The sequence below is a fragment of the Strix aluco genome, chromosome 1 (genome assembly GCF_031877795.1).
Source record: "Strix aluco isolate bStrAlu1 chromosome 1, bStrAlu1.hap1, whole genome shotgun sequence".
NCBI classification, from domain to species: domain Eukaryota; kingdom Metazoa; phylum Chordata; class Aves; order Strigiformes; family Strigidae; genus Strix; species Strix aluco.
The window spans coordinates 43873832-44014679 of record NC_133931.1 but is presented as its reverse complement, the minus strand read 5'-3'; the positions used below and the strand labels follow the sequence as shown (position 1 = coordinate 44014679).

Below are 140848 nucleotides of genomic sequence, written 5' to 3'. Positions count from 1 at the left end.
TGAGTTTCATTGGTTTCTCATTCGCTTCTGAATAAATCAAGAGTCATTACTGCTTACATTAAATCTGCATGAGTTTTTCATTTCAGAAACATAAGAACCTACCTCTTTTTTCCATCTGTTATGGTAGCTCTGACACATTTAAGCTCTTCATTTCATTGGCTTCAGAATTTTTGTGGTTGTATTGACTTCTAGATCACAGTGCCAGATTCATTGCTGTCCTCAAACATAAGTCTGAAAGGAGTAGAAGTCATTAAGAGGATGAAAATACAGTTTTTTATTCTGAATTCTTGGAAAAACAAGAAAACATCATTAGATAGTTAATTCCATACTGAGATCTACAACAAGCATATTTTATAATGCACTTAATATATTAGAATCAATCCATTCATAATAAATAATAGTAAATCAAGATTATTTGTTGAGCACAGGTGTTAATCTGTTGCTCTAACCATACCCTTCTTAATTTAGTGAGAGATCCACAGAGAGAACACAACAGCAGCAGTTCAGTAGAGATATAACCTCATGGTCCCATGCATAATATACAGACCTTTAAAAGTGAAAAATCAACCCAGAGTAGTTAGTCACCATCAGAAATGTATTTCAGTACTTGGTTGGTATCTGTCTATAGAAAAGCAAATCATTCCACAGGTTTCAAAGATCAGAGCTCCTCTGTCCATTGATTTTCCTCTCTGATTTGCATTTGAGTTGGTAAAATACTTAGTTTAAACATTAGTTGAGTTAATATATGAGAGTTATAGTCTGTTATCAAATGTAGCAGGATGGGAGAGAGGGCAAGGTGATACAAACTGCGTCTAGTGCTATCACCACTTGGCCAGTCACCAGTCAGGATCATTTCCAGGTCACACAGAGAAGCTGCAGTAGATGCTGACCCTGTTAACTGTAGGTGGTTGGCTTCTTTGGTAGGTTTTTAAAGATTACTTCTCTCTCTTGTGTGTTCTACTCACTCACATAACTAGAAGACAGTTTACAGAAGACTTGGGGCTGTTTAAATCTATTAATTTCAATAGCAAGGCTATGTTACAGTAAAAAATCAAAGTCAACATGCCATTAAAAAAATGCATTTTAATATCTCACCCATAATTTGCAACTGTTATATAGGATCTGTTCTAGAATAGTATCATAGTGATAACATAGATTTGTTCAATCATGACAGATACATAATACCTTTTTCTCCTGGTTTCTGTCTAGCTTACTGTGATGCTAATTAGAAAAATCTCATTTGTAAACCCCAAACACTTCATGTTAACATGTTAAGTATTAAAATGCAACACAATCTCTCCATAAAAGGGAATTAAATCTTAGAGTAATAAACATGCTCTCAGGCATATAAATAGGGACTACAAACTCAAAGTACTTTCTGTTAAAACACTGTGCACAGTTCTAACTTACAAAATTTAGAAACAGTAAACGTAATAAAGCTCACAGTACCAAAGCAAGATTCTCAGCTGAGAAAAATAATTAATCACCAGCTCTAGCTAAATTTTGAGATTACTAGAGCTAGAGTTAACCAAGTTATTAAGAGTATGAGCCACTGCAAAGAGATAAAAGGTGGTCAAAACAGTAATGCTACAGACACAGACCTTATGGATATACAACTTGATGGCAAAAAACCCCACGGTTTACATGGCTCACATACCAACATTCACTTGGGAATCCAAATGCCCTAAATAGGATGTTGGGAGAAAAAGTAATTCCCTAGTAGGTAATATGTGTATTCCCTTTGAGACACAACATCCCTGATCCACTTCCTTTTGAACTCTGTCTCAGTCCAATCAAGAGGATGGTGAAATCAGATGATCTTCATTTCAGGAAGGAGATGCTGGGAAAATAAGCTTCACAATCATTCTGTTCCCTCTGACTCACTTCTCTTGCCACTTCTGTTTCAAAAGGAACCTGTGGTAGGTCTTCTCAGCAGTTACCCATCGTAGTGGATAGAGACACATAAAATTCAAGAACAGAAAAGGCATTACACCCATTTAACTACCTGTTGCACTGACTGCAAGGCACAGAGTTAGCACAAGCAGCAGGTACCTAAAGAAACAAAGGTTCAATCTGCCTCGTAAAGGAAAGGGTCTACAGTAATGTCCAAGGGAAAAAGGGGACTTGTGACAATTGAACTTCAGGCTGGATTCACAGAGTGAACTTTTCTGTAAACCTCTTTCAATTTCATTAAAAAAACTCTTTCAATTTCATCAAAAGCTTTTAATGCAGCTCTAGTTTAAAGGTGATATTAATCCTAATTTACACATATTTTACTGGATGAGGTCCACCACAGTTAACGTAAATCTCACAAATGGAGATGGAACAAGACAGTGAGGGACCAATGGATTATACAAGGGGAGAAACCTGGTTGTGGAACATTTATGCACAAATTTAATCTCTCAAAATTATAGCAACATTACTCCATTGTACTCAGTACTTACTAAAATAAAATCACCCATTTTCTCTGATTTTATTGTGGTTCCATTGTTGCTTTAAACATGTCTCAAAAGAATCCTATTACATCAGCTTTTTGTTTAGTAATATGATTAAGTTTGGACAGAGTGCCTGTCTAGATTAACCACTATAATATTTCAGCCAACAGGATCCTTGACATAAGACGTGAACACATTTCCATGGGCTTGGAAAACGGCCTTGCACTGATCTGAGAATTGAAATGGCAACAAAGATGTCCACCTGAGCAAAAGGAGATAGAAATTATTTAAACACTTACAGAGTCTTCAGAATTCTTCTTTAATATGTTTGTCTCAGGAGACAAAACTTAGACTTGTCTTTGAAAAGAGTGTGTGCATTTTTTCAGTTTCACTCTTATGGTGACATTAATGGAATCAAAATCAGAACAGAATTCACAGACAATTCTACACCTGCTATCATGAAAAAACAGTAGTCTGAATGAACCAAATTCTTCTTTGCATTAAATCTGTGTAACTCCACTGGGTTTGATTATTTTGTACCATTGCTGAACTCAGCCCCATGAAGCTACTAATTTAATTTGTTACATTGCTCATTCTTCACTAGGTATAATACTCATATATATACATATACACACACACACACACACACACACACACAATTATTACTATCTGCCTTTATCCTTCTTTTCTAGGCCAGAGTCACCTTGTCCGGAGATGAGAAACACAACTGGTGTGTTGAATAAAACAGGTACATCATGGACAAAAACAAGCAGAGAAAAAAAGCATACTGCCTGAGAGGGAGTAGAAAGATATCATCTGACAGTCAGAGGGATTGGAAAGTATCCACACATGTTGTGTAAGACAGAAAATAAAAAAGAAAGAAAATTCAGTCTCATAACTCAATAAGCATTGTCCACCCCCTGTGACTGAATGCAGTTTCAGAAACTGCTGATTTACTATTAACCTGGTATGACAACAGAAAAAATAGTTACTGCTGTAATTATCCTTTAAAGAATGTGTAAAGGAAGTTCTACTTAGCCCTATCACTAAAGAAAGTGGCTACCACTCTAATATCTCACAAATACATAAGTGAAGCAAAATCTATTTGAGGATGAAAAGCAGTTACGATATAAAGACTTTTCTATTGTGTTTCTACCAACAGAATATTCTTTATGACATTCTTACCCCAAGGCTATAACCTGTAGATCCCTATAAAATAAATATATTCTCAAGACAAAATTCTCTTTAAGGATATTTCTGTGATTTAGAGAAGTCTTGCCATGTAAGCTTGGAATATTAGATATGTAGTTATAATTAGACTTTCTTTCACTTGCTGATGATTTGATTTTTACATATTTTTTTGTTACAAGGCTTTGAAACGGTCACTGTTTCTGTTAGCTGCTACACCCTGGGATGAGTACTCAACCCTTCACTGTTGTCATATTCTTCCACGGTCATGTGGTTGTGAATGGTTTGCTGTTCCCCAGACATATTGATAGTGACATGAAACTGAAAATGCTTCCTTCCAGTGTTTCTGTTTTCCTTTGGTGTTATTCTGGCTTGTCACTCACCAGACTGAGATGCAGAACATGGAATAAAGAGGTCAGGTCAGTGGGGTTTAGTAAGTAGAATCTAGGTATCACTGGAGTTGTGCTGAGTTTATTAGTTTGAGGGTAAAAAATAAGATGGCAAATGCAAGATCCTTTAGCCATGTTCTCCAGCATGACTTGTGTTCCAGACAGAGCATCCCTTTCTGGAAGGTTACTAGAGCTCTTTTCACTGTTCTGAGTTTTATCGAGACTGAAATAATCAACCCATCTAAGGAATGCTCAAACTTGAAGAAGTCTCAGAGTTTTTCTTTGAGGGTCTCTTGGGAATACAGTGCCTGTCATTGGCAGTAGGGACAACAGTATGTTTCATTCAGCTAAGAACTACTGAGAAAACTCCTATGTTTCACCAAGGGTTGACAGGGAGCTCTGAGTACCAGACTGCTTTTGTGTGAACTTGAACTGCCCCTCAGTCACTCTGTGACCCATTTTCTTTATCTGCAAAATGGGGTAGAATTGCTTGAGTAGCACCCTGAGACCCTCAGCTCAGAGACTTTACATAAGTGAAGTTGTGCAGCTCTTGTATGCTCAGGCTAAGCAGTAACCACTGAAGGCCCAAAGCAATAGCTGAGTTCTCAGAGCCTGGTGCCTGCAGAAATCACACTGCATGTGAGGGAATTATGTCAGTGTCTCCTCTGGACATAGCCTGCAGCTAGTAAATTCTTCCTCTTCCATTAACAAATATGATAGCAGAGTCAGCTTACGCTTTGCAAGCACAACAGAGAAATATCACTGCCTTCCCCATCATCCTTCCATTACAGGTCATAACGCTACTCTCCTACTTGTCCTATGTATGGGTTGATGGTCCTGCATTGGCACCATGGTAAGGATACTCTCCACTGTCTGCTTTTTAGAGGAGATCAGTGTTACTCTTTCTGTGTGCAGTTCTCAAGCTTCTTCTTGTAGGAAAGTAGAGCTGGAAGTGATTATCACATAATATCTAGTCTCTCACGCTTCTCCAAAACACACCACTGGCATTTCTGACAGATGCTTGTCCAGTCTATTCTGAAGAGCTTACAGTGGCAGAAGACTCTCACATCTCTATTAACAAAGTACTTCAATGCTATAAGAAACTTTTCTTCCCATATAATTTATTGTTACTTATTATAACTTAAACCCAGTATTTCTAGTCCGACTTAAAACAGGATGAGTGTGCTTATTCTTCCATGTCTACCTCTAACATAATTGAAGAGAATGATCAAGTCTTCCTCAAACCTTCACTTTCCTTAAGTAACACCCATCACTGGGGAAGACTAGTGACTGTGCTGGTTATTTGTTTTCTGAGGGCCAGTGGCATAGTAGGAGCCCAGGAGAAGCTTTCTGTTTGTTTTTCCCTGCAAGATCATTGTCTTGACCATTGCTCCAGGCTTGGTTCTGGGAATGGCTGGTACAACAACAAAGCCTGCACCATCTCCTAAAATATGTCATTATTTTAGATTTTAAAGGCAAAAATTATTGTTTGGAAATATTAAATCATATCACTAAGAATTACCAAACCCTTGAACCAGTTTTTAAACTGTGATTCGCCAAAGACATCAATCAGAGTATAGAAAGAAGCATTTTTCCAGGAAGGCAGAAATGACTTAACAGAAGACTGAGGCCAATAAAAAAAGATCTTTCTCTTAAATCATATTCCACCTTACAGAAAAGCCAAGAATCTATAACATTGCTGCATTACTGAAATTGCCTATTAGAGTCCTTGGAGAATTTCCCTTAAAACTTTTGAAACATTCAGACTGAGAAAGGAACAGGAAGAAAACTACTCTTGATTTTCATCTTGTGTTATTTAACTTGAAAGCAAAGCTAAAGCAAGGCAGTGAATTCAGCTGGAGGCACTATTTTTTAGAGGATGTATTTACTTGAAATGTTCTGACTCCAGCAGTTAAAAAAAGGGGAATTTTACTGTAAAAGTATCAACATTTTCACAGATCTGGGGCTCTTCTTAGTGTTGCTTTGCCTTAGTTTAGCAAATCTGACTCTAGCTTCACGAAGAGGCATACTGAAAGGGTTTATCTGAAAACTAAAGTGTCTCAAAATCCCCTTCCTTCTCCTTCCCTCTTCTGTCCAAACTATATTAGATGTCAATCCCAGGCACAACTCTCTCAGTACATATCCATCTACAAACAATACACTTGGGTAGCAAACAGACATGAAGAAAAAGTCATTACTTAGTGACAAAACCTCCATTCTCCTGTATGCTGAAAAAAACAAACTAAAAGCACAGTGCTCTCTCTAGAAAGCTCCAAATGAGGTATCTGTCACCATAAGAGGAAAGGGATTGAGGTTTTCCCATAGAAATGGTATATCCCTGTTCATGCAAGCCAAAGTGAAATGACAGATTGCCATCTCTGTGTAGATGATGTACTACCCACAGAAGATGGATTTTCTCTCTTTTACTTACTAAATACTCAGATGTCCATAGAGAAAGGTGACATGATCACAATAATAAATTTGACGTCTCTTTTGCTCTGATTTTCTGTCTGGAAATTGTAAATCACTTTTAAAATAGAGGCTTATCACAGAAGAAAAGACAGTTCCCATCGGTACCTCTCTGTGATCTGACAGATTATGAAATAGACTCATGGAACAAATTTGTGTGATCTGTCTAGAAAGGGCATTTTATTGCATGGCAAAAATTTCTACTGGATAACTTGTAAGAAAGGCTAAAACCCCCTAATTCCTCAGTGAACTTCTAAGCCTACTCAAGAAAAAGCACTGGGCAGTCAGGAGAGAGGTATGACTTTCCTCCTCCAGCATCTTACACTGCTTATGAAAGAGACCAAACTCTAAAAAGAACATATCAATCCACCAGGTTTCTTCATCTTTTTCCTGAGATGAAGAATTAAAATAACTGTGTTTCACCATCTTCCTAAGCCCTGCTAGGAAGCAGAACCTAGCTCTTGCATGGGCTCTTCAAGGGCTGTGAAACAGTCAGCATAGCAGCATGCTCAGTGCACACCACCATGATTTTGTGTCTTTAAAAATGCAGTTTGTAACCTCTTTTCCTTCCAAGCAGCTGCTTGTTTTCTGTATATTGCCTTGCAATTAGAGAGTGCCTGGGAAGGGATGCAGGGGCTATTTCTCAGGGGTCCTCTAAGACCCACATTCCCCACTTGCAGCTGAGCATTTGTCCCAGTCCTAGGCCAGGCATGCAAAACCTCTGTGTATTACAATACCCATGATGTAAGTAGCTAAGCCACTGACTTCCCTAGCCCTTTGATACTGTGTGCGTACCTGTTACAACTGACATCTTCATCTTCAGCATGTTGCTTATTTGCCCTGTCAACCTCAAACATTAGTCCAAAAATGAATGGGGAAAAATATATATGGTAAAAAAAAAAAAAAAAAAAAGAATAAAGATTGACAATATGCCAATGGGATTATGACATTTTTCAAAAGATGAATAAGTTTACTCTGAAATATTCTGCCTCAGTGGAATTATATTGAGTTATTAATCTGTTATTGAATTATGGATCTATTATTATCAGTACATTTCTGGAAAATATTCTGAATCTCTTCTTAATCAGATAAAAACTGGAAATGTGTTTTCTTACAAGCTTGTTTATATCACTGAGTACTAACTGGGGAAAGTGGAAAGAAACTGCTAGAATCATAAAAAAGAGTGGTCAAAACAAGCCAAATTTTCTCTTCTAGTTTAGCCTGCCCAATATCTGATATCAATACCTAGGGCCAAAGTTTTCATGGATGGTTCTTTAAAGGTGGACAACAAAAGTTATGTTCAAGCACCTGAAATCATGCCAAATGTTCAACAAATCTGGAAAAAGAAAAATAATTGAAGTCAGTATTTAGGTACCCAAGTTTGCAAATTTTGGGCTTTAACTATTGCATCTTATAATCAGTAAAAACCAATAATACCCTCATTGAATTTATCCTCAAAATGAGTGATGTATCTTCAATCACTAGAAGTTCTGAGCCATTTTCTGATCTTCAGTATTTGGCAAATAATAACCAATACATAATAAATAAGGATTCGTATTTTTCCTTTAAATCATAAAGGTAACTGTAACAGGGAGAAACAGATATGGCAGCCATTACAGAGATACCCATAATGTATAATTCCCCTCCTTAAAAAGCTTGAGTGCTTCACTTACACAGTGAGATATAATTTTCTTTCCTCCAAAATCAAACAATTTTAATTCACATAAATGAAAATTTTACCAGTGCAAGAACCAAGATGTAAATAAACTCAAAGCTGCAAAGAAGCAGGCTATATCTCCATAATATATACTAGTTTTAAAGGCTAGCCCTGATATAACTATAATTTCTGCCCAAGGATATGCTTATGTAAACTTTCTCAAAAGAACACTTCTTTTCAAGCAACAATGTTCCCTTTCTGTGTGCCAGATTCTATTTTCTGTGACTAACAAGTTAATTCAATTACAAAGACTCATTCAGCAGTACTAAATATTACAACTCAGATTACAGTATGAGCTGTTAAGAAACACATCAACATGACAGTCAGAAGTTTTAAGCCCACCATCAAAAATACAATTGCATAACATAGGGACAGGAGCTGGTTGCAGGTGTAACTCTCTCTCACTTGATGACTCATTTCATTGACTCATTTTAATTACTTTAATGACTCATTGTGATGATTCCAGCAACATAAATTCCATCTGTTTTGTCAGCAACATACAGATATCAGCTAAATGCTCCAGAGAGAATCAAATAACATAAGCAGCTAAAATTAAATAAAAAACCTTTTTTTTTTTTTCCAGAGTATTAACATTGGTGTCAAACACATAAAAACATTTTTGTTTATCCCCCATTTGCTTGTGGCATTCCTCCCAGAAGAAAGTGGCTGTTGACTTGCCGAGCAGTGTTTCAGAGACCATACTCCTGCGTTTCTGTTGACCTTGATTGATGAAGGCAAAGCTCTGAAAGGTCTAGGCCTCCACTATTTAGGTGATGTGACTCTCAGCATGTAATTTCAAAGCATTTGTTAGAGCTAATGTGTTCATACTAGTACACTTTCTCTCAACTGAATACACTACTCGCTCTCTCCCTTTGGGAGAGGTGTGATGGGGCAGAGCAGAAGAAATCACCATCCATCTCCTCCTTTTTTCAGGCTCTCCATGGAAGCTGACAAACATACACCTGTTTTTCTTGAACTGTCTGAGTCTGCAGCACTCAATTTCTCTAAGGGGTCAGTAAAACCTCAAACCAGTCTGTATCACCATTTCCTGCTGGAGCTGAGAACTGCTAAAATGGGAAATATTTCAGTCACATAACAGTTCACTGTGCATTACTGAGTGGCTGGGCAGGAGGATATCAACCTCATTCCTCTGGTCCCTGGTGCTTGCAGAGGTCCTCTGGCACTCCCACCATTGGGGGAGACATGATTTCTGTACCTAAGAAACAGAGAACTATCTCCTAAATATCTCCTAAATCCACTGCAGCAGGCTGAACAGTGTGCACCAAGCTTGCAGGTGCTCCTTTCTTGCTCTGGTCTTACCCACTGACACTTGCTGTTGGGGACTGTGCTGTAGTGCAGAGGCAGGCTTTGTCTGTGTGAATGAGACCAGTCCAGCAGCGTTTGACTTCAGGAGGGAAATACTTGCTAGCTTACAAAATATGAAACAGGGACAACTCAGACCTGCCCGGTTAGTTTACAGCTAACCATTCTGGTGTAAGACATCATTTTGGGGACAAAGAATCCGCACAATTGAATTGAGAACAAACAAATTTAGGAACCCTAAACTTTCACTACTTCATCTGTCAAATGGAACTGTAAAGGCTTTAAATTCAGACACATTAATGGGCATTAGTGACAACAAACTACTAAGGCCTTCAGAGCACAAAATCTGCTGAAAATTCACAGTCCTGCTTCCTGTGCTGGAACTAGTTGTGCTTGCTAGCAATCACCAAACCCTTCAGCTGAATGGAACAAGGCACTAGTTTAAATTTTAAAACTTCCCTGAGATTAATTTTAAACCCTTTAAAGTGGTGTCATCAGGAAGAGATGTGAACAAGACTTTCAGGAAGGGCATCATCAGGTGTAAACTAACATGGGGAATATGTCCTAAAAATGTTGATTAAGTCCAGCCCATGTTAGCAATGGCAAAAAACCCATGAAGGTGTGGGATATTTGGTGATCAGTTCATTTTTGAAGTGACAAGGCAGAGAAATGACATCATTGCTGACACAGACAATGGACTGTCTAAGAGGAAATAGATGCCTATGATCCTTTAAGGCCAAGAGCTGACTGCATTATGCTGTAATTGAGCCACGCTCCCAAGATCATCAGGAGGAGGCCTGCAAAACTCTCCCATGTTATACCTGTTCCCTAACTAGATAGCATCTTCCAGAATTCAGGGTTTCCTTTCTGTTATTTTTCCAGTAGGACTAAAGTATGTTTTTGCACTGAAATCAGGGAGCAGGACTCTTTTTGAAAGAGTCTGGGTTGGTTTACAAATACTGGAAAAGCTCAGAAATTTGGCTACACCCTGATTTATCTACAATAGTTAAAAAAAATGTTATCAGCCTTTAAACAATTTCTAGTGGATCTTACAGCAGTCAGGTTAGGTAATAGTTAACATTTTGGAATTTAAGACAGAATGTAGCGTCCAAATATCTCTGATTTATATACCTCAACTGGGAAATTTTGCAGTCTCTCATTTCCAAACTGACCTCATCATCCAACATACCTTTTAAAAAAGCAACAAAATGTTAAATTAAAAATGGTGTGAGTAAAATGCAATTTCTTGATAAAGAAGCCAAAACAGAAGTTTCACCAAAAATTCTTTGCTTGTCAAAGACTATTTGAATAGTAGTTTTAGAACAAGAGTCCATTTAAATACAGTAAATAGATTTCTGCAGAACAAAGCCGAAGAGCATTAGGGACAGCAATTAAAACCCCCTCTGTTTTCTGTTCATTTTTAATATGTGGAAAGGGACATTTTTTCTTATTGCAAAAAATGCAGGGTTTTGTATATTTCTGCTCTCTTACTACTTTATTTGTTTTAACAATTAGGATAAAGAAGGTCTTAAAAAAAACATAATTTTAAGAACATCCTTATGATAAATAATTGAATGACTCCCATATGAAAAGAAACACTTATTTTTCACATGTCAATTTAGTCAGTTTAGCCATTAATCTAAAGTGTGTAATTGCTTCAGTTAACAGTCAGAGAACTCAGAAGCTTATACCAACCAAGACTATGGCAGGAAATTACCCAGTTTATTATGATTTATAAGAGAAATAAAAGAATTTAAATACTAAAGGATTGCCTTAGAAAGGATGTCTTTTCAATCAATTGCAAGTACACAAAGCTCAGCTGAAATCACTCCTACTAAACTTCCTTTAATCATTCACACTTTACTATTTTTTTCTGTAAATCATAAGTTCCTGTTTGAATTTTTTTTTCACTTGTACATAAAACCAGCCAATATTTCTGAAGAATGCCCCTCTCCCAATTTAATTGCAATTCTGGTTTCCACTGTCAATAAATATTTGAATTCCCCTAGAAGAACAGTTTAAGGTGGTTAGGGGGAGGATGTTTTCGACAGCACCCAAAACTCTACTGAAAACAAGCAAAGTGATTTTTATTCAATTAAGAATATACAGCTGAATTTTAACATGATCTGTCTCTTACTACTACAGCTGAAAAACATTTCAATCAGAACTAACAGAGGTTTAATTCTAGCCTCTGTATAAATATAAAGAAGCCTTAAATCACTATTTAAAGGTGAGCAACAAGCTTCTGAAACACCATCTGCAGTGCCCAGAAGGTAACAATTAGAGGTTGCCTACTTGCTGTTTTCCAGTCCATTCATAAATCATAAGGCTTAAGCATCGGATCTGCACTGCATCTATGGAAGTGCTTGAACAGTCCCACAGAAAATGCTGTATCACAACAAGTAAACAGGCAACCAGCTAAGGAAGGATATTAAACACTTAATTGAACAGCAGTATAGGTTGTATTTCAAACAATTACACAGTTACTTTCATTTGTGTTCTTTTTTCTAAAAAGTTGGGCTCACTCAGAGGCAATGGTTTGCTCTGTGTTGAAGGGTAGAGGCAACTTAAAAGACACAATTGTTCTGAGTTTGTTTTTTTCAAGTTATCCCAAAGTTTAGGTTTATAATATTGGGAAAACAGTGTAAAAACTTGAGCATTATTACAGATATCACTAAGCCCTTTAGATTTTAACAGTCTCTGGCACATATTGATTTATCAATTTATTTTATTTGCATAAACTGGTCTACAACCTAGATAGAAATATACCCACAGTGAAAAAATAGAAAAGCCTATTCAAATATCTTTCCCTCATGAGACCCTTGTGGTCCAAAAGTAATTTTAGTAAAATCTGCAGAGAAGCCAGAAGGTCACTAACCCAGACCCACATCTTAACAGGGTTGTTGGTGTTTTAATAGTTGCTTGTGTGGATGTTAGAAGCCACAGATTATACCCTGTAATTTAAATAACTAAGACAAAAGAACACTTGACTGTGCAAAAATACAACCTTACACAACTATTTAAAGAGAGTTGCAACATTTTAAAATCAATATTAACGGTATGACCCAGGGACCATTCTGCAGTACTTACAGACCAGTTTCCTCCTCCTGTTCCAGGCTGTTTGTTTGCAGTCCTGTGCAGGTCCAACTGAAAAACAAGGCATGAAGATTTTAATCAAGGCAAAGATAAATTCCACTGAAATGCAATGAATTCACCACACTAAGTGAAGTAAGTTTTGTCACATTCAAATATCAGAAGAAATTTTGCTGTGGTCTGAGTCTTAATTTAGTAGTAGGTCCCATCTGCGAACACCGCTGGTTAGACTATACCCACCCCAGAGGTAAGCTTTCAGGAATGGGGAAGAGGATGCACAAAACTTCTTGGGATTTGAATTGGTGTTTCTCTTCAGAAAGCTCTCCTGAATACACTTTACTGTAAGGACTGAAGCTTCCCCATCCAGCTCAGTTATCTCCAGCCATAATTAAGGTTAACTCCAAAGTTACCCACTAGTCCTCATCCACAGCTCATTCCCAATTTCACTCCTGACATCCTGTTAGCCTGAGCTTCAAGTTCATGCTGGGGTGCTGGGTACAAGCCTTTGCCTGGTCCCAGTCTTTGTAGTGGCCCTCTCCCCATCCCACTGCTTCCAGCAATGAGTCTGGATTCACTGGGCAGCTGCCAAGCTTCAATAGAGTAAAACCAACCAGTGCTCACTGTCTTGCACTTGGCCCTTCTGAACACTGTTTTTTTTCTTTTTTCTTTTTTCTTTTTTTTTTTTTTTTTGGTACACAGAGGCAGACGTTGTGCTGAGCAATTCCTAGTAGGACTCTACAAGGGAGCCCATCATATCTCCTAGTAATGGGTCAGTGGAGGAAATGGCTGCTGCATTTGATATCAAGTGGGGAGAAGCAGTGCATGTGGTCCAGACTGACTGAGGCAACTTGAAGATTGACCCTCAACTGGACAAGCACTGCCTGGTTTCAGCCCGGTAATTGGTAGGACCACCTTTGGTTACTTTGTTCCCTGCCACATGCTTCAGCCTTTTGTCATGTTGGATCTTAGCTCTCTTTACACTCCCAAGATAAGCAGATGGAAATCAAGTCCTGTTCCTCTCAACACAACTAAATTGTAACAGCATTTTGGACAGTAAGATGCTATCAGTGTTTACAGGAGGAAAGCCAAGTGGAGTTGTTGGTCTTGCCTTCATGCTGTAACCCCTGTCTGAGCTCCCCTCCCATAGTTCCTTTTGCGCTGGGAAGCCCTCCCTGGGGTAAGAGTCTGCAAATACTCGAGGGCTGAAAACCTGCCCACATGATCTAACATGAAGACAAAAATATTCACAGACATCAGAATAGAAATTATTTATAAAAAATCACATTTTTTTAAAAAAAAGGGCTTTCTTATGTGTTTTATGTGTAAAGAACAATTCCAGCACTTCTAACTGGTGAACTGGTATACCAACACTTAACATCCAACAATTTTATGATTCAGTTTCAGATACCACAGAAGTCATCTTCGTGTGTTGAAGAATCAGTATGATTGAGATAAACAAGAAAGATTGCAAAGCTTTTCTATAAATCAAAGTCCTATCTCAAGAAAAAACTCTGCTTAATATTTGTTTGTTCTTTCAATATAACATTAGCCTTCTCTAACATGACCCCAAAAGCCTTTGGGCTTCTTTTATTAAAAAAGAAAAAACAAAACCACAAACAAACAACCAAACAAAAAGCAAACAAAAAACAAGACAACCTAGAAGATCTATTCTCTTTCTCTGAAGATTTAGGGGAAATGACCATGTGCAATGGGATCTTCAAGGCTTTCTCAGCTGATGATCTGAGAACCTTTGGCTTACACTGGTTTCACTGGATAGACATAAACTCAGCTCATTTCATTGCTGCCTGGAGCCTTACAGAATCAAAACTGCATTTGTCTGAAAGTCCTGAATACACCACTGATGTGCCATTGCTCTAGCTGCCCCAGGACTGACTCTGAAGTAAAGGCAAAACATTTGATGGGCATATGGATGCAGCAATTTTTACACTGAGAGTCATCTGAAAATGCCATAAAAACAATTAATCAGAGAAAAAAAAACCAAAACATTTTATTTTAATTTACTGTTTACATAATTTCTTTTTTTCCCCTTCTTTTTTTTAAAGGTATACTAAAGGGAGAAAAATGTTTCCTCTTTAAAATGCTTGGTACTGAATTGTTTACAGGTAAGGTAAATTCATAGGATCATAGAAGTGCTGGTTGGAAGCCACCTCTGGAGACCATCCAGTCCAGCGGCACCTGATTAAGTACCAGAGAAAAGTTACATACTCCAGGTAGCCAGTTTTCCCCTCTATTATTTGCAGATGCTTTCATACTTTGAAAACACTGTTGGATCCTGTACTGTCAGATGAGCAGTTGTTTTTGTGTCCTTAGTGTCACAGCAACACAAGCAAGAAGATATTTAATGTACTATTGCAACTGCAGGTTTGGAGGGTGCTTTGTGAGGGGATTGGGGGTTTGGTTGGTTGGTTGGTTTGTTTTAACTTACTTTATACAGGACCCCATGTACTCAGCTGGTGGAACATGTGTGAAAAATTGGAGTAACCAATAATAATTCTTGAACTGCCATGTGCCAAATAATTGAACTTCTGCAAACCTCCACCTCCTCAAGCTAAAAAGTGGGAATGGCCATATGGTCCAGACAAAGGTCCTTAGCTCAGGTGCTCTACCCCAACTAGTTCTCGTGTTGGCTGGTAATGAAAGTGAGGAGTTTAAGTGTGAACAGTGTCTGTGCTCAGTTTCCAACACCCCAAAGTTTAGAGAATTCCTGAGCCATCAGTTACATTGCTACCTTCATGTACAGATAGATATTATTGCAGTAAGCAACACAATTATATTATGCTTTGTGTAAAAAACCATACTATGTTTTGCTTTGTGCTTGCTGCCTAGTAATTCCACTTGGTTGCTCCACTTTTTGTATCAATAAAAACGGTGAATAATCACTCCCTGTATATAGCTCTGCAACAGCCTTTGAGACAGGCTGCTCTCACCCACAGGCACACCAGAGCATCACACAACTGGGCACTAAGAAGTCACCCACCTGGCTGGTAACAACAGTTTGCAAAGCAATCAGTATTGCAAAGCAATTACCCTAATTTGACAGGCATGACTAGTGTTCCAGACACAGCAAATGGATTGCTGAATATAGCTTTCTCCTACTGCAAAAGAGTAAAGAAATTATTTAAAACAACCTGACATGTTCTAAAAACCAATTCCAGATATCCCAGGTACCCATGTGTGATCTTTTGAAAGAGGAAAAAACACTGCCAGGCATATAGCTAGCCCTTTAGCTGCAGCTATTATACTAAAATAAGCAGTACAGGCTTAACTGTGGTTGGAAATGGAGATGACATCCCTGGGTGATACAGGAGTGAGTGTAGTTGTGCTGCAGCGACAGGATGCTCTGCCCATCCCAGCTGGTGCCTTACTCAACCTCCACATCAGCTGCCTCAGCATCATCATGGGGACAACTGGTGGGTGGCATGGCTTGCTGGGTGTCATGATGGCTTCAGGTGGATCTTGCTGCTTCTGCACCTGACCCATCTCTCACCCCACAGCCTTTCCCAGGGAAATATGGTCTCATCCATGTCTCAAATTTTTTCACTACTCCATTTCCTAGGTTTGTTTTCCTCTTCTGTAATCCAAAGTTTTGCTTGGTACCATGAATTTTGCCCCTTAATTTCTCTCCCCTGTCCCAGGCCCTCCTACATACCTGGCCACCATAGTGAGGGTCTGAATGTCAATAAAAGATTTCAGTTGACTCACTGGGACAAAAGGATCGCAAAATCATGAATTAATATGTGGTTGCAGTACAGCTGCGGATTAGACCAGGAATGTGTAGTTACTGTTGATTTTAACAATGCTCTGAGAAGTATGGGTTTTGATACACTTAAATGAAAAATTAATCTCAACCAACAAGAAACACGGCAAGCCTGTAGTTGTTCAGTGACTTAGAAATGGAGCTGGCTGCATTGGAGTGAAGGTTTAAGCACTGACCAGTAACTTAGCAGCCACCAGGTCACTTGTGGTTCATCAATGACCAGTGGAAAGTGAGGAAGGAGGAGGGCGGGAACTGCGAGAGAAAGGCTTCCTTAATCCCAAACTCCAGGACACATTAAATTGTGTCCTCACATAAAAATAGTCAGACTAAGCACAAGTGAGATGGACATCTACCAATTTATGCCTCTGTCTTGCACAGACATTCAGGCTATCAGGGTTTCAAAGCAAAAAAATCTTGATATACCTATGGCATCAGCTGAAACAATGATAAAAACATTGCCAAGCCAACAGTGCAGATACATGTAGGATATCCCGAACCAGCAATATTACTCTGTAGTTACAAGGCCTGTATTCCTAGCCAGCAATTCATAACCCCACAACAACTGCAGTAGTCCAAGACATTTCCAGTTTACAAAGCCCAGTAAAACAAGATTGCTCCATTTAGTCTCTCAGGCAGTCATGATCCCTTCATTGGTTTTAGTTAACTGATGCTTGTGTTTTGAAACAGATAATAAAATCTCTTCTATACAACTTAGTCAACATAAATAAACATGACAGACCAACATGCAGGTGCTCCCTGAACCACTGTTCTTCATAACAAAGATGCTATTTACCATTTCCTAAACTGGATGCCTCCAAATCAACAAAAGATGATTTCATCCTCTTGACACCATACTTAAAAAATATGTCAGTAAAGTTCATGCAGTAGTTTTAGAATAGTTTTTTCTGTAATTGGTGATCTGTAGTCATCTGTGTTGCTAGTGTAAAACATTATTTGTAGTGTTTATCAGCTCTTGGAAAACCAGAAGTAAATTTTCATTACAAAATTGGAAACAGTTGAAGGAGGAGGAAAGTAAAGTATATGAAAATTTATTTCAGCATCACACTTTATAATAGTTTCTTCTCAGACATTTCAGTATTTTATCCTGGATGGGGGCTGCAAACTTGCTCTGTTCCTCCCAGCACCTGAGACATCCTTTCTCTGAGCACTTCTGACAGCTTTTGTTAATGGTGATATTGCCTCACACTCTCCCATTTCTCTCTCTTTGAGATTTTCTTTGCTGCTCTTCAACCCAATTAGCAAAAAAGCCCTTATTCTGCCTTGGAAGTTTCTCTGAATTCACTATCTGCAGTGTTTCTTGCTTAACATATTTCTCCTGCCATAGACAGTCCTGAACATCAGTGTCAGAGATACGGCCAAATATAGGAAGTCTAACAGATGCCCTGAGAATGATTAACAATGAAAAAAAAGGCACCTTGATCATATGAAATGAGATTGCAAAAAGTAGCCTGAAATGCTGATGAAAATTTGGTGCTGTGATGACAGCATACAAAATAACTATCATAGAAATAACCAGTGTTCCAGAGAATGAGACAAGAAATTTCTGTGCTCCTTCCCTGTTAACACGGAAACAAAGTAGACTTCCAAAGCTGTTTTCACCCTAAGTGCAATTAAAGTGCAGGTAACATACTGCCACAAAAAGCTGTGAAGAAGTCTGCAAAGTCTGAGGACAGGGTGGTCATTTCTGTGGATGACAGAAACATCCACAATATCATAATTCATTACAACTGACTCAGTGCAAGAGATGTTAAACCACAGCCTTCAGGATTTAAGCCAATTTCAAATGATTACAACTCAGAATAAGCCTCCAAATGTCTGTGGAGGAGCAAAGACCACGTAATCCCATTTTCGTCTGAAGTGTATGACACTAATCATCGCTGGAGACATGGTATGGGATTAGGTGGGTTTTGGACCTAATCCAGGATGGTATTTCCTATATGCCTACTCAGTTCTACTTTTAGCTTTTCTGCTAACCCCCATCAAGGTGCTCAGAAGCAAACCAGCTCTTGCTTGCATTTGTCTTAACTTGCAACCTTGAGAATAAATGCTCTCAAAGACCCTCAGTGACACAGTGCATCATATAAGGGTCAGGAAATGAATCCTTCTCCCCAGGGAAGAAACACTATCAAAATATCTCCCACATTCCATAATTCTGAACACTGTAAAGGAAGAAGCAAATATTCAGGGAAAACACAGAACAGAGCACAACTTTTTACAAGTTCAGATGTGTAATCTGAACTATATTTTTCTATTTAATCATTGTTTCTCAACTCTGCCTTTTTCATGCTGGACATGGATGGAAAGGGCAAAAACCTCTAGCCAACTTTTGCAGAGTCAAAAAGGTTGTTTTGAAATACATCAGGATTTGAGAAACCTGGGGAGATCCAGGACTGGCTATTCCAAGCATTCCAGTACTACAGGTCAGATCCCAAAACATCACTTCATGGACTTAAGACTATAAGAACTTTTTAAAAATAAGTAACTTTCAATCTATTTACCTTCTGAAATGAGAACATTTAGAGAAGCTATTTTTCCAAGTTTACACATACGCATAAAACATTAAATTCCATGGTTCAAGGCTTTAAAAAAAAAAAATCACAAGATTACAAGGGCTAGGAGTTCTCAGTTCTAATGCCACTACAAAACAGACAGCATGCCAGCACTTTCCTCTTTTTTCCTCTGCTCTGATCAAGCTGTGAAAAAAATGAAAAAACAGGGCAAAGTCCTGGTATCAAATAAAAAACTCCTATTTGATCTCCTGGAGCCAGACTTTCATCTTGTGAATTGTTATAACATGGCCAAGAATTATACCCAGCTATTGTTCAACTAATCCAACATCCCCTTGATAGGAAACCCATCAGATTCAGTATAAATCAGCATCCAGAACTATGAAAGGATTCCTGTGAAACCTCTAAGTCAGCAGCCCTGTTATAAATAAGGAATGTGATTAAAGGAAATAAAAGCATAAGGAGGCCCTCACAATATTGCGCTTTTCTTCCTGGAGCTTTTCTTTATCATTCCAAATTAAACAATTCACATGATATCTTTTTTCCTCTTTTGCATGCCCCGTTTGCAAGCACATATTGCATCTGTCTTCTCTTCCAATTTCCTTGCTGCCTCTGGAGCTGCTGAAGACCCATCTTCACCTTTTTGATATTTCCTGACTGCTAGTATACTTCACACATCTGTTTTTCCAGAGTAACAGATGTTGTTACTCAGCAAAGGCAACAGTCTTTATGTTTAGGCTAGGAAGTGCACAAAAAGCATTTAGAGCTAGTTTCTGCTTTTTCTCAGTAGATGCTTCAACAATACAGATTCTGTAAATAAAGTGTATTTCCAGTGCATGTGCCCAGGGTTTACAAAGCAGACCAAATCGCAATGGACCTAGATCATTCTTGCTGTTCAAGAAGGCAAAAGGCAACATCTTTCTCATGTATAAAAAAATTAAGGCTTTAGCCCTCAAGTGGTCATTAATTGTATGTAATTAAATCCACTACAATTATTTGATTTTGAACAATACGTTAATATATGATGTATTCATGCATATCAATGTGATTCTGTTTTATGTTTTGTGTTCTGATTTTGGTCCTTGTTGCTCACTAACATACCGCACCATTTAGCAACAAAATATCTCCAAACTGAGACAGAGAAAAGAGATTTCCACTGATGTCTAGTAACCTGGCCAGAAGTACTCAGAGATTATAATTTTGCTCATGATTGCTATTTCCCTTCGTGACTGTTAAGTTGTTTTCATGTATTAAATAAGTCTTTCCTTTCCTGAGATTTTAATACCATTGTAACTTAATCCATGTCTTTAATGAAACCATAGGTGTGTCATATATGCTTGCAGTATAGTTTGAAAGTTACATGGCTCCATAGAAGAGTTCGTAAATTCTGCTAAAGTGACATGACCGTGCTAGAAGTTGACACAGGCATTGCTACTCGGACAGTAAGCCAGAGGTCTGTGAGGGCCAACAGTTTCCCTTCCACATTTAAAAATGTGTATCTGATACATAACAAGTCTGAGAAAGCAAATGCATCTGTAATACTGTGAGAATCTGTTAACTTCTCTATTACCCATGGCTGACATGTTCTGAATCAGGAGGAATATAGTTGTCTTTTGTTTTGGTTTGGTTTTTTTTTCCTCTAGTTTTAACTGTGAAAACTATAGCTGCTATATAGCCATACAGATAAAATGTATAAATCCTCATCAAATTCATAGGATCATAGAAGTGCTGGTTGGAAGCCACCTCTGGAGACCATCCAGTCCAGCCCCCAGATTGAGTGGGAGGACCATCTCCAGCACTAAAGCAAGTTAGTCATGGCTTTGTCCCACAAAGTCCCAAAAGCCTCAAAGAGTGCTGATACCAGCTCTTTTTAGCAACCTACTCCAGTGCTGCACCACCCTCCTAGTCAAGAAAGGCCACTCCGAACTTCCCATGTGATTTGTTCCATGCTTTACCATCTTTTATTATCCAAAAAAGCCTGGCTTTACTGCACTTGTAACTCCCTTTCACGTAATCGGGGCTACCACCAAGTCCCCCCTTAGCCTGCTCTCCAGTAGTTATATGCTGCCATTAACAACCCCTCCCTGCCATCATCCCTCAGCACCCTTAGCCCCTCTCCACAAGTCAGGTACCTCTGACTATCTTGGCAGCTCTCTGCTAGACCTTCTTTCAGTCCAACATCCTTCTTGAAGCGGGGAACCCCAAAGAGGACATACTACAGCAGCCTCAGCAGTGCCAGTCAGACAGAATAAAAACTTCCTACTGGCTGTACTTCTTTCAAGGTAGCCCAGCATGGGGTTTGCCTTGCTAATGATGATAGACCACTGTTGACTCATATTCAGTCTGCTTTCTGCTTTAAGACCTGGTCATTTTTTATCAGAGCTGCTATTCAGGTGGTCGGGCCACAGATTGTGCTGATGCATGGAATTATATCTCTGGGGGAGCAGAGCTTTTCACACCTCCCTGCTGAAACACATGGGGGTCTTCTTAGCCCAAGCCTCAATTATCTCAAGGTCCATCCTAATTCAGTATCATCCACAAATCTGCTGAGGATATGCTATGCCTCATCATGTGAGGCACATGATCCACAATGTTTCCAGGAACAGGGGCAAGGCAGCCTAAAACTCCGCTGATCCTCCATTTACCTTTCCCCTTTACCTTCCAGCCTGTCACCTGTTACTCTCAGAAATGTCTCCCCCTCTTCTTCCCAAACCATGATGGGTTTAGTTTTTCTGGGAAGACTAAGCAGGGGAGGAGGGTCGTGAGGAAATTAAAAAAAAAAAGAGGAAAAAAGAGTGATGAGTAGTTCAGCCTTCTCTGTGTCATCTCTCCCTCAGTTGTCTCCTACTATTCACCCAAAGCCCACATTTTCTCTGAGTTTCTCTATGAATAAACTTGTAAAAGACTTTCTTTATGCCCCTTCGTAGTCTTAGCTCCAGCTAGGCTACAGCCTTCCAATTTCATGTCTACATGTCCAATCAATGCTCTTATACTATACCTCTGCAGCCTGTCATAATTTCCCCTTTTTATGTACTCCCTTTTTGCATTTTAGTTTATCAAAAATCTCCTTGCTTGGCCAGGTAGACCTTTTGCCAGAATTATACAGCTTCCTATAAAATGGGATAATTTACTCCTGAGTTTTCAGACTATTTTCTTTGAAAATCCACTGCTTTCCTGGGCACCGTGACAGCTTCTCAGTAGATTTGTGCCTGGCCATCCCCTAAACAAGCCGAAGTTTTCTCTCTTATAAGGCGTATTAGAAAGACAGACAGATTGCCCCTGCCTTTGTGGTATCTTTCCATAACATTAAATTTTCCAAGTTCTGTGTTGACAGAGAAGTTCCTAGCATACGACTGCTAGCACTCCATTTGCTGCTTTATGTGCGTATCTTCCCTTTTACATGTCTTCTTTTTGGAACAAACATCCCATTGCTCCTTTCTACTTCCTTCTTGTTTTCCCCCCAGTAAACTGGAGCCTTTTTTCATCCTGTAGCCTCGACTATTCACACACTATTATGTGGAACTGCCCTCAAGTTCTATGGAAAAGTAGAATAAACTGCTTTTTATGATAAATATTCCCTCAACGGTACTTTATATAACAGGTCTTGAGGGCAAAATACTAAGAAATTTATTACTCGGAGAGATACAGTCTTTCTTGTAGTCACCACCAGCTAGTGTTTCCTGATATTCAGTAGTGTAGGATGCTGGACATCTGGGAATCCTGGACAAATAGGCACAACTTCAGTGGGCATAAGGGACATGACTGCACATGCAGCAACACACTGCACAGCACATATGTTCCTGCTACCACAGATTCACTCTCTAATGCAGCACCGGGTCTGCCCCGTGTGTACCCTAAGCACAGAGCATCAGGAAGGTGCAGAGACCAGAGGCTCCTTGCTTTCCCCAGTATGCTTTCAGGCATTGAAAGACATCACTCACTATCCCACTCCAGATACATCCTGGCTGCTTCTTGGACCACACTGCATGTTAAACAGAAGATTTTATTACGTGGTCTACAGACATAGGCCAGCTGTCTCTTAAGTAGAGATGTTAAAATAATATAAACAATAAAAATGTAGTTAAATGCTCTTTAAGACTTCCTTAGAAGTAAATGTCTGTGATCCTGTAACTTAATTATCTCATTTTCTTAGAACATTAATATTTGCCATTAGAACTTGCATGTGCTTGGAAAAAACTGCTTGCCCATTTGGGTTTGTTCAACAGCTATAATAAGAACTTCCTGAATTTCTGTACTCCTTCTGTGGAAAAGGTGTCACAGCACTCAACTGAAAATAAAAATATTTCTAGATGGTTGTGGATTTTTTTCCCTTTATAGAAACTTGCTGATTTTTTAATTATCACATCTTGAAGGCTGCAAGCCTTTTCCCATAATACATTTTGGAAAATATTTCCCCCACCTATGGCATCTCTAACTCCTTCTGCTAAGTATCCAGTTTTAAGATTATTGTTCCAACTTCAGCCTCACCATTCTCCTTTATTTACTATTATGGATACTTTCCCCTAGGTATTTGTTTCTGCAGATCTGCTATAGCACTGCTTTTTTATTACCCATATTTGGGTAATATTCCTTCCAATTTCCTTTGCCTATCCCTCTCAGTTTCAAGAGGACAGGATAAAAAGGCTGAGAAAAGTACAGGGGATTGACCAAAATGATGCACAGGTTTCATTTTGGCAGAAGGTCATGTACCTCCAAATACTTGATATTGCTATTTCAAATCAGCTTGGCACATAAACTGTTTACACAAGGTCTCGAAGTCAGATAGTGTTTAACTAATTCATATGCACTTATGAGGACTATCATTATTCTAGAAGAAGTATTTTTAAGGTATTAAACAAGGCCAGTAATTTCTATGATAAAGCCATATTCAAAATGTATATACGCTTCACCTACATGTTACTTACTAATCTGTAATTTACTCTTACATTTATGAACAAACTTAAATGTCAGACAGTGAATGCATATATATTCATTATGTCGTCCTCTGAAAATATGTCCTCACACTTGTAGCAGTGTAAAAGCTGCACCTGTCACCTGAAAATGCTAACAAAACGAAAACACGATACTGCCCTCCACCTACAAACTCTCATTGCTTTCAGCAAAGTCCAGACCTGCACTCTGACATCACAGATTTCTAATATAATGAAATGCTAGTCAAAGATGAAAAAATGAAAGATGAAAATTAGTCAAAGATTTTTATAAATGTGGGTCATGTCTGTGCTATGATGCACTTCATAGCTGTGATGCACTTGTCTCTAATGCAATAAAACTATCAAAGCTGAACGTTTCTTGCAGACAGTTTACATTTTGTGATGACATTTCCTTGAATCTTAAATGTAGCAGCCTTTCTTGTTTGTGAGCTTAGAGCTCTCCTCCAGGAATGGAAACATGAGCTACTGATGAAAATATTCATGAACTCTTTGTCATGCTGTTTTTATGGAAGGAAATTCCATCTATATCATGATCATGAACTGACAAGTAAACTAGTCTTTGCTCTTATGTATTAGTCATATTTTCCCTTATGTTCTTTGTAGAGCAAGTAACACATGCGTATTTAATTTAATTCTGTATTAATATTCAACAGGTCCTTTATCATATCACCTTTATAGCTCATTTGGACTAATAGCATTTAGCCTTAGAGCTACACTTAATACAACATATGACGTTTATCAGCACTCAGCCTTGCAGAAGTGGATTCTGATTTAAGAATAACTAATCCTAAATCTGCATGTTTTCTTAAGGAACTGGCCAATGACAACTAGGATCTGCACTTTATTGTTCTTTCAGCTACACTATTCATTGATTTATCTGCAGATTTTACTGTTATTGTGTGCAAGCATTACTCAAAGAAACTTTCAAGCGAAGATGCACTTGATTTCTCCAGTTAGCACATCAGTTGGTTTTCTGTACATTGTTAAATGCTTAATAGTGGAGAATGTGGATATATCCTGAGTATGATGGTGATTATTATTTAATATTCAAAACCACTTTGTGACACAAGACAAATAAAACCTAACATGCTTATTGCCCTCAGAACAGTGCCTGAAGCTTTCTGAAGGGATTTGTGACTCCAGCTCACCAGAGACCTCTGAGAAACTTTTGTATTTGTTTTGCCTTTTATACATTGCAGAGATAACTTCTTATTTTCATCTTCATCAGCAGGACACATTTCTGCATCACCATAAACATTACATTTGCCATTAAAGGTTCAGGCCAAGCACCTTCACCGCATGTGACTGCACAGTTTTTCTAGGAAGCGATGGTGGGGAATCTTCCCACCTAGTTTGCCTCTTCTTCAGAGGATATACCATCCAGTGCTCTGGCCCCCCAAAATACAATAGTTAACAGGGATATGACGGGAAAGAGTCATGACCGTGCAGCTGCACTAATTGCATGTTGGTTGGGCCACAGAGAAGCAGCCCAGGAGCTCTGTGCATGAACTTGAAATCCCTGGCTCTACTCCTGCTTACCATTGGCAATATTACATCATTCCGCTAGGACAGCCAGACCAGTTTTCAAACTGCCACTGAACTGGAGGACAACCGAGTTCATCTTTCCCACCTGTACTATTTATATGCAAGACTTTCAGAAAACAGTATATTGCACACTATTTCTGACCCAAACATATGCTTGCAAGGCAGCCTACGATCACATACAGCTTAGAAATACAGTGGGACGTAGGAAGGAAAAAATTCTTACGTAAGCTCCAGCATCACTTCCACTGTAATACCAATTGAATTTGCCCTACAAGCCAATTATAGGGAGTTCAGAGTTATCAAAAGTGAGTTCAGCCATCTGAGGAATGCACCCAGGCAGCCGATTTCCATGTGCTCCCCGATGCCTTGCTTACGTGGGAAGATGCTCTAGCTGTTTAACTTTGTCTCACTGGAATGTGTTTTTCAAATGTTTTAATAAGTTATGACCCTACTTGTCTATGCAATGCAGTTCCTCAAATACTTCTGCCCTGCTCCTCTCCTCTCAGCTGTTTAAGCTGCAAATTCCATAACGCCTGGGATGTTTAGGAAAAAGGGAAGTTTATACCTTGCTAAATAGGGCTGTTGCTATCCCAGTGACAAATTCTCTGGCTGGATTAATATCTGAGAGGATTTTTTTTTTTTTTTAAAGCACGTTTATTAAAATCTTTCATGACTCCTGGGAACCCTTCAGGTTGTGCTGGATGTTTTCCACCTCCCACAGTGTGAGTGTCGTGGGAGACATAACCTGCTTGCAGATCTCTCCACATCTGGCAGCTGCAGCAGCGGAAGAGATGCTCACAGGGGAAAAGTACACCACCTCCTGCTCAACTGCTCATTCACAGCATTGGCATCATGTCCTGCTTAGGCACAAATCCTAAAGGTGTGGGAAGCCTTGTTGTTTGTCAGCTATCAGGGGGCCTCTGCCTCCAGGAGCAGCTGTCAGAGGGACATCATCTGTGTTTGAGTGAATCCTGATATTATCTATACCACTGAAATGTTTAGGTGATCCTTTTATTTAACATAAACAGATCAGACAAAGATCAAAAGGCTAAAAGTGGCTTCAAACCAAGTTGGGGCGGGGGGGGGGAACACAACAAACCCGACATATCATGCCCATCACGTTTCAAGAAGGCCAGCCTGAAAAGACTGTTAAATACTGTTATGAAGGAATCTGAAAAGCAGAAGTCAAATCAGTTTTTGGTTTACTGAACCAACAGCAACAAATGCCTTTGAAGATGTATTGAAATCATTATGTCTACACAAATGCCAAAAGTAGTGATACTTATCATTAACTGTTACTGACTTGATTGCTTTGATCCCCTTTGTGTTTTCTCCCTTGCTAAGGCCTTGAGAGGCTTCATGAATTGCTTTTTTATATGATTTTAAATATTATCTTGTTCTCTCTTCTGAGCTACCCAGTCTCGTTTTCCAAAAACCAGCCTGACCTTCAGTCTCTGCAGCTTTCAGACAGTAGCAGCCAGTTAGCAGAGACATACTCACCACAGCACTTCACTGCAAATGAGACACCAGTGTGGGTTGTGGAAGCAAAATTTGTCAGTAGGACCTAAGTTCTCAAAATTACTTTATTGCAAGCTAAGAACCTGGAAAACTAATAATGCTAAGGACAGCCAGCAACATAGGTATAAAATAAAATAAATTCACAGAAGCCAACTCACATAGTGGAGGTCCACACGCATTCAGAAGCAGAAGTGGAAGAAAAGCATAAGGAGTCTCAGGGAACTGGGTTTTCTTTAGGCAACACTCCAGCCGTCCCACTAGGCAAACCCAGGACCTCTCCCAATGACTCGCATCCACCAACTATTCCAGTCTCTGTGGGAGTTAGGATAGCTAAAACAACTGTTCACAAAACAACTGTGAAAGTTTGAAACCTCCTCCTGTATAGAGGTTTAAACCACAGGCCTGGGTAACAGGAAACTTGGAAGTTGGCTCTTTCTGGTGCCTGGGGAGACCCAAAAAATATTTTTTATAAATTATTTATTTACTGAAAATAACCCAGCAGTCCTTTGAAAAGAAAGGCCATCACTGACCAGCAGCTGACAGCACATCAAATACCTCAAGGTGACCTTGGCCATGAACAAGGTTGGAGATAAATCAAATGGTTGACCAATTTCGGCTGGGGGCAGAAGAAGGGGCACACAAAACCCCCACAACTTAATATAAAAATGCAATCCCAAAGTCCTGTTTATAACAGTTAAGCCATTAAACTCCAAAACAAAGTGGAAAACCAAAATTCCTGCCCCTGCTTGAGAAGATCTGACTCCACCTCTTCCACCATCTATCCATTTTGCCACCACATCTAACAGGACTTGGAGGGAATCATCTCCTGGAGGTTTGTCAGTCACCTTTGTGCCTCTGTGCACTGACACCCATAGTCACTTTTTGTCGGTATTTAACTTGCTCAACACACTGATTTTGGTTACTGCTTTTGAATATAATAGAGACTAATTTTGAAAACATTTTTGTTTTTAAAATTTAAAAGCATTGAAGTATTTCTGAATAAATACTTCAGTATGATGTCTACACATCCAACACAACAAGAGCACCTTCAGCCATTTTCTGCCCTGACAACAGAGCACTCAGCCAATGCAAATCTGCCCTAGAGGTAATTTGATATCCACCCTGAGGATGACAGTCTGCTTTTGGATTTCTAGTCCCAGAGCTGGACAAACACCAAATAGCATGTGCACAGATAAATGGAACAGATGCAGGAACTGGTCCACATGTTCTCTCCTGAGAGATGTGGAGCCTTTGCCTTTGGAGGTGTATCTGGTTAGAGCAGTCAGCCTGGTTGATAGATTTTTGTGAAGGTACCTTAGACCCTCCCCCACCACAGGCAGACACCACCACCACCACCCCACCCCCCAAACCTCTTAATCGATCTCTTCTAGAGATCGATCTGTGCAAGTCAGTCAAAAATAAGACACAAGTATCTTCAGGAGGAGAAGATGCTTCTCTGCTTCCCATAATCCAGCAGCCACAGGGTCACTCAAGCATTTCTGTGTGCAACATACCCCCCCAGGCCCAGTCTAATGTGCCCTGGGCCAGAGACCAGCAAAATGAGAACACAGGCTGGAAATTAAGCCACATGCATTAGATTTAGAAGTCAGGCCCATGTTTTTGTTCTTATTTTTGAGAAAGTAAGATTACTCACTTATGTTCAATTCAGTCCTAAGGGGGAAAAATATAATGGCCTATAGTGTGCCAAACTAAGGTAAAATTAAGTGATCTAATCAGCTTTCTGACTTAAACACTATGAAATTACAAAAAAACCCCAACCATATAAAAACACTCAGTAGAACAGCAGCAAGAGAAGTCATCCCCAGCTTTTCTGGCAGATGGAAGAATTGCTCATGCTGGCTGAATACGCAGTTACTCTAAAGCCTTTCCTCAGCACTGTAGAAATAGATCAGACTAAAGAAAAACTAATTATTTACTTTTTAATATTGAATTATTTAAAAGAAATTCATATTTATCCATAATTGAGACACTTCATCACCATGAAAATTAAGAACACACTTGCTAAAGTTCACTGCTCAATGGATTTTTTTTTTTTTAAGGCACTTCATCTAATTAGCTCTAGTGGAAGACTACTCTAAAGGGCCAACTCCCAAAATAGTTACCTAGCTGTTTAAGATCACTATAATGAATGTACATTTGCCTAGCCTCACAGCACAATGCCAAGAGATTTTTAACATGACTATTTCAGTTTTCCTAAGATAAATTAGCATCAGCTTTTTTTTTTCTCCACCCCCTCTTCCCCCCCCCCCCCCCCCTTTTCAATACCTGTATTTTCCTCAAGTATCAGAGGTATAGAATGATTGTTAAGGACACATTTGACATAAACCTGTGAAAAAGTATTTTAAGTGAGATTAGATTCTTAATTGTTGAAAAAACAAACATTAAATTAGATAGAACAGATACTGAGAGCTTCTAGTTTATACATGATTTAAAAAATACCTTTAAATTGATATACCTTTAATAAAATCACAGGACGCAGCCTTTCTCATGAAGTGTATTTTTATTTTGGCACATGTATTTCTTTGTAGGTGGTTGTTGGTTCCTTTTATTATTTTAAAGATGTTGGAGAAAGGCCGCAACAACAGTTTTGTGACCAAGCTAGCCACTGCATGATCCTGCAACATCTCCTGTGGTGTGTTTAATATTTAGGACTGCTTGAATTCTTGCAGAGCACTCCATATCAGTTAATAGACTTCCTTGTCCATGGCACTGCAGATGTTAGAGAAGTCAAAGGTTCATCTCAGCAAGACACTAATAGAAACCATTCTTACTAAAGATAAGGCTTCTCATGAATAATGAAAAAAAAAAATCAAAGGCAACTTCATCAGTTGTCTTTTGGCTCATATTTCCTGTCAGAGATTACTTTTTCCTAATTTGGGAAAAAATAATATTTCAAAGAAACAGCAGGTTTTTTATTAGTTTCATAACTTCATGGGAATTTCCCACTATTGTGGCTATGATATTCAGAAATTTAAAGTACCAAAAAAAAATCTGCTTTCCTCACAGATACCCATCCAGTTGTCACTGCTTTCACCAGCAGAAAAATCTCTACCCCTTTTCCCTGCTAGTCATAAAATGGTTGTGTAGAGTTACAAGTTCCTACTACAGGTAAAAAGAAGAAAAAAAAAATATAAGTCTATCCTTCCTAAAAATTGGCAAAAACAATTCCAAACTGAATGGTTAGGACTAGTCTACTAAATTCAGTTTATAGATGATGTTTTGCTGTTACCTGGACTTGCAGGTGTTCCTTTAAATAGTACTGCTCTGCAATCAGGAGGCATTACATTCATTTCGTATGGCATCACTGGGCCTCAAAGCAAGAGAGATGCTTTCCTCCAGCACGATGGAATATCTGGCATTTTTAATTCACTTTCTCATGTGTCTTGAAGTCACTTAATCCTCTATTTGCCTGTCTCGGAAGATAATCTCATAAGAAAATGAAGGTATGATATTTGTAAACACTGTTATCAGAAAGCAGCACCTTTCTCCCTGCACACATGCTACTGCTGCAGTGTCAGCAGCTGGCATCCTAAATAACTATGTGGGTTTTTTTTTTATTTTCAACCATTGTGTGTTTTGACACTTCAGTGTTAGAGGAACTGCAGATAAGTAGATTTCTAACATAGTTATTCTGGATTTTCTGTTAAAAAAAAAAAAAAAAAACAATGGAAAATGGAAAAATAATTGGAGAGTGCAGATCCTCGACCTTTGATGGCTTTGGACATCATCTGTCCCATAGTGGTTTGGGATGAGAAAAACGAGCACCTGGAATCGTGTATCTAAGCCTGAACTTCTCTGCAAAGCCCTGCATTTCATACTCAAAAACTGTAGCTCATTACAAACACTAGACTATGAGATATCCTTTATCTGAAGCCACTGAACTGTTTCTCTGTAGTAGGTGTTTGTACCAGGTAACATTATAGTGAAGCCTAGACAGGGATAATGGTATAGCAAATTAAGGGTAAAAGCATAAGGGAAGTGCCTATTTTTTACTCCCATGTAACGCAAACCAGTCAGGATAACTTCTTTCTTCCCTAAGCCATCAGCCTGGGCTTTCTTGGTCTTCCAGGCCTTTATTTTTAGCATATACAGCTGAGCCTTGAGCATTTCTTCAGTATCTCTAGTCAAAGCAGTATGAAAAGGCTTTCTTAAATCTCTGAACTGGTCAGAGACATTCTTTTAATATAACTTTATATAACACGTGAGGGATCATCATTCTGCTCTGGAAATACAGCCCCATGCAGTTCATTAACTACTTCATATATTTGCATCTTACGAACAGTGAGATTTATGGGAACCTTTTTCCATGCTAGAAAATCAGAGATACTGGGAAAACCAGGATCCATCAGAATATTTGGTGAAGTACATGGGAACCTTCAGAAAACATCCATAATCTTCAGCAAACAAAAAGCAGCACAGCTCACACTGAGCTGTGCTACAGCTGCGTATGTGGCTGATACCACCAGCATGTAATCCTTTCATCAGTGTGGAGACACACATCAGCAGACAACACTCTGTGGATGTCACTGTACCCCCAGAGTCCCACTGTCTTTCCTTTGTGTTGCAGCTACCACTGGCCTCGCTCCTCCTGGCAGTCTGTGCCCAGCAATCTTCCCCCAGTCGTCCTTTTAGTTGTGGGAAAAATCAAAATTTCCTTGCCCCTTCAAAATTGATAGCTATTTTTGTCATGAGAATACCTAATCTGTGAAGTTCCAGGATTATTCTAGAATCTGTATCACATTGATAATTTCCACCTCAAACCTGGATAACATAGTTTTCATTCTGATATTTCTTACAAGTACTGAAGCTTTTTCAAGCAGCTAATACCACAAATTATCAATTTTCATTTTTACCCTGAAGACAGCAAATTTTTTCTTGCTTCTTCATAGTTTTAATATCTTCCTGAAACAGAAGTAGCTATTTCCTCTTTAAAATTGTCATCAAAGAGGCACTCTTTGAGTGAGGTGTGAAGTCTTCAGGTCAGAAGCAAACTACCAGCAGATGAGCTTTAGCTGCCTTGCACAGCACTGCTTCTTCTCTTTTTTCACAGTTAAGGACTTTGGGGTAGCAAATAATGAAATCTCTTCAAGGTAAACAAATCTATATATTCTCCCACAGTATCAGATAACAGAGATGAGAAATCAGGAGACAAAGACAAGGGTGAAACATGCAGTGTAGAAAGTGGGAAAAAGATCAGAAATGGGAGAAAAGGAAAAAGATGCAGAGCAGCTACAGATTGTAAAGCTTAGTCTATGTGAAACATGGATCTGGAGAAGCAGCTCAACCTAGACCCTTATTTCCATTCACCACAATGTTATACAGAGAAGTGAGTGGAATTATGAGTAAACGCTATTACTAAGAATCAGTGGAACTACAGCATAGTAAAATATTGTTACTTATCCTTAAAAACGTATCCTCAAGTCAATAGCCAGCGAGTTACTTCATCCATTAGCTGTAGTTCTCCCTTCATGATTTGTTCTAAAACTCTGCTATTTCTCAAAAATTTGCAGGTTTTTCTTCTTCCAAAGCAGGATTGTAGCCTGTATAGTCCCATGCTTCCTTTTTTTTTTTTTTTTTTTTTTTTAAAACAGAAGATATGTTCACTCGCAAATCAAAATTAGAACTTAGTGGAAAGAGAGGAAACACAGGCTACTTAAACCAATGCTTTGCAGGAAATTACTCTCTTTTTTTGATGTCTGTCTTCAACACATGCAACTTTTAAAAGCAGACCTAGAGGAAGTTGGTCTAATGAAAAGACTAATCTCAAGTCACACAGAAACAGGCAACAGGAATATCAGCTTTACATTAAGCACATTCAAAATATCACAGTCATATAGCTATCCACACAGCAACACTATTGCTGTTTTCATGCTACATAACCTACATAGAAACATATGTTAGAGGCAGAGCACTAACAGCTCAGGCATACTGCCTCGGTCACAATCATTTGCTAAAAGATGAAACACAGAAGGAAGAAAGCAAATAATTCCATTGTAGTTGTTACCATATTTATTGTCTATTTTTATTGTTCATCAAATAAACAGACAAGAAAAGTGTCTTAAAATCAGACAATAACTGCTTAATTACCCTGCACACATAATTGGACGCAATTCAATAGAAGAGAACCTTGATATTTTAAGTCTGGTTTTAAAATAAGAAAGCATGTAATTCTGTATCTTTAAAAATAGATTTAAACATTACTTATGTCAAAAAGTTGTATAATAGTTTGCTTTTTTTCCTTTTCATTGAAGTAACCCACAGATTTTGTGTTATAAAAAGACTCCTGGATTCCTGGGACACAGTTGAAATAGTAACTTATCAAGATCTATTTTATGCCTTCAAAAATTTAACCACAGACCTCCCTACATTGGAATTTCATCACTTTTTTTCACATCTAGAATGGATTTTAAATGAAAATAGCATGAAAGTTGAAGTAGTTTATTTAGTAGTCATAATCACATACTTGTTTAAAAAGGAATAACTAAGCATACAGAAATGGAAGTGCTACTACTGCTCTGTCATTTATCTAATAACTGTATTCATAGACAAAAAATTCTCTCGGAAAGAACCCAAAGAAGGTTATGTAACAGTGACAGACATTGTCCTGTAGAAACTACTCAATTGTTTTAAGAAGCTAAAAGAAATACACACTTTCTGGAGGTGTATTAAAGATATGTAAATGCCACAACTGCAAGCGGTTGGAACTCTGAATATTTGTGATTGGGAAGAGTCAGAGGTGGCAGAGCCACAGACGGAATTTTTGAGGGTGCTCAACCAGTGTCTTGTGTTTAATTTCTTTGAGAATATGTGCAGAACGGCTTTACCACTGATACTGCTGTGACACCGTTTAGCACTCAGCTGAAGGGTTAAACTTCAAGAACAGTTTCAGCAATTACTTTTTGTTCTGCCGGCCAAGGAACTAAAACCTGTTCTGAAGGGTTTTGGACCATCTCAGTACAAATTCCTGTGATTTATGTTAAGAGGAATCACAGGAAGCTTAATGGCAGGGCTTTTTCAACCCCGCGCTGTCCTCCTTTTCCTCACACCTACATCCAGGGGTCAACACAGCCACAGCATCCTGGCTCAATGCAAGGAAAGGCACAAGACAAACCAACATCCTAAAGAACCTGCTTGTTGATTCTGTGTAACAAGTAGCCACAGGCCGTCAGAGTCAGAGCTCTGGTCTCACCATGGTCTACTGCTCCTCAGCACGTGTTCAAACATCCACTCCTCCTTTGCTCCTTTAAACTGCCTCCATCACCTTCACAGAGTTTACAACAGGGATAGGGCTTGTAATATGGAAACAAACCAACTCCAGAACCCACAAAGTAGGATTTTGTAAGCAGGTCAGAGTGTTAAAGCATCATATGGGAAAGAGCATTGTGTTAGAAACAAATATTTAATTCACCACAACGCTAATGCAAGCAATGGGATAGTAATTACAGTATGAAGCTGGCAACCTCAACATATGACTAATAATCTGCTGTGAAAACACATCAAACAAGTCACCCGGGCAGCAGAACTGGCCATAAATGGTGGGTGCATCGCTCCCCTGGAATGTGCACGAGGTACCATTGATGAAGAAAGCAAAAACACTATAAAACCAGCAGGAAGCAGCTGGAGAACTGAGACCATTATGCTGGGGCTTTCCATTACAACTGTTACAACCCAGCCTGAAGACAATGCACTTAGTCTACAGCAAAGCAGTGCTGCCATTAATTTCCCACCTGTAAATTCAGCAAGAGAATCACAAGTATAAACATCGCATGCAGTGAGGCTGACACCATATTTACTGACAATGAGAAGGTATGGGCATGAAGGAAAATAGCATCCAGCATGTAGCAAAGTGATTCAACTTCTGCAGAAATCCCCCATGGAAAAAATAAATATCCCATCAACCCAGGGAAATAATTGAACAGGTTAAATATAACAAATACGGAACAACTGAAAACATGAAAAGCAGGTGAAAAGCATTTATGGAAGATGGTGTAAATTTTATGACAAGTAGAAAGCAAAAGGATTGCCATTTTTTCCCCCACTTTTCATTTTTTGTACTGGCATAAATTTCTCCCCACTGGTCATTGAGTTCCTGTACTCAGCACATGTGGGTTCAAGCTCTCAGCCAAGGCTTTCTATTCTTTAGGCTGTAAAAATTCATTTTAAAGGTTTCCAATTCATTTTTCAGTACCGGTGAAGATGGTAACCATAAGCTCCTAAGAATACTCTTCTCACACTGCTCAACATGTAAAGCTCAGCAGAAGAGGAATGTAGCCATCAGCACAACATAGCAGATCTGTCATTTTTCTTATCTCCTCTTTTAAATCTGGTTTCCAAGAACATCTACTGGGCAATGACTGAACAGCCTCATCATGAGATTTCTTTCTTATTTAGATTATGCTTAAAAGTACAAGATGTATTTTACAGATTTTTTTTCCCTTACAATAAAAATAATTTTTATTAGCATAGCTTTGGTTCTCTTTATCTACACTGAAGATGCTTGAACAAAAATTTCTATAAAGTTGGGGAAAAAAATCAAATTATGTGCTGAACACCTGAAGAGGTTTACAATTTCATTTTCTGTATCTGTCATAGGAAGCAAGGACAGATGCATTCATTTGAAGAATTACCATATAGACAGTATTATCTTTAAAATGTTCATTTTTGCCTCAAAATTTGATTGCCAGTGAAATTACAACAGAATTACCTAAACTAGGCTGAGATAGTGACACCTGAAGATGCTTCTGCAGAATAAAACACTATGTAGCCTGTTGTTTAAAACAAAAGAAGCAAAACAGATGCATTGATTTCAGTTGTCTGAGAAAAACAAAAACAGTCATTGCCTAACAGCTAAAGGAGCACATTACAAAAATAACTTGACAGAAAAGCTTAAAATACATGTTTAACAGACAGAGAGAAAAAAAAAAAATTTAACCTCTTCCTTCTCATTGCTTGTTAATTTCTCTAATAGTTGGTTTTAAGAATGCTTTGTAGGTAGGAAAGAGACTGGTGCCATTGATGGCTACTACACAGCTGTTTGATCGTATAGAATGTGTTGACATTTTGATGCTTAATTTTTGTAATTAAGGAAAAAGAAATGAACTGTGGAACCCTCTTGGAGAAAGCTATTTAATCAATGGCCTAGAAGTTAGACAGCAAGGTGTCTTCTCTTAACAGCAGATGACTCCCTTCATGCCAGGCTACACTGTGGCATGTCTGCTCACGAGAAGTTTCCTAAATGTTAGATGTACTTCTATGAGACATTTCAAGTTCATAAGAGTTGGGACTTTCTGAAGAAGAACTTTCTACCACAGACTTACCAACCAGCTCCAGCACCAGGGCATTAAAGTTCATGCACTATTCTTCAGCACCAGTGGATAGGTTAAAATTACATATGTGCAATGGAAAATATGATTCACCTACACAAAACAAATGCATTTACTTCATCCAACCATACAGGGATATAGAGAATGGACTTGAGCTGTCAAAACTAAGTTCCTTTTTCCGAACTCACTAAGGAGCTGGAACGAGTAAAGTGAGACAAAAAGACAGAAAAAGAAAGATTATCACAAACAGTCAAAAGGCACCATATAGTCATAGCTCATCCTGTTTCCTACGCATTATTCGGTCATAAGTTTAACAAAATTTCTCAAGATGATTGCTAAGGAACTATATCCACAGAAAAACAGAAAGTTCAAGATGACACTTGTAGATTAGGAAAGAAAGTAGTAATCTAGCAGATGGAGAAGCACTGAGATTCATTTTTTCCTTCCTTTTTTCCAAATATGCACATTATGGAAGTCTGATATAAAGCTGAAAAACGTACAAAATCCCTATAGATAGAAATAGAAACCTATATAACTCAGCTGAAAATAAATTACAACTTCTTAAATCAACCATTGTAAAATTTGACTTTTTTTATTGTGTGTATTAGGTCTTACTCAAAGATAAATTCTAAAAGTGGTATGTGATTTGATACACACCACAGTTAATACAGGAAACTGGCTTAAAGACTAAGAACTGACCCACGCAGGCTACCAACATACAGTTTCCAGAGATATCCGAGAAGAGAATCAGAAGTGTCAAACAGGGCATAAATGCAAGGCTGCAATTTTTACTTCTGGGACTATATGCCTTTGCACACATTATTTTACTTTGTAATGGTAGTTTCTCACATAATGGAGAGAGCATGGTATTTGGAGATACAAACTGCTACTCTCTGAAATAGCATACCAAGTATCTCAAACCGGTCACACTGCTTTTCAGGCATCAAAAGTAAGTGGATAATCTGGAGACTCTCATGTCTTACCCAAGAGGCACATAGCAAGCATTCTGCTCGGAAATTGTCATCATAAAAAGAACAAGAATGTAATCATATGTTCAAGGCAAGTTTTAATGTATAACTGTGAGAACAGATGTGGAAGAGACAAGAGAAGGAAAAGAGCACCTAATTAGCTAATTGAAAAGTGCATCCTCATGCATACGAAAGCAGTTTGACAAGCAGTCATAAACTGACATTTCCTAATTTTTCAGTGCTTAAAAATGTAATCATTGCAGAAATTGAAGCATATGCCGTCACAAGTATATACACACAACGTAATCATACATAGAATCATAGTTTGGGTTGGAAGGGGCCTTAAAGACCATCTAGTTCCAATCCCCTGCAATGAGCAGGGACACCTTCCACTAGATCAGGTTGCTCAGAGCCCTGTTCAACATAATCTTGAATGTTTCCAGGGATGAGGCATCAAACATCTCTCTGGGCAACCTGTCCAGTGTTTCACCACCCTCACTGTAAAATCTTTCTTCTACCTAGTCTAATCTACCCTCTTTTAGTTTAAAACCATTACGCCTTGTCCTATCCTATACACAGGTTCAAAAGATCTGTTATTCTGGACTAGCCACAAATCAAGTACAACACTGTATATGTACTTACACTTTACTGTTAATTTGGAAATTTTTTGCAAACTCTACAGTAGTATTAGTATTAAGAAGGTCGACAGAAGTGTATTTAACTGCATGCATCATATTTCTGGCAAATTATTTGTGCTTGCAAAAGTTCACTTATACATATGAGCTACAAATATAAGGATTATGAATATGATGAGTGTTATAAGGTCTAAAGTTAAGAGAGTATTTTACTGCTTAGCTGTTTTATACCTTTTAAAGGTACAATCTCTGATAAATTATTTCAGTCCAATACAAGAAAGTTTAGTATGTACCAAGAAAGGTTATTTCTAGCTTACAACCTTTTTAAAAGCAGACAGTTGATTTTACTCGGTTTCAACTGAAACTAAATACCTTTTGTCTATGTATAGTTACACAAAACAAAGCTCTCTTCTGAAGTTTAAAAAATGATCCATTTTCTACATTATTACGAACTTCTTTGCTAAGTTCAGTATTCATCATAAACATTTTCTACTATTTCAACCATTGTGCTAAAAATACACCTCACTGTTCACAAGAGACATGGTAGCCAATTAATGATGAACAGAACCCTGCGAGAGGCATAGCTCAGCAATTCTCCTGATTACCCCAGCAATTACATTAAACATTAAGTGCTAACATTCAATTCCTTAAATTAATACAGGCTCAGAGATGCAAAGCTACTTAAAACGGACTTCTACTCCTTAAGTATCCAGGATCTTTAGACTATTTCACTTGTTTGTTCTTGATATTTTTCCTACAGTAACACCAGAACGGGTAAGCTCATAAATGTTAAACTGTAACAAAACAGAAATGCTTTGGATATATAAACACACAGGTCCTAGTCCAATCTTTACCTAAAAAAAAAAAGCATTACTTTCTGAATTGTTCTGGACCTCTAATACTCCCAGAATGGGTAAACAGGACCAAAACATAGCAGCTTTGGCTGCAAGTATCAGTATTTGTTAAAGGTGCGTACACAAGCATATATCCATACGTTCAGAACAGGTAGAACTCACGTAGAGATCTGAAGCAGAAACTGGATTTATTAATTTACATTAATGTGATGACAAATGTTCTCCATTAACACCCTTTGGTGAATGGTACACATTCTTGATTAGGAGATACTAGCAACACTCCTCCTGCCACAGAAAAATCTGCTCCTTAGTAATTTTGCCTAAAAAGTAAAATATACAGTGGAAACCACCTGTTAAGAGAGTCCCAAGACAAATAGGTAAAACGCAAATTTACATCCAACAAGCAAAAGTTAAGAGAAAGAAGAGCAAGGCTGCCTCCCACAATCAGCGTTGAGAATTGAGACAAAAATATGGAGCAACTATTCAGAACTGCAGTAATATATCATAAATTCATGGCCTGAAACATTCTACTACAAGTGTGAAATGGAATTATTATACAGAACAAAAGTTTGGTGCATTTGCTGGGAGTCACCATAGAAATTATAATTTGGCAGCTGTGACATTTCTTGTTTAGAATTAAAAAAAATTATAGTGAAAGCATGTGAAAAGCTAGCATTTACTCAAAATATTTTTTTGAGGGGAAAATTTTAAAATTATTCAAATTATACCATCAGTTTCAACCCAGGCTTCAGAACAAATGATTAAATTGAATGTTTGCCAAGTTAGTTGTAAACTCAAGACCTTTAGTGAAAAAGTCACAGCAATTCAGCCAGAGCAGGGGGTTGCACAAGACAATCTTGGGAGGTCCCTTCCAACCTCAACCGTTCTGTGAGTCTGACACTGCTTAAGTGCATCAACATTCAACTCAATTCTTAGCCAGTATTTAGAGTCTGGGGACTAGACTTTCCCCTGCTCCTCATTATTATATGTGGATGTTGTTAATATGAGCAAGTGTTAATAACAGTGAGTGCTAAAGGAAGTAACTGTTTATCCTTTATCATTTATCATCACTGGTTTAGGACTGTGGAATGGCCTGTAAAGTGATCTAAAGACGTCGGTGACCTAAAAATGCAGCACTGAGATAGCTCATTGAAGCTTAATAGGCAAATGTAGCTTGAAAAGGCAAAAAAGTTCTTGTATGGTGAATGCTTCTAGAATTATCAATCTGGTACTAAGAAATAAATCCCTATATTACAATTTATTAATGGAAAATTTATAGGAATGAATAAGCACTGCAAAGTACTATTTAATTTTTGCTATGTTTGCAGCCAATTCGGCTTCTAGCTAAAACTCCACAAAACAAGAAAGGATGCAATATTGGGTCACCGAGGAAGCCTGCACTGCAAAAAGACATAGAATAAATTTGCATAGGGCAGACTTTCCAGTGCTGCTATGCAACATATGTAATGACAAGTACTTTTAGGGAAAAGTGTATACTTAAGTGTTAAGATGGTCTATGAGTAGGACCAGTTTAGATTCAAATGAACCTCAGAATTCTAAACAGCACAAGCTTCTGACTTAAGACCTACTGCAGAGCACTGCAAAGAGCTATGTGCTTCTGAGTATTCAAATGGATATAGCCTTCCAAGAACACTGAAAAAAAAAAAATCCCTTTGAATTATCACATCCTTTTTGTGTTAAGTCTGCAGGATATCATTTGCTTTCAATCAGGTTTCTCTACCATTCATGTTCCTTCTTGCACCTCAAAAATATAGCTGCCTTTGTCTGAAGTCAGACTTATGGAATAAACATGTATTACTAGCAGCACAAAAGGCCTCTCTAGTAATCAGTAAGTTTCCAACATGCAGCTGCACAAAAGAATTAGCAAAATCTCAGATCATCGGATTTATCCTCCATCTTCCCCCATCTCCTCTGAATATGCTCCTTATCCAAATTATATAGCAATATACAAAGTTTTATTATGGAGCAAGATGAAACGCATAGGTGGTGTATAACAAGCATAGTTTCAAGAACTAGTAAGGTTGTGACATACAAAAAATATGTAAACTACATTTTTTTCAATGACTGTTCAGAATCATTACTATGTTAGGAGTTTGTTTGACAGCATTTCCATTTCAAATATACATAAAGATTATAAAATGAAACACATGACAAATATTCCTAAAAACCAAAGTCATTGCTGGTTATTTATATTTTAAAAATACGATGTCATGTAACAATAACAGATACATCCTGGTATTCTTTTAAGTGGCAGATATCAGCAGGGAAGAACTTTTTCTTCCCTGTTTGCATTACAGTACTTTATTTTAATCAATTTATTTAGGTGTTTCACAACTTCACTTTCATATATTGCTCATGTGTTTCTGAGTTATGTAAACATCAGTCATGCCTTCGTCTATCTTCAGCTAGAAATCAAGCCAACCTTCATACCATCATAAATCATCACTGCTACTGTCCACATATAAGCTTAAATACGTATATATTTTTTAATCTGGGCAACTATAAACTGAGACTAGAAAGCTCAGATTTTTTTTACAGACCAAGATGAATTTCTGACTTTTGGGGAGTTTTTTAATTCGCAGTGTGGCATTCTGGACTCGCCTCACTTCTGCACTCAGGACACCATCTCAGAACCTGCAATGAACTTCATGGTATGTCATCCACACAGAGCAGCAAGACGCACAGGCCTTAGTGCTCAATGAGATTAGAGTATCAGAAAAATCACTTTAATTTTGTATGCCCAAAAAGGAGTGCTGCTTGTAGGTGTACATCCCTGTAGGGCCATCGCCAAATCTGCAGTTTTATCCCATCTGGAGTAACTTGACAAACACATCCTTTCCTCCATGAAGAAAATTCTGGGGGACCTTGTACCTATCTTTGAAGTAGACTTATTCAATAACAGAAGAGTGGGGTCTCACGTTGTAGTGCTGGATTGCACGTTGCTACATGGATCCATTGCTGCTACTCATGAATTAACTGTCCTCCCAGAAATGGAAGGACTCTGTGCCTCTTAGCAAAGCCTGGTGGCTTTTTAGTCCCTGAAAGACAAGTAATATTCACAGCAGTAGGAAGATTATCTGAGCCTGGGAAATTTTTGTCAGTGGGGTAAAAGGTATCGAGGCTTCTAAACACTTGGCACATTAGAAGGAATGAATTGTGCTACGTGTGCACCTTAAACGACTTGTGACTCAGTTGACTAAATGAAGACTGCATCAAATTGCAGACAGAACTGAATTCCGATTTAGTCGAAGGACAAAAATTCAGTGATAAAAAAATTGCATCATGATTTTTTGTGCTTTAAACCTGTTCTATAGATCTATGTTATTTATATACACATATATTTGACTCAACTATGGTAATATTGTTCTTTAACAAGGCACATTTTCTTGATAAGTAATTTTTTTAGTACATCAACAATCAGGTAAGAATGCAACTTGACAAAATGACATTCTGTTTTCAAGAGATCAACTGTCTTACATTTATTTCATCAAAGTTGTTATACAATTACAAGCCCATGCATTTCATAAAAATCTGAACTTATAATTGTTATGGAACAAAATAAATAAAGCATATACAGAAATTTCTGGGTATTCAAGTGGACTGGTTAGCCTGGAGGAATATTATTTGCAACATATGGGCAGAAGCATTGACATTTTCATGTGATCTTTTCTCTATCTCTCTTCCTCCTCCACTCCACACCTTCTGAAGATAAATCACAGTTGAATAACTCTATGGATTAAGTCCTAGACATAAGCTCATAGTTGAATCCAGAATTTCACTTTCTATGCATTTATAGTACATCTTTTTATACTGTTATTAAAAAAACATAAAATAAATTAACTACATTTTTAAAATGTAGCTGGTATAGCTATTTTGAAAAACATCATTTACCCATTTAATAAGCTGACAAAATTAATTTCTGTCTACTTAAATTCTTTTTTATGGTTACAAGGTAGTTCTTGTAACTCCTGAATGCCTATTCTAGAAAATTTAGGTATTCATGTTGAATGAAACTGTTGGAGGAATCAGAGAAGCTGCATCAGATTAACAAAAAATAAATACTATAGATAGTATTTAAAAGGCACACAAATACTTCAAACACATACAGTTTCAAATCTTTATTGTTTTAAAATTCTACATGTCTTTTACAATTACAATAGTTTGTTACTTAAATGACTCTTGTATGGTTAATGTACAATGAGTTTTTTCCTGAAACTCAACCATGAAATACAATTTCATCAATATGATTTTTCTAAATAGATTAATACAAGATTTCTGTTTTGTTGGGAAGAACAAGTGCTTCACTTTGAACAAACAGCACAGGTGTCTTCCCTTCAGAATCTGTGTGATCAATCCATCGAAAGTGCTTTTGAAGATTGCAGATCTAACTGTGACTGATTTTCAAAATCAGTCTATCAAATTACAAGGTTTCTTTTTAACATTAAAGAGCATTTTCATGTAATGAAACAAGTTGCAGTAGTTATTTTTATTCATCTACTGAGGCAAACTCATGTTGAAGAAAAATTATATGATTATCTGCATGCAATGAACACTCCTCTTTAAATAGCTGATGAATTTTACACATATAAAGAATCTGTTAAAGAGTGCAAGTACTTTGATAATGATTTCACAAAAGGACGTATGCTGGTAATAATGGTAACTAACATTTAACATCTAAATACAAGCTAATGTATATTTAACAGGCAATTAACATGGCTAACAAACCATGTTTCATGTGGTTGCCCTTTGAGAAAATGAACTCATTTGGTCCACACTCCTAAAGTTATCTGGGTAAAAAAATTGCAACAGTTAGGGCCAGAGTTTTTGATGAAATTCTTGTTTCTAAAATGTGACCTGTTAAAAAGTAAAAGCAGTACATCAATGACGTATTTTGTCACATGACCTCAGTATAAAAAGATGGCCTGGTATTTGGAGCGATGAACAAGCACTGAAGGACAAGTCAAAAAAGAATGAAGACAGAATGAACTAAAATTTTGTTGTGTTATACTTTCTTGTTCCATGGTACTGCTTTCACTCTGTAGAATTTTGTACCCAAAGGAACTTTAAATCTGTTTTGTGCCTACAAAAAAAAAAAATACAATTACATTAGAAATGTGAGTTTATTCCTCTGATTTTTATATTTTTAAGCAGAAACTGATTCCCACCCCTCAGCATTTACAAGACCCTTTGGAGTCTGCCAAGGTTCTGGGCAGTATGGACACAACTACCCCTGCCACTGCCTACTTGCTCTTTTTTCCAGTTCCCCTTCTCTTGCTATTCACTGACTAAAAAACGGAGCAGGAATGGCAGAACCTAGGACAATTTTAATCTCACTCATTATGCAGAGACTACTTTTAATAATTGTTACAAACATTAAATCTGATTTTCTTCTCTACTGATTTTATCAGATGATTTTCCATTACTATTTCTTTACCTTTTTTGCCTGGCAATATTCTTTCTCCATCACTTTTCCTAACACCCAAGGTCTCCTAGATGCACCTGAAGCTAAAGAGAGAATATATTTATTATTTTAAATAGTCAACTACAGGTAACAGGATAATACGTTCAATATGGTTAAAGATTACTTGCTAAAATTATTTCATTGATAGCAGAAATTCTTAAAAAACTTTTTAAAATAAATTAACAAAAATTAAATAAGTTCAGATGTCAAGTCAGGTCACCGGCATTTTCAAACAAAAAAAATTGATTTTTCAGTTTAAGTTTTGTTTTAAAAGCTAACACTAGAGGACACAAAAGCAAATCAAAACTGAAATTGATTTAATGATTCAAAATTATTCTCATCAACCAAGCTTGACCTTTTGGTCTGATTTAACACAAGAATTTTTTGAAGTACTTCAAAGGATAGAAAGTCTTCCGTACTCAGCTATTATTACTGCCCTTAGTGAAATATTTAATTATTTCTCTGTGTTAGTGATGGAAATTAGTTACTCATAAATAATCATTTTAAAGCTGTAAAAGTATGCCAGTTTTGATTGCAGTCTTCTAAGAGTACCTGATACTGTTCAGAAAGCAGAAAAGTAGAAAAACCTCAATAATAAACTGACAGGTCAAAAAAGCAACAGTGGGCATAAATAAACTTTCAGCTTGTAGCCATTTCTGTAACAGTAAGGAAATGCATATTGGTCTTGTTTTCCAAGAAATTATATCCATTTTACTTGCTTTGCTCTTTTCTAACTATCACTAATCATGCCATGAAGAAAACTTCAAAACAGACGGAAGGAACAGCTCACATATGCTCTACATAATACTAAAATCAATGCTTTTCTAAGCATGACTATTTATGAGATACTGTATCTAGTGACTAGAACATGAGTCACTCAAGAACCAGAGTTTGAAATTTTAATCTTACTCTTCAAGATTAATTTGTCTATTGACAATGGAGCAGATTCTGTCTACTCCACACTCCTACAAATCAGCGCAAAATATTCACATCTGGCCTGAACGCTCTACAACTAATATTTAAATTACAAAAATGTTTGGTTTTGAATTTGCTTGTCTGACAGACTTCATTGATCTAACAAAGATAGTAAGAAAGAGGCAGGGTTTTTCTCCTTACAGATGAAAACTTCTGTATCCCGAAGATAAGGGACAACAGAGAAACCATGCAGTCTTCAACCACTTTCAGTGTTGTCATAGCATTCTAAGTGCTCTTAATGTAGGCAGAGACAACCTGCAACAGCCTACATTCCTGACAAGACTGTAAGTGGATCTATACAGAACTATTAACTCGATATGTACACATTAGTACAAAAGGTCAGATTTAGATGCAATATTTTGGCAGCCCCTAAAACAATAATTTGCAGTACCTAGGTCCACACCAATTTTAATCTATCACAAACAATACTAGTGTTCTGGGTTTCATTTTCCCCACTTCCCTGATGCAGAAATAGAATCAAGACATGGTTTCCTGAAGTACTGAGCAAGAGACAAATGTGCTCCTAAAGCAAATGGTAAGTCTTCACGTTGGTTTTATGTGCAGTTTTCTCAAATTTGAGACTAACTCTGGTTAGCAAGTGGTAAGGAATGGAGCAAGCCAAGTCCATTTGAAAACAGACAGGTCAGTGTACTCAGAGTAATATACAAACTGACAAGGCTTTTACCTTATATATGTAAACCAACAGTAAGAACTTCAATCATATTTCACATAGTTCTGTATGCACTACTAATGCCATAGTTCAGAATCTGTAAGAGAGGAGTTCTTCCTGTACATTTGTCAGAACACACATGGCACAGATCCTTCAGCAGTCTAAGAATTCAGTTACAGCTTGGTGGTCTTCTGTAGACTACACAATTATTTAAGAGCTATCATGTTTCATCATAACTGAAATCCACAATGAGTTTGCTCATTGAAAATAAGTTGACAGCTTCTGACAAGCAGTAACATATAGAAACTTCTACTGATAAATTAGAATTAATACAAAATTTTCTTCTGATGCATGTTCTTAGACATTTCTGCAAAGTTGGGTGCATGGGTGGGTTTGCAAAAAATACTACATGTGACAGTTTAAAGATGTTTACATTGATCTATTTCGTGCAGCACATTGTTTAGTGCAAAGCACTGTTATTTCTCTTCATTAAAAAAATACTTCAATTTAACTAAATTTACATAGCTGCCAAAAACAGCCAGTGAAAAGCCTGAAGATTAAGGGATGAAAAAAGCAAACGCACCATCAACCTGGACATAAGCAAAACTTACAGAAACCGTTCTCTGGAAAATTATCAGTCCTTCTAAACACCATTTAAATTGGGTGAAAAAACTTTATCAGCAAAAATCATTGCTTGCAAATTGCCATATACTGTGGTCTGCATTTTCTTATTTCAGACATGTATTTGGGTTCATAATTCCAGTCACTTTGCAGAACATGAGCTACAGAGAAAAATTTTATCCAAAGACAACCTTCAAAGAACATCATAAAATCAGGTATTAAAAAATAGGAACAGACAATGCAGGTTTGACTGTTAAGAGTTTTGTGTTTTCTTTCCTCATCAAAGAGACATTGAAAACATAAATCCACATTAAAAATAGGCCCAAGACCTACACAATTATACATTATTATTCATACTACTGAACAGCTAAGCAGCCTGATGGGAATGTTTACCCCACAGACATGTTAGCATACTTTGTGCGGGTAGTGAGCGTACAAAATTGGCATCTTCCCTCTTTTTTTAAGACTTGCTCAGAAGATGCAGATATTTTCCCCTATTTTTCCAAGATATTAACATCTATACAAATTTTTTATTTAAAATGTTCTGCCTTGAAAAATGTTCAGCATCAAGCTGTGTGGTGCAGTCAACACAGTTGCCATCCAGAGGGACCTTGACAGGCTTGAGAGGTGGGCCTTGACAAACCTCATGAAGTTCAACAAGGCCAAGGGCAAGGTCCTGCACATGGGTCGGGGCAATCCCAAGCACAGATACAGGCTGGGCGATGAGTGGATTGAGAGCAGCCCTGCAGAGGAGGACTTGAGGGTACTGGTGGATGGAAAGCTGACTGTGAGCCGGCAATGTGCACTCACAGACCAGAAAGCCAACTGTATCCTGGGCTGCATCAGGAGAAGTGTGGCCAGCAGGTCGAGGGATGGGATTCTACCCCTCTACTCTGGTGAGACCCCACCTGGAGTACTGTGTCCAGCTCTGGGACTCTCAAAAGAAGAAAGAAATGGACCTGCTTGAGCTGGTCCAGAGGAGGCCACAAAGATGATCAGGGGGCTGGAGCACCTGCCCTATGAGGACAGGCTGAAAGAGTTGGGGTTGTTCAGCCTAGAGACAAGAAGGCTCCTGGGGAGATCTTACAGCAGCCTTCCAGTACCTAAAGTGGGCCTACAAGAAAGATGGGAAGGGAATTTTTACAAGGGATGGAGTGATAGAACAAACTGAAAGAGGGTAGATTTAGATAGATATAAGAAAAGCTTTACTATGAGGGTGGTGAGAAACTGCAGCAGGTTGCCCAGAGAAACTGTGGCTGCCCCCTCCCTGGAAGTGTTCAAGGCCAGGCTGGATGGGGCTTTGAGCAACCTGGTCTAGTAGAAGGTGTCCCTGCCCATGGCAGGGGGGTTGGAACTAGATGATCTTTAAAGTCCCTTCCAACCCAAACCATTCTATGATTCTATGCAAACAAACAGCAAAAGCTACAAAGATAGCTGATAGCTATCTCTATTACAGGCTTCTCATATTTATCACATGTATATTTATAAAAATCACTAAATGTTAGAAAGTTAAGTGCTATTTGGAGAAGATAATAATTGAAAGTAGTATGACACTTACCACACTCACCTGGTTTGAGATCCAGTGCAGCAAGAGATTCTGAGTGTAAGAAATACAAGGTTGGACTAACAGTAAACAATACATAGTTGTCATGCCTTTCGTCCAAGATTATGAGAACTAAATCGCCAACCTGAAAACTAGAAAAAAAAATAATCAAAGAACTTAACTAAAAAAGCACAGAAGTTTAAAACTACATTAATTACACTACAATTTTTTCCCAAGTGTTGCACAGACTGAGACTTAGCTGAACAGCAGTACAGACATTTCTACTTGTTATGTCAACTCAGTATATTTTATGTTTTCTGAAGTCAACAAAACTACCTTTTAAAAAATGTTCTTGAAATTTTTTTCTACACCTATCAGCTTGAATTATTTTTTTCAAAAGAACTGACAGTTTTCCTTTAAAATATAAACAGAAGTACCTAACAAAATACTAACGTTTTAATTTTATATTACTTTTATTCACCAATACTTATGGTAATGATCACTGTACCTGGGTTCACAAACACTTTTGAACTGAAGTCAATTTGAACACTGAAAACTACAGCAAAACATTTACATAGCTATTCAGTCTTAAAATTTTAAGCACACAGGACAAAGAAGGGATGAAGTGTTCATCTTTGATTAAAGGGTTAAAAGCAAAAGAAATACCGTGACTTTACATAAAAGGTTTCAAAAATCTGTTTCTTCCTGATGCCAGGATAACACAAGAAGTCACCCAGTTCTCATGCCAAGTTTCAGTAACAGAATTCAGGGAACATTTTCTGTCTCCAACTTCTGTTTGACAGTGCAAGTGTGTTGAAATTGAATTATTTGCCCATTAATGAAATGAAGTCTAAAATAGCTACAAATTAAGCATTAGACCATGAGAGGGCTCTAAGAATAAATATTACTACTATGAGGATGGCAGAGGAAGTGGCAAAGGAAGTGGAAAACTCTTCTCCATAAAAGGAGACCGCAGATACATAGACAAAGATAAATAGGTAAATCTAGAAGGATATTTAGCTCATCTTCTTTAAAGTTCACTTTCAGATTAAATAAACAATACACCAAGTTTTTCTGCCTGGACTGATTATGACAACAGACTAGACTGACTTAAAGACATCTCTACTGGACAGATGAATTCTTTCATGACATTTTCCTCAAAGACTATCAAGAGAGTTGCCAGAATATTCAGAAGCTTACAGAAAAAGCTGACTCTGCACATACTGACCTTGTTACAATAAAAATACCATTTGGTGTAAATCAGAAGACATTACAGGCATAATCTGTGTTGGGTTTTTTTTGAAAAAGATTTTGTATATTACTCAATATCAGACTGATAAATTACTTAACAGTTGTCTGTAGCTTTCATATTTTGCAAGAATACTTCTTTTTCCAGCAACAATTCTACATGCAGCTGCTAAGATTGATATCTAATAAAATATTTAAGTTAATTTAACTGCATTCTGTCAAGCTAAGCCAAAAATTTTGACGATCAGGAAGGTAAAACTTATCTTGAAATATAATGGAGCACTACGCATATTCAGAGTGAACAGAATTCCTCCCAATTTCTCTTAGCATGATTTCAAGAAGGTTACAGATAAACAGTAATTGAAGAGAAAGCTCTGGGAGGATTCTAGAAATCTCATTAGGTATTATCCTTATGAACTCTGTAAAGAAAGTCACAGAACTCAAGAAAGCTACTGACGTACAGAATTCAGAAAGGCCTTTTTTTTGTTTAAAAAAAGGGTTTATAAAATTTATGTTCCAATGGGGTGGTTCAGTAACTGACACCTAAACTATAGAGATTACCTATGTATCTTTTCACCACAGAGCAAGAACAGAAGAATTGTGACCTCCTTTAACTACATACTTATTACTGAAGGTATATCTATCTGTTTGTATGAAAACTACCATGTACTTACTCTCTAATTGCTATTTTCTCAGAATGTCTTGAGGATACTGATGACATGCTCTGGGACATCTATAAGAAAAGAGAAAAGTAGTGGCAAGCCATCATGAAATGTACATTGCAGGTAACAATATGGTTAAGATAAATCATTTATTATTGATTTTAAAAAGTGCCTATTCTTGCAGATCTTACATTCACTCAAGAAAACAGCACACTTTTCTGTCATCCTGTTCTGTAGCAGGTTTGGTGTAAGAACTTTCTTACATAAGTGACTTCTCCCTCATTATTTAAACTGAGAAGTGCTTTCCACATGAGTGCCAGAGAAGATTTGTTCTGATAATATACAAGACCTATGATACAGCTGTGCACTCTAACACAGAAGCCACTGGCATTCTAAAAAAGGCTGATGGTAGGTTAAATATGTTTATTAAAATTAAGCTCTGGATGTTGAACTCAATATGATCTCTCAGTTTTACTAAGGACTGTCACATAATCTAAAGTTTACTATAATAGACAAAACAGCATTCCCTGGAATAAAACTGGAGTAAAATTTATTAAGACCAAACAAATTATATAATTCTTCTTTCCTATATGCATGATTTTTGTCTTGAATTGTTTAAATTAATTAATACTGACACATGAATCAACTTCAACAGGATAAACTAGATATAAAAAATGAATGTAAGTACATACACTTTCTATAGTAACAGTGATAAGAAATGAAAATGGGTAAGGCTACTTTGTATCTACAAAGGGGTACATAGCCCACATACAGACAAGTAGAGAAGCTGATCTGATGTAAATGCATACATTTCATTACCCTTTGGTAAGAAAATAATTCATAATTGCCCTGTAGAAAGTCTGACTTGCAGTTTTTCCATAGGTTCCTACTTCCTGGTCCATGTATGCATGCTATTCAAATCCAAATTACTCATACTTGAAGTTTAGCACATGATTTTTCAGCTGTAACAAATATTGTTACCTACAGCATATTTCCTACTACCAGTCTTCCCCCCCCCCCCGCCCCCGGCCCCATTCCCTGGAAACAGTATCAGCCTGTCTTAATATGAGCTTGAAGCCTATTCACAGCTTGTTTTCTTCATTTCTTCAGAAAATGAGTCCAAACCAAGTATCATACAACACAAAAAGCTCTCAACTTCTGATAACAATTTCAGCAGTTTTCTTTACGGCATCCAACTTGAGATGAATTTTTTTTGTTGTTGTTAGAAACTAGATTTCTTTTGACTTATTCACACTCTAATTTCCTGAAAAAGTTGCAGCTAACATGCAAGCTGTCAAATGCATATAATTTTCTTAGAATGTTCGCAAAAGCAATTTAGAGTTCTTTTCAGATGTTAAGACCAAAGATTTTCTTCGTGTTTTTTAAAACTGTTAAATTAAAATGCAAACTAGCTTGATTTCTGTATTTTTCATTAATTTCTAATTTTAAGAAAAACAGAACAAATTAGAACGTTAAGAATATTTCCATTAAAACTCAAATAAAGTTTTACTGGGTTCCTTATATGAAGTAGCTCAATAGAAATAAATACTGATATTTAAGTGTTGATGTATATTTCAGTTTTAGAAGTGTATTGGGAAGGAGGGGGGGAGAAAGAAGTCTGAAGAAACAAGAAATAAAAATAATTTACCTATGAAATAACCAATTTATAAATAAGGAATTGAAAAGATATTATGTTCCTATGTCCATTTAGAAACCAATTTTGAATTGCTTTAGACACCAATGAGCTAGCAATTTCTCCTACACAGCTTGGTGTTTATCATAACAACAAAAAGAATTTTGTATTTGTCTTGTACAACACCATGCTTTCTTCAATTTAATTTTACTGACATGACAAGAGATCAAGAGTTTAATTCAGCAAATCTACAGAGATGTTTAGAAGACTGTCCAGTATGTTCTGAGTTTTATTGTAAAAACTACACTGAAATACCTTTTGTGCACTTCATTGACATTCTGAATTAAAAAATCCGTTCATAAAATATGCTCTTAGATGTCTTGCAATCCTTTCTTATGCAGGGTTATTATGTACAGGTTTTAATGTGGAATGGAAAGTGTTTGAAAAAAAATTGCAATTTCATACCTGAGGATGCTGCAAGAGCAAGTTATACAGTAAATTCCAATCCTATCCCAGACAGAAAAATGGCAGCTCCTACTGGAGAAACTTATCAAACACTTTTGCTATGAAATATAATTTGCAACTACACAGATATCTAGGAGTTTGTTAGGAACTGATAGCACCTGTCACTTGAAGTGAGATCTCCATGGCCAGTCCAACCAATAAACTACCAAAGGATGTGTCTGTTTCCCATACACACAATTTTTTTTAAGACTTAAGGTTGTGACCTGCTAGCAGGGATAAACTGTGGATAAATAAAAGAAGGATTCATAGCACAGGAATCAAGGAAACTCTGTCACTACATTCTTTTTCCTTCCATAGGTATTGACTATTTTTTGAACACTTAAGACAATGGCTGTTTGTATTTCCAGTTGCTAGGCAGAACCTTACAAAAATGACAGGTGCAGTTTTCCAGAAACAATCTCTAAGTTACTGGTAACACTCCTAATTATGCTTAATGTACAGGCATATTTACGTTCTTGTAAACTGGCCTTCAATCTACTGTTCTAGAAAAACTAAGCCATGGCACCACTGAAATTAACTCCTCCTACCCCAAGCCTGGATGGTCTGCATTCTTTGGGAAGAAGTCTTTTTCTCCCCAGTCCTGTGAATCTTTTCCATGAGAAGACTGCTAAGTTGAGGTACCTCTGAAAGGTTATCGGGTTACCTATTTGCCACTTGCCTTAACACTTAAAACCTTTTTGATGTTAATAAAACCACATTTTTAGATTTTAACAAGCATAACATTAGTAAGCTTTTCTTATTTTTTCATAAGACTTAAAAGACCCATTGCATAAATACTTACCAATCTTTGATTTAATCTCTTATTTTCCTCTTCTTTCAACTGCAAAGTCTGAAAGAAAATCTCATCTCATTAATACAACTTACACAGTATAAACATTGTTTAAAAGTTTTAGTATGACCAGAGCCACACTACTTATAAAATATACATATTTATTACAGTCTTCAGTTTTAAAACAATATCAAAACATCTTTTGAACAAAGACATGTAAAAAAAATTTGAAGTCTAGAAGTTACCACAGTGCTATAAAACCCACTGCTAAGCTATGCTTATCTCCATACTCATTCTTCTCAAGTTAGAAAAACATTTCACTGATAGAACAACAAAAGAAATGTAATATGTTACTTTTTTTACAGCTTCTACCTGTGACAAATCCTTTGTAAGCAGATGACAGAATAAAGCATGTAAGTGCTCCTAGTCAGAAACATCCAGCCACTTGCATCATACAGTGACACAATCCATTAACAGAAAATATTCATGGTCTCTAATTGATCACAGATTTTAGTCTAAGTGATCCTAGAAAGCTGAAAGCTAAAGACACTCTTTTTTTTTTTTCTTCTTTTAAGGTCAACTTTGAAAAGGCAAGAAAAAAGGCAACTTGGAATGGAGTGAGATATGACTGGTTAGTTAAAAATTACTAGAATATGAAAGATTCCAGTGTAACTACAAAGGGTTAATTATAGCCTTTTACAAAGAATAACAACTTTTATTTCATCAAAAAGGTTCAGTTACTCACTGTACATTGAAACCTATCCTCAAAATAAAAGTTGTAACAGAAGTGAAAATTTAGGGTATATATTTGGGAGAAGTGGGGGGGTGATATATAAGCTTACAATTCTAGCCTGTAGGAGCATGACAATTACTTCAGAAAATTGTAATTTTAAGCACATAACAACTGCTATTTCACTTTTTACAGATGCAATATTGTCAAGATTATAATGTACCCAGGTAAAATTAAAATGATCTAAGGAATAGCAGCCTAAAGAGGAGCAATTACACATTTCCAAAAGGAACAGGTAAATCAATCTTAATTCCTGTCCAGCTGCTCTGGATGCCTTAATTTGAAAAAGTAATCAAAACATTTTTTTTGCTATAGGAATTCCCTAGATCAATGAGCTGTCACTCCTAGTAAGAATTATTACACCTGACTCATTCACACTGAAGCCTACATAAACAGAATAAACAAACTTTAAACTAGGCCAAGTACAATGTATAATATTTATTTTTAATTACTTCAACGCATTATACTGATCCAAATAGAGTACAATGAAAAGCCACTCCCTAGAATATTTATAAGCCTTGCAGTTACTATATTGCATCAGAGTATACAACTGACCACAGCACAACTGCACACATACGTATTTATAAGTATTTAATTGTAATGCTTAACCTCACAAGCTACTCACTCTTTCCAACAACATTATCCTCTGTTTTTCTTCAGACATATGGACATTTTCACTAAAGAAAGAAAAAAAAGGGGTAGGTTAAAAATGAAATTTTTTTCCTGATCAAAAATTATCTTCTCCCCGCTCTCCCCAGCTTCACTCAGTGATGAGTGCCATGCATTTGCTAACACTGAGGGAACAGCACAGAAAGCTACCTTAAGAACCAGCATCAACATTTCTGGCAGGTTTGGAGGGATTTTTTTTTTTTTTTTAACACTTTAAACCCAAGGAGCTTCTTCACTGCAGCAAGCCAGTGAATTTTCAGTCATTGATTCGTTTATAAAGTTACATGGGGCCATTTCTGCATATTTTCCATTATTTTCAAAACATCAGGATGAAAGATTCAGCTCCAAATGCTTTGGCAGTTAACTCTTGATAATGTGATTCAGTTCTACAATGTTGTATTTTCCTAATCTTTATAGTTTAAAAGCTCCGTGCCCTGAGACTCTCTGGTAGAGACCCACTAATGTGAACTTGCTAATTGCCTCTGTTTGTCTGTGAGATAAACTGAGAACTGGGGCACAATAAGATAATGTTAACAGCCTAATAAGAAGTTTCATAAGAACACAGAAAGTAATTCCTAATACAATTAAAATATATTTTTAAAGGCTGGTAATAAGGAAGAAACAACGTATTCTGCAGTCTAAACTGATTTGGTTGGGAAAAGAAAATGGACATGCTTTTGGATGTATAGTCCATTCGTCCAGTCTGACAAAACATGATATAAATCCAAGCAAAATGCCAAAGTAGAACTAACGGATTATAATTTAGCCATGCTAATCATCACTTCTGTTAAAAGGTTGTTTAGCTCTCATGTAATAGGAACAAGTCAACAGAAAACTGTAATAATTTCTGCTTATTTATTACCTAACTTTTAGTCTATTGAGCCAAAATTTTTTGTTCCTAAGCTTACATTTTCAAGTGTTTTTGTAAATCTGTCTTGAGAGGTTAGGACCAGAATGATTACTGTAAGAAATATTTCTCCTTCTAAAGATAGGGTATTTCAGTGTTTTATTGATTATTGGTGCAAGTTTAGTTTTGTAAGCAGCAACTGTTTTCATCCTTGCTTCCACAAAGTTATTTAGTGCACTGGGTATATTATTCTGCATTAGGCAGCATCAGTTGTGATGCACGCTGATTAAAGTGAATGTAAGTACATCTAACAATTCTGCTTTTGCTTCTCTGGCAAAACCTCATTCTACCTGTGTGTCTCCCAGTCAGGTTCATTACTTCTGTGAGAGGTAAGAAATAGTCTGGGATTGTTCAAAAAGCTAGTGGCACAGAAGTGAGAAAATGCCTAAATTGCAATTGCTTAATGATCTTCCACAAGGTTCTAGGTAAGAGGGTAGCAAGCAAGAGCTTACAGTCAGTTATTCTGCTTTCCTCTCAACAACAGTGAAAATTTGTAAGTTGTATCAAGTGGGTGATTTAAAGATGCAGACAATTTCTTCAGGTAAGTGTTCTTAATGAGTAAAGAGAAACCTTTAATCATATTAGGGGTATAATGAAATTCATCTGGGATTCTAAACTTTTTTCCATGCAAATGAACATTACATTACACTGTACAGTTCTGAAGCATAAGTCAGATATTTTGAGAAGCCTCAGAAATACGAGCCCATGAACTTTTGTTTTATTTAAAATAAGATAACAAGATCTGTCTTCCCAAAACATCTCATTGCACTGAGGTAAACAGAACAAAGCAGGCTTGCTGTTCATTCAGAGTAACATGACACAGCATGTGATATTTATCACCTTCAGAAATCACAGAGTCTACAGGAGGATGAGAAGAGAGGAAATCTGACAATGAAATCATAACTGATGTACTGAAGGTTATTAGAAAACTACTGCAGGTGTAAAAACATAAAAGAAAACATTCCATGTAACTGCTAATACTTAGAAGTGCCTTCCAGTTCACATCCAAATTTCTTTAGACACCTCCGACATGGTAGAAAAGGATCTTAAAATTAGTATTCCTAGTATAAGAGAATTAAAAAAATGCAATCTTCTACCACAAGGAGATACAAAGTATTAGCATGAAGAACAGTTCTCATTAATTAGTAAAAAATACTAAATGTTGACTATTTCAGTTCTCTTAGGTTGCTGTAACAGAAACATACTCATACTGTATATTTTTAAAAAATTTTTCTAGTTTTCCCCAGTTTCTACATGGAGTCAAAAAGCAATTGGAATGCCCTGGACAAAACTTCTTCACCCTTTTTTCCTGAATTCTCTCCCAGTAATCTACTCTGAATGGATTCTCATACTGCAATAAGCATAACAGCTGAGAATCTTCTAGTGATGAGTCCTATTTTAATGCACACATATCATGTATCAAAGTACATGTGATAGAATATGCTCATTTTAGGACAGAATTTTTAAGCCTAACATTCTACATTTAAGAGACATTTACAAAAATGGTTCACAAAATTGAAAAAAAATAAGGATTTTTGCACGCATCATCATGATCTCTTCTCCTGGAGCATCAGACAATCTTTACTATTCAAAAGCCTTTACGAAATTATTTTAGGTACATCTAAAGTGAGAATCAAGGTTCTGAACTTGATGTACCTTTTCATGGAAGTCAGTACTGAAAAAACAAAATACATCTGCAGTAGGCTGGATTCCTGACAACAACCAAAAGGACAAATTTGTACCAGTCAGAATTATTTAAGTTCAGAGGAATTCATAGTCATGTACTGAGACCAGGTCACAGTCTACTAGCGTTACAAGTAGACTCTTAAATTACTAAGCAAGGCGTTATATGCCGAAGTTGATGAATGCAAAAAAACTCCAGAAATTCCCTCTGATCTCTTATAATCACCTCAGTATTTCAAGCACAGCTTCAGACACCTACCTGCAAACTAGCCCCTGCCTAATTAAACCTCCATAAAAAAAGGGTGATAAAACAGTTAAATGAATGCAATATCAGTATGTTATTTGAATCTGTTGTAAATCCAGATTATCAACCAGATCCAAACAGAGAACCACCAATCTTAAGCAAAAAGTTTAGTTTGAAATACTTAAGTTGCTTGCCCTAGCTGTTTTCCTCAAGTACGGGTTTAAATCATTGCATTTTTTTCCCAGTCCCGTTCCTGCCTTCTAGTAAGTCAGCAGTACATCACAGCCGACAGTACTGATGATTTAGAGGCTATACAAACAAAGGAATGCTGAATACCTGTCCTTCTGTCCAATAATACAAAACATCAATCCATCAAGGCCACTTAATCAGCCTGAGTCCCATTACTTGTTTGGAACCCTGAGGATTCAGCTTAATTTTAGCGCTGAGAGATATGGTGTAGTTGGGAACTGTTAATGTTGGGTTGATGGTTGGACTGAATGATCTTCAAGGTCTTTTCCAACCTAGACAATTCTGTGATTCTGTAATTTCTACCAAGCATACCTATCACCCCTTCCTCTTTATCAAGGAATGTCATTATGCTGTCTTATAGCAGGCAAGTACACTAACAATTATAAAGTTTTTTTGTTTTTAAATAAGAGCCAGACACTGTTCAAAAGATATGCCAAAAACATGCAGCCACCCAGCTCTTTCACTATTACAATTGTTCTTCTCCTGTTTGACTTGCATTTCATATACTTAGGTCTATTTTTTCACCTCATAATTGCAGGGCCAAGTTTCACCTTTAAGTTGCATACTTAAGTAACCAAAATCACACATTTCTGATGATTGTGACATCGCGATTGTACACTTACATTTAAAAGAATATCTTTAGCAAGAACATCAAAGGGAAAAGGAGTGTTAAACATGACCATTTGTACTTCACAACACCCAACAGTACACATTTAAAGAATGAGAGCATGTTTTGTGTATTTCTACTACAATGTCCCATACTTACTGCACAGCCATCATACTGGTTTCCATCGTGGAGTCCATTCTCCCTTCAGCTGCAATGTCAGAAACCAATCTGTCTGTGTCAGTGGGAATATCAGCTGCGCAGGCTCCACAAGCTTCTGAAGCTGCTGCTGAGTAGGTTGATGGAGAAAAATTACTACTTCTCAGTTTATTAACTTCTTCTTCAAGCTTTTTCTTCTCTTCAAGTAAGCGAGCTCGATCTTCAGAAAGTGTTTCAATCAAATCTATGACAAAAATAAATAAAAATTCTTTTACTAACAGCAGCACTAAGGATCAAAACCGGTCTGTACTGAACAGAATTGTCCAATTAGAAAAGACGAACACTTCTTCAGAACTTTGCTTACCCTTATCCTTTTCCTGCTGTTGTGTAAGCACTTTTAATTTGTCACTAAGGTCATTAATTATGTTTTCTTTTTTCATTTTCTCTCTTGCTAGAACAGTGTTAAAGTTGGTCTGAAAACAGAAAAAAGTATTATTGAAATAAGAAATGTACTTTATAAACATAATGCAAAATACATCACTAGAACAAAAAAGTACAAAGGATACCACACATTTCAGTTTCCTAAATTATAATTAAGCAAGGAATGAAGGTTGTTTACATATTACTTTGGTGAAGAGATAACACGTCTGTACATTTTGTTTTAAGGTTTCTCTAACAATTTTTTAAAATTTTTTTCCTCTGCTTCCCTCAAGCCCAATATACACATGTAGTATACCTATAAAGAAATCATTAAAAAAACGGTATTTGTAAGCTGCTGGTTTTTTAAACACAGTACTTTATATTCCAGTTAATTCATGACAGTTGCACATTTTACATTAAAAACAGTTACTTTAAGGATTAAAATAGTTAAGACAAAGCTGCACTGCATCAAGACATCTTACATGTAATGAAAAAGAATAACATTATTAATAAACTAGAATAATATACTAGAATCTGAATTAAAAATACATTTTGAGTCATGCATTAATTCCTCAGTGAACAATTAGTTAATGCATAACTCATACAGAAATCCTGGCTAATAGCTTGAATAACTGAACATAAAAGAGGATAGCATATCCTTCAGTATCAGTCTGACAAATCTTTCTGCTTCTCCAAAGCTCATACTAATCATTATGCCCTCACCCCTTCTACTCATAAGGTTATGCTGAAGAGACAGATAAAAACTACTAGTAACCACCTATAAAAAGGGTATTTTAAATTAAAAATTCACTTTTTAAGTGAATTTTAAGATCTAGTCTTGACCTATGTCTATAACCTCTCAGTCTTAAAATTCAAGCTATTTGGCAGGCTACAAACCTTACTATATAGTGCACAGTGGCCTTTGGGTATATGCCTGCATAACAAAACTATCACACACCACAAGGACAAGTAACACCTCTAAGATTACTGAGGAAAAAAAAAAAAAGGTATCAGGGTGAGGTTAAACATCCAGAATATTCAGGGATCAGCAGAGCAAGTCCGGTGAGCTTTCAGCACTGACTGATACACTGTTTTTTTGATGTGTGGGGGTTTTTTTTGCTTGTTTGATTTTTTTAATAGAACATTCCATTTTTCCCTGGAATTTACTGTTAATGCCTCAGAACCTTCCCTTCCACACTCTGCTGCCCAAATGAAAAATATTATTAGATAATGAGGAAAATGGCATATTAAGGCATATTCTGATGGAAAAAGAAAACTTATGACTACCAATGTATGAAATATTCCTATTAGATTTACTACGTAAGGCTCACTTCAGTATTAATGTCTGCAGTCCAAAATTTTCAAAAATATTACTTTCTTTATAACTGACTGCGATCTTCTGCTCTATGCACCAAGTGATTCATAGAGCTCATTCACCAAGCTGTCTGACCCCTACACTGCCTCTTCGTCCTTTGTTGATCCAACCATAGCTAAAGTAAGTAAAGGTGCTTAAAACAGAAAATTCTGTCTTAGTGTTTAAATGCAACAAATCAGTAGATAATAGCTGTTACTAACAGATTTATTTTAAGAACTGAAGACTCATCTACAAAATCTGAGCAATTCAAGATGTTTTGAAAGGAAAAACTGTGTGGATACAGATATAATTATTAACCCAGTGCAATATGATTGTGTATCAAGGTGTGGAATATATAGTGTTTCTCAGTTTATTAAGTAAAATACATTTGTTTTGAACTTCAAACACCACCTGCTCAGGCTAATAAAAGTTTAAAATTCATTAAGTCCATTAAAATTCATTAAATCCATTAGTATTTCAAATAATTAACTTTGTGTTGTCCACAAATTTTGTGTTGTTAACTTAAACTATACTTAATCGGTATCCTTCTGGACTTCAAGAAATTAATGGATGAAAATGTACAGCACTAGCTTAACTTAAGCAAAAAAAGTCACAAAATAACAAAAAAGTAATCTGGATTGCCCAGTTCAGTTATTTAAGGTGGGGTTTTTTTTGTTTGGGGTTTGTTGTTGGTTTGGTTTTGGTTTTTTTCCTAATGCTTAAGTTTTGGATTCCATTAACACATCATATCCTGGCTCCAGATAACAGTGCTAATTTAGAATGTGCAAGTGTTACATAGCAAAAAACCCCAAGCAACTCCGTAACTTCAAACCAGCAAAAGAACACATAATTGTCACAAGAGCAAAAGTAATAAAAAAAAAAGTCAGCTTTACCTGCTGTTCTGCAGTGAGCGATATTCTGATGTTCTGCATTTCTTCATTCTTTCTTTTCTCCTGTTCTTCAAGTTGCTCCAAGAACTTAATTTTTTCTTCTTGAAGCTTCTCTTGAAGTTCAGCAACCAAGACTGATTCAACAGACGATACAGTGGGAGGACTTAAAAGAAAATGTTTAGACTTTAAATTTGCAGCATATACAGTCCCAGAACACATGAAATAAGCAAACACAGAGTCAGAAGTTCACTGAGACATTTTTCCTGGAGTATTTAATAACTACAGTATTCTAAGTCTTTACTAATCTTCAATTCCACTTTTTCATCATGAGCATCTCACCAAATTCTTACTCTTGGGCATTCTGGTTTTTAGTGTACTACACTGTCTCTAATTTTGGAGCTTTGTTGACAGGGGAGATTTTTGTTTTCACTTTTCAAACATAACAAGAGGTGTGGAAAGTAGTAAGAAGAGGAGCAATGATGATCAACGCCCTGAAGATTCTTAGCATGACAAAATGCAAAGCCTCCTGAATTATCACATAATTAAAGCAATTCAGCAATAAATCTGACGCTAACAAATCCAGACATGAAGCTCAAAACTCTGGGTTGCAGACACAGTACTAATGATCAACAAGAAAGGGAAAGCATCAACAGTCATTGAGGCAGGAAGGATAACGACCTTAAATGGCTCTTGAAACAGGCAACCTTACATAGGCCAAATATTTTCCATCACTGAACCAAAAGCATTAACTACACTCTTCTGTATTTTTGCTTATCAAGAACCACCAGTGAAAAAAAATGGGATAGAGAAATCCCTTTGTTGAGCAACGTTAGTGAAAAATGTATTTTAAATTTCTGTTGTTCCTTTACACCGGAATCATATTTAATATAAAGAAAATCCCGCAAACCTAACTTTCTATCTACATACATGTGTCACTGGTTTTCTCTAGTCTGAGCAGCCTGGAGGTATGGTCTCCTGACATTAGGTAAGTTGTACTGAAAGCAAAACATCGTGTGCTAATATATTAACACTCACAAGCAGAACTCCTAATGCTAAAAACGCTCCAAGAATTCTTCCTGCTTCATAACACAAAGCTTCTCTGTTAAGATGAAAGGCTACAGAACCTCAGAGACACCAGAAAGATTCAGCATGGAGAGTATGAGAGAAAACTGAATGTCAGGAGAGGCAGGGAACCTAAAATTCTGATTGCTGCATACTGGATGGGAGTTTGGGCATCCATTAAATGACCAGTTCCAGCCATTTCTACAGAGTCTTTGCTATGATCCAGCACATACTCATCTACCTCGGTTTCTGCCATCAATTCTCCCTATCAAGTTAAGAAAGCACAGGATAAGTCTGTCTGAGAAGCGTAAAGAAGAAGTATGCCTGCACCTTACTTTATAAGGAACAAAACCTGGAATAACATGAGTGAATTTATCTAAATGCCAAGTTAATACATCAGCCTAAACCCAAAGCTGTTAGCTGCACTAAACTAAAGCTGGTGTCATCCGTGTCTCAGAAAGGCTGCCTGTACTACTGACAGTTTGCAAATGACAGGCAAGTAAAGGATATCATTATTCTGCAAAGGATGTTAGCAAATTACAAGTTTCTAAACTTTGTCACTGTATCAGGTACTGGCTTACACATTTAATCTGCAAAGGTCTCAACAACTACAGGAATAGTGACAATGCATAACTTTTTTTCAGTGTTTTCAAGATAACAAAAGCACATATCTTCAGAGATTGGGGTTCCTTTTCAAGTAAACACTGTAACTATTCTAAGATGACAAAGGACGTAGCAACACTACCACCGTTTTACCACGTGGGCATATACTGAAGATACAAACTATTATGCAGTAGCTAAGCATTCAAAAAGCCCATGAGAAGTTGTAAATAAAAGAGCTCTGAAAGCCAACTGAAGTTCTTAGAGTGGCAAAACAACCTTTGACATTCCACAAATCAGAAGTAAAAGAAGCAGAGAACAAAGCAAGTCATAAGACACTAAGGCAAAACTTCTTTGTGTCACTGAGAAAGCGTTTTTGTGCTGGATTAAATTTAAATTTATTTCTAAATTAAGCCTAGCTGTGAGAGAGCACGTGCTCTACAGAAAAGCTTCACTACTGATGGTCATCTGATAGAAGTGGCTGGACAATACCAAGGCTGGAAGACACCAAAGCTGTAATTCAGTTTTTAAAGCAGTCAGGATTCCTATTCTATTTTTAACATTCTTCACAATGTTATAAATCTTCTAACTAATCAGTGAACTGCTTAACAAAGAAAGTCATTACAGAAATTGTGGTTTTCAATTAATCTTGGCTAGTACATACTACATACAGTAGAAAGATTAAGGGTTACAAATGCCTTGCAGTTTTATCTTTCCTAATCACGATGACTTGAGTTTCAGGTACGTTACAACCAGAACACATTCATTTTCATATGTTGATAATGCATGGGTCACAAACATTTCTTTGTCACTTCTAAATGTTTTTGTTAGTTTTAATGTAAGTTCAAAAACTAAATTCCTGATACCAGCGCAACACTTGCGTCAAATTTAACAATTCATCTCCTTGTCCGTGCCTTCCAGACAGCTCATGTAACATTGATCTTGCAGAAGCGGATGTTTGTCTGACAAACATATAGGCACACGTCACATAAAAGTTGGTTTCTACCATAACAAGTTAACTGCTATACAACAACTGAGTGAGGATAACAAGTCAACTTGAATTACTGACATAGCTTGGGGTTTTAGGAACTCAAGAACCAAACAGCTAGACAGTGACTTTGAAATATTAAGACAGATTCACTTAACATATACGCCCTCTGGAAATAAAACACAGTATTTCTTTATTCCTAGACAAAAAAACCTATGCAGATTAAAGGTATAAACAGGAGCCATAGGAGGCAATACATATTTTAACGTCACACTGAAAATTAAATTACTTGACAGAACTCATAATAAACTACTAACACTCCTTCAGACTGAAGCAGATAGTATTCTTTGAAATACAAACTGGATAAAACAGATAGTAATGTATAAGAATATACACAGCTGTGCTCACAAGTTGTTCAAATTTAAGTGTCAATGGTAGAATTTTAAGAAGTCTGATGACACAGCTACATCTTTTTCTGGTGCGTCAAGTTTTTAAAACTTCAACAGTGCATTAATACATATAAAAGGAAAAGAACAGAGTTTATCTTTTCACTCCTCATTCCACTGTATTTCATTAAGAGAATACTTTGTTCAATTAAGGACAGTTCTCAATTTCATTGTATCCCAATCTTAATTCAATTATCTTGATATATTTTTTTGTACACTGACATAGAAAACAAACACTGATACATCATTTAATGATGGATATGTTCGCTTATCAAAATCCTGAGGTAATGGGACTGGAGTGGAGAATTCAAGTGAAACAGATATTCAGATTTCCCTTGCAGTATGTAAGTGAATTGTGTGCACATATTGGGACTCTGTGTAACCTCCCCTCCCCTCCCCTTCCTTTTTTTTTTTTTAACATTACATTGGCATTTGAAAGTTAAATGTTAACTGAAGTCTGTATTCATGTTCTGCAATACTCTTCTAGCTTTTATACCAATTCTGTCCTTTTTACCAGTCTTTTCCCATTTCGCATACTTGGTATATCACAATACCTAGAAAAAAAATGCTCTATTTAGGTATCACACAAAGAAGATCTATCTGCTGCATTCCTCCACACAACAAGAACATCATGACAAATTCCAGCATTTCAAAACAGAATACTATTTCTAAGCAGTATTCACATAGAAAGATTTAGTATTTCCATTCCATAACACCATAACCTAGCCTGCTTTACGAACTAGTAAGTAGGTTAAGATAAGTCAGAAAGAGTAATTCTAGGCACTTACGGCAAGGGAAATATATTTTTAAAATGGAAAAACACTGCAGAAATTAACAATGAAAAACAACGTTAGGATATTCTTTAAAATTGTTGCCCACATGTGTTTCGTTATAAACCTCAAACTGAAGACCCTGAAATACATAACTGTGGCAGCTAAAGTCAATGGAAGTCCAGGTGGCCATGGGACAGTTCTCAACATATCATATCTATCTATCTATCCCCACACACTTTTTCATGCCACCATTAGCACCAACAAGAGTGTATAGTTAGCCAATCAAAAAAAGTTATAAGATTAAAAGCTAGCCACTGTATGCTAACACAGTGCTAATACCAGAGCAAAGGATGGGAAATGAGAGAGAGGCTGAGACCATCAAAATTGGAATTTCAAGCAACATGCTACTGTGGAAACACTCCTTCAACACAACATTACAAGGCTGAAATATGAAACCTTCATTGCTGTCTGGAAATAGTGCTGTATAAAATATTTTACAATCTTTGAGATTAACTACAGACACAGGAATATCATTACCTATAAAATGGAAGTAACTTGAAACTTGAATATAGAGACCAAGATAAACACTATTACAAGTACATAGAAATTTTACTTATTGTATAGTATACCACATTAATTACTTTAAGATGCTAGGAAAACACAGTAACTTAATTCTTACAGTACCTCCGATTTACTTGCATCTCAAGTTGTTGTATTTTTTCCAAAAGCCCTTTTTCAGCAGCTTCCCTCTGTAATTCAAACTCTTTACAAGCAGTTTGTACTGCATCCTCTTTTTCACAATTGAGCTTCTGAATGAGCAACTGCCTGTCTTGTTCTTGGTTAGATACTAACAGTTCTTTCTCTTCCTTAAGCTTATGGATAATAGCTTCATACTTTTCCTGCTGCTCACAGAGAGACAATTTTTCTGTTTTTTCCTTTTCTAGGGCATTCACTTCCAACTCTAACTTACTTTGTAGTTCTGTTATTTGCTCTGAAAGTCTTTTTTCTGCCTCAGAAGTTTTTTGATGAAGAAGTGTTACTTTATTTAGTTCAGTTCTAAGCAAATTTGATTCTTCTTCGTATCTGTCTACTAGCTCAGAAATGCACTGATCTTTCTCAATTGTCATCAGAGTCCTTAGTTCTGATATGCCTACTTGATATTCATCACTGCTAATTTGTATTTTATTGTTTAATTTATCTATCTCCTTTTTTAAGCTTTCAGTTTCCTTATCTATCTGAGACTTTAAGGTCTCTTGCTGCTGGTTTCTGCTTTCTTCCAAAAGAAGCTTCATTTCATCAGTTTCTGCCTCTTTCAGGGCAAGTTCAACTTCTAATTTGCACCTCAAATCAGACAGATCTGAAACCTTGAGTTGCAACTCTTCTAGTTGTTGTTGTTTCTCCTGCACAACTACTGCATGAGATTCCTGCATTTGTTCAAGTCTATGCTGGTTCTCCTTTTTTAATTTATCTAAACAGTCCTTGTGCTCAGCTAGCACCTTCTCAAATTCCTGTAAATGCCTGGCTTGTAGGTTGTTTTCCAGTTCCTTTAAATGGCTTTGCTCTAAACTCTCGAGTTCTGCCCTCAGGAGTTGTAGTTTTTCATTGTTTTCAACATGAAGTTTTTTCAAGTCTTCAAGTACTATCTCACGTGACTGTCTCAGTTCCTTAATTTCACAATTTTGTGTCTCCATTTGGCATTCCAATTCAAGTAATTTCTGGTCTTTTTCATTCTGAAGGCATACTACAGCTTCTTTCTCATTTTTCACAATTGCAAATTCATCATTCTTATTCTGAAGAACTTCCTCAAGGCCTAATAAGTCACCTTTTAACTTTTTAATCTTCTTTCTATTTTCTTCACCATCCTCCAATAATTTACTAATTTTAGTTTCATACTCACTTTTCAAAGACTGTAATTCTTTTTGATGTTTATCTTTTAGTGTTTTTTCAAGTGAAAGTTTTACCTTCTCAATAGTATTTACTATTTCTAACGAAGTACATTTTAAAGAATTAGAAAAGTCACACTGTTCTCTTTGTACAAGTGTTCTAAAGTGGCAAAGATCTTCTTTTATACCTCTTAAGTGTACCTTTGAGTCTTGGGCAATAACCCTACACTTCTCCATGCAAACATTGAGAGATGCATTTTCTACTGAAACGTCCTTTACACGTGAATTTGTATCTTGCATACGTCTACTGTCTATTGCATTGATAACTGAAGAATAAAGAGATTCCACCATCATTTCTGGACTTTGTGGATCACTTATTACATTAGGAGATACTGGATTTTCCTCTATTACAAATTCATTTACTGCTGACATAAAGTCAGATTCTGGACTCTCTGCTAATGAATCCAAGTCTAGTGATCCTTGCTTAAGAGCTTGCTCCAAATTTGGATGGGCAATAGTTTCAAAATCAAATGTATGAGCATCAATGCTGTCTGGAGACAATTCTTCTAATGGAGCTGGGGGACACACAGGAGGACACAGGGGACCCTGAAGACTGAGTGATGGAGGAGTTCTTGAAGAGGTAGCAATTGCAGTTCCTGTTGTACTTTCCATCCTTGGTGTGGTAGCAGATTGTGGCGATGCTTGACTATTGGAGGCCTACAAGTTATAAAATATAAAACAAACACTTAACAAAGTGATAGGCAAAACTGTTAGTATTTTAAATTGATTAAAAATTACCAGGCAAAACAGAACTTAAAAACTCAGCCTTATTATCTGTAACAGTCCAAAATATGTACAACTAAGATTTAAGTAAAAACTACAGAAATTCAGAAAGTTTCAAAAAAGCACCATTTGTAAGTACATAAGTACTAATTGTTCATATATCCAAAAGTCCTACATAGATCACATATAATTGTATTTGAAAGGACTGAAACATACATTTGGATGATACAAAAAACTGAAGTAACCCAGTCAGAAATAGACTTTGTTTTCTAACAGCCTATTGATTTCAGCTTTCAGTTATTATGAAAATTTTTATTTTATTGTTTCTAATACTGCTATTAAAAATCAGTGCAACCCAGTCACTATTAATATATTAAACTAGGAAGGTTTACAAAAAGCTTTACTAAAACAAAACTGTTGTCTACTAACAAAAACATGCATGAGAATTGTTCTGCTTCTGGAAGTGTAGAAGTAGTACAGTATAATGAAAGTCACATTCTAATTAAAAGCAACATTCTGACTTTTCAGAATACAGGATATCACAGCCTGAGTAGAATTTTTCCCCCCCTCTATGCTGCTCCCACCGCTTCCAATTTCTGTCATTTTACCTCTAGACCTTGGATACCACCAAATCCAATTCTGTAGCACCAGATCCTTCAATATTCAGCTGAAAAGCTAACAATTAATCACCCATAAGCATCCATGAGTAACAGCAGCTTGTAAACCAATACAGAGATTAATCTTCTCCACCTTCACAGAACTGTTCTCAAGTAATTCTGATCAATTCCAATGCTTTTGATTCTTAAAAAGGCTAAAAATCAATTTTCCAATTAATTGTGGTTAGATAACATGTTTAAATCTCATTATCACCACTTCTTGTTCATTACTATATGAATTATAAAGCAAGATCTCACGTGCATATTCTGCTGTAAAGTGTAAATTCATGCAGTGTTTGAAAACGAATCTTTGCTATTTCAATGACATTCTACTTTTCTATACTGACATGGAATATATACTTCAAGTGAATTCAGCTGAAGTTTGATTTATCACAGCTATAATATTGTAACTGCAAGCCAAGTTACAGGCACTTATTTCTACACACCTGAAATTCAGTAAAGCACCATTCTGAAGTGCTTTAAAAAAAAAAACAACCAACCTCAGCAAGGCCTTAGAGGCTGTGCAAACAGACTCTTCTATGATTTTCAAGATTTCTGTATTATGATTAAACTCAATTTATCTTACAGTATCATGTATCTAAAAGATTATGCTTCAGATAGTTTTTATCTTTGTTATTTAATAGAGGTAACATAATAAATTTATTGCTTGAAAGGTCTGTTTGACAGAGTAAGTGAAGCGTGTATTAAAGTCCACTTCCTTTACTATCTTCACATCTAGCAGAACTAGGAACAAATGAACAACCTGTAGTATCTTATACTCTTAACTCTTAAATACAACAAGGAATATAGAAACCATAATGACAACAATAATACCATCTGCAGATTTTTAGAACAAAACTATAAACCTTAAGCTTCAGCAAGTGCAACACACATCCCAGTGGAAGCCAAAAAGCAATGCACAGCTTCATTATCCACCAAGGATGCACCCCTGAATAAGTTTGTAATAGGATGGATAGTGAAGCAATTTTTCGTAAGGAACTTACAGTGAAATACACACAGTTTAAAAGTACATAAGGAGAGTATCTGTGACATGTAGGATGAAGAGGTATGAGTAGGATCATTAGGATCACAAACTGGAAAAGACATTTTCTGAATGGATCAGTGGTCTGAAAGATCTCAGAGGCATTGCCTGTAACACCATAACCCAACCATTACCTTGCTTTTCCATCCTTCATCCTTTCTCACCTGAGGAATGTGACTATCTTGAAAAGAAACTGTTCCTAAAGACTCATGGGAATATTTGCAGTAAATGATTTCCATAAGATGTTCAGCCTCAAAGTGCTGGGGATATTTCAGAATGGTGCTCTTCTCCAAAAAGCCAACACTGCCTCCAGCTCATAATCCTGATGATCCTGTCCCACCTCCTTTCCAAACCAACCACACTGTCTCCATGTATTTAAATTGTGCGTCTGGTGTTCTTTAGTATGTTAGTTTTTATTGAAGAAACTTTTGCTAACCATTGAACTCAGCTACTTGACTGGTGACAGTAAGTGGAGCTGGGCAATAAATGGTCAGCAACGGACCTCCACAAAAACCCAGAAGTGGCAGGTATCAGACTGCTGATGTATAAATAGCTGATTTTTGTTTTCTCAATCCTTTCCAAATGGCTGCTACCCAAAAAAGGACCCTATTCTTCTCAGTACCACACAAATGTTCTCTTAATGGAGATTTAGTGTGACTAACTGAATTCTGAACTGAGATTCAGGAAGAATCTATTTCCAGCTTTGACACTCATCTGTTTAGCAGAGCTGTATTTACATCTCACCTCCTTTTCATCTATATGAAAGTAAACCATACAATGATTTTGAAATCCAGTGATGAAACTCCACTATAAGAAAATTTATGCCCATTATATACAAAATAATGTCTTTAATCAAAAGTGAACACAGGACACGAGACAAAACTTAAACAGAAATGCTCCTTTTGTTAAAGGTACTGTTAGTCCAGGTTTAAGCATTTTCTTTGGGTTTAATTTCAGCTTGCTGTTTATCTAAGAAAACTTAGAAATGTTGAAGGATACGGTATATGCTGATACATGCCTGATTCAAAGCATATGCTTTAAGTGACAAACATTTAACACTGATAAACCAGAGCTTTAACAGAAATAAAAGCTAGCATCACAGATGTCAGTAAGCACATGCTAAAAAAACACTTTAAAGGCTTTGTATATTAGAAGGCCCTACAGAAAGCCACATGCAAATGAGGGATGATATCTGCTTTTGGCACCCCTGCGGAATCATCCTAGAAGGTAAAGAGTAATGATACAGCATGAAGAAGAAAACAAAAAAAATAATTGTCACTGTGTGGAACAACACTACCGAGCTTGTTTTCCTCATGACCCAGGGCTGTAACAAACTTCTTGCCTCTGTAGGGGCTGCTGTGAGCTGGGTCTCTAATTAGAGTACCAGAGCCCTGCCTAGTGAAGAGTTAGAACCTCACATTTTAAGTAGGTGAAACTATATGGAAGACTTTGTTTACTGTTGCCAATTTCCCTGAGAAGCTGTGCCTGCCATCTAGTCTATTTACAATCTACAGGCAGAAATGTATGCATACCTCACACACTGTAATTCCTGTGAAGGAAAAGGAGTCAAGAGCAAACAAGAAAAAATAGAAAGCAGAGACAGAGAAGCAGGGTTAATTTTTAAGTTCTCAGGTGTTGCTGGATTACATGCCTTGTTCTAATTACATTGCTATGATAAACATAGTCAGGGAATGGGGCAATTCTTGGAAGGATTACAAACAGTGTTTGAATTTTGAACTCAACTAGAACAAATGGTAGAGTCATAATCTAATTTTAAAAGCCAGCTTCTCTTACAAGAAAAACTTTTAATACCAAAGGATTACATATGTTAGTCACCTACTAACTGTGGAACAAACACCTTAATCATCTTACCTGACTCCTACGGGCAACCTTAACTTTCTCTAACATCTTTAACCCAATCACTGATCTGCTTAAACTCTGTATTATGCAAAAGAGACAGCAATATATTTGGTGTGAGACCATTAAATTACAAAGAATTTGTAATTTAATTACAGAAGGCTTTATAAAGGAAACCAAATTTCAAAGTAGTAGCAAATTAAACAAAAATCCACAATGTTCTTTAATTACTCTGATGTAATACTAAAAAAAAGAAATCTACGTTCTGATAGAGAAGCATATCATCATTAATGTTCTGTGAACTTGAAAGCTGAAACAATAAGAGTTACAAGGACACTTAAAAAGGAATGCTACTAACATCCCCAGTAAGGTATTGGATCTCCTCTCTAACTTGCTCTTTGCTCACTTGTCTGCAGTCACAGCTTTTCTCTTCTGCTTAAAGCAACTATCAAAAGACCATCTGCCATGGCTGATGCAGTAGGATGAACTTCCACCTGACCCAGCCAGTACTGAACTGCTGCACCACCAACAAGCCAGGGAAACTATCCCAGTCCAACTTGAAAGAACCAGGCTTCTGCTGCCACTTATATGGGAAGGGAGGCTGGGGTTGAATGTGCCTCCTTGGGAGAATATGAGAGCAACATTCTGCTGTATGGGCAACACTTCACGCCTGCACAGTCATCACCAGCTCTGCACCAAGTTGGGATGGTATCTCTCAGTTCACCAACAGAATGTGTAGGTGCATGAAGCTGTAGGCATCTTCAGGACTATTAATAAATGTTTATGCCTCCTTCTAATGATATAGTTTAAATTCCCAGCAATACTAAGGATAAGAAATGAACATTTTCAAGTTATTTCAGTAATTCTATGCAAAAAAAGAGAACACAGGCAAAAGTAGTATAATTTAAAAAACACTTCTAGATCATCTGCAGAACAAAGCAACACAGAGAAAGACACAGTATTTTTCATCAAGTAGTAACAAGAGCACTGTCACTGAGAAGCAAAAATCTCTGACAGATCTATTTGCTTCAATTCCAAAAAAGAGTTCGAATGAATCATTGAAATTACACACAGAGATGGGCATTTTCAAGATGACATCATGAATGGCCCAGCTCTGACTGTGCAATGCAATTTACTCTAAGGAAAGAGACAATTATCCAAATCTGTCTAAGCACTTGACATTTCTGAGTCAGCCAAGAATCCAAACTGGTCAAAGCACAGCAAAAGAGAAGAGTGGGAAGAACAGATTCTCCTGATTTGGCAAGCATCTTTTTTGTGCAGCCAGATACTGATAAAAATTTCTCAGATAAGCAAGTCTGAACCAAAAAGGGCAAACCATCAAGACTTGAACAAGTGAGGCACCTTTCCTGTTTATTTTTCTATTGTTATAATGCATATTTTGAATTAAAACTTACTTCTCTGATTTATTTCACACTCTTCTGACATTGCAAGCCTTAGCAAAAAATTAATTTGTTAGAACACCTGTCACTATCCTGGTGAGATAAATTTCGGGATGCTTCAAGTTGTGGGTGGACTTTTATATTTCAGAGCAGATATCACAAAATCTACCCCACTCCTAGCCATTTCATTGGCTAGTACAGTGGTCAGGCCCTAACACTCTTGTTCTTAATGGCCGTTCATATAAAAACCAATCTTCATAAAGAGAGAAAAGAACTAAGAAATTACATAATGACAGACCTTTTCTATATTTCAGAACAAAGCAGCTCAGATCTTGTATTTTGCATAAATGAAAGACATCCAGCAAATCTTCAAGTCCCAGAGGAATAAGATCAAGGACTTCATGTCACCTGGTTTAAGAAGGAATCTACTAATTCAAAATTGGACATGCCCATAACCTTGGCAGTTACAGAAGTGTTTGCATACAAAACTTACACCGTAGATGATAACATGGAGTCCCATGAAAATGACACCTTTTTTCTATAGCAAGACTGCTAAAGAAAGCCAGTTTGAAGCAGTCAACTTCACCTAACATTTCAAGCATTGCTAAATCCACCCAGAGTTTCACCGCGACAGACTACAGTCAGAAGCTAAAAGGATCCCGTTTGGTATATTATGAAAGTTAGAGGCTTGAATGTACAGCAGCAGTCAAAAGTGACTGGCAGAATCAGAGTTTCTAGGGAAAGAATCTGCTTGACAGGCAGAGTGAAACTCAGAGATCTTTTTGCCATCTGTTCCTTCTATACTCCAACAAAAATACTGCACATATTTCCTCCTTTTCCCAAAAAGTAGGACTGCAACAAAGGAGTAGGTGATACATCAATATTCAGGCTAATGGGGGCAACCAACCGAGGCCCTAAATTCTCCTTAACTGTTCATTCCAAAAGGACTTAAGAAGCTATGCAAAAATCTAAAGAAGTAACAACAACTTCATTAAGTACACACTAAAGCGACAAAGGCAAAATGCACACATTCTGCACACAGAAGCTTTAGAAAATGGCAGAAAACAGAAACATTAACAGAATAATTCTACTTCTACAATTTCTGTGGAATATAAACATGTGTTAAATGTTTAGAAGATATTCAGTATCTTTTAACTGTTCTCTAGAGAGACTCACTTTACTAGCTGAAGAGCTGAAAACTCTCACAATATTTACTAGTATGGGATTAGAAAGGAAACTTACGCAGTTTTGAGATCAACTAATCTTTACATCTGGAAAAACAAAGTTTCTTTCTGAAGTGGTTGATAAAACAATATTATGAAAATATTCTACTCGAATAGAGTGTTTTCTTTTCTTGGTAAAGAAAAACAAAAATACCTTTTGTTCATTCAGCAGGTCTGTAATGGTTTGTGACATTTCATCCAAACTCTGTGCTGCCTTTACCAGGTTATGTAGAGCACGTACATGCTGGTGAAGAGGTTCAAAGTCACAAAGTATGGGAACCCTTGAAAACAGTATAGGATTAAATAGGATTAGATTGTTAATCTAATATTCAAATAAATTATTATGTGTATATTCCAACAGGACTAAGCTTCCCACTTATAAGGTTTGTATTTTCATTTCGTCTATTTCACATACATGGAAAATCCACTAAGACCACCCGGTATTTGTGTTTTAAATTAAGAATTTGAAAGCTTTTAAGGAGCAGATAAACACAATGATGAGTAAGTAATGTATCAGTCTTTCCTTCTGAGGAAAATATTTACCAGTAGTACCTAGAGTTACAATAACAGTTACAGAAGAGAACTGATACCGATTAGATCTGTAATTGAAGCACTTATGTTTGCAAATGACTCTCTTCTTCTCTCCAGTTGGATTTTCTCCAATCCAGCTCTACCTTTGAAGTAGCTATTAATTGCCCAATATTTTTTTTAGCGATAGGTAACCTAAATTAAAAGACTGATTAGTGTGTCATGATCACATTGCAAGTGTTACAAGATAAGCTTTTGACTGCAAGTTTTCTAAACCTCTGGAAAAACAACACCTAATTTTTCTTGAGAGTCTGTATAACCAGAATTTTTTATTTGTTCAAGAATAGCTCCACTGAAATCATGAACCAGGAGTTTATTTAGACTAACAATATAAGAAAAACAGATTAGACTTCAATGTATTTTGCATTCTCTAGTGAATATTTAAGGCAAGTGGTATCTAGAGTATTTTTGTAGAATTAAGATTTCAATAACTGCTCAAATATACAATTTCAGAAGACTGAAGCATTGCAAGTAAATAGAAGCAGCATTTTAATTATGCAGCTCATGGGTTCAGTGCAGATAGAAAAGGACTTTGTGCTGGGTCTCAGTTTGGCTATTGCTTGCTCTTTAGATATTAAATGAAAATACCAAAGAAAGTACTGCTCTAAAGTTTCTTCTAAAGCTCAGTGTCTACCAAGGTGTGTGACAGCTTTGCCCACTCGAGTTTAAAATCCACCATCATCATCAGTATTTCCACCAAATGTAATCCTGAGCCTGGAAACCAGGTGGAACATGACATAATCCCACCTCTATTGCCATCAAGTGGAAAACTGCGTCACTACAATTCGGACCAACTAAAACAGTGTGGTTAGTGATTGGTTTCCTGACAACAGTAAGGCAAAGGACTCCCTGAACTCAGACTCCCCTGAACTCAGTCCAAACTTCCCGAGAAGGTTGCAACATCAGCAATATGATACTATAGTTTGCCTTTTTTTCCTTTGCAGAATCACTGCAGAGCAAGCCTGAGCATAACAAGAGAAATTAAAAGGGTGCATCAGCTGTATCAAGATCTAGGGCAAATCCACTGTCAAGCAGACTAAGCTCACTATACTTATTGTTAATTACAGCTGCAATACCATAAGGATGGCCAGGAATTCTGAATCAAAAGGAATGCCAGTACAAAATATAGGTGAAAAACACAGTGAATTCAGCTCCTACACTGCACCAGTAACAGGCATCAGGCTGATACTGTTGGTGAACCTGACATATGACAGTGGAGCATACTCCTTTTGGAGTTACCTTATCCTTTGCAGGACTGTGGCCTTGGGGATAAAAAAAAAGGAATCTCAGCAAATCTCTCACCTGCAGATCTCTTCTAGGAGCAGCATCTTATTGTTGTCATACTGATAGACAGATCATCTTCTAGATAGAACCTTACACAGAACTTGCTACTGCCTAGTTCTTGTCCATTACCTTGGTTGGCATTTCTCTGATTGCTACAGGTTTAAGACATATGAGTTTGAAAGCTCACTCTAACACTCAACTTTTCCAGAAAGACATCTCCAAGTTCTAGATAAGAAACTAATCCTGTCAAGTTACCTTGAGACAAAACAGTAGGTTTCCTGCCTAGATTTATTTGCATGTCTGCCTCATTGTTGGGAGATAAGAAACACGGAAGTAGAGCTTCTGCTTGAAATGATGGATTTCCATAGACAGCAAAGGCACTTAGAGAACACACTTTTTAGTAAAATCAGTCTGTCAGAGAAAAAGCAATAATTGAATACATGAGATCTCTATGATCTCATGCTGGGCTAAAGAAATTTATTTTACTTCCTCCAGAATACCACTTAACAAAGAGCAAACGGGAAAAAAAATCTAATTCTGATCTGACAAAACATGAAGTTATGAATTTATTTCAGTTCAAAACTGACAAATTTTTTTTGTTTGTTTTTAGCTATGAGGTAGTTCAGAGGAACATCTAGCATCCTTTACATCTCAATACAGAATACATGTAAGTGTTCAAATCATCTGAGCCTGAGTACAGGAAGCATATAGATAATACGTGTATGCATTAAGTCACTGAAGAACACTGTTTACGAATGAATCAGTTCAAAAAATGTCATTGTCTGTTCTTTACAAAAAATGAACTGGGGTGAGTTTGAAGGGGTGGAACCAGGGAGAAGCAATTTCCATAATATAAAGTTTTAAAAGGTGCTTTACCTGAGTAATGGCTGTACTTCCGAAGGACAAAAAGACTGCAAAAACTGCAAGTCACTTAATGAGATATCTGGAAGCTCACTGTCAAATCTGCGAGGTTTTCGTGTCTGTATTAAGAACAAATTAATTTACATGTTGTTAAATAATATCAAGATAACTAAGGAAAGATTAAAAAGAGCTTAATTGGTAACACAGGAAAGTTGGTGTCAAACTGATTCTCTCTCAAAAGATTTCATACTTTTTTTTTGAAGGAACCATGTCTGGCTCCAGCCCCCTAAAAAAAAAAAAAGTCATTTACATTTGTAGTCACATAGCTCCATCCATAGTGCCTTGGGCAGGAGTAGAGTAGAGGATGTCAGCTGATAGGTACCTACAACAATCATCTAGTCCAACTTCCTCCCTATTATCAAGCTTCATAAACATTAAGGATGTGTTTAAAAAGTTAAGGGATAAGAGATGGCACTGAAGTTTTATTTATTGTGCTGCTAAACATACAGTCAAGTATTAGTTCGGTATTCATAACACTGAAATGAGTAGCATTCTTATTTTACAAGTATCCTTTAAAAACAAAAGCTGCAGAGGAGAAGCTGAAAAGGTTAAACAAGCCAGAGTGAGATGGCAATGTTAAAATCAGGGAGAGTTATCCCCTACTTGAATTAACCAAGTTGTATGAAATCAAAGTCAACAGGTAATTCTTGATTACAGCTACACTTTTTCACCCCATCATGTTACCAGCCAATAAAGACAAAAATGCTTTTTCACTCATCCAGTGATTATAGAAAAACATGAAAACCTTTTACTTGCTTTTATCATCTGATTAATTTTACATCTCTATTATTCAGAAAAGAGGATTAGATGATCAAATTACCTGGCTTTTTTTTTCTGATCATTAATAGCAATTTTTTGTGCAATATCACAGACTCCTTGTTAAAAAGAAGTATTGAGTTGACATTTCCTCTCCCACCACACTGCTAGTTATGAACCAATGTCAGTATGGGTCACTTGAAGAGCAAAAAACTCCAGCTCCTAGCTTTTTCATCTGTGTCAGAGCAACGTGACTGGCATATAGCTTGAATGAATTAAGCTTAGGTTCTTAAGTTATCAAAATACTGTTTATAAAAATGAAATAAAACCCAAACATATATTGAGTACATACACAAAAGGATGGAGGCCAGGAGTCAAGTCCTCTAAACAAACGATTCCTTAGAAAAGACTTCCCTGAGGGGGGGGGGGAAAAAAAGGTTATTTAAAAGTCATAAATGCAACATACAAACAATGCCTCAAGAGAAAATAATTAAGCTACTGCAGTTTAAACAGCTGAACTGAATTTGAAAGCATTACTAACTATGCTACTTCTTGACAACACAAAAACTGCAAGTGACCACAGCACTTTATGCAAAACCCACCATCCAAGTAGAACTTCTCATTTCACTGAAGTCTTTTTGCTTAATGTTCATCCCTGCAAGTCTCAACATCCTTTTTCAGATTTCCATTGTAATTTTGTTAATCTCCTTTCCAAAATTTTGATAACCTTTCCCTCAATTTTCTTATTTTAGCAGTTCATTCAGAATGTAAGTTGCAGACTTTGCAGAAAAAAAAAAAATCAGACTTCTTTTACCAGCAACTTTTTTTAACAAAAGATAAAGTACTTACTGAACAGTTTACCAAAAGATTCCCTTTTTGCCTTTTCAGCTTCATATAGGTGTTTCCCATCTTTTATTAAAGCACCTGCCCACTGTGGAAGGGAAAATATGTAGTTAATTGTTAATTTACACATTGACACAAAGGTTTGGTCTTGAAGTTTTACTTACCTCCCTGTAGTGTTTTATGAACATTTTTCTCCTCACAACCTCAACAACAGCTAGACAGTACATTTGAGGAACAGTACTGAGAGCCTCTACAACCTTGACCCTTTCTAGGAGCTCTGTTACAAGACGAAGCAATGCTTGTAGTTTCTCTCCATCTTGGTCGGCATGAAGCATTACAAAACAACACCACCTACAAAAGTAGGTTACACTTTAGAAGACAACTTAGTCATCTTTTCTGCATTTAAATTTCACTAAGATTAGCAACATGTCTGGATGAACTGAACAATGACATTTTACATGGGACAACACAAGTTATCTGGAAGTATCAAGCAATTCACAATTCAGTAGTTGCCTTGCAGTTCCCTATTAATTTCTCACAGTAAGATATCCATATTAGTGCCACCATTTCAGTTAAGGTATTGTTTTTGACAAGTAATGCTCTTAGCATAGATAACCTTAGGAGGAATGACAATATACCTTTCTCCAGAAGAATTTTAAAAAAAGCTGGTACACTCAGAGCAAAGAAGAGACTACATTTTAATTATAAGTCTTAAAAATACTTACTGAAAAACATTAGCAAGAAATACTGAGGGTAAGGATACTGTTTCAGAAGTTCACACCATCTACTCACACACTACAAATTACAACCCCTTTAACATACAAATTCCCGCACCTTGTTACCACGTCTTCAATTATCTTATTGATACAATCAATACATTAATTTCAAGCACAGCAAACATAACTAAATCACAGGATAACTACTGAAAAAGTCATCAATTGTGTTTGAGGGGAAATATTACAGCAACTTTGCCACCAGAAGGCATAAAAGTAGAGGTATATCCAGCGAGCAACAAAAAAATAAATATTGTTTTTATTGACAGAAGTGAAGTAAAAATGAAACAAATACAAACAAGTCAACATTAAACAACTAGGAACATATACTAACAGAGAAATTACAAGACATGCATTGTTCACTGGCATGTTTTTCTGCTTTGGTGTCATCACAAGCTACTGAAGAGTGTTTCACTTATGCTTATTATAATCCTCTGAAAACATCAATATAATTGCCAGTCAAATTTTAAATAAGATACTGATGGCTTCTGATGTTGAGGAGAGGGGATTATAGGTTCTTGGATATTATTTTACTGATATGAAGACCATTTAAACTCTCAGAAAACTTTCTTAAAATAGTATTTTGTTCCACACAAATAACTTCATTTAAACTGATCTAACTTCTATTTTCTCCCACTGAGAAAGAATCTCTGCATTACCAAAGATTTTCTTAAGACACACATTCTTTAAACAGTCCTGATGCAAGTGGAAGCAATATAAATTTGAGAAGTTGTAACTTACTTCAGTCTGACTTGTAGATTATTTGCCAGCTCCTGTTTGGCAGTGGTACATTTCTGTTTAATATCTAACAGTTTTCTGTGATTAGTTAACATAATCATCAGCTGATTTGCATGACTCAAACACAAATCAGGCAGCACAGAAGGATCTTTCAAGTTCTCTGCTCTCTTCTGATTAGCCAAAAATCCCTAGAGGAAAAGAGACAAGTTTGTGACACAAGCTTTATAACAATTAAAACACATGGAAGTGATCCATCTTCTCTGTAAGAATGCAAGCATTTTAATAAACTCACCGTAACCATTGAGGAGTATAACAGAATGCTACATAGAGAATTTAAGTGTCAAAGTTGCTTTCTTTTCATTCTATAATCCAGTCCAAATAAATCTTATCTGATATTTCCCTCCCAAACAGTTACGAACACAACCCTGTAAGAACTTTACACAACTAACTAACATCAGTGAAAGATCACAAAAGTTAATGCAGCAGAAATGTAGCTACTAGGATGGAAGGGATCAACCATCATTCTAATTTCTGCAAACAACCAGCTTGTTAATTTCTGGCATATGCAAGACTTAACATCAACCTAGAGCATATTCAGTACTACTGTGGGCTAAAGAATCTATTTTTCGCATAAAGAAATTCATACATGAAACTAATTCTTACTTATTTCCACATAGTAATTGGGCACAGTGAAGAATTACCTGTTCTGGATGGTAACAGGCAACCCCTAAAAGGGTGGGGGCAACACAGGGAAGATGGACTGCCTCAGATAAACATGATGGCTGATTACAGGAGGTAACATATATATACAAACACAGAAGAGACAGCGAAGACAAGGGGCTGCTGACACAACAACTACTGTCCCAGCCCATTGTCTCCATTACGTTCAACAGGTAAGATAAAATACTGCTGGAAACAGTGTGGTTCTTTAGGCAAGAAAATACCACCCAACAACACCATTTTTAGCTTTGATTTTGTCCACATTCATATAATCTGACATGTTGCTTGAACATCACAGTAGTCACTATGTTTGTAGTACTACAAACTGTTTATTAAGGCTTTGTTTTCTTAATAAAGAATTCAAAACCAGACAACAGTTTTGTTTCTTTCTAAAGCTTTCTGAAAACAGTAAACCACAGAGAGTTATACAAACCTGCCAAAAAATGAAACCACTGTCATTACTGATTTGATATTGAATGTAAAGCAATCTTATCATAAGATGCTATAAAACACATAGGCAAAGCCTGCTACAAATATTTATATCCTATTGAAAAAAGCACAGAAATCAAAGTATGTATGAAACAAACATATTAAGCGTAATGAAAAGGAAGCAGATCCACACTGAAGATGGAAGAGAATACTGAAGAGTCAACCATTTACTGAACTCTGAGCAACTTATGCACTGAATGAACGAGGACCCACTGGGAAACAAAAGCAGGCTGCAAATGTTAACTGTATGTATTATCCAAACCAAGTGAATGGAAGCCAGAAAAAGTGGGAAGAACTGTTACTGAGATGAAGGACAGCTCCATCAAAAGAACTTGGGTTGTTTAGCCAAGGAAGACAAAGACATTGAAGAAACATGCTGTGATTATTGTTAGGGAATTGCCAAGCACCAAAACGAAAGGCCGTGTAGGCATGAAAGCATATAGATTTAAACTAGCCAAGAATACTTTCAAATATGAGATTAACTGATGTTTATAAACATTAGGACAATCAGATTCTATACAACTTTGCAAGAGGAATAGAGAAGTAAAGAAAATAATTGCTTTTAAATAGCAGCTCAGTAAGCTTTTTAGATGAATCACATGGCATAGAGCCTGAATTTACAAAAAGCTGGATGCAGTGAGCTAGAAAATCCCTTTCAGCTTTACTCTCAGTTCCAAAAGGCTATTCACAAATTCAGGTATCTTTTGCCGTTTCTGCATCTGTGGACCCATCTTTAAAATAAAATCTAAACTAAAGTTACCCTAGTATGCAAATTGAAAGAAAAAATCTCAGCATACTAGAAAAAGGTCAGTTAAGAAAAATTGCAGTAAACTTAAAAAAATAAGGGGGACAGACGGACGAACGATGGGACGGACACAACACGCCAATACATTGTGGAGAAATCTAAGATCTAGATAACCAATTGTTCTCACAAGCTCTTGCCTTTCTAGCCCTGATCAGGTGACAGGATTCATGACATGAGCACCAGAGTCAAACTAAACATGGTCCTGAAAAACAGGCATAATAATGCCTTTATGGATTTTTCCCAAGTCAAAGAAGCAACAATAAAAAATATTTAAAACCATTTTAGACTGAAGGTCAAACAATCAACAGGGAAGGCAGTCAGTGATGCAATATGCAGCTGAGAAGACCCTGAATGACTATAAAGCTATAAATCCATGGTTTTCTTTGCTGTAACAAAAAGCAGGAAGAAAATAAAAGTACAGAAGATGAGAGTGACAAAGTCCTTTTCCCAACAACTTCAAGTGAAAGAGAACAAGCCCAGAATCAAGAAGGCCATCTGCCAATGAGGTTTTTTGACTATGTTTAACAGATCTAACTGAAGAGGAACTTCTATGAACCTAATTGATTGTCACCCATTTGGATGTAACAAAGTGCTCTGAAAAGCTACACTACTAATAGGGAAATTAAAAAACCCCAACAAATTAAACAGAAGAAAATGTTGGAAAGGATAAGCTATTGGGCAGAATCACACTGAAAAATCAGAGAGGCTCCAAGTTTTCTAGAGGCATACTCTTATTAGATAATGCCACCTACTGACCACAATTCTATATGCTTATATTACACATCCCAGCTTCCACAGAGAAAAACAGTGCTTTAATTTAACAAAGCAGCTTTCCGTATTAAACGTTAGGGGTTGGAGATCAACTATTCATCCACGTAACTCAGGATGTAATTTTTCATACAGAAGGCTGTTTAATGGTCAGTTAATTGAAAAGGCTGACTGGAAGCAAAAGAAATCTTAAGGCAGGTGCAGGAACAAGCAAATTAACTAAGCAATGAGGCTTTCTACCAGCAGATGACTTTGCTCCATGGGATAAGTTTGGTTTGAATTTTAATAATGAAACTGAGGTTGTAATAGAAAGTCAATTTAAATTCTGGATAGAACATCATCTTTTTCTGGCCTGGGGAAAATAAGCCTACAGCTTCCAATACAAATACTGCCAATGGGATTGCCGTTAAGATGTTGTTCTTTACCCATGTTCTATAAAGTACCTCTACTTCTGTATTAACAGAAACGGTTCACTCCTGGAAGGTGTGATGTAAAGGAAAATTATATAAGTTTTTTTTCAAGTGACACAATATTAAAAGTTATCGTACAAATTGTGAGCACTACCTTTAAAAATACACAAGTCCTCATCTATGTTTTTAAATATAATTAAATCCTTGCACTTCACCATTCTTAGATTTCTATGCAGACTATCATTTGAATAACATGATACCAGCTCTAATATCTTACGAGCATCTAATTTTTTTCCCAAACAGTATCCAAACAACTGCTAAAACTGGTATGAAAATACCTCCTAAGGCTCAAATATAAAAATCACAGAAAAAAAAAGCATCTGGTAGTACACATAATCACTTGTTTAACCACAAACATTTAATTTACTGAAACTTCAAAAAACCAAACACACTATCACATTCTATCTGACTGTTCTTAAAAACTCTTGCATCCTAAGTAAAGGAATAGACAATTTATAAAAAGACAAGGCACAGATGAAGATTTGAAAGTTAAAGTCTCTAACAAGTCTTCAAAAGGTACAAATGCTGAATTTACAGTGGCGTTTAAACAAGATGACAAAGTATCTTTCCAATTGACTTTTAGGCATCTCACTCAAAAGTGGGATTTGTAAACTTGAGGAGTGAAGAGACAAAACATAACTAAAACCACCACTCACAGCATTGGGCAAGCAAGTACAGTGGTGGAAGAGTAGCTTTTCCATCACACTAAATTCCCTTGGATTTAGCACTGGTCTACAATATAAATGCTGCAAGACTGAGAAGCAGCACAAACTTATGTCTAAATCTATTCATTTAAATTATCTGAAGACAGGGTCCACTTTTAAACAGTACTGCCAGAAGCACTGGTAGCACTTGCCTTTATGTACTAGCCAGAAAATAGGAAGCAACATTGTTCACTTACTCCTACTAATAATATACCACTGTGCAAGCAGAAATAAGAAACTCATGCCTTTCTTCATGGTCCCAGTTCTGATGTAATGGTGAAAATCTGAACATCAGATAATGACTACATACTTATATATATATAAAGTATATACTTTAACATACTTCCAGTTGCAAACAAGGCATTAAAGGACAATCTTAGGTATACAGTTAACTGAACCTCTTCACACAAACTGTAGTTAATAAAGAAGCTTTGATATGGCACTGTAATTCAAAAAAAATAGGAGCATTTAAAAATTAAAAAACTTTACATTTAAAATAGTCTTTAATCAGATTTCTTAACACTTCAAATGACACTGTTCAGTGCAGGCACACTACTCTCTCCCCTTACTACAAGCCTGGTGATTGACCATTAAGGATGTTACCTCTTCCCTGATCCTGTATTTTGAGTGATAACTTACGAAGGACTCAGTATTTCCCTTCAAATTTAAATTTAACCTACTCATCTGTTATTTCATATCTCCAACTGAAGTTCTGACTTTCTAGTGTTTTTATATTTCTAGATCATAACGATAAAAGAAAATCCCTCAAACTTAAACCTGAAAGTCACCAATTTTTTAAAGTTCTGAAATATATAATGCAGCAAGGTCATAACTCTCCTTTTCAGCTCAGAAAATAAACCAACATGCCCCCTCAGAACAAGAAAAGCTAACTGCATGGAGTGGCACATGAGCTAAATACCACCACCAAGATAAAGGATAACAGGACAGTGGAGCAGCTCACCAACCACCTAGTGTTATTTTGTTTGACTCTGGATCTAGTCAAAGGTCAGAAGACGATAACATATTAAGAACAAACCAATGAACTGGTTAGTGTGACAGGAAGCATTCAGGGCATGGCACCTGGGTATGATGCCAACTTCATGCATCATTTTTTTCCCATTATTGCGTTTTTTCCATTTCTGTCTTCCATTTAATGAGAGGCTGGATGAACTAGCAAAGATGAAACAAATCACAGCATCCAGGTCCCCAGTATATAAAATCATAGAATGGTTTGGGTTGAAAAGGACTTAAAGATCATCTAGTTCTAATCCCCCTGCCATGGGCAGGGACACATTCCACTACATCAGGTTGCTCAAAGCCCCATCCAGCCTGGCCTCGAACACTTCCAGGGAGAGGGCAGCCACAGTTTCTCTGGGCAACCTGCTGCAGTTTCTCACCACCCTCCCAGTCAAGAATATCTTCTTTATATCTAACCTAAATCTGCCTTTTTCCAAGCGTTATCCCTTATCGTATCACTACACTTCCAGATAAAGATTCCCTCCCCATCTTTCCTGTAGTCCCCCTTTAAGTACTGGAAGGCCACTATAAGATCTCCCCAGAGCCTTCTCTTCTCCAGGCTGAACAACCTCAACTCTCACAGCTTGTCCTCATACGGGAGGTGCCCCAGCCCCCTTGATCATCTTCGTGGCCTCCTCTGGACCTGCTTGAGCAGGCCCATGTCATTCTTATGTTGAGGGCCCCAGAGCTGAACACAGTACTTCATGTGGGGGTCTCATGAGAGCAGAGAATAGGGGGAGAATCACCTCCCTCCACCAGCTGGCCACACTTCTCTTGAAGCAACTGAAAACTACAGGCTGTCTTCGATGGTCTACCATTGGCAAAAAGTTATCTGCTCTTAAATGTAGCCGTAAACCAGGTGGAATTTAGACAAATTTGATAAAGATATGTACGGGTAGATACTAAGATAATATTTAAGCCAGATGTTTTCCTTAAGCTAAGAATACTCATTAAAAACATCAATTTTCAAATAAGCTTGAAGATAAATATCTACACAGTTTATAGCTGTCAGACATCGTCATCAGATCCTATTTTTATTAGCAGATTTCTACTTTAATGGGAAAAATGTTACACTAATACAGCACAACCTGTCTGTAAACCATTCACTAGCTTCAACAAGATATACCTTAACACAACAAGAAATACCCTAGAAGTTATTTTCAAAGTTTTAAAATTTTATCATATTCTAAGTGATTCTTACTTATCCAGAAGAAAAACAGTTTCTAAACCCAAAATAAACTAGATGTATTCTATTCCAGAAACAATACCATATACTGATGTATCTCAGAAATCAGCAATTTTACACTGGTGCTTTTATGAGAATGCTGATTGGCTAAATTGTTATTAAATATATTTTTCCAAATTATAACCAAGAGAAAGTTGACAGATATGCTTTACCTTAAAAATATACAGCTTAATATACAGTTGACAAAGCTGCAGTGAACTACAGCTCTGCATCTTCCTAGTGCATTAAGTCTATGATAGTTTTGTAAGACATTTTTATTTTGTAGTCTGACTTTTTATCCAATATAGATGAAGTGACATAAATATAAGCCCTATATGTATGTTCTGGTGCTGTCCACCACCCACTGTTGCATTTTCAACTAGTTTGATGTTTTAAAAAAATTTAAGTTAATGTGGTAGGACTTAAGAGCTGAAAACATGACTACAGGATGTAAAAAACTAACAATATTTAAATTTCAAATTATTATGAATATAGCACCTTTCTGAGCATCTCCAGTGTGATATGTTGAAAACCATCTTGTGTTGACATGCAATTGTTTCATTGTAATTTTTAACAGCATACACATATCAAAAAATCTACCATCTTCTAAAGTTGCACACACAAATGTGTATTACCTGAGCAAGTTCTTTTTGTTCATTCACCAGTCTGCTGCAGCTTGCTATCATCTGGTCCAATGCATAGAGCCTATCCTCAAGGCCTTTAATAGCCTTCATGTTCTGATTATCTAGTTTGGCGATAGTTTGGCGACATTCTGCCAGAAAGGGTTGGATGATCCTTGGATCAAGCTAAAAAAAATGAAGTAAAAAAATGTTCATTAGCAGTTGACATACTGAAACGTGATGTGAGCTAGCTAAATTGATTTTTTTATAACCTTAACTTTTTTTTTTTCTTAATCTAATGTGTGCCTACATCTGTCATCTGTTCCTGACTTAATAAGCCTGGATTTTGTATCACAGCATGAACTTCTCTGAAGTACTCCAACCAGACCATCACAGAAATCAGGATCCTTGCAAGGGGAAGGAACATTAGTTGAGGGGACAAGGCAGGTGTGGGGGGGAACAGGCAGTTTAAAGCTAACGGACACAGTCTACCCTGGAACACAGTCCATACAGCTACAATCAAAACAAGTGATGAATGTGACTCAGTGGAAAGTGCAGTAGGGAGGATGATGGGAAAAAGCTGCAAGACCCATTACCCTTTTCAAACTAAATGAACATTTTAATTGATTCCTTAGACAAGCAGATCAGTTCTAAGAAACTGGACAACAAGCTATGGAAAAGGAATATATTTGTGATACTTTTTGCTAATGTTTTTCCTAATAAAAACACATTTTAAAAATTATTTCATCATATTCTTTCACAGGCCACTACCCAGAAAAAAGTGCTTGAAACATTATGAGGCTACCAATGTACACAGATATTACGGATGGCTCTTCAAGTTCCACTGTAAGAGTAGTGAAATAAATTAAGAGTCTTTACTTCCTTAGTTCTAAAAACAACATAGGTAATTGCAACAGCTTATGTAGAACAGACTTTAGTGTAAACCTGGAATATATTAGTTAGGAACACAGTAAGTGTTATTAGGTGTTAGCAGACTAGGAATAAATTTGCCCAAATTTATCCAAAATGGCTATGGTATGCCATTTATTATATGAGAATCTAGTGAAAAGGAGACTATCCTGTGAGGGCATACTACCTATCACAGCACTGGCTTCTTTCGTCAACATGCAGGATTTATGCCACTTACAGAGCCCACAAATTAACCCTCAAAAAAGGCACTTATATGACTCAATATTAATATAAATAAAAGTACTATTTTTCCCTCAATCTATTATTTAACTTCATAAAAGCTTTCACACACAGCACTTGTTCATTCTGGAAAGACCCTTTTGGGGTACAGAGAGAGGAACCTGAAGAGGAAAAGCATTATAAATTAAAGAACAACTACAAAGAATAGGTCTTTCATTCTCTTCAAACAAACAAAAACCCCCAAAACAAATAAAAAACAACCTCACAAGGGGCAGTACCAAAAACCGGTAATTAACCCAGAATTTCTCAGAATAAATAATGCCATTATTAATGTGACAAAATATGTTGAATTTCTCTGAAAATGGCAAAGGCTAATTTTTAGTGTGTTATGAATGGCCTTACGAATCTTGGTCTTTCTCAAGTGAATTGTCCATCTTCAAGAATCAGTAATAAAAACAGTCTCTGGGATTAAACCAGATTGTTTTTCTAGGACCATTTTCATTGCCATCCTATTCAGGATTCCACACTTGTGGCATCCTGAATTACTCCACTGCAGCATCCAGAACAGTTTCTTAACAGACAGAATACTAAAGAACAATATGGTAGTTTTTTTTCCCTGTTTACATTCATAAACTAATTGTGTTTTATCTCTTTTTATAAAGAAAGCCTATTCCTCTCATTCCACCCTGTAATTTATTTCCTCCATCCATACTTTTTATCCCATCTTTGACCTAATTGCATCTGTAGCACTCACCTCTGCTTTCACTGGTAGATAATACTGCTCTCCTCATCTTTAAAAGTCTCTTCCTTTTCTAGCCTTTTATTTAAGGGGTTATGACAGCACTTAACAGAAACATCTGATTAGTTCCTACTTACAGACTACTTTTACTGAAGCCAAGGTTTCTGCAATGAGAAGTGTCATTCTGTAGAAACACCTAGAGGCTAGAAGAACCAGATACCTAGCAGCACTCTGTGCAACACCAGTTCTGCCAAGACTACCTGTATCAGAGGTATAAAGCTCATACTCTGATGCTTTACACTTTAATGAAAATCTTACCTGAATTGAGTTTCAAGTAAGAATTGCAATCACAAACCATTTATATGGTTTGTATTTCCAAGGAAAAAGCATAGGGAAAATGAAGGAAAAACAAACAAAAAAGTTAGTGCCATTTTATTCTAGCATGCTATGTTAAAATGTCATCTCAAATAAATATTAAAAGAACAATTATGTTACAAGATATTTATTTAGTATTTTCTTTTCCTTTTTAGCTACAGGCCAATTCTGTTTCCAAACTAATTCTAAATTAATGGTAGGCAAAGAGTCAATCCTTTGTCTGTGCTGCTATTGAAATAAGAGTAAATTAATGTTTTCCTAAGGAAAACTAGGAACTATCACATTACTTCGAAGCTTTGGGTTTTTTATGAACCAAAATAGATCAAGATTGATCAATCACAGTTGTTCTGGTGGTGGCCAGGAATAGCCTGACTAAAGCATTTTCCCTACCTGCCAATTCTGTTTATGCCAAGGAAACAAAAAGAAACTTCATTTTGACAGGAGCAATCACATTTTTTTCCCTGCAAAAATCAGCTGAAGTTACAAAACAATTACAACAGTGGAAACAAAGGATTTCTGACTAGTCTTCGGTAAGGCAAGGACAGAAACACACACAATTACAAGACAGCCTCTCTAAAGCATGTGATTTATGTCAGATAAGACTACAAGCTGATCAAAAAAGGTACAATAAGTATTTAATTAAAAAGTGGTTATTTTATCATTTTTCTATCTTTAGTATCACTACAATTTATTTGGAAGCAACTGTTTAATGTCTGTGTCTCAAAGTACTGATTTTTAAGAGACATTTTTAAGAGACATTACGCCCTATATAGAAAGTGAATTTATTCCCTCACAACCTTGTTACTATTGTTTGGTTTTTTTTTAAAAAAAAAAGCTCCTTGTAGCATCACTGGAAAAACAAAACGGAGGATTGTCTCTGACTTCAGCAATTGGGAAATCTTTCACACAAAACTGAATATTGTTTTTCCTAAAGAAAAACACTTGTTAAGTCCAATTTTTCTCTTATCCTTTTTTGTACAACTAAAATTTAGACAGCTCAAAATCTCAAGCAGCCCTTAATATTAAGCCCAACTCTCCAACTACTTAAGACAAAAATAAAAAAAAAATCAACGTACAGAACTGACTACATCATAACAACAGATGGGGTTTAGACATAACTGAGACAGTTTTCCAGTCCTACCTTACAGAGCAAATAAAGTGTCAAAGACAACAGAAACTGTTTTCTTTGTTCAAGGTATACTGAGTGATAATAGTATAAAATTATACATATACAAACACAGCTAGACAATGTAAGAAACACAAGCCACAATGAAAGCAAAGAAAGAAGGAAATCTCTAGGCAAAAGGGTTTTAAAAGGTTATAATATAATGCTCACAGGTAAAATAATAATTTTGAAAGTAAAGGAAGTGAGCAATGTTTTAGTCTACCAGCAGCAGAAATACACCGACATGTTGGGCTCTTCTGAGCACATCTGTATCAGCTAATAAGGAATGCATACATAGATAGGGTATGTAAATTTATAACAGTTAACCACATGAATTTGTTCTGTATTTTAATAAAGGCTTCATCATTTTTAATACAAATAACATTAACTTTGGTTCAGGAAATTCTTTAATTTCATTATAAGCATAACTTCTATGAAAAAGGCAAAGAAAGAAGACACTTTGCTTATAAGCTGCAAGAAACTACTGGCTTTTGAACAGGAATGGTTATTTGAGAAACAAGCAAGATAACAAGCAGTCACTGAAATTATACAGTTTCCTACAGGTCAAATTCTCAACACTCAAGAACTTTTAAAATACTTTCCCCGCCCCCACCCCAGGCCCCGTCTCTGCTGTAGTCTTCATTCAGAAAGTTATCTGAGAAACAACAAGTTACAAAGAATTAAGGCACTTCAAAAGCACCAGCATCTGGAAAATAAACAACATTCAATGCAATATAATTTGATTTTTAAAAAATTGTTAACTTACCCTGCTCATAGAATCAAAACATTTTCTGACCAGTGATTCAACATCATTAGGTCTATCTTGAACATTAATCCAATCTAACAAAGACACATTGAAGGAAGGCTGATCATCATCTTTCAGTTCTACTGATGTTTCAGTGTCCTGGACAGTAGCATTTTGACCAGATTCCTTATCTTTTATATTTTCAGGATCTGTGCCTTCCAAAGCTGAATGTTCAACTGACTTGCAAAATGAGGCTAACATTGATTTATTGTTCGCTTTAGCTATATCAGAATAAAGCGCTAATTCAGCAGATTTCCCATCCTCAGTTTCTTCACTTTCTGTGCCTCCACGCTCAGCTGAAGAATCCAGTCTTCCTAAACACTCTCTGTAACTATGTCTCGTTAGGCACTCCAGCAGTGGTATCTTGGCCATGATAGAAACAGCAGAACCCAAGCTTTTTTAAAAAGGGTGAAAAGAAAAACACATCAGTACCTAGAAGCCAATGTGACATAAAAACTTGGATACTAACCACCCGTAATAAAGTACTATTTATTTTACAATTAAAGCAGGTTTTGAAATGAATTTGGCAACTACCCCTTCCAAAATACTGTGTTCAGTATCATCATCATGAGAGGACAGATGAAGTAGTTACAGTTATTTGCTCTCTTCCACTGCTTAATATGAACTCTCCTAAACTCCCAAGTAAGCTTATGTTTATAATGCAATGAAAAAAGGAGTTTGATAAACTGACACATGCCCTTTTCTTAAAAAAAAAAAAACAACCCCACAACTGGGACTTCTATGTTTCCAATCTGCATGGATACCAATGCTTATTAGCAAAGATTGAGTGCCCTCTGGTTGACCACTTTTGCAGAGTTTGAATAGTTTATATATATTTGGTAAAAGCTATGAAGTTCAACTTTTTTTTAAAAAAAGGTAAAACATTTATGCTTTATTTCTTTAAGTATCCAACATTCACTTACATTCTATCAGGCAAAGCACTCCCAGAAATACTGTAATACTGTAACATCCAAAAAGATGGCAAAGATTTTCCTTCAAGTAACATCCAGAGTTTGCAGGATAAAAGTATACTCACACACCCCCTCAAAAGCATACATATAGACCCAAAGTTTGTGTTATGACTTCACACACAGATCATCATTCTTAATATCTCAAGTGTATTAAAAAAGTTAATTCAAAAGTGCAAATATGTATTTAAAAATGTTGATTGTCTAAATTTATTATCCAGCTATTTCTAGTGCACACTGGGAAGGACTCCAGCTCTGAAACAGCTGTTCATTAACAAGCATATCTTCCACATAATTCAATATAGGTTTCTGTGTGCTCATGAATACAAGGAAAAAGTGTCAGTTAAAAAAAATGACTAGCATAGAACAGAAAGAATGTTCTCTGTGACACATAATGAAACCAACAAATACATGCTTAATTAGAACTAGCACCAGACATACAACACTCAAAAGATAAGTTTAAAATATAGTAACTTTGTAGATTGAAGCTGAATTTAATGGCAAACTTACTGTGTAAGTTTCAACTTGATATCATCTATGGACTGCAAATAGCTTGAATATACATTTTCAAACTTGAAAAGTAGCTTTTGGTAAGAGTATGTACAATCTTCCAAGTTGGCCATTATGGCAGCCCAGCCTTGATGCTGAAGATGTTCATCATGTACAAGACCTTCACAAAAGGAGCAAAGTTTCTTGGCAACCTCATACATTTCCTACAGAAAAACAACAAAAAACCCACCTGAAGTGATTTGCATTTTGTTGTCTGATTATTGTGGTAACTATATAAAACACTAAAGTGTTAACATAAATGTTAAAATATTAACATGTTAAAATATTAACATAAAAAGTGTTAAAAGACAGCTGAAAAGTTGTATACCTTAAAACTTCATCAGAAATAACAAAACTTCCTTTATTCTTTAATAAAAATTTAATTAGATGACAGAAAACATAGACAATTTACTGAGAAGTATCTTCAAAACAGCAGGTGAGAGTTGCAGTTCCAAAAAACCCCTTATAAAATTAATTAAATGGTGCTAATATAAAATATTCAGTGCATACATACATGAATAATAATGCTTAAATTAATCTGATAGAAGGAGCTGGTAAACAAGGTCTATTAGGGAGAAAACTACTGTGCCAAGCAGAAGCTCAGAACAAAACAATGAACTGCAGGATCAGTCAGCAGAAGCACAGGTGCATCAGATGCAAAAAAAGATGCATGAGGAAAACAGCAGGGCAGATAATTAATTGAAGTCTTCCACTGATTAATAAATCAGATGCAACATAAGCAGTGCAGAGTGTCCACAAAACTCTAAAACACACCCTGAAACTTGGTATATGCAAGCCAAACAGAAAAGCTTTTCTCTCACAAGAATTAGATGACACAGAGGCATTTTACTGCCATAAGAAAGTGAGAATTTAATTACCACCCAACTTGGCAGAGTTAAAACAGAGACCTACATATGGCAAGTACCATATCTTACTAAAAGTGCACTAACAAGTGCCTATTATATTCAAATCCAAGGTTGTAACTAGCAGGAAGAGTAACTATTTTAAGTTTACCAATTTAAAAAAAACAAGCTGTCCCCCTCAAAAGGCCTACTACTCAAACACCAAAATGAGCAAGTAAAACAAGAGTCATACAATAACTCCTTCAGCTCAATACTTTATCAATAACATACTACATGGAAAATATTCTCCTGAGTATACTTCTATCATGGGTTTTAATATCTACCTACCTTCCAAGAAAGAAAATCTTACTACTTTTTGCAGGTTGAGCATACTCTTAAACTAGGACTGAACACATAATTTTCCTATGCTATAGTACATGTGAGAAAACCATGCATGGAGAACCAAATTATACAAATACAGTGAGAAAACAGTGTTAAAAACCCGACATATCAGTATATTTCAGAATGCCACTGAACACACGGTTAGCAGCACAGATGAAAACACGGAAAACGGAGCCCAACAACATTTCCCAAAATAAACTACAAAACTGCAGAGCATTTTATCCAGACATTTCAGGATTAATATTGACAAAACCTTAAAGTTATGAACACCCTCTTTGGGTTTTTGTTTTGGCTTTTGTTTGTTTGTTTTTTTAAGAAGTCCAAACCTTGTCTCAAACAGCATGACAGAATTTCACTATCCTTCAAATCACTGGTATCTAAGCTATCAGCAGATGAACAACGGATATACAAATACATGCAACTCCAAAGAAATCAAAAGCTATTCCAAATTTCTATCACTTTGTAGTAAAGATGATATTTGTCATCTTGTTTTCTGAATTTTGGTCACTTCCTGTGTACATGAGAATAAGGATTTCCGGTTTGCAAAGAACAGTTATTTTATTTGCTGCAGGAGCTCTTACTTCTTAAGTCAAAATCAACCAGCAACACAATTGGGACTGCATCCAAATAGTGCTGAAAACTGCAAGTCATTTCCTTCTTACTAGCTCCAGTTTGTCTATACAATTTAAATTCATATAAGCTGACTAATGCAATATTGACAACGTGAACATTTTGGGTTTTTATTTTCCTAAATTCACTTTGTATACAAGTTATTCAAAGGCACATTCCACTGCACATGAAAATGCAGAATTACTGCTTCCTCAATTATCATATTAAGAGCCAAAAGAACAGATTGTTTTACACCATGGTATACCAAAAAATACACCAAAAAAAATGAAGCTGAAAAGGTAACCAAATGTCCCCAGTGTGTTCTAATGTATGTCCTGGGAATGTACACAAGCATTTTACTTTCAACTCACAAACACTATTCTCTTCCCAAAGTCAAACTTTCTCCACACTGCTGGCAATAATTCCAGAAGTGAGACCATATCCAGAAGCACAGGTTAATTTGTAGACTAAAAGAATATAAGCCAGCTACAAAATCAAAACTGATCATAAAATATTTTTACGCAATTTCTTCAAGCAAGTATCACAGTTTACCGGGGACCAGACTTCTAACACCTTCAAACAAAAATATTTCTTTAAAAGTGCTGGGTAGAGGCTTTTGCCACTTCTATTTTCCTTTGGACAAACTCACTTAGCATGGCACAGCTCAAATGTCTAATGAGGAAATGTATAAACTAGGCTTGATATGACCAGACTTTCTGCCCCGAGACACGCTCTTAACTGTTGACCAGTGTTTGCTTTTGTAGCTGTATCTATTTATTGCATTCACAATGGAAGTGAAAAGTTACAAGTTTGTGTTGTCCTATGAAGCTTTATTACACATCACTCTTGATGCTCCCTCATGAATCTAGGTGTCATCAATTTAAGATTTTAGTTTTAACAAGGTTGTTTCCTCAGCAAAACACTTTCAAACACAAAACAGAAGTCACAAGTTACCAAATTTCAGTGGGGGGGGGGGGGGGGGGGGGAATCATTACAATTGAGATCACTTGTTATGCTACTGATGACCAGCACTGACACTCTGTATCTAGGAGTCTAACCTGTGTTGATTTACCCAAATGTAACCAAACCAGAGCTTGTGTCCCAGCAGTCTGACTCCTAGAAAAGTGAGAGTAAACAACAGTATTTCCCAGAGCAGCAAGTTATTATTTATTTTTCAGAAACCATGTAACAGAAGGGCATTCTTGTAAGTGTCAGGATATGCTACATAACAGACACATGCCCAAAGAAACTGTTACATGAAAATAAAAATACCCCAATGCCATCTAAGTATTCAACCAGGCATTCACTCTCAGATGAGCTGCTCCTTGTTGTACACACAGAAGACATGAACATTAAGCCAAAAAATCCCCTTATAAAAGCAATCATAAATACAATACTGAGAGACAAAAGATTTTCTCCAAACTATTTAGAGCTCAAACTGAACTAACATGAGACTCAAAATTCATAAGCCTGAAAACATGACTAAGTTTGTTTCAAGTAACATGTTTTCAAAGCTACCTGTAAGCTAATACACTACAAGTCAAATTGTACAACTGAACAGAGACATGACTGTTTCAGGGCACACAGGCAAGACATTGCAACAGCATTCCATATTATCATCCTCCCAAAGTTATTTTTACATGTGTACCCCAAGTGCCAAAGAAATTCTCTCTGGATGGTGGGGGGCAAGCAGTAAAATTCTGTCTGCATGGATGAACCCAAATGCAATCAAGAGTCCGCAAGAACCCAGTACTGCTTTTGATGCTGATTCCTTAGGCAATATCATGAAAAAGCTCATTATGTTCAAATAGTAAAAAATACTCTGAATTCAGGGGTCCAAGTACATGGCTATAACAAAGTTCAAACGACATGGAGTAACTATGTCTATCAGAGCTATTTCAGTCTTAAGACTATACTAAACAGACACCAGTGCAGGGAACAAGAACACTATGTTAAAACATTATTTTATTTTTTAATGCTGCATGGAGGGGTCAAGAAGAAAACACCACTTCAGTCAATCATAGGATTGACTAAAACATTCCTAAAATGCATCACTACAACACTTCAAAATGCAAGGGTGTGCAGCAAGAAAATGAAGTGGTGAAGCTGTTTGCTTCCTTTGGAGTATCTATGTAGCTTAAAAGTAGTTAATTAAAAACTACACAGATGCATCTTTCTCATCTTTCTGTCACTAGTGAAATACATCTTCAAGTGATTTGGCTTGTTCTTCCTACCATCTCCATAGACAACATTTCTGGGTAGACATCCTCAGGCTACTTTAGAAGGATCAAGACTGATCTATTTCACATAACTGGTATGCCTGTGTGCCGAAAAGAATTAAGCAGCAATCTGCTAAATGAATAAAGTCTAAAAACTGAATTCTGTCAGGCATATAAATAAAGGCCTGCAATTCAACACATGTTTTAACACTTCTCAGTAAAGTTGCCAGCTCCAGCACTGAAAATGAAGCCTACCTAACAACAGGCTTGCTTTTGTCATTGATTTTTCACAGATCCACTGAAGGGTAATTGGCAGACACCCAATGGTTCACAGAGCATAAAAATTAATTTCATTTGCCTTGTAGAGCTATGTCCATCTTACTCAGCTATACCACCATACCTAGAACACCAACAGCTTCACCGTACCACTGGAATGTGGACCTCAAGAAGCACCACTACCACTAGACAAACCCAGGCTAATTCTCAGTTTGCTGTTATATTGAAGAGTAACTAAAGGCATCTTCACCTCCTAATTTGTCAAGAAATTCACAGGCCCACCTGTGATTTTTATCTTTGGCTGGGTGCTTTAACAGAATGCTTACATGAATTATTTCCTTCAGTCATTGAAATTAAAAGTTAAGGTGATTCTTCTGATTATAATTACTTCTGATTAGTACATTTCAACCAAAATTGTTAGAAGCAGCGAAGTATGTTTTATTTAAAATGGAAAGTGTTTCCCATCAATATCAAGACTTCGTCTTTGCATCCTACTATCATAATTCTGCTCATCTGAATGAAAAAAAATCCAGGGAAGGTCTGTTTGCCTTAAGCGGTCTTTAGACTTACCTCTAAAGAACAAAAGTTCTCAGGCAATGCAGGGTTCTTTCCATTCTCTACAACCCTGTGGTAAAAGGAAACAAGTCAAAGTCCTCTATTGCCATGTGTCTGAAATCCTGTAAAAAGGATTCCCTATAGGTTTCAGTCACCCTAAAAATCAAGCCAAAGATCCCTGAAAGTGAAATTACACACGCCTATACACCACAACAGCAGATAAACACTTCCACAAAAGGTAACCATTATCTTGATTACCAAAAATTAGTAACCAAGACCATTATCTCTAATTCATACACCTCCAACTAAAACATCAGTAAAGCTACTAGATTAACCAGTTCAAGATTTCAGCTTTTAAAACCTGTAATTGGAACAGTTAACTTCACTGTAAGGGAGACTTTGATATTTCATGGCAATCTCTCTCCTTTCATTAGACAGCTGATTATTCCATTCTATTTTAATATTGGTCATTTTCGCTGACTGCATCCTTTGGACATTTGTCCACACAGTTCACGACTTATTACATACTTAAGAAGTATTTATTTCATCGGCATAAGTTATTCTGTAAATCATAGCTTAATGATTTTTTCTTCAGTACTGTTTTCACTAGCTCTTTGCTCTGACATTAAAAGCAGGTTTGGACAAGTCAGGTGACAGAATTTACTGCCAAAAAAAAAAAAAATAACACTGAGAAGCTGACACCACAGCCAGGGAATCAAACCATGGTACAAATGAAGTAACTTCAACTAGTTTCCAAGCCACCCAAGTTGTCTTCTCTTGGTGAATTTTCTAAAAGCTTGATCTAACAGTTCTAGTTACAAAGGCCAACCAAAACAAATGCTGTATCTTTTAATATACCTTAGGGTAAACTAAAGCCTACTCCATTTTAACACCACCCAGCTCAATTACTTTAAAAAATAAGACTGATGGCTAATCCGAGTTACAAAGAAGTCTGGACAGCCATGGAAGTGGTACAAGTGTGCCTGGCTATTAGACTAATAATTTAGCCAAAAATGATGAATAGCATTAACTTAGCTACACAATTGTGACAAACATTACCACACCTTAAAGAACATTAAAATTTTAAAGTAACTTTTCCAGAGGGTATCAAAGCAGCTTTCTAGTAGAAGTGAAAGAGCATTTCTCTAAATAGTAGATATGTATCTTTCAGGAAGCATGCCTATACTTCTTGGCTTATGAAGCGTTTGAAACTAAACCAAGAATGATCTAGGTACTGCGAGTATAGCCATGGCTTTAGGCAATCAAATGAAATGACCACATTTTCTCATCCTCACTCCCATTTCTGAAAGACAAACTGACTGGAATTGACAGTTTGATGACAGTATCACATGAAATGTGAAACATACCCACTAACAAAAAGTCCAAGTTTCCAATATCCTCCTTCTGGGACAAATAACACAGGAACTTCAGTTAGATCACAAAAAAAAAAATAATCCTTTCCTAAAGGCTAAACTACCAGAAATTATTTTAAGCAGTAGTGTTAAAAGACCGCAAGACTAGACAAGATTCACACAATGTAGTTTATTGCACAATGCACTGTGTCAAGAACAGCTTGTCTTCTAAGCTGGTCTGTATGTAACTTTTTGCAAACACTCTGTGCACCTCATTGTCCACATACTTCAGCTCAAGGCCAAAACTGCTTAACTGGAAGAGAGGTGGGAAACCAGGCTGATTGTAAAAAGGCAAGCTGTAACCCTTCAGGCACAGATATCTCAAAGGTAAGTTTTTAGTCAAAGAGAAACCAGGATACTAAAGACATAAAATGAAAACAGGCTTAGAAAGTTGCTTTGATTTAAAAGCCAGACAGCAGATGCAACAAACACTGACCAAAAAGGATCTGATAGAAAAAGTTTAGAAAACAAAAGATACTGTGCTACGTATGACAAAACCTATGCCAAGAATTTCAGTTTAATTGGTAAAGGAACAAGTTAAGGTAACAGACATAGCTTCTTTAAAGCTTCTAATCTTTATACTGTGAATTCTACATAATGAGATCTCAGGTAATCAACAGTAACTTAAGACAATCTGCATAGATGTTAAAATCACGAAACCAAAAACAAAGCACAAATTGAAGTATCTTGATATAATAATCACAGTACTGTGGAAAACCAAATAGGAGGTAATAAGTTTCCCACAGGAATGATTTTTGGTTAGGTGGTACTGAAATCTAAAAAGGCTACATATAAGCTAATGAAATTAGTTTCAATTGGGGAAAAAAGAAAATGGCTGCTTTTACATATACCTACACCCTATACATATATGGACAAAAGGCTATAAGAACGCCAGGGCCTCCACTGTGAACTAAAAGATGACTTTTATTTATAACAACTAAGGATATCTGAAGATTATGGCAAAAAAGAAAATGCAGGGAGCTAAAGTAGAATTTAAATCAATAATGGTCAATTTTAGGCCAAAAACAATGGAGAGGAAATAAAGGCATGGATTAATAAAAATACTTGTTATTGTGAAAAAAAAGTTAAAGACCCTATACCAGTGTATACAAAGTATAGATCAGAAAAATATAGATGGGACGTATCTGTCCACCTCTCTCCACAAATAAGGTTCAGTATAAGGTAAGGTTAAAAAAACACCCACCTTTCATACAGTTCTACAGCATAGTTGCCAAGTAGTATACAGTTCAAGTCAGAGATGCTAAAAAACTTGATTAAATTCAACAGTTTTCAGGCAGGCTTAAAATGAGGGAGAAAAAAGATAGAAATAAGCCCCCCCCACCCTGAAATATTCATAATCTTCCACACGAGTTTGTCTATTACTAAAGTAGATGTAGAGCATGAAGTACAAGTGATGACCAAGAGCTCTTGTACAATAAGTTAGCTGGCATCTTCTAAGCAATTTTTGCTATTTCATATGCTGTTTCATATTAGGTCTGATTTTAAAATCATACTGTATATCCTCTGGGCAGAATAGATACCAAATTAAACAGAAACTGGTAGCTATCAAATATTCTCCCCTATTTTTACATAGTTATACATCACTTATTGTTGACAAGAATAGGGAAGACTTTCTATCATGAGCAATGATTTAGATTTTAACTTTTATTTTCCTAATACAAAACATTTTTATCATGTATTACTACATGTATTAATAGTAACATTAATTATTTGAATGTTATTAGTTGAATTACCCTAAATAATTACAACAGGCAAAAACTCTCCATTAAGTACTGCCACTCTGCTTTTCTGGTAAAGCAGGTTACTGTATCTCCAACAAAGAGACAAAAAGTTTGGATCATTACAAGACAGATTTTTCATGGCCATTTTGCAGGAATTTTCTCATGTAGTATTCTCAGTGTGGCTTTGGATGCATCAATCTCATAACTACAGAGGTTCAGAGCCTTTCTAGTTCTCCTGAGATCTTAATCAATTTTGAGAAGGGTTAATATCTCATGTTCCCTCTTCCTCCCAGCCAAGAGACTTATGGTGAACCTTGAAGAAGATTTATGTTCTAACCACATTCCCAGTCCTCCCTCAGTTTATTCTGAATTACTGCTCAATATGCTTCAAGGAGGCATCACAAAAAACTGCTTTAGTACAATACTGCAATGCTCCTTTATACAGTTTTCACACCTTGGTACATCTGAAGTCATGATAGCCTATTTACTAATCTTCCACCACACATGATGCTTTTGTTGTTCCCCTGAGCTCCCAGAGTAGTACCCAATGCATTTTTACAGACTGAAACAGAACCTTTGGTTTTTAAAGATCTAAAACCTTGGATAAAATTAACTGTGGGTGTAAAGGTGTATCAGATTTAGGAGTATTCCTACCTATTTAATTTTTATAAAAATATCTATGTTTTTCACAAAATATTCTATCATTTTAGCCCTTTTACAAGCAGGAAAGAACTGGAAGAAGTAGGGAACAGAGAATAATCTTTTTCAAGATAAATCTGCAGGCTAAAAATAAAACCTCCATTCTACTTAGATCCATGTTTAAAGACCTTTAAATACGAAATTCCTCCCCCCATCCCGTAATAATATTAATAGGCGCCATCAAGTATGGAAAGCTTTATTTTCTTCTTGCAAATCACCTCAGGATCACTCTCTAAACTTTTCAGTCTAGCTAAATATTATAGCTCCAGTTGGCCAATAAAAGCTGTACTCTACACAGAGTATTTCTGAAATATGGGCTTCCCTTACAGAAGACTTGCCACCAGAATGAGCCAGTAAAGATCCAAATAATTAAAAGCAGAAACACTGCAATAAATTTGCTTGCTCTGCATATTAATACACCTTTCAGAATCAAGGGGGAAGAGAAGGTATGACTAACAATTCTTTTCAACTCTAAGTAGGATTATTTTTTATAAAACTCCTGGTATATAAAAAGTTCACTCCCAAGTAATTAAATCTGTTCTATCAGTGTATATTAACTTCACCAGACCAAAACCAAAATTGAGAATCTTTAAGACCACAAAATCAGGGATAGAATGAAGAAGATAAAATATCAACAGTGAGAAAAGTGAGACTGGGTACCACCACCTTTCACTTCCATTACCTTACGTAAAACACAAACACGAATACTGTAGTAATTACTACAGTCCCCCTTTCATACCAAATCAATGTTAAGCATCTAACAGATATCAGTCTTGCTGACTTTTCTAACATTCTCTTAACACCTCACAAAGAATGGTTTTAAAGCACTTTCAGTTTCAGCCGCTAAAACCAGAATCCTCACACTCTTCAAGGAGCACAAATTAAAACCTCCCACTCCTAGCTGAATTCACATTGATATCCACTCTTTTCCATATGACAGTCATACAATTCAAAGATCCCTAATAACTAAAGGTCCTATTTACTAAGTCAGCATTAACTGTCAGCAGGTGGTAGAGAGAGGAAGAGAGTCTACTGGACTCAGTCCTTGACTTAAATCAGACAGCATGTCACAGTCAGATTATTCAGGCTAACTTCCCCCACTCCTGACAGGTCAGGAGGCCAAGGGGAAAAACAAAAAAAACACCTTGTACTTTATATTAGACTTCATTTTTCTCTGAATTCAGCTGTACAGTATTAAAAACCAGCCACTTCAAGTGCTAAATATTCTTTTGGTCTGCATTAAAATTGTCACCGAAACTAAGAATCTTTTATAACAAGACAACATGATACAAACATACATTACTATCAATTTTGTGTTAAGTGCTACACACAACCGTTCCCAGCCATTGGAAGTTTAAATAATCTTTAGAGACATGAAAAATATTTAACGCATTTAAATGTAAAATTTGAAAAAGAAAAATGAGGGAGGTATTTCCTAACATGAAGAAATCAGTCCAGCTACTGAATGCATTGTGTCACTCTCTTGAACACACAGACATTCCTACTGTATGCACACTTGATATCTTACTGACCACGTTGCAGGGAACTAGTTCCTCCTATCAAAATAATACAGAAGTAATCACATTGGAATTCTGACAAGTCTGCTTTCTATGCAAGTAAAAGCCAATACTCAAAGACCTGAATTTTAGAAAAAGGAAGCTTAGTTTTATTATTTCCTCACCAAGGAAATAGACATGTAAGATGAAACAGAAGGTTGGCAAGGTGCTTTTAAATATTACACTGCTAATTTTCTACGAGGGTTAACAATGTTTCCAAAGTTAACTTTTCTGTTTTCAGGTTCAGGCAGACTGAAAACACTGAAAATAAGGCAGAGCATTAAGGCATGGGTCCAAAACAACCAGACTGCTTTTATTTTGCAAATGCTGTAAATATACATATCCATAAAGCTGTATTACAACATGCTTTTGAAAGAGGCTTTGAACATGCTGAAGAAGCAAGCACATTTCAATACCTACCTTGAAACTTCAGGACAAAGACTCTGAAGAATACATCATCATTAATATGTCATTCTTACTGTCTTTTGAACAAACTATTTCATAATTTATATCAAGCTTCCCCTATGACATACAAAAAAGTTATTTTCCTTTGGTGAACAAGTACAATAAGAATTTACTTACCACAGCAAGTTGTGTCCGTGACGCTACCGTATGAAACACTGCAGGCATCATGAGAGATTCTTCTACTTTCAATTCCATCTCATTCTCTGCTGAAAATGTGGTTTTGGGGATAGCTGGTGGACGTTCACACAAGATCATTTCTTTGTTGAATAAAAAAATTGGGTTGGTATCCTACACTCAAAAAGAAAATTAAAACAAACACTGAGTAAAGGCAACAACACACTGTTGCTCAATCATCAATTATTTCATCATGTGGGTAAGAGGTCCTAAGAACATGTTAAAATCTACCTGTATAAGCTGAATACATAAACATCTTTTTCTCAAACTGAGGAAATCCAGAAAACAGTACACTACAAAAAAATTACTTTAAAGCCCCTTAGTAAAACATCTTTTCTTCCCCTATAAATGACAGTTTAGACTAAGAATGCAGTATGCACTTACTGTTCCAGCACTGTAACTACACACTCTTCTGTCTGGTGCCATGCACTCTCCTCCATTGACAACCAGGACTTGGTGCTGAATGGCAATCTTATACTTTGTTTGAATTGCATGTTTCAGATCAGCCACACTAGAAAAAAAAAAAATGGGAAGACAACACTATTAGCATATTTGTGTCTCTAATTTTATGTATTCCTATAATAGACAGATGACTTGTCCATGTCAAAAGAGAACTTTTTTCAAAGAACTATTACTTTTAGAATAAAAAATACAGAATACACAATAACATATTTCAAAGTTTTGTAAGTGCTGTAATGTGTTGCATTTTGGATATCCTAATAAGCTATCAGCTAAAAGACAGCCTCTGCATTACTGACAAGTCATCAGCAATCTTCTTCCAAGAAGATCTGATAGCATGCTGAAATTCTGGATTAAGTCACATCAAGCATTTAGGATAAAAACTGTGAGAGTCATATCGTGTTCTTTGAACATATACTTTATTAACAAACAGCTAACTTACTGAAACCCTAGAAGATGACAAGACTATTAATGCTTCATTATGCGTAATGTAAACAGTTTCACCTAATCAACTATGATTTACTGTACATGAAATGCAGTATCACACTTAACATCAGGAAATTAAACAATCCATATATATGCAACATATTCATATAAGCATTACAGACACTTTTAATGCAGAAACAGTATATCAATAACCCATCCCTGTTTTCATTCACTGTACTCGTACCTTTGAATCTGGGTGATGATATCTTTACATTACTGCTTATTTTAGACAGTTCTAGACTTCATCTTGAAGACACAGTCAAACAGTGAACTAAACAAGAATTTACTAGTATGATAAAGTAACTGACCCAAACTATAACACACTGGGGTAGTACCTGTGCAAAGATATTAAAAAGGTTCAGAGTATCAACTGAATAACCAGTCAGCATCAATGGTTTGATATAACTGGCAGGAAGCATAACAATGTTACTGGCTACACCATACTTGAAGAATGAAGATCAGTCACCTGTTCACTACAAACATCTCATGAGCACAAGCTTGCACTTACTAGCTGCATTACAGTAAGCATTCTCCATGGTCTTTGGGAAGATAGCTTGGCCTGTCCGTGTACAAGATGACAGGCAAAGAACCCAAGAAAGTTAGTCTTGCTATAAAGAGCAAGTCTATAATACACAGATATACAAAATAAGAAGTTAAACTGTTGAACTGAAGAGTCTTGGATTTTGTGTGGTTCAGCCACTGGAAAACTTCTTTCTCAAAAAACTATCCAACCAAGCAAAAAGTCAGCCTATACCAGACTATTAGGTGCCTGGTCTGGCAGTTCAGATGCTATACCTCACACTCACATGATTTAAGAACAAAATGTCTCGATGTACCAAACAGCATACAGGGCTGCTGACAAATCTGCAGGTGACCCAGTAGGTCCAGAATGGCCGAGATGAAACACTATTTCATGCTAATAATACCCTGAGTGTCAGCGGAGCTTTGCAGAAGAGCATATAAAAATACCCAGTGTAGACAGTCTTAGGGCTCTTCCACCCCAAACAATTTTCGAAATCCAAATTCGAGTCATGAAAATTACAGACAGGAATTCAGAAGAAAGGAAACAATGGATTTGAGCACAAAATCCATGGTAGAAGTCTTTCAGGCACAATTACTTGCAACTCATTCATCACTGATAAAATATGGGGACAGCAGATAAGCTTGGTTCTTCCTAGCTCCAAGGTATATGGCCTATCATGATATTATACACATTTTACTTATCAGTCCCACATGAGAATAAGGAAAAAGGATACAATACATCCAGTACATCTAGACCTTTCTAAAAGCATCTTTACATTTGCAAGATGCTTTTAATGTGCAGTGAAAAAATACAAATAGCAAAGCTGTTGGGACTTAACTGTAACACTGCCCATGTTTACGGGCAGGTGGGCATTCAGAAGTTCATGTTTTACATATAAAATCCTGTAAAGCATTTTGAAGCCTTACAAGATAGGACAGAACCAACTTTTACCCATCATGGACACAAGACAAAAACCTCTATGCCAGTTCTTTAGCATTCAATATAAAAATATCACAGAGCACACATTTTTTTCAGGATGAGTATATACTGACAGGAGAAAGAAGAATCTGCAGAATTTCTTCCTATGATGCCAGTCAGTAAAAAATAAACTTTTTGCAGAGGAATCCTAAATAAAAACACCATCCAATAAAAGATCACAGGAGGTCAGGAGTCATTCTGACTTTTTCCAAAAAGCACCAAGCGTAACACCAGACTCAGCTAAGAGGAGGTCATCCTCTCTCACTGCCCCAGAAGGTAAATAACCTCTCCACTCTTTCACAGGACCTCAAACACACACAGTCACCTGCAAGGCACTGAAAACACTAATCCAGATTTAAAAAAAAAAAAAAAAACAACTCACTCAAATACATGAAAACCTAGAGAGTAACTCCATGGACATACTAAAAACCAACTGAGTATCATCTCTCCAGAACTCAATACACAAAAAGTACTTACATCTTTTTAAAGTTTAAAAAACAAACAATACAGAATTAAATTACTTTCTTACTTTTGTACAGCAAGTTCTGTATCAAAGGTAAGGGTAGTTCCAGTGTTGACCAGAAATACATATAGCTTCATGATGATTTCTTTAGGTCTCTGAAGTTTGTAACGTCCACTGCTAAAATCATTTAGAAACTGAAAAAAAAAGTGTTAGTTTCAAATGAAAGACAAATACATGCTTTTTAAAAAATACTTTTAGATACACAGTGGGTGAATACATCAGCTCTCACATTCCACAGTTCTTTAACCATTACTAAACATACAGATGCTCCTCTGACCAGCAACATGGGCAAGATAAGCCTCTGCCTTTGCAGATGATTAGGAGAACATGGAAATATACATTGAGAACTGAAGAAAAAAAAAAGATTACTTCAGCTGCAGAGGCCACCATCTTAGATCATTACCTGGCTTTTCTCAACCATGAAATGCATTTTTGAAGCCCCAGATACAGTTATTTCCAGACATCTTTTCTAGATTTTACAAACAGCAGCATGATTTATGCTGTAAGCATTCACTCCTCAACTTACACCTGCAAAGTCTATCTGCTCACTACTACCCCTATCCATAGTTTTTTCCACTGAGACATATGGAAGCATTAGCAAAACATAAGAAAATAGCTAAGATAATGTAGATTTTCTTTTTGTATCTCTCCATAGTTAAGTAATAGTTTTAAAAAATACTTTCCTCTGTTTTCAGCACTAGCTAAATCTGTAGCTACTTTCTTCACCCATAACAGCAAATATGGAGTAATCAAGAAAGTGCAGCCCAACACATTGGAGCCATTTTCAGTCCTGTGCCCTGCAAGCATCTGGATGAGTGACTATAAGCACATGCTTTTCCAGTGTACGTAACAGATGAAAAACATTGAACTGCTTTGTAAAACACTGAGATTTAATCTGAGATTTTATAATTGAGATACTCCATACTTCTGGGACTTTTTCTCTTCTCCACAGGACCTCAGAAGTTTATGAAAAGTTAACCTGTAAAAGTTTTAGTCACTAAGCAATATTCTTCTACCATTATAAAAATGACTTTTTGGATTAAATTCACAGGAAATGGAAGAAGTCCCTGTTTCCTTGAAATATGAACAGGACACACACAAGGTCTATACAGCTAACTGTACTCTTCTAAAATGAGTCTGAATTTGCATTTATCTCTTTGCCTACATAGAGAAAAACTGACAAACCATAGAGAAAAATAACAAAACCAACATTAAAATGGGGAGGGGGGGGACAGATTTTACCAGTGTAATAATTCCATAAAGTCAAAAGAGCTTTCTTTCAAGACAGTGGCTTTTTACACACTTTTTAAGCATTAATTGTAGTACATAAACGAGTTAAAACATGCATTTTAACAACAAGGCTTCAGAAACAGAGCCATATCAAATAAAAAAGACCTAGTTAAATAATTTGATCTGAATTGAGTTTTATTGTCCTTACACTTGAACTCTACTGTACTCAGTGGCATCAATTCCAATTTATATTGGAAAAAGAAGAATATAAACAAAGTTATTAGATAGACAAAAACTGCTGAACACCAAGAAGTCGCTAGAAATAATTTGTTACTAAATTCTTTGGCCTAGGTTTCAGAATTAATCGGTCTCACATACAAAAAGACTTCTTTTCACAAACGGTGTATTTGTGACTGTGGTCCAGGTAGAATTAAAAACAAATGTTAAATAACACAACACTTAAAGGAAAAACCATGGAGCACCCACCAAAAAAAGTTCTTTTCCACCTAACCTGAGTACAAAGCTTGTATAGTATCATGTTTATATGAAAACTACTCTTTCCAAACTGAAGTGATATTTAAGAGAGAATCTGTCTGGAAACCTCATACAGTGAAATTTTAATCAAATATTTATGCCTCCATACCTTAACACTAAGTATTTAAAACATAAAAAGAAAAAAATATTATCAAGATCAAAAATATTTATGACAGCATCTGCCACACATGCATCAGCAATCTCAAACTTTCAAACTTTTTAGCTTCAAGGAAAGAAAGAATTACCTTCAGGCACTACACAAAGCTAACACCTTCAAATTCAAGAGGAGAATAAATGCGCACATTCGCTTTACTTGATTTTTGGCAATAGAGTAGCATGGCTGTTCAAAGCCAGAGAAGATCTGCAAAGAAAAGAATGAAATTACAGGTATTATTAAAATGTCGGGATTTTACAGTCATCATTGCATCTAACCCAGAAATCAGTATATGTCAATGTCAGAAAGAATAATTATGTGGTAGTATTTTTTTATTTTAATTAACAGCGCTACCCAGTTACAAGTCTGCTCAAAACTGCTACATACCTGAATATTTTTGCCTGTAAGTTTGGTTTAAAATAACTGCTAGTGATATTCTTCAGTATTTACAAGGCAAATCTAGTTCACTTAAAAGAACTGCCTGTATTTCCATTAACTGGAAGTATTTTTCAAAACTAGTGCAGAATGCCAGTACGATGATACTAAGAGCAACAGAGAAAGCCATAACAAAATGCAATTTATCTAAGAAAATCCAGTGTAAAAAGGCACACATGCTACTGCTGTTGCATGAACAGTCTTAGGCTACAGCTGTATCCAACAGATTCCTTCTGGAATCAGCATCACCTTCCTTACCTGAAACAAGGTAACCTTATTTGTTAAGCCATTCACCTACTTTCAAAACTTCTGTTAGATTTTTTTTTTTTAGTTTTATTTTTAAATAAACTGAAGATGTTACCCTTCCTAGCTCCTTGTCACCAACATCCTTGCCAGGGGCTTCCTCTCCCAGAACTGCTGTTTAAACTACAATGGAAACTACAACAATGAAAATGAGCAAGATCAGCAGAAGTGATTTTTTTAGACTACCTTAGTTTATTTTAACTGTTGTCAGTTAAGTAGCAGTACCAAAGGAGAAGGAAACCTTGGCAAGAAAGGCGGTGACAAGCAGTTGGGCTCAGGGCAGTCAGACAAGTGCACTATCAAACCCCGAACTGCAAATAAACATTATTTCTATCATGTTAATGCCCTAGCAAGCTTTCTGAGAAGATGATCAGGCACTATAAAGGGTGATAATCCATTACTAAAAATAGGTTTGCTGAAGCCTAAAAGCTGTTAGAACGTGTAAATCATTTTATACAACTCGTGCTACTAACAGTAAATCAAAAACATTTCACCCCAAATTTGAAAACCTTGTAATAAAGGAAAAAAATACACAAGTAGTACATGTATTTTATGTGCATGGAACAGATAGCACTTTGTTAGGCTGTTATTTGAGCCATTATCTTCTTCCCTCCTGTCCACTCCCTCTTTACTCCTATGCAAAATGCACATACACCACCTTGTCAGAAACAAAGGTGCAATAGAAGGCAAAAAAGCAATGTGTTTAAGTACCACCACTGGAAAATCAGTAACTGAAGTGTCCTCTTCCAGTTTAGCTATCAGCAGTCAGTAGTTGTACTTCAGCAAAATAAATTTATGAATACCTGCTTTAGATCTAAGTAATGCACATTAACATGCATAACAAGAAACTACTGAAACACTTCTGCCACAAAGTACTATCACAACACCATAATCTCTATTCTTCTAATTCTTTTGTAACCATTAAGAAGTCAAAAACCAAGTGTTGTTTCTTCCACCCAACGTTTCACCAAACAATCCTGGGGGAACACAACTACACAAACACAGGCAGGACAAATTTGTATTAGGTTACTCTTGAAAGAAAAAAAAAGAGTAGAATTCACCCACTCCCAAGGTTGCCACAAATTTCAGTGAGTGCTTCAGGAACAGAGGAATTGCACGAAGGAAGGTTTCAGAGAATTCGTGCTTTTAACAGCAAGCTCTCCTGCAGATTCACTGCTGCCCAATAAAGGCAGGCTGCAGCCCTCCCTTCAGCAGGAACTGTTGAGTGCCTCCCTCCAGCTGCCCATTTTCACAACACTGAAAGAAACTGAATTTTGAGAGCTCTCCCTAGTCTTGCTTATCCAGACAATATTTGGCTGAGTATGGCCAACAAAGTCCAAGATTAAAGGGGTAGATGCATGAAAACCGGTCACTGTTAGACTAAGTCTGTTTTCCTTCAAAAGTTAGGTTACAACAATTACAAAATTTGACTGCTGAAGACAGAGCTGCTAACTATGTAGGCAGGCAACTGTATCAAAGTGGCTAATTCACCCAGATTATTTGTTTGAACTGTGTGCCCCGCAGCATTAGATTTGTGCTATCATATAAACTAGACCCTTCAAATTATAGGATGGAAGCTTGTATGATCAAGAGCCATGAATTACCAGTAACACCATTAAAAAAATAGCTGAAAATTTGAGAAGGATATTTCTGTAGCAGCTGCCAGAGCAGACATGAATATAAGAAATAGAATGAGATTACAATAATGAAAGTAAGAATAGCACAAAGTAGAAAAAGCTTCCAGATTTAATTCAGAAGATGTATATTTTGTTACATTAGCTAACAAAACACCAAAACCAGCCATGAGTATGTTATGCTGGTTATACCATTTATCTCACTGCTCTATATTGTGTTTACATTGCAATGCAATTACTACATCTGCTTCACTTCATGTAAGTATTGCAAGCTTCTCCTATCCAATATAAACTCAACCACCGAGTACTTTTCAAGTCTGCGTTGATCAACACTTTCACTGCGTGCTGTTTCAAAGTTTTGAAATGTATCTTATTTAATTCAGAACATGCTCACTATTACATCTGTAAAAGGAAATGAATGTCTGTTTACAGACCTTTTTTAATTACAGTACAGGCATCATAGGTTTCACAGCACTCCACAAATAATCCTACGGCTATATTAATCATCCATTTCTGTCATTAAGTGCAGAATCCCTGCTCTGTTATCCAAGTCTGTTCCATTGTTTCATGATACAATTCCTTCCAACTTCAGACTCAACACTGAAATATGGCATTCAGGATAGGACAAAGATAACAATCAACATTTAGGCTGTTTGAGCTTAAAGCGGCATTATCAACTTCTCTTTAAAGTCATTAAGTTTCCTCTATAATATCCCAATATTTAAGTTCATGCACACATTTTGACATCTCATTTCCCATACCTCCTTTATAAACTGGACTGAAAACTAAACTTAATCAAAAATATTAATATATTTTTCTTTAGCACCCTGGAATTTAAATTGAATTATGTCAAAGTCAAGCCACGGCTTTCCTTTAAACCCAATGATGGTTTAAAATTCCATCTTCTACGACAGCAACACAGCAGCAGTATAAGGTACCTTGCTTTTTGTGCCTGGGGAAGTATTGCTTCGCATCTGTACAGTAAGCACCATACTTACCAATGCTTCATATCCCAGGTCATAAAAGACCAAGAGGCCCAAACTCTTTCCCCCCATGTACATCTCCAGGTTGGAAGGGGCTCAACTCTGAAAGCAGACAGAACTAAGCTTCATTACCTAAGGCAGGACTCTCACTGTTCACTCAGAAGCCTGCAATTCCACATTACTAATTATTAGACATTAATATAGCTCTGTATGAACATCATCTGTATGCTGCTAATAAAGGAAGTTTCTCTTTTACTGCAGACCAGCTGAGGCGATACTGCAGGTAACAGATAGTGCTTCCGATATGAGTCATAAATATTATCCCTGATTACAAGGGTCAGATGTCTCACAGGACATCACTGCAGAATTCCTGCCTGTCAAAAGGGCAAATTATCTGAGGCAAAGGCTGACAAGTCTGTCACGTGCTTAAAAGACTCAACTGCTATTCCTCATTGACTGAATATCTTATCTGAAGAACATCTCCCCTCAAGGAGAATATACCTTTATTACCTCTGGAGAGCCAACTTTGGGGCACATTAGCATCTTACTAAGCTGTGCTTCATTTCCATACAGCAAATCTGAAGGTTTGCCTTCAAGATGCTGCAATTTCTATGATTCCACCTTTCTCTCCTCTCCTTTTAGAGCAGGATTTCCTGTTTCACTTTCTCTTAGGCAACTCTGTAACAGACAAAGGTACAAAACTAACACAAAATGTTCCTTCCAATTCATTTTGTTTTCTTCTACAAAACTGTCTTCTACCTCTATTTCCTTTGTTTTTTCAGGTGCCCTTCTCAAAAAGTGCTCTCTTGCTCCAACTTGCACACCTCAACTCATAAGCAAAGGATTTTACAGCGCATAAATCCTAGTATCAAAGGGAAAAAAAAAACCTAGCGATTGAAGCTGAATTTAAGAAAACAAACACCTTTCTTCATATTAGTTGTAAGATCACCTCTAAAAGCAGACTTCAAGGAGCTTTGTTCAATACTGCAACCAATGCATCTAAGCAGGAGTATCTTAATTTTGCGGAAGACTACTACCACCATCAGAACAGATAGAACAACCTCATTATGAGCGCACAAATTCTTTACTAATGCTTTTGGCAGCAGAAATGGCTTAGTTTCTAAAACACAATGCAAATGCATACCCTCATCCGGACAAGCAAGTGTTGAACGAAAACATGCTTTAAAATGCACTTAAACTTCAACTAAAACTTAAAAAAAATCCTAAACTATGTGATGAATAAATAGTAGGGCTTCTCCTATCCCAGTTGAAGAGAATAATTTTAGTCCCTGCTCCTTCAAAATAAATTTAACCAGAAGACAACATCTAATCACTGATATGTATTATTCCAGGTGGAGATCCTATCTCCCATTACCACCTTATATCAAAGCCCATAAACCTCATGTCCAAGCTACACTGTAGTCTTAAAGAAAGTCTGTCAATCCTTGACATCTGTAAAGTGCCATCTGGAGCTCTATTTATACTGTGTTGAGATGTGCATCAGGCACAGAGGCGGTTACTTAATTACAGCATTTCCAACAGTCACTGTGTTGTTAACAGCTCTCAAACTCAGCTGCTGGTCAGTAAAGCAAGTCTTTTCCACTTAACACAAGAACCAAGCTGCAATTCTGCAGAGCAACCAGGAAACATGCCTAAGCCCCTACTTCCCTATTCACTGAAGAGGAATTTCAAAACTCACAGTAATACATAGTATAAGAGGTGGGGGTTTTCTCCCTCTTTAAGATGAACCATTTTACACAATACCAACATAAAAGTTACATATGACCACCATATGCAGAGTTGCTCCTGCAAAGCTCCTCATTCAGCAAAGTAGGTGCAGCTATATGTTCACAGATTCTCAACAACATCAACAGTGGAACAGCAGGAGATCAAAAGCAACTGCATCTGGGCAGGTAAGAAAACACTGTGCATTAAAGAGTAGCTTTGAAATTGGTGTGGCTCTAAACGATGCAACTTCTTACAAGTTCAGACACAACTTATATAGTGAAATCTAGGAAAGGAATAGTTTCAAACATGTTTATGAGGCAACAAGCACATTATTAGGCATTGTGTCATGATTCCATAAGTATGTAATCACAAAGCATCAGATCTGAGGGTTAGCATCTATTTTCACTGCTCTCTTCACGATTTGAGGAGTTGCCAAAACACAAATCCATATAATGGATCAGACAAAAGTTTTTCTGCTCCAACAGTAAAAAAAAAAAAAAAAAAAAAGGAAAAACAACTAAAACAACCACCTTACCACATTTTTCAAAATCCCGCATCTCTTACCTGACAGAAAGAGAAACTTGTGTGCCTCAGTTAACAGGTACAAGTCAGAAAAAACAAGGGTTTCTGACATTCTTATTGCTAGGAAACAGCCCACAGCCTGTAGAAGTACCCTTTTTCTTTCTTTCTTTGTTTTTAATTGATGGAAACAGTCTTTCCAGCTGTCTTGGTTTTTGACAAAGTTAACTGAAGGTTTTGTCAGCTTTTTTTTTTTAATGTATAATTTTGCCATTTCAAAAGCATTTGTAGACTACAAGTCTCCCTCCAATTACAGAGATTAATACACTCACTTTGCAAAGAACGGTGCTCTTGGGTATGTGGAGCTTCAGGTGGTTTTATTCAAGTTACTAACTGACTCCATACTGGTGGGAAGGTTCTCCCTGTAGACATACACTCTTTATAAATAATTAGCATGTAAAAACTTACAGTGTTTGCAAACAATTCTGCAAGAAACAGCCAACAAAAAAATCCTTTATTTCTTACATCAAACTCAGACAAGACGGCACCAATGCTTCTTTCACTAACACTCTCTCTCTGGTTAACCAAGACCACAATCACATAAGTCTGGTGCTCTTCATATAACCAGTATTCCTTTCCTCAGCCAGTTGTTCTTCTGCTCCTCTCCCTTCATCAACTTTCAGTGGTGCAACTTTCCATACTTCATAGAAGTAAACTGGATTACTTTGCTGTAACAAGCTAGAAACAGCATACTTCCCCAGATTACTGCTACGTCAAATTAGTTCCATGATCCAGTTCACTACACAGCTCCACAAAATTACATTACAACTAAGGCTGGAAAGAAGCTGATGAATACAGGGGGTACCAAACACCAGCACCATCATCCAGAAAGTGAGAATTTCCAGGAGGCAACATTCACATTCCTAACTGCCCATGCCATACTTATAAATGGTAACCTATTAAAAAAATGTCAGTATCCTCTAAAAGAGCAGGCTAAGATAACTCAAAAATGGGCAATTACTACAGATGTCATTGAAGCCAGAGCTTCTCAAAATGTAGACTATGAGGCCACTTCTCCTGCCTTTCCCTCTCCTGATAGACCATCATAATGCTACAAGGGGTTTTTTTTCCTCTTACGTGGATAGTACAAGGTACCTCGGCCAGACCTACTTTAAAGGATAAAAGTGCAGAAAGTAAAACGGATTAAATGGCATTTATTTCACTACATATGGAAAAGAAAGTAAAAGATTGACAGTAATTAAATCTAAGACAAGATCCTTGTGATTTAGTCTGATTGCCTGCATAAAAGTCACAGGTTCTTCCTTAATTAATTTCTATTCGTAAGCAATCATGTTTTAGAATAACATTAAAGTTTTCCAGCAATACGGAAATCCACCACCATCTTGGTAAACTGTTCAAGTGATTAGCAACTTTCAAACTTGTTTCAAATTCTTCTTATTCACATAAATTTAGCATTTGAACTTTCATGATTTAAAGATGTAATTTCTCATTTTTAAATTCCTTAAAGTTCATATCACCTATGAACCTCTGCTTATTTATCAACATTCTTTTGTCCAGTGGTATCTGAAACAGACAAGTAAGGGACCATCAGTGACATGCAGAGTCAACATAACCCCCAACCTCCCTATGAATACATATTCAAAAATAATGTCTAGATTTTTGGCAAATCAGCTTATTACTCTTATCTGCATGTTACACAGTTACAAGCCACCTTCGGATCTCTACTGGCATCAATCTGAAAGAATATAACAGCATTGAGAAATGAGAAAAGCTGCAGGATGGGTTTGAAGAATCTTAAATTTTATCATCTCAAGAAGATGTTCAGGAATTTTCAACTGCCCTTTTTTACCTTTCTGGGATAAATCTTTGGTAGTTTAAAACAGCTAACAAAGTACATTAATAAATTCCTTTATGGAATACTAACAGCTTAAGAACTACAGAACCTCACAAGAAAAACCCCAAAAACCACAACCCACAACTGTTGAGATACTACAACCGTACTCCTGCCTTACTGAACCATGGTTGTGCTGTTTGCAGCAATAACATGCATGTGAAATTGTTCTTCTGTTACATTTGCTTTTTGAAATATATAGGTATTTTCTCTCTCTGAGTCTTTCACATAATATAAGTAAAGGAAAGTTTACACATTACACCCCCTCTTATCGTTCAGACAGAACTGAGAATTGAGTCATATTTTCATTTTTTGTTTAAAGAACTGTTTGCTGGGTTTGAATCAAGTCTCTTTCAATCAGTAGACAACAAAAGTATTTGTAAAGAATATTTTTAATTACAATAGACAAATAAGTCATCTTGAGTTTACTAGCAGAATACCTGCAATATAGCATAGGCATATGTTAGAAGAGAGCTGCTAGTCCAGTTACACAATATATTCTTATATAAGAATCTCCACTTCATCTGAATTTAATAAAAATACACACTCTGGAGGATGGAAGGAAAACTGTATAAATAAAAGCACCATTTTGTCAGTATGAACTGCCTATTCTAGGCACAACTACACTAAATAAAGGTCAAATATCCACACTTCTGACACACCAGCAAAGCTACTTGACATCAACAAACCCAAACCAAAATCTGAGATAAACACTGACATTTAGAGTCCCTGCAATATAAGGAAAACACCGTCATTCAAATAATAAAGAGCAAAAATTGCTGCAGCCCTATCTACAAAATACGTAATGAACAAAAGAGCGTATTTTACAGAACGTAGCATGAACATATTCAAACAAACAAAAAAGTGGCAGATAAGTCAGTTATAAAAGAGAACACTAAATCAAAATAAAGTTTGGGAATTCAGGAGCAGCTACCTCAAACGTTCAGAAATCAGATCTCAGCAAAGTGCCATTCTTAACAGAATTTATATTTTGGCTTTGCTAAGAGTGGTCTGATTTTGGAATCCATGACAGAAGTAAAACTCTCCCTTTAATTAGTTCTTCAATGCTGCTTTCTACCTCTAAAATACACATTGTTTTCAATCTGTTCAAACTGAAAGCAGCATACTGGCCTTTCAAACACATCTTCAAGAATAATAACGAAGATTGATGTATTGTGTTTCTATCACACAGACACTAGTTTCCCTTAATTCCTCCAAATAAAAAGAATAGACAATTGAAATATTGAACACACTATTTAACCACCACCAAAACTTTCCTACTCTCCTGAAAAGGCAAAAACCCTATTTCAAAAATAAGTCTTAGGAGATAAGAAAACATGAGGTATTTAATAATTAAAAAAAAAGAAAAGTATGTTCTGAAGTCAGAGACCCATTAGAACATTCCTTAAGCAGAGCTGCGCTCAAATATTTGCACACCATTCTTCTTATTGGACCTATGGCATTACACAGCAATACAGATGCAGGACATTTGGAATCCAACTAGTCAACAAAACAGTTTTACATTTTACTTTCAATCAACAGGTAAGCAGTACAGGTCAGAGAGGAATTAATATATCACTGAAGTCATTTCACACAGAAAGCAGGCTACTAGATTCTACAGCAGCTAAATTTCTAGATGCACAAACTACTAGAGATTTATATATAGCACACTGTAATCATTTCACCTTCACATAATAAAGACAGCAGGCCCAACTGCAAAATCTGTTCCTAAAAGAAACTGTCAACATCTTGGATGAACATAAAAAGCTATGCTGAATTGTTGCTTGAGCTGGTAGTTTGAGCTCAGAACCCTACTGGAACCACTGCAAACCTGAGCAACAAAGGAAAATACACACCTGGACAGACAAGCAAGAATTGCCCTGACGTTCCAGGTGGTTCTCCTGACCAGCTAACAGTAGCCTCCCCAATCTGAACCTCCAAATGAAAATTTTGTATCAACAACTTTGTTTTGATATTTCTATCAACAAATGCCAACAATTGAGATTTAGATGTTATTCATGTATTAATAACAACTTAGTTATCTCAAATCCCATTAGAAAACACATCACCAAAGTATCTCCACTTCCAACCCTGCTTACAAATGGGGATAGGAAGTGCTGACACATGGCTACGATGTCTTCCAACTTCTCTTTCAACTGAACTCTAAATTAAAAGTGGATCTGCAGTATGAATTAACTCACAAATAGACAAGTGACTTTCACAGTAACCACAGAATGCTAATTAGCTCACAAAAGTCATTGTTAGCAGTTTCTCTACCACCATTAATCATGCTGCAGGGTTTTACAACAAAGGATTCACGTAAGGATCTTTCAACTTGTACGCTGAAATCATTACTCTGAAATCAGCTACAAAATAGATACTTTGTAATTCTAGCAATTAGATTAGTAATTTACATATTAGTGATAGGTTTTTTGCCTGCTTGGTATCAGTGCATTCAGTGATGTCCTGCAGTATAATACAATATTATGATGTCAGTTGGATTCTTGTAATCAAGTGTTTGCTACTCCGCAATACAGATTATCAACTTTGCATCAGAATGCTAACTATTAGCAGAATCCTTGAAAGTAGTAGGGTATTAAATTTTTTTTTTCTTTTTCTTCTTCAGAAACTCCTCATATAATGTCATTGAGCTGTGGACCAAAATCAGGATCGTAACTTTCTTGTGCAATACCCATGTGCAGAAGGAGACACATGACTGCTTGGACAGTATCCAAGTGACTCTAAAGTAGCTCGTGTGACAGCTGGGTACACACGCTATAGTTTGTCATTTTGACTTGCTTCACTTTACTACAATAAGCAAATGAATCCAACCTGTGCCATGAAAGTCTCAAGACTCTCACACCATGATGACACAGATGAGGACACAGTCTTCCACAGAAACTAACTGCTAGCTTAAAACCAAATAAAGACTTCAGAACACACTGATAACAACCTACCCTACAGGATAACACATAGAAAAATTCTTTCAAACGATCCTACTGTACCTGCCGTTCTCTTATCGAAAGGAACAAATCAACATGTGCTACTCCTGTCCCCCCACATACGTTCACCTCCTACTTAACCAGAATAACTGGGAACCTCAGAAAGGTACTAATAGTTTAGAAATTATGCTTTCCACTTCAACTTTTGCAACACTGTGTAACCTTAGCTGTGTTCAGACAACATACAGGAACAAACAATATTTTAAACAGACGCCACAAAAGACCTCAAAATAACCCTTGCCCTCTTTCCCAGTCAGAGTGCAAGTCTGCTGCATACACTTCTAATTATAAATATAGTAACAGGACATGGGGAGAGCGCCAGCCCCTTGAATATGATCTCAGAGACTACTAACCCAAATCTGTGCTGAGCACAAGGCTAGATCAACACAATGTAGCATAAGATAGGTTTGCTTTTTTTTTTTAAAAGTCTACAAAACATACAGCTACTTGTACAAGTGTACAACAATAATATACTTTGAAAGTGCAATTAGGTCCATCTTACACTAATCCATTATCCCAGAAGATCCAATTTGTATTTCCAGCTCTATAACTGGCACAGCTGAAGTCCCTTACCTCACATTCTCCAGTAAGTTGTTTTCTTTACTACTCCCAAGATACTAAAACCATTTTGAGTTCCAGACAGCACTTAGAATAAGTACAAATCCATCCTCTGTAAACTTTCATTTAAACTAAACTTAATGATGCTGAAATATTGAATTTCTTTCTGGTTAATATTTGCGTCTTCACACTAAAGTTTAAGTTAGAACACTAGGTAACAGTACAGTCTTTTCTTCATGTGCTTCATCTTCTGAAAACTTCCCAAGGTACTGGATATTAAACATCCTTAAGGTTCACAACTTAAATATACCATAACAGTGCACAAGTTTTCTTTATTGTTATTAATTATTTATAGTCTCTGGTATTCCTCACAGTACTTCCCAGCTGTAATGAAGTTCAACTGTAAGAAGCATGTTTATCAACCCTCATTATTTCTCCAGCACCAGTGACGTTATCTTTTTACCATGCAGTCAACCAAACACCTTCAGAAGTGCAAGTTCTTCCATAAAGCCAATGGTGTGAACTACTTCTAACTCACATTTACAGGACTGGCAGAAAAAAATATTCAACCTCCTCATTCTCTCCCATAAAAAAATAAAGGCGAAAGCTTTAAATACCAACCACTGAGAATGGCTCATGGCCAGAACATACCACTTAATTACTTCAGACAAAAAGCAAATGACACAGTAAAAAAAGTTATGGCTATAAGAGGACTAAACTAACATTTCTGGCTTTGTTCTGAGTATCTCAGGTTCCGACATAATAATTTTTTTTTCCACCTCTAGATGAAGTTAAGTAAGAAACATGAGTGTTACAACGATCGGTTCATCTAATTTTCCCAGCATTTATATCAGCATGTCTACCTCTGGATCACTGTCAGCCGGAACTTTGGGGGGCACCGAGAAAAAAACGCCAGCACGGATCAAGGAAACGACCCGAAAGCCTACTAGAAAGCAATAACGAGACACCGACGGGAAAATCCAACACACGACATATGTTTCCTCGGGAGCAGAAACAAGTAAACAACCGAGGGAAAGGCAGAACAACGTTTGTAAACACAACGCTTGGGCACGGCGCTCGTCCGACCGCCGCCGGCGAGCACGGAGGCGCAGCCGGGCTGAGTCATTCCTTGTAGTAACTTCACCGCGAATCCCTCGCTCTGGCAGCGGAGCGCCGAATATGGACGGAGCACCCCGGCCCGCCCGGCCCTGCCCCGCCACCGCCGTCCCCCCGCCCCCCGCGGGACACGCCGCCACCACAGGACCGGAGCCAGCAGCGGGACCCCGGTCCTCCCCGACCCCCTCCCCACCCTCCCCCAGCCTCCCAGCGCTTTGTCGCCCACCCCACAGGTGCAGCCCTGCGTCCAGAGCCGGGACGGCCGCCCCGTGCCAAGGCCGCCCTGCCGGTAACGGGGTGCCCACCCTCCCGCTGGTTGGGAGCGGCCAAGACGAGGAGCGAGGCGGCAGTGGGGGTGGCTGGGGGGCTACCCCGCGCCTCCACCGGCGGCACTCACCCGAGGGTCCCGCGGCAGCGCCGCGCATCCTGCGGCGGTGGCGGCGCGTCCCTCCTCCCGCGCGACCGGGCCCGGCGGCTTGGCGGGGCCACGCACTGCCCCGGCGGTCACCGCGCCCAGGCGGGCAGAGGCGGCGGCGGGCGGGCTAGCGGGCGGGCAGGGAAGGCGGTGCAGCGCCAGCGGGCCAGGCCGGGCCGGGCCGGAGAGCGGGGGACCGGGGAGTTCTGGCGCAGCCGCCGCCGCCGCCGCCGCTGTTTGTTATTGTCGTCAGCCGCTTCCGGCGGAGGGCATGCCGGGAGAGGGCGGCCCGCAGCAGGAACCGCGGGCCGGAAGCGGCGGTGGCGGCGGCGGCGCGCGCGCGGGGAAGGGTGGGGGGGGCCGGAAGTGGCGCCCTCGCGCTCACCCCGGGAGACCCCGGAGACCGTTGAAGCGCAGGGAGGGAGAGGCTGTGATCGGCGGCCGTTAACCGGCCCGGCCCACGGGGATTACCCCAGGCCTCCCCGGCTCGGGGCCACAGGCCGCCTAGGCCTTACCCCAGCGCCAGTAAGGAGGCGGGCAGCACCCCTCCTCCACGTTTAACAGGCGTTAAATCCATCCCTCCCCCGGCGGCTCCTGGTGTACTCACCGCCCAGGCCGGGCTCTTCTCACTGCCTCACCGCAAGGGCTGCAGGGAAGGACGGGCCCATGTGGGGGGGTCACGGAGCTTTTGGCGTGAAGCAGGCCATAAGCTGTAGGGTAGGACCCGGCCTCTCCCTCCTCTCCCGAGAAAACGAAAGTGAACCTCAGACACGTCACTTTCAGGTTTCTCTTTTATTGTAGGTTTCTTTAGAGGCTTAGCCCGCTGAACTTTTCTTTGAGATGAGGACACAGACACATAGAGAAGATCAGATTGGAGAGGAGTGCAAGGAAGCAGTTTGTTTCACTTGGAACTGCAGGTGTGGGTCACGATGCTGAAGTTATGGACATCCTCCAGCAAAGATGTCTTGAGCACAGCGTACAGCTGGGTCATGCCTCCTCTGCTGCCTTGCCATGACCTCTCCTTCCATAACATACACCATAGGCAGCAGGTCATAGAATATAAGGAATTCAAAGCACAGTATTGTGGCCAGAATATGAAGCAAGCACAGAAGAGGAATGCAAAAGAGAGCATAAGTATCTCATTTTCAACCTCCAGGACAGATGCATTCAGTAAAATTCCTAGAATCATTATATAAGGAATATATTTTATATGGAATACATTATATTCTTCCCCTCACCAAAGTTTCCTCTTAGGCCTCATATGCACAGCCCTTCACCTAATTTTACTTTTTACTTCTAGTTCATCAGCTTGTAACTTCTCACAAGCTGGACCAGGGTTACAGTTTTCACAGTAAACTCTTAGTAGCTACTTCTGCCACATTGAAGAGCTTCCTGCCTGCCTGTCATGTTAAAGACAATGTTGAATGGTCACAACCTGTCCAGACAGCTGTTTGTTCTTGGAAAACGCTAGTGTCGTGGGCTTTTGAAAGTAAGTTCACTACCCCCAGTTGCCACCTTGTGGCACGAGATAAACAAGTGCTCTGCAATTTTGCAGCTTGTTGGGAGATGCGTCCTAATTACCCACATTCTGAGAGATGTCTTTGGCACTTCAGAGTACAACAGTGAATGGAGCTGAGAAGACATGGGTACTCAGATGAACAGACATAATGTAGTGGGAAATACAAGTTTCTAACAAAGCAATTCAAGACAGCTTTGTGTAACATAACACTTATGTCAAAGTTACTAGTGTTTTAGTTCTACAGATGTCAACTTCTGCTTTTTGCATCTCCTAAAATGGTCTCCTCCTTCATAAATTCTTTAAATGTGATGAAGGACTAAGCTTTAGTGTGAAGGGAATGACATCCAGCCAGAACTTCACTGAACAAGTGCCATACATGCTATAAACAGCTTTGAGGTTTAGTGAGCCTGAAGCACCAGTAAGCCTCATTAAATTTGTTGAGAGGAGATACTGCCGAGAGTGACCTCTTGCAGTTTGAGCAGCTGAGAGACCAGCAAGAGAAGAAGCAGCAACTATTCAAACACTGAAGCTGCAGCACCAACAGGGTTTGTAGTTTTCTCACAAAGCACCTCTGCCACTCAAGCTCTCAGCAATTGCATAAAATGAGGCTCCAGGCACTTAAACACTGTTCAGTTTTTTATAGCACGTGTGGGACAACTGTTGATTTGAGAGGTGGCTCAAGCAGGACTGAAGCAGGAACTGGGGAGTAAGCAAAGCACTGCCAGCAGAGCAGGTTGGTCTGGCTTGTTCTTGTAACATTTCATTATGTTGCTTCCTCTCAAAATGAACCAGAGCCATTTCGTGCCAAGCAACTAATTACAGGGTTTTATCATGAGCCTGTCTGAACAAAACCCAAAATTTAACATTATGTCTAGCACTTCTATCTGGAAAATGCAGTATTTTATTTAGATGATTTTGCTCCAGGATATATGAAAAGAAAGCACTAAATCAGGGTTGCTGATAATTCTTCACATTTTCAATGTGCTGTACCAAATGTAGGTTATTATTCTTTAAACGTACTGTTTAGGATTCACCTGTATATATTTTTTACATTCTGTAAAATAGACAAGAAGGTTGAAGGAGTTTTTCACTGTGTGCTTTTAATTTTGAGTGCTAAATTTGGTATACCAAAGAATGTGTCTCTTTTAAACTACGTGTTTGTGCAGCTGTAGTCAGGGAGCAAAAAGAACGGGCTGCTCTGCAAGGGAAGGCAAGCTGGGAGCCAAGGCTGGCAGCAAGGCAGGCAGGGACTCTGTCATGGACAAGGGGCACAGCCCCACAGTATCAGAGTGAGGTCTGGTGACAAAAACGTGGTTCAGCCACCAGTTCAGTGACTGGTGGACCAGTCCATGGTGAGAAGGCAGGTCTGGGGTAGAGCCAGCAGAGTGCAGCAGGATCAGTGGGGTCACAGCTGCAGTCTAGCTCAGGAAAGGACCAAGGTCAAGGGCTGAAGCTTCAATGCAGCTCCTGAGCAAAGGGGAAACAGCCCCGACACAGCCCTCTGACAGCAGCCTGACCAGGTCCCAAAGCCATGCTGTGTCAGAGCTGGCCTCGAGCAGGGGCAGCCAGGCCCCTCAGAGGGGCAGAAGAGGTCGCAGAGCCTGTTAGTGCTCCCAGGGCTGTGACAGCTGCCATTACTGGAAGCAGATTTATATGCAGAGTTAAAATACAGTGTAGATACAGAACCCAATATGAAATAAAGAGGTGAACCTGTTTCTGTTAATTCTTATAGTCAATCTCAAAATCGATTTATCTGTTATGAGTATGCACTCCCCAAATTATTGTCAAATTGTATCCAACCTAACGCATGAATATTGTAATCCATTCTGCTTTAGCTGTTGCATTCATGACCCCTTTTAGCTTATGCAATGACTCTGCTTCTTTTAATTTAAATATACACTTCTCAGTAGATTTTGTATATTGGATACTGTAAATGTGATTTATAATTAAAAATTCCAATTGTAAACCAAAGTTATACATATAAAAAAATGGAAGCGTGGTTGATTAACTGCAAACTATGGGAGTGTTGGATTTCTTGAACTCAAGAATGCTTTTTGAGAGATAATAATTCAGAGAAAAAAAAAAACAAAACAAATTGAGTTCATTCAATTCCAAAAGAAAATTAGGAGATGGGAGTTAGTCTGAGCACTCCACTTTCTTCCAATTACAAATGGGATAAGATGGTGAAAACTCCTTTTTGATTTACGTGTATTTTAAGAAAAACTTCAAGTGTGAATCTAAACTTTCAAGGATTACAGTGGCTAATTAGCATCACATTATTACCTCAACTGGGCAGTTTCATTGTTAGCTGTTTAATATATTATGTGTTTCTCTCTGGAGATGTCTGCTCACATGTGGTTCCTTAACACCTCTTCGTTTTCTCCATGGCATGAAATAAACTAAACCTCTTGAGTTCTGCTCTTAAGAGTTTATTCCCATAGTTCAGCTGTAATACTCTAATACATCAAGCACCCCTCTTAAACTGATATCACCAGGTCAGAAAAAATATTTCAGTATCAAACAGAGAAGTAGCATACCAGTCTTTCTGTACAATTGTAATCTGCCATGCCAGTAATGGACCAATAATGTCAGTATTTATTTAGTTCCAAATGTACTTGAAAAAACACATCTTCCTATTTTCTTTAGTTCTACTTGTCATAAATTCTCCCTGTGTACTTCTGCTTCCCTTACAGTTATCATCTTCATCAACTTCCCTTCATTTTTAATTTTTTTTTTTTTTAAATATAGGAAAAAGCTGCATTTGCTTCCCTGCTAAGCCAGGCTGATGTTTTAAACCCAGGTTCTTTCCTTCTCCATTGAGGCTTTGTGGCATCTCGTAAAGTAATCCTGAACAAGTATTCATTTTCAATTTAAGTTTTCCTACAACTAAACAATTTAATCACTTTAAAAAATAGTAATTTTTAAAACACAAAGTATATATTACTGTTCTGAACTGGAATATGCAAAGTAAACACCAGTCTCCAACAACACAAGTTCTCCTGCATGTTAGGGAGACATACTTCAAGAACTTCAATTATCATTTAATGTAGCCTGGCAGTCCATCGCAAACACCAAGTAGTATCTCATCTCCTTCTTCTTTTCCAGAGCACTGACTGGTCCATAAGCTCTCTGTAATTTGTTTTTGAATGGTCAATGACTCAGGAGCAGCTGATGCCATTTTTGAAAGCATGCCACTCCCTCTGACCCCTTTATGGATCATTCCTAACCAGTGATTTTAACATCGTGTGGCTTCCCAATACATTTCAGTAATTCTAACTCCACAGGTTTTGAATTCGTAAGTGATTTTTCTTGTTTATTGCCAGAGCTCCTTGCAGGAAGGGGATAGTTAGCTTCAATTTAACATCTAGGTCATAAGATGAGTTCTTTGTCCTGGGCAGAAAGGTACAAAGGACATTTAAACCTCAGATAAAATAGGCAGAATGGACATACCTGCAGAAGTGGTTAAGGACAGAAGCTCTCAAGGGAAAACAGGCAGCCTGAATAATCCTATAAAAATTCCCCACTGCACATTTTGATTTAAGAGATCCCATTTGTGTAGTGTAGCAACTGGACCTTCCCACACCACCACCACCTCTCCACAACACTCAGACAACACTGGAGGCAACAAGGCCAAACAAGTAACACACTGAAGACTACGTGGAACAACAGTAATATTACATTTATAGAAAGGTATTGCTGTATTAACATTACTGAATATTTAATGTTACTGAGAATAGAGTTCCCATTTTTTACTGTGTAGCAGCTTTGGTTTTTATATTAAAGCACTTAAGTCATCTTCACATATACATTCATAGTTTTAAATGTTAAGTCTAATTTCTGCTAACAATAAGATTAATTACATAAGCAGATATTTTGGTGGAAGAAGTTATACCAGGAATTAATTTGGCCCGCATTGCTAGAAACCTGATTTATTTTTCTTTTTACAGTTATGGCACAGGTTATACTGTCCCCATTTGCAAAATAACATTCTAAATATGTAATGGTCTTCCGGTTCACAGATGACGTACTCTGTGACCAGCAGGTTGAGAGAGGTGATTCTCCCCCTCTACTCCACTCTCGTGAGACCCCGCCTGGAGTACTGTGTCCAGCTCTGAGGCCCCCAGTATAAGAAGGACATGGACCTGCTTGAACAGGTCCAGAGGAGGCCACGAAGATGATCAGAGGACTGAAGCACCTCCCTTATGAGGACAGGCTGAGAGAGTTGGGGTTGTTCAGCCTAGAGAAGAGAAGGCTCCAGGGAGACCTTGTAGTGGCCTTCCAGTACTTAAAGGGGGCCTACAGGAAAGATGGGGAGGGACTCTTTGTCAGGGAGTGTAGCAACAGGATGAGGGGTAATGGTTTTAAATGGAAAGAGGGTAGATTTAGGTCAGACATAAGGAAGAAATTCTTCACTTTGAGGGTGGTGAGACACTGGAACAGGTTGCCCAGAGAACTTGTGGCTGCCCCCTCCCTGGAAGTGTTCAAGGCCAGGCTGGATGGGGCTTTGAGCAACCTGATCTAGTGGAAGATGCCCCTGCCCATGACAGGGGGTTGGAACTAGATGATCTTTAATGTCCCTTCCAACCCAAACCATTCTATGGTTCTGTGATTCTATGATCCTTTCATAATTTGCATCAGTCACTCTCCTGGTTTGGTAACCATAAAGACAGAATTTATAAACCAAGGGGTGCAGGCATACCTGTGAAGCTTCAGCCCCTCCCTTAGCCCCGGCAGTGAACTTTGCCTCTTACTATAACCCCTGGAACAGTAAAGGAAACCAGATGCAAATGGCAGTATTGTTTCAGAAACAGGGATTTTGGGTGTCTCCACCTGAAATCCCAGGCCACAAGCTAGCCAACATCACAGCAGCCAGCCTGGAAATGTACCTCATCAGACACTCCAGTGAGACAGACTCAGATACTTCTAGACTATGCCACTCCTTCTATATTTAGATTTTAATGTGCACTCTATTTTTTAAAGACTAGAAAAGTATGACTATATTTAATCCAAGTTGCTAATTTCGATGTTTGAGTTTTTTTACATTTTGTTAATAAGGACTAATTGCCTTTTAAAATAAGCATATAAATTCCTCTCTCCTCCCCAAGCTTTCTGTCAACACAAACTGGAAATTCAAGATGCAGAAACTCTTAATCTAATATATTTTATTAATTATATTTAAATAACTACTAAGAGCCTTAAATCAAATTTATAAAACCCACTTTGTGCTTACATGAAGATGAATTGTTAGATGAAAATATCATCTATTAACATATTGAATTGACTTTTTGTCCTTTGTTCTAGTAACTTGTGGCATTCAGCCCTTTTTGTTTCATTTTTGTCCCTGAATGGAATAGAAACAAAATCATCATTTTTTTTTCCAACTCCCAGAGTCTCAATTCAGAGAATTAGTCATTGACTTCAGTTAACGGAATAAACTGAAATGATGAACTAAGTAAACTGAAATGATGATTCTTTGCATCTCCAGGAGAAACTACACCTACCAAACATCCCTAAGTACCTTGTTACATTATTTTAAAAGATACTGTAGGAGTAGGCTGATTTAAACTAGGTTTTAAATCATTAAAAAAAAAAAAAAAAAAAAAAAAAGAGATCTGACTATTCTGAGTGCCCTTGCATTCATTACTCATTCTTAGGAGCTCTTTTATATTCATTGATGAGATCAGGCGTGGGTGCTGGTAGAATCCTCTTTCAGGGCTTTGCAGCTTTGGAATTTGCTCTGCACTTGAGCTTTCCAATACAGCAACTCAGCTGACTGCTGGTTTGATTGCATCATTTATGTTCCCTATGCATTTTAAAAGCATGTATAGATTGTTCAAATCAGTGTAGACAGGGAATTGTTTAGAGAGATGGAGATTGTGGTAGGCCATTTTGAAGTTAAGAATATCCAGAGCTCTTAGATGAATGTCTTTCTAAAATGCATTTCCAAAATGATTGCATTTCATATATTTATACTCCAATGTATGAAGGATGACAAAATGGAAACTAACACATAAAAATCTCTACTAATTACAAATTACTCTCTTCTACTGAAATAAACAAGTTAGAGATAATAGAGATCAATACCTGCATAATTATTTGGACACAGGAAAGAAAGAAAAATATGTCAAAACTGTAATGCTCTCCCACCCCCCCTCCAATTGGGAAGAGGATTCTTTCCTTGAAGACTGTTTTGGGGTTTTGCTTTTCTTTCTATTTTATACTGTACATACAAAATCAGATTTGTGCATAAAGTTTTGCATTGTTCCTGATTTAACAGTGAAGAAATCAACTTCAGTAAGCAGTATGTATGTAATACGTAATCCCAGCCAATTCAAATTTACTTGTTTGGATCCATTTCCACAGAACCTTTCTGAGCAACATTAACTGTGTTCTTAATCCTTTTAGCTGTATTAACTGAACTGTTGGCATCATAAAGAAAAAGTATGATATAGGCATCACATCAAACTATAAATTAAGCAGGTTTATTTATTTGCCCTTTTTGAACACTGCCCTAACATTAGTACTCTTTCAGTCTTCTGAAGTTCCCCTGATTTTCACATTTTTATTAATATTAACTTCAGTGGACAAGAGTGTACAACCCCAAGTTACCTGGACTTACATAAAGTCTGTGAGTGTCTAGTAACTTTCTTAATAAGTGGTAAGACAATTTTCATGTTAACATTTTCAGCACCTTGTTATAGGCTCAGTGTTTAGTTCTAGGACTTTGGGAACAAGAGAGCAACTGCCCCCTGCCTTGACTGGCTATGGACTTCAGCTTTTCAGTGTTTCAAGTTTCATAGCCTCCAGTTCACATTGCTCCTATCCATTTCTCTTTTCCTCTGGTGAGTTACATAACACTGATGAGTTTTGTTGTTGCTGCTGTTGTTTAATTTTGAACTATGTCTTTTATATAACTGGTGAATCTATATATGCTCTTAGCAGTAGCTCTCTAGATTGCAGAGTTGGGGCTTTTTGTCTGCTTATTAAATCCTTTGAAAGAATACTCAATTTTCATCCACATTTTTCTTTGTACGTGTCTTTTCATATCAGTTTTGCTCATTACCTCTGGATAATTAGGCAAAAGGAATTGCCAAGTTTACATGTGTCCGCTAATCTGAATAAAATATACCTGTTCTGAATGTGAGACAAAAAGTATTGGTGGTCACGAAACAGTCACAGATCCCAGATGAAGAATTAGTTAATCTAGATTTATCTGCAGAAGGAATTGTTTTTTCCATCTTAAGTTATAAGAGGGTATTTTTGGAAGACAGAGCTGGAGGAACTGTCATAAAGAATTTTGTTTACTATTTCTCTAAGCACTAACTCAACTTTGGAGTTTGCTTAAGATGTGGAAGAAGAGAAACCCCTGGTCTGTCCCAAATGCTTCTTAAATCTGAGCCTGCTTAAGATTGGGTTTGCATTATGCTCTTCAGAGCCATATAGAAATTCAAGCATTTCCTGCAATTATCTTTAATTCAAAAATACTCCAGACTACCATCTCAAAAAGCCTTTGTTTTCCACACACCCCTAAGATCATTGTGCCACTTAATATTTTGTGAGGTACATTCTAGCATGAATTAGGGTGTTTTGTGATTTTACTGCAGACAGCTAATCCTAGAATCGACACACAGTCTTAATGCTCTATATGGGATTTCAGATAGTAGAAGTGGAGTGGAACTTGCTTTATGCAACTGTCTCTTTTATCGGTGACAGCACAGCTGAAACATATGGCTCAGTAAAGGCTGCAAAACCAGCGAAGGGGAAATTCACAGTCGGCTAACCCAGCCTGAGCTCTGTGTGGCTGCAGCTATGCACCAGCAGTGCTGCAACCAATTTAGGGCTAGCAGAGTCAAACCCTTGACAAGAAGCTTTATGGTGACTTTCTCTCTAATTACAGGATTATATTTCTGAAAGTCTACAATAAAAATCATCTCAAATTTCAGATAAAGATTGGCTAGAGCATTGCACAGGTGTACTCTGAAAAAAACATCCACATTGATGTAGCAATGCAGGAAGTAGCAATAAAATGGAGGCATTTAAAGAAAATCAAAGCTAAATAGTACATGAAAACTCTTACAGCTGTAAGGAATAGCTCAGCAGTGTGCTTAAAGTTGTTAGGAAGAGAAAAAGAAAGAAATGTTAAGAAGACAGAAAGTGAGGAGCAAGTTAGAGCAAGCCAGATCCAAAAGTGGAATTAGGTACAGAAATGTTACTCTCTTCATTTGCTTGGTGACCAGAGGAAGCCCTGAAAAAACACAGGAAGATAATTTTGTGATTTCAGTTCAGCTATGTTCCTGAAGTACCCCTGAATCCTCAGGTAAACCACACAAGGGTTTCACAGCAGCTTTCACATGATCTTTTTAACTATCCTGCTGTGGCAACGATTTTTCATATTTCACTGAAGCTGTAGAACTTTAATATTGAGTAGAAATAAATTGATCCCTCTTCATAAATAATTGTGCAGGAAATCTAAAAGCAAGGTCTGAGCTGTAAGAGTTAGGCCAAGAATTCTGTGGTGTTACCAAAGAAAATTATTGTGTTTCCTCTCAAGCCTAAATGGGCAATTGATTTAGGTCCTAGTACTGTCTTTTTTAAACCACATTTGTGCATCTAGGCTTGCTCTGTTCACACTCATGGCTGATAAAGGCAATATGTAACAGGGACATTTGCTTGTGTAGGGGACAGAAATAACCTTATCCTTGCATGAAGGGCGTCTTAGAAAGCAACACTGCTCTGTCCTTTCTCTACAAATGGTCCAAAGGATGCATATCCAGCAATAGTATGAAATATAATGGCCTCTTGTTTGCTCTTCTTGTTGGGATTTAATTCACTTTCTCCTGCTTCCCCTGTTTGTCCTAGTTTTGGCTGGGACAGAGTTAATTTTCTTCCTAGTAGCTGGTATAGTTCTGTGTTTTGGATTTAGGATGAGAATAATGTTGATAACGCACTGATATTTTGGTTGTTGCTGTGCAGTGCTTACACTACTAAGTCAAGGACTTTTCAGCTTCTCATGCTGCCCTGTCAGAGAGGAGGCTGGGGGGAGGGCAGGCACAAGAAGCCAGAAGGGGACACAGCCGAGACAGCTGGCCCAAACGGGCCAAAGGGATATCCCATACCATATGTTTTCATGCTCAGTATATAAACTAGAGGGAAAGCTGGCTGGGGGCTGCTGCTGGGGAACTGGCTGGGCATTGGTCGGCAGGTGGCGAGCAATTGAATTGTGCATTACTTGTTTTGTATATTCTATTTTAAAAAAATATTATTAATAATATTAATATTATTTATTATTTTCCTTTCCTTTTCTGTCCTATTAAACTCTCTTTACCTCAACGCACGAATTTTACTTTTTTTCCCGCTTCTCTCCCTCACCCCACTGGGGGCAGAGGGGGGTGTGAATGAATGGCTGTTTGGTGTTTAGCTGCCTGCCAGGTTAAACCACAACCTGTCCTGGGCATATGAGCCAGCCTGAGTGGCCTCTCACCTGATACATAATCCTTGTTCTTGAACCAAGTGCAAAGAAGTACAGAAAGATACCCCCTGTGTCATCAGAAACAGACACTACCAATCCAAACAGTATTCTACTAGTTTTTACCAGCTTTTAAGGAAAATGACAGAGTGTTTATCCTGCTGTTAGCTTTGGTTAACAGACAAAGCAAGTTTTCTTCTTTAAAAGAGCTTCTTCTGTGTTACACCACATAGTTGAATAATATAGTCTAGAATTACCTGGCTGTTTCATGGATGCTGTGATTTATTCCTAACACCATATTGCAGTACTTAAAAAGCAACACTAGAGGTCATTGCTAGTCTTTACATTTCTAATCTGGAAGCAAATGTTGGAGCTCTTGAAGTTTAATGATAGGAATTACATTTTTCCTTCTTTAATCATACACGGTGTGGAGTACATCTGGGATCCAAATCCGCTCTTGATCTGTGGTTTCATAAGTTTTCACACTTCATTTTGGATTTTTTTTTTAGATTTTTTTTTTTAATTTTTCTTTTTTTTTAAGGAAAATTTTTAGTAGGACAGCAATCCCAGAAGAAACAAGAGAATATATACATTAAAACCAACACAATGGTCTAGCAACCTGCTTGTCAGTCCTATGTGATTTATTTCTTACTGTCTAATTGGTTCTTAATTATTTTCCCAATCTCTCATTTAGCAAGGATGACTTTGCCTTTTGATATTTTTCATTAAAGGCCAGTATTAGGAATTTCTACTGAATTCTGATGCAGAATATATTATGTAGGATCCTTGGTGAAGTTAGAAGAGTTTCAGAAAGAAAGTTTATCTTTGAAAACAATTTCTTTTACATTCCAATGATTGCAAAGATGTCTGAAAGTCTTCTACTATATGCAAAAAGATATACCCTTGACTATTTCTAATGCTCTAACAAAGAGCATGTAGAAAGTTAGAGGTCCAGCGCAGCATGACATAATAAAAAAATATTTTCAGAACAAAATTTTTGGTTTTGTAAACAACATTTTAGGTGGGACAGTCATCTCTTGTATAGTGTTTGCTACTGACTTCCAACGTCACTATTAGATTTTCTTTCAGCACACTTTAATGCAAGGAAATTATAGTTCAAATTTACAGAATAAATTGTTTTCTTTACAGAAAAAGAGTTAAAATATTTTCAGAACCCCAAGCTACTGAACAGACAGGATAGTAAATAATGCACATATTTCATTGGAATCCACATGTCTTTGCATTTGCCATATGGACCTCTCTGAGGACATACTGGGACTTAAAAATCACCTTCTATTAATTTTATTTTAACACTAACCAGAACTCTATAATCAAGACTCATTACTGTAAGCCACCAACTGAGAGAGAATGGCAGTGTGTTCTTTCTTTTCTCACTAAAAACTGGTAAATGTGGTTGGTTATTTATGTATGCAGTAAATACAGGAAGAAAACTTAAAAGTTAAGAAAAGTCCTGGTAAACAGGTTGAAACCTTTATTCCCCTTACCCACTTAAATTCAGTATCTACCTTAATCAAGAATAGTGTTTAGTCTACACTTGCACTAACTGCCAAATAAATATTTTAAAATTAAGTTCTTCTGAGGGCTTTATTATATTTTTACTCTTAAATGGTATAGACACCAAGATTCCTTCAGCTGAACTTGCAAGAATATTGCTGCCATTTTGCAAGGATGAGCAGATGAATATGGATTTGTTCTCTTAAACCTTTAAATCAGTGCAACATTTACCTGTTCTTTACTTATTATTATTCAAAGGATAATTGTAAAATTCTGAACATTTTTTTTGCAGTCTACGGTGACATGAATTTGATTTGTAAAGATTGAAAGTTTCTTTTAAAACCTTCATATCTTTCATAGGTCATAAGAGGGTGGAATGAAGGGGTTTTTCTGTGTTTGAATTACCTATTCACCTGCATAAACAGTATTGGGGTTTGTTGGTGTTTGGGTTTTTTTTTTTTGCAAAGGCAACTTTTTACATATTTTTTTAAAAAATCACCCTTTTAATAATATATGTTAATAAATTGCCCTTATGTCATTTTGAGTTATTTAGCTTTACTATACTGCCTTTTACCCTTGGAATAACATTTACAAAGTAAACAGATAATATACTTTCGGCTGCAAACTTACATTCAAGAACAGATATTAATGCCCTTCATTAAGTTTGTCATATTAAGAGTCTGGCACCATGGTTCCTTTAGGCTTATTTCAGCAGGGCTAAATACATGTACAACATCTCAGGTTCTTGACGTTTATTTTTAATCTGATTTCCTTTTGGATATGTGAACATAGTTCCCACTTCTCTCAGAATATCTTGTGCAGTATTTGAATGTTGTGAAATGAAAACTGAATTTGATCACATGGCTGTGGCAAGTACATGCAAACAACAGTTTCATATGATCTTTCACTTTGAAAACTAACAAATATTTCCTTGAAAAGGTGAATAGATATTCTCAATGCAATATTACTAATCAAAATTATAAACATGGGTATTTATGAAGAGTAAGGCTTAAACATAATAGCTGTGAATATGGCTCTGTTCTTCACTGTGCAAGCTGAAACAGTGTACTCACTGAAATACCTTAAAGTGCCCTAAAGAGCATGACTCAAAAGCTGTCATGTTTGCTTTCTTGTTACTTTATGTAGGAAAGGGGGATAATTCATGGGAAAGTATGAAATATATTTAATGCATGTTCTTGTTTTAACGATTTAGTGTTTTAGCTGTTTTTGTTTATTTGGAGTTTTTTAGCAATATGTCGTAATGTTTTTCTTCACTAGATATATTTACTTATATCTCCTGTTCAACTGTACTTAGATATTTTGACTGCGCTTTCTTCTAGTCCACAACTCCCTTAAAGCCCTGATACAACTGGGAGCTGCAGTCCCTGTTCTTTCCACCATCTTCTGTAATAGCATTGTTTTTTAAAGCTCTGTATTTCCTCTCCGTTTCGTATTTCCTTGCTGGACATGCATGTTTTTCAGGGCTGAGTATCTATATAGACAGAAGAAAACTTTCAATAGCCAAACATTAGGAATAGCTTTCTGAGTAAATGTTTTAAAATGAAGTTGGGAAAAAATAGTATTTAATTCTTCTGTGTAATTGCCAAACACTTGCAGAAAGTTTTCTGGACACTAGATGACAGTGGAAGATAGTAATTGCAAACAGGATTTTGAAGTAGAACATAATTGGAAACACAGATTTAGTTGAGGTTACATGTTATGGTCATTGATACACTACTAGTGCTATTTTTGGAGTTAGATATTTTGCATGTACAAGGGAATATTATTGATCTTGTCAATTTGGCTTAATTTTCTTCTAGTTCTAGTATTTAGAATGTTAATACCCCAATATTTTTTTTCTTTTATCAGAAAGTTATGTGGTCGTTAATTCAAAGATTGATGGGATTTCTGGGTTTTGACACAGCTAAAAGCCAAGCTTGCACAACAGAATGATGATGGGATCACTGTACTAGAAAGGCATAACCCATAATCCACTTTCATTTCATATTAGACTTGCGAGAAGAGGTTGATAACACAAAAAAGTATCTATATGGATATTAAAGAAACATTATTTTTATTCCTCATTACTGTATCTTGATAAGACCAGAGATTTTTGCTTATGGGTATTTCTGAAAATCACAGGTTCTGAGTAAAGTGAGCATGTGCTTTGGCTCATGGTTATTTTAAAACTAGATGTCCAGCTCTGTGAAATGATCATATATCTGGAATCTTAGATGTTGAAGGTCAACATCAGTTCCTGGTAAGGTACTGTCGAGTCATTTCCAGTATCTTTTTTCCTGCATCCAGCTCACAGCCAGACTTAACAGAGTCAGATAAATGTAAAGTCTACTCTGGTAAAAGATCTGGATTTGAATTCTTTATCTGTAGATCTTCAACTCTAAAAAAAGTTCCATTGTGTATGTAAGGAAAGAAAACAAAATTTTCCATCACTGACAGTCTCATCATTAAGGACTTTGAAAACAGGTACTTTATGAATTCACATTCAGCAAAGCTCTGAAGTCTGAAAAAGCATTTGTCTGAATTATTTTTGCCTTTGTTATTCCTGCTATCAACAATAAATCCAGTGCAATAATAGATGAGTAAAAGTACACCTTTTTATGAGCATCTCTGGAAGGAGAAAAATAAAGACAGTCAGTAGTTAAAAATACAGCAGAGCCAACAAACTGGCAACATATTTGTGTTTCAAAGGAAAACAAAAAGAATAGTAGGGCAGATATAAAAGAAATATGCTGTTCACACTAAACATGGAAAAGTTATATGAATCTATAGAAATGGGTCCCAGGACACTGTATTTTACACAGATGGGATAGCATACCAGAACTTTAATTTAAAAATCATGATGCCTTCTGGCATTGGAGACAGTATACTTTGGAAAGCACAGTCTTAGTTAGCAAACATATAGTTGACACTGAAAAAGAGGACCTACTCCAGAGGTTTGATCACAAAGGCTTTTTCAGGTCCCTTATCAGAACACTTTCTCTGAGAGGCAGATGATGGATGTGGCCTGTAAAGGGGAAACTAGAAACACTGTTTCCTGTCTTATTAAAAAGTGATAGATTTACACCCAAGATACACTCCAAAAATACTGAGATTTTTAGGAAACATGATCTAGAGCCAATGACAAACAGCAGAATTACCTTAGATTTCTTCAGTGAGTCTAAATCAAGAACATATGAATGAAATTCTGTGATTCTGTGATTGTGTGAAATCATGCCCTTTTTTTAACATACCACATGATTTAATTGGTTTCAGGATAGTGGAGTAGTATATTCACTACAAAAGAGCAGTATGAGATGTCCTGATAGTACAAAGAGCTCTTCAATGTCTGACAAGAAGTTCCTACTGTAGCACAACAAATAATCCCAAAGTGATGGGTGAATTACTTCATTACTTTCACACTCAGGTATGGTTAATAGTAAACTCTGATAAAAATGCTGATTTATGAATGCAGCTAGAAACTGAAGAGAGGGCTGATTATTTTCATTCAAAGAAATTTAAGGCAGAAGGAAATCTGTTAAACCAGACCAGTGCTCCTCCACATTTCTCTCTCTGAAAAGGAAGTGAAACTAAATGAACACAGAGATATCTTTCCAAGCCACACGCTCTTTTGACGTCTGTGAGGAGTCCTTACAGAAGCCCACCCAGGGAGCGTCAAAGGTATGGCTGTATTCAGAGGTGACCTTGCACCAAGTCGTGGAAGGCAATGGAGTTTAGGCAGAGGAGTTGCATCAATTTAAGAGCAGGTGACACTGTCAGCTGGACCTCAGCACCTACAAGCAGCGGGTAATAGCTTGAGAAAAAAATAAGTCCCAAAATATGGGCAATAATAAGAAGTGCGCCTCCTCCACACTGCATAGAAATAGAACTGCTATTGCATATCCATAGTAAACGAATGTTTTCTTGAAGCTGCTTCTCAATCCTCATTCCCCAATTGCCTTTCTAGGACCCTAGAAGAAAACAACTCTTTTCAGCATAGGACTCAATTTTAGACTAAAGGTTTCAACCTCGAGAATGAGCACGTTACTGGTGCATGTAACAGTGAAGCATCTAAGCCTGCTCTCACAGCAGCAGGGTAGCAGAGGCTGAAATGCTGTTGCTCTGGGCCTATGCACATCCACAACCACTAGCTGTATAGAAAATAATTTGGGTCAGGGATTTTTGCATGGGATTAATTGCCTTTTGCTCAAAATGTTGATTATCAATATAAGTTTTATTTCATAGACATAAAGAGAAAAACCTAAACCTGTTCAACAGAGTTTTGCTTTGGGCCAGGAAAAATTCCCTGGGAAATAAAAATGCAGTTCAGTTGGTTTGTGTCATCATTTGGTAAAGATTCAAGTGAAGATATTCCTGACGTAATGCTGTTGAAGGTATAGGAGCAAGTTAGTTACAGAACAAGAAATGTTTTATAGATAATATATAAAATAATGCTATGCACAAAACTGTTTTTTATCCACACTAAATTAATAATCTCCTGATGACAGAACAGGAAACTTGCTATTGCATGGACATACATCTTTTCATTTCCACATTTTTGTTGTTAAATAACAAGAGCTTTCTGACCTCTGACGTGTGATACAGTAAAACTCTCCCCAGTGGCATTGTTTTCTCAGACATGCTTTTTTAGAGAGACTTTCATCATCTGATTTATAAAACTGCTACAGCCATTACTATAGAACAAATGACTGGGAAAAGCATCATTTGTTCATTCATTTTGGGTATTGGAAATCATTGTGGATGTTTCTCTCCAGATGCTTCTCCCACCACCCTTTCCATGAAAAGGGAACTGAAAGTTTCTAACCCATATGGAATCCAAAAAAAGCAAATTTTGTGCAAAGTCAAAACATTTTTGTCTTGTTATCGTCTATTCGTATTATTTTTACTAGCTGCATATATTTTTCTATTAGACATTTGTGATGTGCCACAATTGTTACAGCTGAGACAAAGTTCTCTCTACTGAAACAGAACTATTTTGAAGAAATTGGCCTAAACTGTTGGCATTTTCTTGTTGAATTTACACACTCAAACTTTGCTAACTCAGCAATCACAGAATCACAGACTGGTTTGGGTTGGAAGGGACATTAAAGATCATTTAGTTCCACCCACCCTGCATGGGCAGGGACATCTTCCACTAGCCCAGGTTGCTCAAAGTCCCATCCAACCTGGCCTTGAACACTTCCAGGGAGGGGGCAGCCACAACCTCTCTGGGCAACTTGTTCCAGTGTCTCACCACCCTCACAATCAAGAATTTCTTCCTTATATCTAATCGATATCTTCCCTCTTTCCATTTAAAGCCATTACCTCTTGTCCTATCACTACACTCCCTGACAGAGTCCCTCCCCGTCTTTCCTGTAGGCCCCCTTTAAGTACTGGAAGGCCACTATAAGGTCTCCCTGGAGCCTTCTCTTCTCTAGACTGTACAACCCCAACTCTCTCAGCCTGTCCTCATAAGGGAGGTGCTCCAGCCCCCTGATCATCTTAAATCAAGCAATGATAGCATTATAAATATTTAGATTAAGCAGAAACACCTTTCTGCACCTTTCTGTTTCATTTCTTTTGTTTTACCAGTCTTTGCCCTTGCTGCTGTCAAAGGCAGGTGTCCTTGAATTTCAGAATTAATACAGGATCTAGACAGTACTGCTGCAAGCTTGTGAAACAAAACTTTAATTTCAGATACATTTCAAGCTTCAAACAACCACACTGGATTTCAATTCTGAGGTGAAAAACGTGCCAAGAACTTGCTTGAACTACTCATATATAAAGAGAGCACACGATTCTCATGGACATGGATTTTTTCTTGTAATGATAGTCAGAAATATTAATATTTTTATTTCTTCAGACTTCTAAGTATGTTACAGTATTGTGAAATACAAGATCAGCAGCTATTGACAATTCTGTGATGCAGGAGTCAATTTTTAGTTTGAAATTCAAATTACAGTGTGCAATTATGCAGAGTTGGATACAAGCTTTGTGTGGCTGTTTGCAAGTAGTGAGAGACTTACATGCATGCTCACAGAAGTCTTATTTATCTAATTTATTCATCAGCAGTTATTCCTAACCACACATTAATAGAAAAGGTGTTCCAAATAAGCCTTTATTCAATAAAATATTCCAGGAAATGCCTGCCATTCATCACATATTCTTAAACATAAATTTTTGTTTTATAGTAGATAAGATATAATGGAGATAATGTAGATGTAACAAAACATATAGAGATATAAATGCTGGATTTAATAAGTATAATCTAAAACCTGAATGTACAATCTGAACTGAATAACCTGTGTTGCCTACTAATCTGATCTAGTTGCTAAAGAAAATGTTAGCAGTCTTTCAGAGGTCTAAAAGATTCCACTGATTTTAATGGATATCAGATAAATATAATACATTTCATAAACCATGAAAATATATATATACACATATATACACACCATTTACATTTTAGATACTAAGATGGACTTTTTTTCCCTAACTAATATAGGCCTCAGCAAATAAAAGCTTACTTAAAATTAGCATTTTGCATTGGAAGAGGAAAGAATTTGCATTATGAGCATGTTGATGTTGTGGTGCTTTGTTGAAGTCAATTCTGATTGCAATGGAAGGAAAGAAACAGTCTGAAGTTAATGTACAGAGGAAAATGTTGCATTGGAAAGAGAACACTGAATATTTCACTGTAATTACAGAAGAACATGTGGTGGTAGTTTCAGAAGCTACTTCCTCTGCATTCCTGCAAGTAGTTTTAACAGTGCGTTGTGTGGTGTATATATTTCAGTTGTATCACTTGTTATAAACTCTCACAGTAAGCTAATATCTGGAAACACTCCAGACTTTTTCATGAATCACAGTTAACAATGAGGGAATTATTAGTTCTAATCAACTTTATATTCAGTCAAAACAAATGCATTAAATGACCAAAAAAGTATTTAAAATAAACATCTTGATCTTGAGATAAACGCAGTTTTTATGATTAAGGGCATCCACACTTATCTTCTATGTGTGAATTAATAACCATGAAAATATTTATTATACATGGTCTAAAGAATTCGTCACTTGTTTTCAGACTGCAGCTGTCATCATTACTATTTATTACAATAACAATTTATGATTTCTGATGTCAAGCACAAATGTTGAAAACAGGGTTCAGCTGTTGAGCAGTACTTTGTATTTTCCCTAGAAGGACTCTCTAATTGTTCTTTAAGTGTCAATAAAAAAGGACTTGGATGCATCGAGATGCATGGTTTCACATAAACCTTATTCTTTGACAGCAAGGCAAAATGCTTTGCCAAATTCTCTGTAAAACACCTTCCTGAGGATCAGTTCTGAGATACCTGCTCTCCTCTCTTTTATGTTTCAGTAACTATTTTTAAAGCTTTCAGAAGATAGAGGATCATGAGACATGGAGATATAGAAATCCCCCATTTTGATTAGTTCTTTATCTCTCATCAGCAAGTTTCCACTGGTTCTGACATTATGTAATAGTCACCAAAAGAGCATCAAGCTCTTGGAGGTGATGTGTCAGTGAATCTTCTTGAAACACTAGGGTGAAAACCTTAGTACAATTAGTGGAGATTAACCACTTGTTTCAATAAAGTCAGGATTACATTTTATGAACACCTATAACCATAAATAATAGTATAATGCAGTACAATAGTTCCTTCAGCATAGTTTTAAAAAATGTAGAAGATGCACAAAACCCTTCAACTCTGAGACAGACCTACTGTAAGCATAGTACATGAATTGCCAGTAAGACATGCCTAAAGAGATGATATAGATGTTCAAGGAAGTATCACTAAACACAACAAATTTCAGCCCTGCAATTGATACATTAGTCTAATAAATCACCACTGCCAAAATGTGTCACCAGACAATG

General features: G+C 37.0%; 1 protein-coding gene across 7 annotated transcripts; it reads right to left on the bottom strand.

The window, feature by feature from the left end:
- Positions 1–42860: 42860 nt before the first annotated feature.
- On the bottom strand, positions 42861–120696 carry RB1CC1 (RB1 inducible coiled-coil 1). Of its 7 annotated transcripts, XM_074819260.1 has the most exons (25): positions 120443–120694; positions 111226–111312; positions 107947–108062; positions 105944–106071; positions 103353–103479; positions 102912–103082; positions 91979–92181; positions 90462–90894; positions 86283–86453; positions 79453–79637; positions 78103–78289; positions 77945–78026; positions 77448–77509; positions 76295–76398; positions 73701–73827; positions 65387–67302; positions 60837–60996; positions 58534–58642; positions 58173–58413; positions 54280–54331; positions 52877–52924; positions 49950–50008; positions 48043–48179; positions 44192–44262; positions 42861–43837 (listed from the first exon to the last, which is right to left on the bottom strand). In XM_074819260.1, exons 4-25 carry the CDS (start codon positions 106012–106014, stop codon positions 43760–43762), a joined length of 4794 nt encoding a protein of 1597 aa, XP_074675361.1. In that variant the 5' UTR covers positions 106015–106071; positions 107947–108062; positions 111226–111312; positions 120443–120694; the 3' UTR covers positions 42861–43759. The 7 variants fall into 7 exon arrangements, 5 of the variants coding, with proteins under 5 accessions (XP_074675361.1, XP_074675352.1, XP_074675370.1 ...); XM_074819251.1 differs by lacking the exon at positions 111226–111312; XM_074819269.1 differs by lacking the exon at positions 111226–111312 and having other exon boundaries at positions 48052–48179; positions 120443–120693.
- Between the last annotated feature and the right edge of the window lie 20152 nt (positions 120697–140848).

Coding starts and splice junctions, on each gene's coding strand:
- RB1CC1 (XM_074819260.1), bottom strand. CDS start 106,014: ATGAAGCTATATGTATTTCTGGTCAACACTGGAACTACCCTTACCTTT. Junction 58,414..58,533: donor ACAGCAGGAAAAGGATAAGG/GTAAGCAAAGTT, acceptor TTTTTGTCATAG/ATTTGATTGAAACACTTTCT. Junction 50,009..52,876: donor AGAGATTAAATCAAAGATTG/GTAAGTATTTAT, acceptor CTTTTCTTATAG/ATGTCCCAGAGCATGTCATC.